Genomic DNA, 134,908 nt, shown 5'->3' with positions numbered 1-134,908 from the left:
AAGATTTAGAAATTGAGGCTTGATGCAAGTCCCGAGATCCGTCCTGGCCGGCTTCTGGTTGAGGTAAGTGCCCACTCCACTGTGTCCTCAGCAGGACTTCTCTCCCGAGAGGACTGGGTTGTTTTAGGGCTGAGATGTAACTTAGGGAGGGGCAGAACTGACTCCCATGGTCCCTCTGAGTTGGACCTACAGGAACCGCCCCAGCCACAACTTCTGTTTTTCTCCCCCTGTGCAGATCTGGGTCTGATGGCTCCACTTGAACTGTCCTGCAGAAGATCCCATCAGTGCCCACTTCCCACCTCATGCCCCTCACTCATCAACCAGGAAGGACCCTGAGATGGGATTGTTCTAGGAAATCATATAAAATCTTCATTTTAAAAACAAAAAAAGATTGTTTATCCAGCTCCCCCTAAAGTCTCCATTTTAAATCACCTTGATGCTCAGGCTGGAGACATGGCCCAGTGATTCGGAGCACTGCTTCTCCTGTAAAAGAGTTAGTTTTGGTTCCCAGCACCCCATTGCTCACAGCCACCTGTAACTGGAGTTCTAAGGGATCTGACCTTCTCTTCTGGCCTCTGCTGGCACCAGACACTCAAATGGAGCAGAGCTGTGCATGGAGGCAAAACACCCATACACATAAAATAACAGCTGGGTGTTGATGGTGCACGCCTTTAATCCCAGCACTCGGGAGGCAGAGGCAGGCAGGCAGAGGCAGGCAGATCTCTGAGTTCAAGTCTAGCCTGGTCTACAGAGTGAGTTCCAGGACAGTTGAGGCCACACAGAGAAACCCTGCCTTGAAAATAAATAAATAAATAAATAAATAAATAAATAAATAAATAAATAAATAAATAAATAATAGTGTATAATAAATAAATAAGCAAATAAAATATTTTAAATATGTCACCATGCCTCTAAAATGCAGAACCAGTCAACAGGGTCCCAGAGACTCCCCTATCCCCCTGTGATGACCCTATGCTGATGTGGGAATGAAGGAGCCATTACCCTAAAGAAACAGTTCCAGTTGTGTTGTCTTAGTATGATGAACATGCACCTAGAGACCTGGGCTCCTGTCACACTTGGACCTAAATCTGGGGCAACCACTTTCCCCTCTGGGCCTCAGTTCCTTCCACTGAAATCTTCTCGATAGCAAGTTTAGATCAAATCATACAGTATATGTGAAAAGAAGATGCTGGACCAAAAAGCATCCTCCATATCCATCCTTTTACTCATGGTGGTTTCAGTTACCCCTGAAAATAATAAGTGGAAAATTACAGAGATAAACAATTCATAAGTTTTGCTGCTTTGAATGGCATGATGAAATCTAGTGCTATTCTACTCTGTCCCACCCAGGATATGAATCATCTCTCTGTTCAGTGTATCCATCCTGTATACACTACTCACCCTGCATCGTCATGGTCCCATGATCCAGGATCCCCTCAGGGAGAGGAGCCTTCTGACATATGTTCAGAAGGTCAGCAGTAGCCCAGTACTTGTCACAATGCCTATGTCAAGCACCTCAGTTCATCACGTCACCATAAAAGCCAGGATGAGTATTACACAGTAAACTATGGTTTTTTCCGAGACAGGGTTCCTCTGTGTATCCCTGTCTGTCCTGGAACTCACTCTGTAGACCAGGCTGTCCTTGAACTCAGAGATCCAACTGCCTCTGCCCCCCAAGTGCTGGGATTAAAGAGGTGCAAAACCACCACCCAGCCACAGTAAGCTATTTCAAGAGACTACATCACACAATTTTTACTACAGCATTACAATAATTACACTATTTATCATACTTATTATTCATCTATTGCTGTGCCTAATTTATGAGTTAAACTTTATCATAAATACATATATATAAGAAAAATGTAGCTTATGTGGATTCGGCACCAGTTTTAGACATACACGGAAAGTCATGGAGTGTATCCCTCTACAGTAAGGGGCAACCTCGTAATTTTCCAAAGACAGTCCCTGCTACATGAGTTCCTTGGCACCTGACTGACACTCTGCTGTGGGAGCCCGTTCTGACCAATGGGGTGTGAGGGAAATGATAGTTATAAAAAAGCGACGTCATCAGGCTGGAAAGGTAGTTTGGTGGGTGAAGGCTCATGTCACCAAGCCTGACGCTGGAGTTGGGTACAGTTCCCCTCCGATCTCCACATACACACTGATAGTCCCATGTAATAGTAAGTAAATCAATGTAATAAAAAGCTGAAAAAGAAGAAGAGGAGGAGGAGGTTGTTAAAAGGCCAGGCATAGTGGTGCTTTAGTTCCAGCACACAGAAGAGGCAGAGGCAGTTGGCTCTGTGAGTTTGAGGCCAGCTTGGTCTATACAGTGAGCTCCAGGCCAGCCAGAATTATGTAGAGAGACCCTGTCTGTCTCAAGAGAGAGAGAGAGAGAGACAGAGACAGAAACAGAGAGACAGAGAGAGACAGAGAGAGACAGAGACAGAGACAGAGAAAGGAAGGAAGGAAAAGTCAGCCTGATTCAGAGGATAAAAGCTCCGGCCTGACTTACTCTAATCCCCAGAACCAACTTCAAAGAGAAAAAGTTGTTGCTAGACACCTTTAACTGAAGCACTCGGGACCCAAAGCTGGCATATCTCTGTGAGTTCAAGGCCAATCTGTTCTACATATCAAGTTTCAGGACAGCCAGGGCACACAGAGAAGGACCTTGTCTCAAAAACAAACAAAAAAGTTGTTCAAGTCATTCTTGGTTATTTAGCAAGTTCAAGGCCAGTCTGGGATATATGAGACCCTGTCTCAAAAAGAGGTGAGGTATCCCTGGGTTCCTCTTTTTGTTCCACTTCCTAATGTGACCATAACAAATAAATCTTCTTTCTCTGCTTTTACTTTAAAAAAAAAAAAAAAAAGTGGACCTAGAGAGACAGCTGAGCAGTAGAGAGCACTTGTTCTTGCAGAGGATCAATTTGTTCCCAGCACCTCACAACCACCTGGAACTCCAGCCCTAGGGGATCCAACACCCACTTCCAGCCTCTTTGGGCACCTGCATTCACACATTTACACACTTAAACACAGACATACTCACATAAACATTATTAAAAATAAAATAAAAGCCAGGCAGTGGTGGTGCACACCTTTAATCCCAGCACTCAGGAGGCAGAGACAGGCAGATCTCTGTGAGTTCAAGGCCAGTCTGGTTTACAGAGTGAGTTCCAAGACAGGCTCCAAAGCTACATAGAGAAACCCTGTCTTGAAAAACCAAAAATAATGATAATAATAATAATAATAATAAAATAAGTATCTTTAAAGTGACATCAACCAGGGGGCTGAGGTGTAGCTCAGTGGTAGAGTGTTTGTACAGTATACATGAGGCCTGGGTTTGATCCCTAGTACTGGGAGGTTGTGTGTGGGAGGGGGTTTGTACCTTTTCTCTTAGCAACCAGCCAGCATGCAAGAGAAATGCAAAGTAAAATAAACTGGACCCATATCTACTGTGACACTGTTCTTCAAAGGCCGGCAATGTCTGAGCTAGCAAAACACTTCAAAGCTTTCTCTATTCTCCTTGTCCTTCGACACATTCCCAGAGTCTCCAGTGCTGATTTGAGATCAGTTACCACACTGGGAGCCCTGAGGCTCTACAACAGTAGCCAGCACCCACTACCCATGGGGTAGAGGAGGCTGTGGGTGATTCCAGTTGCTCACTGTGGAGGCCAGCCTGTCCCCACTATTCCGCTCTAGTGCCTCACCTGCAGGATCTGTGAATACGGCAAAGTCCATCCAATGCCACTAAGTCAGGGCGGTTTGCTGCGGGCATTATGCAACCAGACCAAAAAGTAGTTTTAGGTCAGTTGAGTAATTTGTGAATTTCAGCTGAAGGTTCCTTCAAGACTGGGGTTGTAAATCCAGGTACTTGGGAAGTTAAGGCAGATGGCAAGTTCAAGGCCTGCCTGGGCTACAGAGTGAGTTCAAGACAAGCCTGGGCAGCTTGGTAAGATCTTGTCTTAAAATTTTAAAAATGGTTTGGAGAGACAGCTCAGCAGTTAAGAGCACTTGCTGCCCTTCCAGAGGACACGGGTTCAGTTCCCAGAACCCACATGACGGATCCAGTTCCAGGGGATCTGATGCATGCACATAGTGCACAAAAATCTATGCAGGTAAACATGCATACACCTAAAAAGCACGTGTCTAGCGTGCGTGAGCCCAAGGTTCAGCCCCAGTACAAAAAAGGAACAGAAAATAAAGTGCCGTAGGGAAGATTCAAGTTTGTCAGAATGTCAGGCCACGGAATGTAAGCTCACTGTGGCTTCTTACCCAGTTAGCCACGAGCTCTTCTCTCAAAGGCCAACAACAATTCAGAACAAAAACATTTCGACCTCTTCTCCTACTCAGCGCCCTTCAAAAATCTTCCCTTGGCTTCCAGTCCTAACAAAAAGCTCAATATGCTTCCCCCACCAACCTCTTCTTCCACCCACCTTCCCACTAACATGTCAATCATCTTCCAAGAGGAGCGCCCCTCTGTCCATCTGTGACCTTCTAAGAGCTCCGAGCTTGTTCAAAATGTCATCTGTGAGCCATGGTCCCCCAGCCCAGAGTCTGTGTGTCTATTCCCATTCTTCAGATGTGAACCCTGACCGTGGGCCTCCAGGTTCTCATTAGCTATTGCCAATTGTTTATTTCCTTACAACCTCAGATCCAACACACCCAACATGGATGGATGCTCTTCACTGCTGCCATTTGGGCCAAGATCCTGTTCCCAGCACTCAGCCACCTCTTCCCGCCAGCCTCTCTGGGACACACTTCATGTGCCCACCCTCACACGCGCGTGTGCGCACACACACACACACACACACACACATACACACATACACACAGAGCCCTGGCCCTGAGGTGATGCAGTTTCCAGCACTTTCCCTTTACTATCCATTTTCCTCAGTTCCTCCCTCCTGAGAGTGTCCTCCAGTAAATCCCTTGAACACAAGCCCCTGCCTGTGGTTGTGCTTCAAGGTAACTCAGTCTCAAACACCTACCAAGTCATGTTCCTTTTCTCTTTCTCCTCGGGAGCCTGGCCCTCGAGCCCCATATCCCGAACTCATTGTGAGACCATCCATCCGTCCCAGTGCATCTCCTAGCAACTGCTTCTCAGATCCTCCCGCCAGCTCAGGAAGGTACACTGTTCTCTGCTAGTTCTGGTGTCTCTTCCCTTCTCCACCAGGGTCAGCACACACGTGTGTCAGATTAACATTCTAAAATACCTCGGATGGTTTGTCTCCCTGCAGAAAAGTTCACTGCCTGGAGTCACCAAATGGCAAGAGATGAAAGATTCTTTTGTCTCCTTTTCCAAGATCTTCACAGAGAGCAGGTCTCCACCTTATTTACTTAACCTCGTTTGTCAGTATTCCTGCCTCTATTCCAGTTAGCTCCTTCAGAGTACAAGCTCCCCTCCTTCTTGGCACAGCAACTTGCTTTTCCCTCTCCTCAGGTTTCCAAGCACTGCTCCTTTGTGGGTGGGGTGGCCAGCCGCCCAAGCCAGCCCGGGATCCACCCTCCTCCTCCCAGTTCCCACAGGACACATGGCCAACTGCAACTCAGTCTTCCCTAGACCTTCACCTGCAGCCAGCCAGGGCTCAGGACTTCATTTCAACACATTTGAAGTACGCACAGCGTGAGTTTCTTCTGTCTGTGGTCTTTATAGAAGCGTGTCTCCACTACTGGCAAAAGGGTGCCATCTTGAACCATGAAGATTCTGCCAGGCGCCGAGGACAGTGAGGCCACAGATAAAGCAGCTGCCTGCTCCCTGTTCTGCCTTGATCTGGACTCTGTTTCTGTCAGGGAGAAAATGAGTTTATACCTAGAGAAGCCACCGTTCTGTGTCAGTCACAGCCAAACCTCTCCTCCCGGCACACGGTCCTCCATGGTTCAGCTTGCATCTTTGAAGGAAATAAAGGAGCAGAAATGCCTGGAGTCGGGTGTTGAGGCCCTGACTTGCTTCGTTTCTGATTTCCGTGATATAAATACTCCTACCAAGGTCAGCACTAAGTTGCCAGGGGCTGGCAAGATAATTCTGAGGGTCGCTTGTCACCAAACCTGATAACCTGAGTTTAGTTCCTGGAACACACATGGTGGAAGGAAAAAGTCAACTCTTCAGAGTTATCTATGTGCATGCCGTGGCACACACATTCAGATACATAAACATAATAAAAAATGACAGGCAGGAAAGACGGCTCCATGGCGAAGAGCTCACACTGCTTTTGCAGAGGACTGGGGTTTGGTTCCCAACACCATACGGCAGCTTGTAACTACCTGTAATCCCAGTCTCAAGGGACCTAACACCTTCTTCTGACCGTCTCAGGCACCAAGCATGTATGTGGTGTACGTGTATATCAGACACTCATAAATACACATAAAAATAAATACACCTTTAAAAATAATAATTCAAATAACTTCAAGCTGCCAACATGGTATCGCCTGGCTCTGGGAGCTGGTGTGGCCAGCTCTAGCATGCTCCGGTGACAGCTTGCCACACACAGGCCTCATAACAATCACTTTGCACACAGGACCTCCTTATGTTCAGAACTGAGAGTAAGTAAAGCCAAATTGTTTGGCCACTCATCTTCTTAGGAAAAATCCAGCACAAAGGGCTGGAGAGACGGCTCAGCAGTTAAGAGCACTGGCTGCTCTTCCAGAGGAGCCAGGTTCAATTTCCGCTCCCACACGGTAGCTCACAACTGTCTGTATCTCCAGTTCCAGGGGATCCAATCGCCTCTTCTGCAGGATCCTGAGTTCATGGAGGCACATAAGCTCACACAATTACACACATACACATAAAAATAAAAGATAAATATTTTCAGTTATTCAATATTAAAAATCCAGCACAGATAAGTTTATTTTTATGTATCTTTTTAAAAATAACTTTGGGCCTGGTGATGGTGGGGCATGCCTTTAATCCTAGCACTGGATTAAAGGGGGCAGAGGCAGGTGGATCCATGAGTTCAAGGACAGTTTAGTCTACAGAGAGAGTTCCAGAACAGACAGGGCTACACAGAGAAACCTTGTCGCAAAAACAAACAAACAAACAAAAAACCTTTTGGTAGATTCATGGGCTACCTATAAAAGGGATATTTAAAAGTTGGGGGTTGAGAATGGGAATGCTATGTGTGTTTCCTGAGGTTTGGCTGGACACCCATTCCCTCCTCTTCTGGTAACAGTTGCTGTGTTCCTGTGGGAGGTTACCTGGGTGCAGTGCCTGTAATTCTAGTGGGACATAGAGGAAGGAGGATCGTGGACTTCAAAGTCAGTGAATTCCAGGCCAGCCCGAGTTACCTAAGACCCTGTCTCAAAAAAAAAAAAAAAAAAAAAAAAAAAATGAAATTAGGGCCGGGCGGTGGTGGTGCACGCCTTTAATCCCAGCACTCGGGAGGCAGAGCCAGGAGGATCTCTGTGAGTTCGAGGCCAGCCTGGTCTACAGAGCAAGATAAGGACAGGCACAAAGCTACACAGAGAAACCCTGTCTCGGGAAAAAAAAAAACAAAAAACAAAAAACAAAAAACCAAACAAACAAAAAACAACAAAGAGCTATTAGTCAAAGTGTCATTTGTTTTGTTTTTGTAGACCAGGCTGGCCTCAAACTCACAGAGGTCCACCTGCCTCTGCCTCCACAGTGCTGGGAAAAAAGACATGTGCCACCACCACCTGGCTTATTTTCTTTTTTGAGACAGGGTCTCTCGTAGCTCAGCCTGAACGTGAGCTCTCCATCTTCCTGCCTCTCTTAGGTGCTGAGGTTTTAGGAATGTGCCACCATGCCTGGTTTTTGCTGTTGTTGCTGATTTTGAGACAGGGTCTTACTATGCAACCATGCCTGGCCTAGAATTTGGTATGTAAACCAGGCCTCAAAGTGACAGAGATCCCCTGCCTCTACACTGCTGGGATCAGGGGATGAACCACCATGGCCAGCAGAAGTTTCCTTCTCTATTATTTTGGATTTTGTTTTTTTGGAACAGTGTCTCACATACCGAGGCTGGCCTTGAGTTCCTCACCCCTTATGTCCACCTCCGTGGTGCTAGGACTGTTGACTTATAACTATTTTCCTGAGACAAGGTCTCATTCTGCAGCCCAACCTGGACTTGAACTCATAGCAATCCTCTGGTCACAGCCTTCAGTGTGCAGGGAATACAGGCCTTGCAACCACGCTTGGTAGGCATAGTCTCCTTTTCACCCTGACCTCACCTCAGCTGACCAGCGTCTCCCGAGGCTTTAAATGGCCAATACTAACTGAATACCATGATGAGCATTGGGTGGGTTGTGGGTTGTAGGGATTGCTGCAAGTTAGAAGGCAATGCAGCCTGGCTACAGAATGCGACTCTGTCTCCAAAACGCCAAAACTTGGGTCTGCAGAGATGGCTCTGCAGTTAAGAGTGCTTGCTGGTCTTGCAGAGGACCTGAATTGGATGCCTAACATCCATGTTAGGTGGCTCACAATCTCCTATAACTCCCTCGCCAGGGGATCTGACACCTTTTTCTGGCCTCCATGGGCATCCACACATGTGGCATACCCTCACGAAAACACACATATGTATAAGTAGAAATAGAAATATTTTTCAGATTAATAAAATCTTTTTAAATTTTTTATCACTTTGATATTTTCTGTGTTTGGATGTTTTGCCTGAATGTATGTCTGTGCACCATGTGTGTGTGCCTGGTGCCCTGAGAGACCAGGAGAGATTGTCAGATCTGATGGAACTGGAGTTTTGGACAGTTGTGAGCCACCATGTAGGTGCTGGGAATGAAACCGGGGTCCTCTGGAAGAGCAGCCAGTGCTCTAAACTACTGAGCTGTCTCTCCAGTTCCTTAAATACAGTAAAATCAGTCCAGCCAGATATGTTAGCACACTCCTTTAGTCTCAGCACTCAGGAAGGAGGCAAGTGAATCCTGTGAGTTCCAGACTAGCCTGGTCTACCGTTAGAGCTACATGTGAGACCTTGTCTCACAACAACAACAATACTAATAACAAAAAGAGAAAACCACAACTGGGTACTCCCTTGAAATACCAGTGCTGAGGAGGTGGAGACAAGTTCATGCCTGGGACATCATGGCCAGCCAATCTTGCCTAATGAGTAGGTTCTAGGCCTTGGTGAAAGTTCCTGTTTCCAAAAGAAAAGGGGGGAAGATGGGGGGAGCAGAAGTTGACCTCTGGCCTGCACGGGCTCACACAAGAGGAAGAAGAAAAGTAAAAGCATTTTTAAAAATGTAAGGAAACTGAGGTGACATGCTCAGAACTTCAGAGTATTTCCACTTCCTTACTGGCAAGGAAGTCGCTATGTATCAGGCCAGGCAAGCCTGCTTGGTGGGCAAGGCTGGGCTTCTCATGTTCCACACAGTGGGAACCAAGGGCAGAGCCGGAGTTATGTAACAGTGTTGGGCTGCGTGCTGGTACAGACCAGTGGAAACTCATCACAGATGGGGTTAGGAGCGAAAGGTAGCTCATGTACGATTACAGCTGAGTGTCCAAACCACTGTGAACAGAATCCTGCAAATGAATGGGGGTTTGGTTTGGTTTTTTAATATGCTGATCATTGGGTAGAATATGGAGAGAAAACAGACCACTAAGTACTGTCAATCCACATTTATCTTCTAGAAAGTAAAATGGATTTTTAAAATATCTCCTTAAACTACAAAGGAAGCCGGGTGGTGGTTGTACGTGCCTTTGATCCCAGCACTGGGGAGGCAGAGGCAGGCAGAGCTCTGTGAGTTTGAGAACCAGCCTGTTCTACAGAGGAGTTCCAGCTAGAGCTGTTACACAGAGAAATCCTGTCTCGAAAAATAAACAAACAAACAAAAACCAAATAAATGAATGAATGAATGAATGGATAGATAGATAGATAGATAGATAGATAGATAGATAGATAGATAGATAAATAAATAAATAAATAAATAAATAAATAAATAAAACTGCAAGGGAAAGATGGGCGAGTCTCATTTTCAGTAAGGGAGTAAGGAGTTAAGTCCAGGTTGGTGTTACAGTGACACCCTTCTGATTCTGTGCTTCATCCGAGACTTTCCCATGCCCCGTCCCATGATAAGGTCACTCCCAGTGAGTTCCAGGACGTCTGCTTTCTGCCTTAGCATTCCATGCACGCTCAGCCAGTTCTGTCAGCAGCTCCATCTCCTTTTTTTGTTCTGTGAGGAGTGGGGGGGGGGGGGAGACAAGAGCTCACTATGCAGAACAAGCGGACCTCATATTTGTAGCAATTCCCCTGCCTCAGCTTCCAAGCTCTGGAATTCACAGGCACTGGCCATCATACTACCTCTGTTGCATCATCGTATTTGTTAGGGTCTAATATACGAAATAATGTTAGTATGTGTGAGGTGGAGGCACACAGAAATAAAAACACTTTTATGTAGATGTACTTATCTTTTATTTTCCCTTAACTAGGTTATAAACTTTTTTTTTTTTTAAGACAGTCTCACTATGTAGCCCTAAACTGGTTTGGAACTTGATACACAGACCAGGCTGGCCTCAAATTCACGGAGATCTGCCTGTTTCTAACACCCCGGTGCTATCTTTAAAGGCATGTGCACTGTACTTAGTCAAAGACCCATATTCTATGTCTCAACCTCCACTGCTCTTACTTGAGAGACATTTGACAATCAACCTGCTGAGTGTGGGATTCACAGACCATTCAGCCAGCCTGTGGCCTGCAGCCGTATCCTGAGCCACACACCAGTGTCCCGGAGGGCTGCGAGGAGGATGCCGAGCTCACAGCTGTGGAACACTCTAGACCAGCAGGTTTTCCATGTGACGACCAATGAGAGTGTGAACTCAGTGGCCTCAGTTCCCTTTCAAATTCTGGGCTTCCTTTTCGTAGAAGTGTGGGTCATGGACATGAGCAGAAATGTGTTTCTCTTCAGAGATTTCTTAGGAAGTGGTTTCTAAACTCCTGAATGGGCAGTGTGAGACACCATTGAATGAGAAGGGTTGAATCTTGACTCTTGAAAGTGTCCACAAGGGCTGGGAATGAGGCATGATGGCACCGCACACCACTTGCTTGATACATGCCACTCCCTGGCTTATCCTCAGCATCACACACAAAATAAAGCCCTCGGTCTGCACCGATGTCTTCCCAGGGTCACCTGCTTCCTGTCCTCTCCGGCCTAGTACCAGTACTACATCTTTCTGTGAAGATGGGAATGTTGTGTCTCTGCCCTTTCCTGTCTGGTTACCAGCAGCCACATCTGTTGATTGACCATTATTGGCTCTAATCTTTTTGTTTTTAGATTAATTGGTTTGTTTTGTTTTTTTCAAGACAGGGTCTCTCTGTGCAGTTTTGGTGCCTGTCCTGCATCTCACTCTGTTGGCCTCGAACTCATCGAGATCTGCCTGCCTCTGCCTCCCGAATGCTGGGATTAAAGGTGTGTGCCACCAGGGCTGGAGAAATGGCTCAGAGGTTAAGAGCACTGCTTGCCCTTCCAAAGGTCCTGAGTTCAATTCCCAGCAACCACATGGTGGCTCACAACCATCTATAATGAGATCTGGTGCCCTCTTCTGCATACATAATAAATAAATAAATAAATCTTTTAAAAAAAAAAAGGTGTGTGCCACCACTGCCAGGCTATTTTGTTTTTTAAAGCAGTTCTCCTGTAGCCCAGGGTGGCCTTGAACTCATGATCCTTCTGCCTTCGCCTTTCCTGTGCTATGCCCTCACCATGGCTGCAAATGGTCCTCTGAGATGACCTCAAGACCTCCAAGAATCTCATGTGTACACCTCTTCTGGAGAAAAGCAGTTGGAGAAAAGACTTTAGGGCCTGATCATACTCACTACATGTCTTACCTCCTAAACCAAGACCCAAGCTAGGGGCACTGGTCTCTCCCCAAGGGCTGGCACTGGGTTGAAATGACCAGCCAGGTAACTGTAGCCCAGGGAGTTATATATACAACCTTTGAGTTTAAGCCTTCAGAGTAGCATAAACCAACAAATCTAAGAGTGAGGACAGAGAGCAGCATTCTATGAGTAACGAAGGCCTCAGAGGGGCAGGGAAGCATGGGCATTGTTAGCTTTGTTCCTGAAGCCAAATCCAGCTTGCCTCAGCCAGCCATTCGGAGCCTCCAGGGCCCTCTCCTAACCTGCCAACAGAGGACCAGCCTTCCCTTCTCAGAGGCTCACTGGAAAACTAAATGGGTGAAAACGTGGAAGTGGACCATCATAAACTGCTTCTAGCCTCCCCCACCCCATCCTACCCTACTGCAACCAATGTGCCAAAAATGAGGGAGACCTGGGTTCAGTCTGACACCTACTTGTGAATATATAGTTTTGAGAAAGCCTATCTCATCCATGAAACACCGACATAGACAATAACTGAGGGGGAGAGATTTGATTTCAACCCTTAGCACCGTGCCCTTACACAAGGTATTGTGTAAGCTGCAGAGTCCGGGCTGCTGCAACTTTGCACACACCCCAGGACTGGTGCAGAGCCAGCGAGGAGAGGCTGGAGCCTGGTGCTGAAACTGTGGTGGCCTCCCAGGATGTGCAGGTCTGAAGAAGTTCCTGGTAACGCGCCAGCCCATATCTGTCCCCTGAGGTAACCCGGGTGGGAACCTGTTCTTTGACAAAGTAAATGCTTTGACTTGTATTTCTAGAGCGAGACTTTACCTTAGGGACATTTCAATGCCATCTCCTTAAAACAGTCTCGCGAAGTTGGGCATGGCAACTGAAGCCTTGCCTGTCATGGGGCCAGACCAGCCTCAGACACAAAGTAAGGCCTTGTCAAGAACCAAACCACTTTGAAAAAAAGGTTGGCTATCCTCTTGAAGTTAAAAATATGCCAGCAAGCCGGGTTTGTGGCTCAACGGTATGGTACTTTTCTACCAAAACAAAGGAACGAATAAAACAGGGGCTGCAGAGAGGACCAGAGGTTAAGAGCACTTGCTGCTCCTGCAAGACCAAGTGTGGGTTCCCAGCACCCACAAGTCAGCTCACAACCACCTGTTACTTCAGTTTCAGGGTATCTAATGCCCTCTTCTGACCTCCAAGCAAATGATGTACATACATGTAGCCACTCATATGTATGTACTCACACATGAGATAAAAATAAATAAATCTTAAAAAAAAAAAGAATAATAAAAGAGGGGCTGGAGAGATTGCTCAGTGGTTAGGAGCACTGGCTGCTCTTACAGAAGACCCAAGTACAATTCTCAGTTCTCATATCGGTGGATTACAACCATCTGTAACTCCAGTTCCGGGGAATCCAACACCCTCTTCTAGGATCCGTGGGCACTAGGCATGTGTGAGGTGCACTTACGTATCTGTAGGCAAAACATTCATACACAGAAAAAATAAATAAATCTTTGAAAAAATGAATTAGGGCTAAATTAGGGCTCAGCGATTAAGAGCTCTTACCGCTCTCCCGGAGGACTGGGCTCCCACATGGTGGCTTACGACCACGGTAACTCCAGTTCCAGAGGCTCTAATGCATCCCTTTGACCTACGAAGGTACCAGACGTGCATCTTTTAAGACAAAATTAGCACAAGAGAGAAAAGAAAAAAAAATCCAACTATTCCACTTGTGGGAGTCAGTTCTCTCCTTCCACCATGTGGGCTGTGGCAGGCTTGGCAGCAGGATCTTTCGCCCCCTCAGCCATCTCGATGGCCCAATGGTTTCTTAAAAGTTACTATTACAAAGCATTTATTTATTTTGTGTGCACGTGTATAAGTGTGTGCATGAGGAAGAGGGAGGGGGGAGGGAGGGAGGACAACTTCACAGAAATCGATTCTCTCCTTCCATCATGCAGGACCCGGATATGAAACCAGGTTTTCAGGCTTGAGGGCAAGCAGCTTGGTCACTGATACATTTCCTCTGTCATTGCTTTGATTTTTTGAGACAATGTCTTGCTATGTCATCCTGACTGGCCCAAGACTCTATACTTAGATCAGGCTAGCCTAGAACTCAGAGTGAGCTTCCTGTCTCAGTCTACCAGGCGGTGGGATTACCAACAGGAACCACTACACTTAGCTTTTGTTTTTGGGGTCAGGGTCTTGTGTGGCCTAGCAGACTTCAAACTCACTATATATGTAGATGACCTTGGCCTGCTCTCCCTCCTTCACCTCCAGAGGGCTGACACCACAGTACCTCGGGCCTCAAGCATGCTCAGCAAGCCCTCGGGCCACTGAGCCACATCTTCATGCCCAAAACCACATTACCTGATCAAGAATTGAACCCAGATCATGACATTGAAAGTGCCAAGTCCCAGCCTCTAGCACCAGAGACACCTGGATTTTGGAAGGTTCTTTGTGACCCATCACTGTCCTCATTTCTGAATACCAAAAACATTAGATAAGTTGGTCCCAGCTGAGATTCAGCAGCTCCAAGGGTGGCTCAGCTGCCCAGGAATGTGGGAGTCCCTGTTTTCTATTCTGAACTGGGGAATGTAGCTACACAACCACTCCTAGATTCTTGAGATTCAGCAGACAGGAGCAACTCCAAATGGGCACCATCGGGGAAGGAGTTCAACGCTGACCAAGAGAAGAGACGCATGTTATCCCTCACGTTCCCCTTATGAGCCACCCATCTACTGTGCAGGGTGGGATTTCCAGTTCCTTGACTGAGGCAGGGAAAGTCATCAGTGGGCCAGAACTGCTTGGGAGCCAGGATGACGGCAGCCCAGACACTCTAGGGAATCTATGAGACAGTGGAGAGAAAAACCTGAAGAGAAAGCAAAGCTCCATCCAGTCTGCCCGGCCCAGCTTCCTCTTTCATGAGGTCACAGTCAAAGCCATACTGGGGCGGCAGGGTGCCAGGGATTTAGTGAGGTTGTTTTTTCCCTAACTTGGTTCTGAGTCACATGGCATCTACTCTTCCCAGAAAACCACCCCAGGGCTCACCCTTGGCAGCAGATCAAGCCTGTCCTAACACGCGATCCCCAGTGGCATCTGGCCAGCCCTCTACTGAGCACCACCTCTGGCCCTGAGGCCTCTCTGGGAGGGGACATTCCCTCCTTCCAACCTTTAAAGAAAAGAGCTTGTGGCAGCTGCTGTGAAAGGGGGAGGGAGACATGTCTAACTTTCGGGGATCTAGGAGAGATGCTGCTGAATCATGGGCCTTCGGAAGTAGAAGTCGACTTGAGGGCCTTTAATCTAAGGCCTTCCACCGTATAGCTCAGTCGTCAGTAAATACAGGGTACCAGAAAAGGCAAGACAATAAGAGACAACTTTATCCATTACACCTTTCCCCTATGATTATGTTTTGATCTTGTGTTAAAAAGGTGGGAAGGGGGTGAGGAGGTGGGGGCAGGCCGAGTTGTAGCTCAGTTGGTAGAGTACTTGCTTGGCATACAGGAGCCCGAGGTTCGATCATACTTTCCAATGCTGACATCTGAAGTCATGAAGGGAGCTGCAGACTGACTCCCATATGGTCAAGTTTGTACTGACATAAAGAACCCCGTGTTTCTAGCTCTTTCTAGTCAGCCTCGGTTGATCAAGATGCCCAATTCTAGGGCTGCAGTGTGGCTCATTGGGTAAAGTGCTTGCCTAGCCTGTGCAAAGACCCTGGGTTGAATCCCAGGCTGGGGGGGAGGGGTGGGCATTTAAAATTTCAGTTAAGCAGAGTGACAAACACCAGGCCAGCTCTCAGGAGGCACAGGCAGAGAGGTGGAGTGTGAAAGGCATCACTTTTTGGCCTCTTGACTAAGATCAAGAAGAACTGGAAGCCAACCTGAGCTACAAAGCAAGATCTTTCGTCAGAAAGGTGTATAGGGAGGAGCCTTGTAACTCAGTTGATAGAGTGCTTGCCTAGCATACAGGAGGCCCTGTGTTCAAAGTCCAGTACCCCGTAAACTGGTGGTATGTTTGCTTGGTGGTGCACGCTTGCCTGTAATCCCAGCATTCAGAAGGTAGAGGCTGGAGGGACAATCAGTTCAAGGTCATCCTCGGGTACATAGAGAGTTCAAGGCCAGTTTGGGCTACATGAGCCCCTGTCTTTGTGTGTGTGTGTGTGTGTGTGTGTGTGTGTGTGTATAGGCATTCCTGCCACAGTGTGTGAGTGGAAATCAGAGGACAACCTGTTGGGAGTTGGCCCTCCCCTTTCACCATGTGGGTTCTAGGAATAGAAAACTTGGAAACAGCAGCCAACGAGATGGACAAATCAGCTTTCATAGAATGATAATCTGGTGCTGGGTGGTGGTGGAGGCCTTTAATCCCAGCACTCGGGAGGCAGAGGCAGGCAGATCTCTGTGAGTTCAAGGTCAGCCTGGTCTAAAGAGTGAGTTCCTGGACAGCCAAGGCTACACAGAGAAACCCTGTCTTGAAAAACCAAGCAAGCAAACAAACAAACAAAAAGAATTATAATCTGGCAAGAAGGAAAGAAACTGAGACCAAAACAGAGTTGCTAATACCTGCGTTCTGAAAGTGAGTACAGGAAGCCTGTGTTGGTGGAAGAACAGGGGTGTGGAGTGCTTCCCCAGCTTCCTGATCTCTGTAGACTCCGGGTCACCTTTGATGCAGCTAGGCAGAGCTGGGCTGGGCCAGACTGAGCTGCATTACAGGGCAGGTGGCCCTATTACTTCTGCAACTTGCCCGGCTGCTCCAGGCACATTTGCTGTGCTTTTACGTCATAGGAAATTGCCAGGACCTGATCGAAGCTAAACAATCAACTTCAGGGGTCATTTATTAACTGCCTAAGACACACATCGTGCTCTGCTCCCTCCAACGAATGCATGCCTCTGGCCAGAATTGTTCCAGCTGAACTGTGTATGCGTAGCCCAGCTGGGAGCAAGGGGGAGTGTGTAAAATCACTTGCATTGGCCGAACAAGAAGTAGGAATGCAGAAGTCTGTCCTTTGTGATAAACAAAGAACCACAAAAGCTGCCTGAGATAGACAGCGAAGTGAATGGAAAAGGAACTGCAGATTGCATCTCCTGTAATCTCAACATGAGGAGGCCGCTACTGGAGCCAGCTCATTCCAAAGAAACTCCTGCCCCCAGACTCACAATAATGGCTGCTACCCAAGCAGCATGGACTGCAGGCATTTATTGTTTATTTATTATTTTTGGCTCTTTCTTTTTTGGAGGGGTGGTATAGGGTCACTATCCTCCTCCTCTGTCCTTTTTTTTTTTTTGTTTTTTGAGTCAGGGTCTCTCCCTCTATGTAGTCCTGGCTATCCAGGAACTTGCTATGTCAACAGGCTGTTTCCAACTCACAGAGACCACCAGGCATTAAAGGCATGTGCCAGCACACTCCATTTATTTTTTCTAGGATTTATTTTTAATTATGTGTCTGTATGTGTAGGGATGGGGGTGTATATGCACATGAGTGCAGGTGCCCTTGAAGGTCAGAAGAGGCCACTGGGTGCCTGGAGCTGGAGCTACAGGCTTTTGTGAGCTGCAGGATGTGGGCGCTAGAGTCCCCTGGAAGAGCAGCAAATGCACTTAACCACTGAATCAACCTCTTGATTATTTTTAACTTAGTGTACATTCATTATATAAAATGAAGGGTTTTGTTTTGTTATGACATTGTATATATTGTATGCTTTGCTCAGATTCACCCTCCTCCTCCACGTTGTCTTCCCACTGAATCCGTTTCTCCTTTCATGCTTTTTTTTTAATGTTTTATGATCTAGATTGCAAGTGCGAGAGAAAGCATGCGATGAGTCTTCTGACGTGATGATACTTGTGCATCTAATCTCTGCAGAACTTAAAGATCAGTCCACCCACTTGCCAATTGAGGAAATAGGTTTTCAAAGAGTAACTGGCTTAGCATTGTGTGGTTAATAAATAACAGAATTAGACATTAAACTGGATTTCCTCAATACCACCAGCTTATAATATGTTCCCTTTGCCTCCCTTGGTTTCCAACTCAAACTTGTCTCAGTCAGCAACATATTTACATGCTGCACAATTAGGAGCCTTTGGTTGTCTTTCTCAGCCTCCAAACCTCTGGCTGCATTTCTCCATCCTGCTTCTCCATCTCAGCAGCACACACTTTCAAATGTTCTGTCTGCAGCCACCATTTCCCAGGCCCTTGGCTTTCCGTTAGGCTATGGTCAGGAAAAATTGTGGCAATCCAGGTGGAACAGCAGTCCTGGCCGAGTTCCACGCCAAAGGCTTGGTGGGCGGAGGGGAGATAAGGGGGAGGTGGGGGGGGGCAGATAAGCCTGGGCTACAGCTGAGTGTTCTCCCAACTTTTGCTTTGAAGGGGAAGTGCAGGCAAGGTTCTGAAGGGATACAGCTGGACAAACACTGGGATGAAGATTAGCTCCTCGGAAGAGATAGATGTAAAACTGGGTGTGAGGGGCTGAAGCGAGGGCTCCACAGGTGAGAGCACTAGCTACTCCTCCAAAGGAGCCTCCTCAGATCCACGGCACCCACATAGCAGTTCACAACCTTCTGTAATTCTAATCCCAGGGGATCCGACACTGTCTTCTGCCTCCGAGGGCACTGCACATGGTGTGCGGACATACATACAGGCAAAACACCCGTACACATAAGGGTTTTTGTTTTTGTTTTAAAGCTAAAACTTTGTATTAAACCCCAGTTAGGCACCAGGCCACCTACCGAGGATACCATAGAGCCACACAGAGGTGAAGAGCAGATGGGACTGCTCCTGAAGATTAGATTAGACCCAGCCTTGGGGTGTAGTTCAGAATACACCGTCAGAGGTTCTGGGTTCAATCTCCAGCACCAAATATATATGTGATAAACAAACATAAAAAATGATGATTTTTCCAACAAACAGGAGGCTGAGAAGGAGGTGATGTTGGGAGTCAAGATTCCCGGTCGAAGGAAAGAAATAGAGGAACGTGCCCATCTGGGAGAGGAAGGGAAGGAGAGTGGGGATTCGAGCAGCTAAAGGGCCTGTTTCTCTAGGATGAAAACACTGGGCACTGATCCAGGGATGCTCTCAGCCTCTGGCACTTCCTGGCTTTAACTCATGACCCAGCCCCTACTCCCACACCCCCCTCATTGGTTTAGTGATTCACTCTCCATCTTTCCCTAGCTTCCTGGGTGGCAGAGCCCAGAGTCTCCAGAGACGGTGGAAAACGGGATGAGACTGGGTGAGAAAGAATGGCAACAAGCTGGCTTCTCTGGGTCATCTCTTCGTCCCATTCTGGTATGGCCCCAAGAAAGGTCCCTGTAGGGGAGGACAGTAAGGCTAACTAGGCCCAGCTGGAGCCAGGATTCCAGATGCAGAAGTCAGTGTTGAAACCTGAACCTGAGGTCTCTTTTATTTTCCCTCCCTGACTGAAGCCTGGAGGAAATTTTCCATCACAAACAAGTTGTGCATTCCTAACCTTGGGGGCCTCCTTGCCTCTCCCACCAGACAGTTTCCTTCCACCACAGCGTGGCCTCCGCGACCTTGGGAGGAGAGTGTGAGCAGGTAGTCTCAGCCCAGGTGCAAACATGGGCATGCTGGCAGATAGGCAAGGCAGATATGAGAAAGCGGATATGTTTGTGCCTACAGGAAGGGGTGTATGTAATGTGGAAGTTGTCTCCTGTGTTTAGATGGGGATCATAAGCCCAGGAAACACTCATGTACACAGCAGTGAAACATCTATTTCTAGCACAAATGTGAGGCTTATTTGCTTTCCTAAGCATCCTTGGTTGAAAAAAAAAAATGTCCATCTGTGTTTCCTGTTTGGTGTCTAAAAGCTGTTCTAAGGCTGACAAGATGGCTCAGTAGGAAAAGGTGATTGCTGCCAAGTGTGATGACCTGAGTTCATTCCCATGAGCCCACATGGTGGAAGGGAAGAACTGGCTCCCAAAAGTTGTCCTCTGACCTCCACCCCCTCCCAAATAAATGTAATAATAATTTATAAAATGTTGAGCCAGAGGTAATGGTGGTATATGGCTCTCAGCACTTGAGAGACAGAGGCTGACGATCTCTGTGAGTTCGAGACCAGCCTGGTCTACAGAGCAAGTTCCAGGACAGCCAAGACTACACAGAGAAATCCTGTCTTGAAAAATCAAATAATAATAATAAATAAATAAAACTTCCAGGGGCTGGAGAGATGGCTCAGTGGATAAGAGCACTGATTGTTGTTCTTCCAGAGGACCCAAGTTCAATTCCCAGCACCCACATGGCAGTTCACAACTGTCTGTAACTCTAGTTCCAGGGGACCTAATACCTTCATTCCAATGCACATAAAATAAAGTTAATTGTTTGCTCAGTTGCTTTATAGAAAAATAAAAACAAAACTTCCAGGTTTCATATAGCTCAGTGGTAGAGCACTAGCCTGGAATACTAGAGACACTATTTTCAGTTCCCAGTTGTTTTTTTTTTTTTTTTTTTTAAAAAGGGGGGGTCCCAGGTTTTCCTTTAAAAACAAAACAAAAAAAAAAAAATGGCCTCGAACTCACAGAGATCCGCCTGGCTCTGCCTCCCAAGTGCTGGGATTAAAGGCCTGCACCACCACTGCCCCTCTTCAAAAAATTTTTAAATTAAATTTATTCATTTTGTTTCATGTGTGAGTGTTTTGCCTTCGTGCATGTCTGTGCACCCAGGTGCATGCACCCAGGTTTCAGAGGAGATCAGAAGACGCTACTAGAGCCCCTGGAACTGGAGTTATGGATGGTTGTGAATCACCATGTGGATAATGGTCAAAGCCAGGTAGGTTTTCAGCAAGAGCAGAAACTCTTAGCCTCTGAGTCACCTCTCCAGCTCCCCGGTTTTTCCTAAGACACTGTTTCTCTGGGAAGTTTAAAGGAACGTATTCATATTCCAGAAGCTTGGAGGCCCTAGCCAGTCTGGGAATATTATGTGTGCATTTATAGTTCTGTATTTTCATCTTAGCTTAGTAAGGTTATTGGGGGGCTAGAGAGAAGGCTCCGCGGTAAGAACGCTTGCTGACCATGCAGAAGACCGGAGTTCGGTTCCTAGCACCCATAACAGGCAGTTTGTAACCATCCATAACTCCAGTTCCAGGGGTTCTAGCGCCCTCTTCTGGCTCCTTTGGCTCTTGCATGTGTGGGGTGCACATACTTACATTCAGGCATATACATTTTTTAAAGGATTATTGAGCATGTACTGCCTGTGAGGCATTGTGCTGGGTTCTATGAAGGACAATCCTTGTACACCACAGCTTCTGACCGAATGATAGGAGTCACACATACTCCTCAGGCTCAAAATGAGATAAAGTTCTGAGCCAGGTGAGCCAGGTACACCTCAGACCCCTGGAGCCAGTTCTGTTTTAAGGCCCCTAAGTGTCCTTCCTCCGGTGATATCCAACTTATTACCCAGATCTGGTGATCTCATGCTAGGAATGTCTCTTCCGGTCTTATTTTAGGTTGCAGTTACCTTCTACCTGAGCCCCTCTAGTGGCTCATGGCCCCTCATATTCTCACCCTTGAGGGCATAGTCCTCATCCCATTCAGTTCCCAGTTTAAACCGCTCTTATCCTGGACTATGCTCCATCATCTGGGGTCTGCCTGGTGAGCGCTTCTCTCTGCCTAGCTCCTCGCTGCCATTAGCACTTCCCAGGAAACTTACTGAGAGATGGCTTTCCTTGTGATTCCTCCAAAGGAATCCTGTACTTTTCCAGCTTGGAAAAGTCTCTGCTGATTCCTTCCTCTCTTTTCAGTCACCCTTCACATCTGAATGTGTCATATCCCACCTAATGGGTCATCTCAAACGTCACTCTTGACTGAAGTCTTCCTGACCCATTAGTCAGATGTGAACACTAGCTCCTCAGGGTGCCCGCAGTCTTCTTAAGACCCTCAGAAGAGTTCTTTCTAGTCAGGGTCCCCTCATAAACCCAGGGGATAAAATCTTCCAAAGTGACAGCTCTATCTGGCTTGCTTTCTCCCTGCAAAACTAACCTCAGAGCTTTCAACAGTATATATATATATATATATATATATATATATATATATATATATATATATATATTTGTATATAATTTGGTTATTTATTCGGATGTGTGTATGTGTGGGCATACGTCGACCACATGTGGAAGTCAGAGGTGACTTTCTAAGAATCAGTTCTCTTCTACCATGTGGATCCCAGGGATCAAATTTGGGTCATCAGACTTAGCAACAAACACCTTTATCCCCTGAGCCATATCATCTGTTTTTTTTTTTTTTTTGGGTTTTGTTTTGTTTTAAGACATATTTCTCTTTTATTTTATTACTTGAGTATTTTGTCTGCATATATGTATGTGCACCACATGCATGCCTGGTGCCTACAGAGAGCAGAAAAGGGCATCAGATCCCCTGGGACTGATTGTGAGCTGCCATTTCAGTTTTGGGAACTGATCCCAAGTCCTCTGCAAAAGCAGCAAGTGCCCTTAACAACTGAGCCATCTGTCCAAACCCTTCTTTGATTTTTTGCTTGTTTGTTTTGAAACTGGACCTTGCTATGTTCCCTAGACTGGTCCCAAACTCCTGGGTTCAAGATATCCACCTGCCTCAACTTGGCCAGCAGCAGGGAAGAGGGTGGCAGTTTCATATTGTGCTGGGTGGCTTCCACAATGCTTTTACTCCGGTTGTTACAGGTGCTCAAAAATGTTGACTTCTGCGTCCAGGAAGAAAGGTCTCCAAAGCAGCCGAGAAATTCTGTGGGTTCTGAATGGTGCTGCATGCAGCACTTGTCCCAATGTCTCATAATTTTAGAAAAGTTCTTCATTTTGCGTCTTACTATGTGCCCCATCCAAGAGGGGCTGCTGACTTCTTGTTCCTGCTGTGTCCCTCTTTGCATAGCTTCGCAGGGGTGTCCCTAGGCACCTTAGTTGTGTGAATATGTGAAATGCATGTGATGTGTGTATGCGTTTTCACGTGTGCTGAGTCTGTGGGTTTTATAGTGTTCTTAGTCTTCTTGGAAGTTTGTGCAATGACCCCCCCCCCCCCCCCCGGCATGTGTGTTTCCTACGCATACTTTCAAGTATGTGAATGTGTTTTCTGTGGTCCCTTGATCTTGCTGGGCGTCTCCAAGGATGGTGGCTGAACCATTCTTGTCTGGGAGCCCCCTCTAGCTACCTCATGCCCGGACATGTGCTTACCCCCAGCGATTACACCCACCCGCATTCACTGCTCCCAGACAAAACGTGCCGTGGGTCACCTAGGGAGTAGGCAGCCAAGACTCCGCCTGCATTTTGCTTCCTCCTCGGAATTTCCAGCCCTTCGCAGCCAACTGCTCCCCAGCTGCGAAGGGCGGAGTTCCGTGGGCCCGGCCCCTTCTTGACCGTATAACTAGCGCCGCCTCGCTGGGGATCTGCACTCTGGCTCACTCTCTGCACAACGCTGAAACCATGTGCCACTCGCGCAACCATCTCCACACCATGACTGGCCTGCGGGCCCCGGCTCCCGCTCCCTCCACCAGCTCGGAACTCCGGCGAGGCTCGGGTCCCGAGATTTTCACCTTCGACCCTCTCCCGGATCCGGCGGTAGCGTCTGCCGCGCGTCTGAACACTTCCCGCGGGCACCGCAAACGCAGCCGAAGGGTGCTCTACCCTCGAGTGGTGAGTGTCTCCGGAGTGGGCAGCAGGAGGTCGGGTCGCTCTGGCACCTACAGGGAACAACGAGACGCAGGGACCTTGAGCTGACTTTTCCCTCTTCCATCTCTTCCCAGGTCCGGCGCCAGCTGCCAACCGAGGAACCCAACATGGCCAAGAGGGTCCTCTTTCTCCTGCTCACCATCATCTTCTGCCAGATCTTGATGGCTGAAGAAGGTGTGTCGCAGACCCTGGCTCCGGAGGATGCTACCAGCGCCGCTTCACCCGAACCCTCTGCGCCCATTACTGCGGCCCCGGTCCTCGAGCCCTTGAATCTGACCTCCGAGTCCTCGGACTACGCTCTGGACCTCAAAGCTTTTCTTCAGCAACACCCGGCGGCCTTCTAAATGCGACGGGTCACACTCAGTCCGGAAAAAAACAAAACAAAAGAGGCACCGGCGTATCTGGTGCGCCAGAGCGTATCCCAAACTGGGACTTATAAGGCAATGCGAACTCAGAACACTACGGCCAAGATGCTGGTGCGAGCCGAGGCACCGAGGGTCCTGGCTAGGCCCACTGGAGGAGGACGGAAACCTTCTCAGTGTCCTAATTAATATTTATGTATTTATGTATATCCTCCTGGGTGAAGGAGGGGTGTATGTAATATTTATTCTAACTTATGCAGGGGTGCGAGATATGCCCCCCTTGCTGTAACACAGATATCTGGATTATTTATTAACGATTTATAGGGTCGGTGAGACAGTGGGGGGGAGGACTTGCAGCTTGGGGATAAGACTTGGTGGTAGGTCCTAAGTTTAGGGGTAACAGTCCGTCTTCCAGCACCTCAACTCCGTAGTCTGTTGTAAGGCTTTGGGCAGACCCTTGGGAATCCGGTCTGTGGTCTTCGTCCTCCTGCTTGCTTCTCAGGGGCGGCTGCGGGAGTCTTGGGCCCATGGATTGTCAGGGCGGCTGGTGCGGGTCGCCTAGTATGTTCTATGAACACGAATAAACTTGATTGCCGGTTATTGTTATCATGAGTTCTCAAAGCGTATCTTTTCAAGCGGCCAAAAAAAAAAAAAAAAAAAAAAAAAAAAGGCGTGGCGGGAGGATATGACTAGGTCCCCGGTGTGCACCTCTTCTTGGGTCCCGAACTCTTTTTCTTGGAGTTGCAGACCTACATCCGGTCACCGGATGCTGTCATACGTTGCTGGGTCTGCGGGTTTCCCCAGTTAGCCCGTAGTGTGGCAATCTGCTTACTCACGGCGGACGGCCGGTACCCAACGGCGGGACCGGGAGGGCGTGGCCTCGGCGGGGCGGGGGCGGGGCCATGGCTCGGGGCGGAGCGAGGGCCTGGCAGCCCCCTGGGGGGCCGAGAGCCGGAGTGCTGCGGACCCGAGCGGGGCCTGCCGGGAAAGGGGCGGGCCTAGGGGCCGGGCGGGGGCGGGGTCGCGTCCGCCGCAGCAACAGGGTGCGGCCGGGTGGGGGGCGCAAGCTCAGCTTCCCGTTAGCCGGGTGTCCGGGCTGCCCCTGCCTCACCCCAGGGCTCTGCGCGTCTCCGCGTTTCCCAAGACCCCGGCACGGTAGCTACCCGCGTCCTACCCGAAGGTGAGTGGGGAGGGGGGCGGAGCCACGGGCGGCCGAGGAGCCGGAAAGAAGCGGAACCGTCTGCAGACCCCTGGGCACGAGAGATGGAGGGGCTGGGGGCGCGGGAGAGGAGGACCGTGAGAGTCGGCGGGCGCAGAGGGAGAAGTCGCCAGGGATAGTAGCACTGCCACAGGGGCGCTAAGGGACTGGGCGGTGGCAGGGGCAGAGCGTGCACCTGACGGGCATGGGAGGAGGTGCCACAGGCCCCTTCCCCTCCGCAAAGGCTTTCTCTCCATCCCTCTCCAGCTGCAGCCTCAACCATGTTTTTCACTTGTGGCCCAAATGAGGCCATGGTGGTCTCCGGTAAGTCTCGTCCCGGCCAGTGACACCCACTCCACCCCTCAAGCCCCTTTAAGCCTGACCTCTGCCCTCTCATCTCCTCACCAGCTTACCAGCCCCAACCTTCTGCCCACGGTGGCCAAAAACCACCTGTGATTCCCCAGCCTCTGTTTTCCAAGGCCCAGAATGCGCTCCCTCGACTCCTGGATTCTCTGTCAGTGTGTTCCACCCTCCACCCTATAGTCTTTTTGGCTCTGCTATGGCCACATTATGCCCTCACCTTACAGGGTTCTGCAGGAGCCCCCCAGTCATGGTGGCTGGAGGCCGAGTTTTTGTCCTGCCCTGCATCCAACAAATCCAGAGGTAGGTGGCCACAGAACCCCAGGAGGAAACCCATTTTCCTCTCTGCTCTTTCCCTTACTGTCTGCTCCTTTTCCCCCAGGATCTCTCTCAACACACTGACCCTCAATGTCAAGAGTGAAAAGGTTTATACCCGCCATGGGGTCCCCATCTCAGTCACGGGCATTGCCCAGGTGAGGCTTTCAGAGCCTTCCTCCCAAAGCCCGCTCCCACCTTTCCCTGGCCATTGAGCACCGCTGACCATGGCCTTCTGGACTCTGCCTTTCTGCTGGTTTCACCTTCTCCAGCCGCCCCCCAAGGCACCTAGCTCTTCCTCCTCTCTCTACTATGGCTCCAGGTGAAAATCCAGGGCCAGAACAAAGAGATGTTGGCAGCTGCCTGTCAGATGTTCCTGGGGAAGACAGAGGCGGAGATTGCCCACATTGCCCTGGAGACGCTGGAGGGCCACCAGAGGGCTATCATGGCCCACATGACTGTGGAGGTGGGACTGGGGGACAAGAAAAGATCTGAATAGGATGCCAGGATGAGTGGCACCTGAGGACCAGCTTGTCTGTGACAGATGATGAGTCTAACCTCCCTCTTCTCACTATTCTCTCTAGGAGATCTATAAGGACAGACAGAAATTCTCAGAGCAAGTTTTCAAAGTGGCCTCCTCAGACCTGGTCAACATGGGTATCAGCGTGGTTAGCTATACCTTGAAGGACATTCATGATGACCAGGTAAAAATGTACAGTTGAGGCAGGCTTGGTGGCTGGAGCCTGTAATCCCAGCACTGGAGGTAGGATGGGGGGACTAAAGCAGAATGGATCTATAGATCATCTAAGTTACATAGTGAGTTCCAGACCAGCCTGGGCTACCAAGTGAGATCCTGTCTCAAAAACAAACAGCCTGCAATGGTGGTGTAGGCCTTTAATCCTGCACTTACATGGGAGACAGAGGCAGGTGGATCTCGGTGTGTTGGAGGCCAGCCCACTCTACAAGGCGAGTTCCAAGACAGCCAGGGATACAAAACAGGGAGACCCTATCTGGGGAAACAAAGAACAAGTTTAGTGTAAAGCACCGACCTAGCCTTGTGTGCTGGGGGCTCCGGTTCAACCCCTGCACCACAAAACAAACAAATAGCCTGATCCCATCTCTCGACGCCCCCTCAGACTCTTTTCACTCTCCCGCAGGACTACTTGCACTCTTTGGGAAAGGCTCGCACAGCACAAGTCCAGAAAGATGCTCGGATTGGGGAAGCCGAGGCCAAAAGAGATGCCGGGATACGGGTGAGGGAGATGGGGATGCTTGGTCACCACCGGCTCGCTAGACACCCAGTGGACAAGGGCACAAGGGGGTTTGGAGGGTCCAGCTGAGTGTGTTTGGGAAAGCCGGCTCCTCAGGGGGTGACAGTAAAGATATCTGGTGGAGAACAGGCCCTTACCCTCTGGCCTTCCTCACTAATCTGACCTAGGAGGCGAAGGCCAAGCAGGAGAAGGTGTCTGCGCAGTGCCTTAGTGAAATAGAGATGGCCAAGGCACAGAGAGACTATGAGCTGAAGAAGGCTACCTATGACATCGAGGTCAACACCCGCCGAGCGCAGGCTGACCTGGCCTATCAGCTGCAGGTAAGTGCGGCCACACTGGGCGTGGCCAGGCTGCTCTGCGACCCTTCTCTTGTCTCTCTTCTCTGTATTAGAGACTTCCATCAATTTTAACCCGTCTCCCCCATAGGATAAAAGACATAAAAGTCTCAAGTAGAGACTGGAGAGCTAGCTCAGTTGATACATGCGCTGAGTGGCACACACGTGTGATCCCCACACTGGGGAGGCAGAGACAGGTGGAACTTAGGGGAGTCGCTGGTCAGCCGGGCTAGCATAATCATTGAACCTCAGGCCAGTGAGGGACTTTGTCTCAGAATATAAGGTAGATGGTGTCTGAAAAGGAATGATACTGTACCTTGTCCTCTGGCCTCCACAAACACACCTATACATATGGACTGCACGTACATATGGACTGGAGCATTCAGCTGAAAACCTCTCAGAAAAGAAAGAAAGAGCCAGGGTGTGGTGGCACGCACTGTTTTAATCCTGGCACTTGGGAGGCAGAGACAGGTGGATCTGTGAGTTTGAGGCCAGCCTGGTCTACAGAGTGAGTTGTGAGTTCCCGAACAGCCAGGGCTGTTACACAGAGAAATCCTGTCTCAAACAACAAACAAACAAACAAGAAAAGAGAGAGAGGAGAGAGAGGCCATGAATTCGATTGATCAAGAGAGTCAGTCATGTTTGGGCTAGGCTGTGCCTATTACGATCAATCCACACGAGTCTATTAAGTGGGTAACAGAATTTATTAAGATATAAATTGAGGGCTGGAGAGATGGCTCAGAGGTTAAGAGCACTGACTGCTCTTCCAGAGGTCCTGAGTTCAATTCCCAGCAACCACATGGTGGCTCACAACCATCTGTGATGAGATCTGGTGCCCTCTTCTGGCCTGCAGTCATACATGCTGTATACATAATAAATAAATAAATAAAAATCTTAAAAAAAAAAAAAAGATATAAATTGAGGAAATACACTCAAGAATACAGAACGGAGTAAACAGCTGAAGTCGTCCTCTGATCTGACCATGAGTGAATCCACCTGACAGGCAGGAGCAGGGAGAAGGGACATGTGACCCTTCTCACTTCCCTTATAAGAGGCCATGTATAAAGGCAGGAAGCACTGTCTTCTTCGGGCCCTATAGCCCAAGGCCATGGGCAGAGCAAATTTCACTACATGTGCCTGTCTGTAAGGGCACCTGGCTGCAGGTAGGAACCAGAGTGCAGACCACCCAGTGCTCCTCCACTTGCCAAGCTCTGTTCTGGGTGTGAGTTTGCACCTGTTCAGAAGAGAGAAGCTTTTTCTCGCACAGTGTACCCCAAGGAAAGGGTGGGGAAGGAAACAGATGTGGACCTTGAGTGATAGGAAGTGACCCTTTCTATTACAAGAAGGTGTAGCTGGTCCCTGTCTTCATGGTTGCACATTTGTGAATCTGCCTGCTCACTAGGATTAGTGGGTGTGCCCTAGGTCAGTGCTGACAGCGTTTGTGTGAGACATGGGCAGGCACAGAATGCTGAGAAATTCTGGTTGCCTGATGTAGTCTCCAGATGAGATCAAATAAGCAAATGCTGCCTTGTTTCCGCTCTTAGGCTGCAAACAATTTCACCACATATCAGCAACACCATTTCTGCATTTTTGTGCTTTTTGTTATTGATTTTGCTGTTTAAAATGACTCTTGGGGCTGAGGGTATAACACACACACAGACTCACACGTTCACAATAAAATGATACTCAAATAGTACTAAAGTGCTGTGTGGAGTCCCTTAGCACAAGACTGTGATATGCTTTATGGAGAACGTGTGTGTTGTTAGGTTACCTTTGTTCAGACAGGAATTAAAATACAGTTGCCTTCTGTTCCACTGGAATGCATTAGCTCTGTGTGTTTTATATAAGGTATCTTTATTTTTTGTTTGTTGTTTTTGTTTTGTTTCATTCTTTGAGACAGGGTCTCACTATGTACCCCTGTCTGTCTGGTTTGGAACTGACTATATAGACCACTGTCTGGCCTCAAAATACTGTCCTCTGTCCTCTGAGGACTAGGATTAAAGTTGTGCACCACCATGTCCTGCTTGTTTGTTTGAGAAAGGGTCTCATACTGTAGCCCACTTTGGCCTCAGACTTGTAGTAATCCTCCTGTTTCAGCCTTTCTTTCTTTCTTTCTCTTTCTTCCTTTCTCTCTCTCTCTCTCTCTTTCTTTCTCTCTTTTTTAAGATTTATTTATTTATTTTATGTAGATGAGTGCTCTATCGGCATCTACCAGTTTATGCCAGAAGAGGGCTTCAGATCCTACTATAGATTGTTGTGGGCCACCATGTGGTTGCTTGGTGGACTCAGGACCTCTGGATGAGCAGCCATCTCTCCAGCCCCCTGTTTCAGCCTCTTTACTGCTGGGATTACAGGCGTGTACCACCAGGCCTAGCTTAGAAGTTATCTTTTGGTTTATCTTTTTTTTTTTTTTTTTTTGGTTTTTCAAGACAGAGTTTCTCTGTGTAGCTTTGTGCCTTTCCTAGAACTCACTTGGTAGCCCAGGCTGGCCTCGAACTCACAGAGATCTGCCTGCCTCTGCCTCCCGAGTGCTGGGATTAAAGGCGTGCGCCACCACCGCCCGGCTATCTTTTGTTTTTTCAAGACAGGGTTTCTCTGTGTAGTCCTGGCTGTCCTGAAACTCACTGTGTAGACCAGGTTGGCCTTGAACTCAGATTTCCACCTGCCTCTGTCTCCCAGTGCTGGGATTAAAGGCATGCTCCACCCACCTGCCTAGAAGGTATCTTTTAAACAAACTCTTAAGCAAAATTAAATATTGATTGGCTGATAAAGGGTGTAGACTAGGCTGCTCCTTGAACTCACAGAGATCCTCTTACCTGTCTCTGAATGCTGGGGGTCACTGGCTTTCTTGGACTGCCAGCCCCCAAATCATGACACGGAGACTTATTATTAATTACAAATGCTCAGCCTTAGCTTAGGCTTGTTTCTAGCTAGCTTTTTTATTTTTATTTTTATTTTTTTAATTTGGTTTTTGGAGACAAGGTTTCTCTGTGTAGCTTTGGGCCTTTCCTGGATCTCGCTGTGTAGTCCAGGCTGGCCTTGAACTCACAGAGATCTGCCTGCCTCTGCCTCCCGAGTACTGGGATTAAAGGTGTGTGTCACTACCACCCTGCTTTTTTATTCTTAATTTAACCCATTTCTATTAACCTATGTGCTGCCATTAGGCTTGTTTACCTCATCTGCATACTGTCCCACTTCCTCTGTGTCTGGCTGGCTGGCTCACCTTTTCTCTCTGCCCGCCAGCCCTGCCTATCCCTCCTCTGCCTAGCTATTTTCAGCTTTTTATTACACCAAACAGGTACCTTAGGCAGGCAAGGTGAAACAGCAACATAGTTAAACAATTATTCTGCAACTTAAATATTCTATTCCACAACAGCTGGGGTTAAAGGTGTTCACTACAGTCCTGTGGTAATTGAGCACATCTTTAAACCCAGCACTTGGGAGTCAGAGGCAGATGGATCTCTGTGAGTTCGAGGCCAGCCTGGGCTACAGAGCAAGATCCAGGACAGCCAAGGCTACACAGAGAAACTCTGTCTCAAACAACGCCCACCCACACCCTCCCCCCTCAAAAAAAAAAAAAGATTTTTTTATTTTTATTTTTATTTTATTTTATGTGATGAGTGTTTTGTGTACTTGTTTGTATGTGTACTGTGTTCATGTGTTGGTGCTTGGTATCTGTGGAGGCCAGAAGAGGGCATCACACGCCCTGGAACTAGAGTTTCAGATGCCAGGCAGGTGCTAGGTGATGAACACAAGTCCTTTGCAAGAGCAGCCAATGCTTTTAACTGCTGACCTATCTCTACACACACACACACACACACACACACACACACACACACACACACACACACCGTGTGTTCAGGTCAGAGACAGCCTGCAAGAGCCAAATGTCTCCAACCATGCGGGTCCCCCAGGATCAAACTCAGTAGTCAGACTTGAAGACAAATGCCTTTGTGCCTTAAGCCATTTTGCTAGTCCAAGAACACACGAAGTTTGAGGCCAGCTTGGACTATGTACTTTTAAGGTAGCCTAGAATACAGAGTGACAACATCCTACCTTAAAAAAAAGTCTGGAGAGATGGCTCAGTGGTTAAGAGTGCTGCTGCTCTCAAAGGTCCTGGGTTTAATTCCCAGGACCCGAATGGTAGCATACAACCATCTGTAACTGTAGTCCCATGAGATCCAACACCCTCTTCTCGTGTGCAGATGGACTTACAGACGAAATACCCATATACATAAAAAAAAAAGTTTTTAGAGATTGGTGGTGGCACATGCCTTTAATTCCAGCACTGGGATCTCTGATTTCAAGGCTAGCCTGGTCTACAGCTAGAGTTCCGGGATAGCCAGGGCTACACATAGAAACTCTATCTTGAAGAACCAAAATAATAATAATAACAACAACAACAACAACAATGGAAAAAAGAGAAATCTGAACATGCACACACAATCTGTGGAAGCTGGTTATAGTAGTTGCTTCTAGGAAGGGAACCAAGTGGTTTGAGGCAAGAGGTGGGAGGAAGCCACTTTTTCCATACCTAGTTTTTCTTTTGAACTTATTTCGTATGCAAAAGATAAAAACGAAAAGAAAAAAAAAGTCCGCAGGGAGGGTGGAAAAGGCAGCACTGACTATTGAGCTGTCCGGGCTGGAGTTGATGGTGGCCCAACCCAGGAATGGCTGCAAAGGGAAGTGGAGATGTGAACAGGACTGTGGAGGTGGAAGGTGACCGCCAGAGGGCTCAGTGTACTCTAGAGAGTTACACAAGTGGAAGACCCAAGGGAGGGCAGGTACCTGGTCACTACCCATTCTGATGCTGAAGCCTTTACCTGCTCTGAGGGGTCATTCTGTACTTGAAAAGGATCCCACTACCCTGTAGGCTGGGTAGACCAGGAAGCAACTTCATGGGCCTCTTCCACACCCTAATGCTGGCTTTTCTCTCTGGCTCGGGGTGGGGTGCGCTGTCCGCTCCCCAGCCCTGACTAGAGTGTCCCTTGCTCTCTAGGTGGCCAAGACCAAGCAGCAGATCGAGGAGCAGCGGGTGCAGGTGCAGGTAGTGGAGCGCGCCCAGCAGGTGGCGGTGCAGGAGCAGGAGATCGCCCGGCGCGAAAAAGAGCTGGAGGCCCGCGTGCGCAAACCTGCGGAGGCTGAGCGCTACAGGCTGGAGCGCCTAGCGGAAGCAGAGAAGTAACTCCCCCTTCCTGCGCCTCTCCTGGCCCCTTGACACTCACAGGCAGGCAAGGCGCCTGGCAACGAACCCACTTCCCTTCCGTCCCCAGGGCCCAGCTGATCATGCAGGCCGAGGCCGAAGCTGAGTCTGTGAGGGTGAGTTGTGGCATGGCTCCTGCTTAGCCCGGGGAAGGGCTTGGGTCAGATTGTCTTGTCACCCTGGCCGACCTGGAACTCACTGTGTGAAAAATAGGCTAGGTTCAAACTCACAGAGATCCGCCCTCCTCTGCCTCCCAAGTTCTGGGATTAAAGGCGTGCATGCACAACTGTACCCAGCTGGGATTTTTTGGTTTTGTTTTGTTTTTTGATGTGGGGGGCAGGATGGGATAATGTACTATCCTGCCAGTGTGGAGATCAGATCTCTTCTTCCACACGTGAGCCCTGGGGGTTTAACTTAGGTTGTTGGCCTTGCCAGAAAGCACTTTACCCTTTGGCCTCAGAATTTTGTATTCTTAGTGAATGCCATCGGTCTCAAATGCCTTGTACCCTCTACAGATGCGTGGGGAAGCTGAGGCCTTTGCCATAGAGGCCCGCGCTCGTGCGGAGGCTGAGCAAATGGCTAAGAAGGCAGAAGCCTTCCAGATGTACCAGGAGGCCGCCCAGCTGGACATGCTGCTAGAGAAACTGCCGCAGGTCTGGGGGTGGGTGGGACTGTGGGAGAGGGGTGAGGTGAAGTAGGTGACTGGGGGACCATAAGTTAGGGGTGCCAACTATAAGCCAGTGACCAAAGTGAGGAATTATGATCAGTTGTAGGGTGAATTTGATGGGTGGTGTGGTCAGAGCTCTCTCTACCTACCAGGTGGCCGAAGAGATCAGTGGTCCCCTGACCTCAGCCAATAAGATCACACTGGTGTCTAGCGGAAGTGGAACCATGGGAGCAGCCAAAGTGACTGGGGAAGTACTGGACATTCTAAGCCGCCTGCCAGAGAGTGTGGAGAAACTCACGGGCATCAGCATCTCCCAGGTGATGGTGAATGCCGTGTGTGTGTGTGTGTGTGTGTGTGTGTGTGTGTGTGTGTGTGTACCTGTGTCATGTGATATAGTGCTTGATGGGCATCCAGGAGCCCAGGAAGTCACAGACAGTGACTTGGTGCCCAAGTTACCCTGCTGAGGACCCAAATTCGATTCCCAGAACCCATGTCAGGTCCTTGCTTGGCAAGTTCTAGGCCAGTGAGAGACCTGAAAACAGAATGGTGCTTGAGGAACAACAGCCAAATATATCATTTGCCTTTCACACACAAGTACACATACAAAAGAACGACCTCCAACATGTTAAATAATGTAGCTTCCCATGGCTGGGAAGCAGAGCTTCAGCCAGGCTAGTTAGTCTTTATAGCCTGTGTGCCTGAGCACCACAGGAGAGCAAAGGACCAGCTGCGATAATTCGTTTCATGGCATATCTTTGCTTTCCTTGAATTTATCCCCCTATGGGTTATGCCAAAGGTCAGAATGATGTAAATCACAGCCCCCTGGCTGGGGTGTCAGGGAGACTGTTTACAGAGTGCTTAGGGCAGTGTTGTGTGTGCTACAGAGATATGTAGCTAGGTGTAGTGGTATAAACCTTTAATCTCAGCACGCAGGAGCAGAAGCAGGCTGAGCTGTGAGTTTGAGGCCATCTGGGGCCACATATCGAGACCTTGTTTGGGGGACGGTGTTGTTTCTTTGTGTAGCCCTGGCTGTTCTGGAAGCCACTCTGTAGACCAGACTGACCTCGAACTCACAGGGATCCACCCACCTCTGCCTCCTGAGTGCTGGAATTTAAGCATGCACCACCACTGCCCGGCAAGACCCTGTCTTAAAAATACAACAGCACCATGCCTATAAAAACAATCTTCATTGGCTGGGCGGTGGTGGCGCACTCCTTTAATCCCAGCACTTGGCACACAGAAACCTTGTCTTAAAAAACAAAAAAACGCCGGGCGGTGGTGGCGCACGCCTTTAATCCCAGCACTCGGGAGGCAGAGCCAGGCGGATCTCTGTGAGTTCGAGGCCAGCCGGGGCTACCAAGTGAGTCCTAGGAAAGGCGCAAAGCTACACAGAGAAACCCTGTCTCAAAAAACCAAAAAAAAAAAAAAAAAAAAAACACACAATTAAGCTGGGTTTGTTGGACCCTCTCTGAAGCCTGAGCTAGGTTTTGTGCTAAGGAGAATTATGCAAGCAAAGCTCTGGTCCCTCTGACCTCGTCAGTGACAGATTTCCATGACTACACTGATGCCTGGAACTTGGAGATCCACCTGCCTCTGCCTCCTGTGTATGTGTCACCTCACCCAACAAGAAGATTGTTGGCCTTTCAATGCCCTCCTGAACCCATCCTTCCAAGTGGTTGCTGGAGAGCAGGTGCCTAGTTCCACATCATCACTTTTTTTCTCTAGGTGAATCACAACAAGCCTTTGCGGACAGCATGAGCCTTCAGCTCTCAGCAGTACCTGGACCTGTGGCTCAAGTGGTCTCATTGCATGCACCTCTCCTGGCCTCCCTGGGCATGCCTCCTGACAGAAGGATGCACCATATCTCCTTGCCAAATAGTCTGTGCCTTGCCTTGGAGGGGTTTGCTCCCTTCTCAGCCGTTGCCAGTGCCCTACACCAGGTTTTGATGATCCCACTTAAGCCCATCCCAACTATTTAACTTCCTGATTAAACTAGACTGTGTGAACCTGTTACCTACACTTTCTTCACCAAGACCAAAAGATGGCCCTTCTTGTTAAATAAACCAAGTGCCGATAATAGTTTGCAGCATGCTGGAAGCAGAAGAATCACAAGTTCTAGGAACCCGATTCAATTTCTTTCCCTAGAAGTGGGCTGTGGGGACACTGGACTCCTGCAGTCAAGTTGGCACGGTTTAGGTACATCAGATAACAAGAGTCTGGTGTAGCATTTGTATATAACCCTCAAACACCCTGCTTTATACATTAAATCCAAATCCATTATGTCTAACTCAACTAGCGTGTGTGGCAGCTCCAGCCTGTAGTTTTAACAAGTGGAGACAAACAATAACTCCACCAGCCTGGTCTCAAAAAGCCCGGTAACTTAGGGCTTTTCCGACTAGAGGTAAAGGATTCATTTAAACCAGGTGGTGGTGGTGGCTGCAGCAGCGTAGGCATTTAATCCCAGCACCAGGGAGGCCAGCCTGGTCTACAGAACAGCCAAGGTTACAGAGAAACCCTCAGTGTATGTGACCAATAGCCCCAGAGGTACCCGGGATGGACTGGAAGGTTGAAAATGGCGCATGAGGGTCAATTCACGGGTATTAAAACCAATATGGCCCAAGTAGCTCTGAACTTCACAAGCCTCCACTGAATGCTAGCATTAGAGGTATGTCTAACCAGTTAACCGTCTCCTCGCCCCCAACCCCCACCCCTGGAGAGCTAGGGATGCAAGTGGTCCCTGGCACCAAAAGAAGAAACTGCAGGGTGTGCCACATGTAATTTCAGCTATTGGAAAGGCAGAGGTAGAATCAGTCACCTAGTTGGGGCAGCCGGGGCAAATTAAGGAACACTTAATAAGCTAGGGACAGGGCTCAGTGGTAGAGCATCTATCTGCCCAGTGCCTAGGGTCAACGTGCCTAGGGACTGATAGGATGGGATAGTTTGCTTACCAGAATTAAAGACAAAAGGATTAAGTCTTCTGACATCCTCATGGGCTTGGGAACCGGGTCTAACTCCACCTGGGCCCCACGCCTCCACCAGCAGCTTTACCTAACCCTGAATGAGCACACCTCACACCTTTTTTCCAATTCCCATTTATTTTTGACTCTTGGGGCAATGTCATCTTTTCAATATGAAAAAAAGCAGCCAAGTTCAACACAAAATAGAAGGGTAGGGTAGGACCAAACCAGGAAGAAAATGGCAGAAGCAAAGATGTCACCTTCCCTCTGGGGAAGGTCCCAGACACCCAGGTGGCAGCACACCCAAGTTTGGAGGTTAAGTGGACTGGGCAGTTTCAGGGCACTCAGGGACCAAGGCTCTGCTCTGGCCTCACTCCCACCTCTCAGAGAAAGGAGGAATACAGGGAGGACACCTCCAATGGCAGATCTGGCTCAGGACAGCTGGGAGGCTATAAATGGAGATAATACTGTTAATACCTCTCCTGAGGCTGAGAGATGAAGCAGAGGGGGAAAACCTGTTGATTGAAAAAGCCTCAGTGGATTCCCCTGTGACTGGAAAATGCCCCCCCTCCTCTTCCTAGTGACCTTTACCGGATACCACCCTTCCCTTTCTCTGATCCACTACTTAGCTTTAGGATGGTGGCCACTATCTGGGTTTTTAGTAATGGGCTGGATCAGGATCTGGAGCAGAACTCAGGTTCCTGAAGAATGTACTAGAAAAATATTGACAGTTATGAGAAATGGGTACCAGAAGGAAATACAGGGCAACACTCAGAATGGCAGAAATCTAGGTTTGTCAGAGTGGAAAGAGAAAGGAGACATTCCACAAACAAGTATTTATTGAGCGCCTACTGTGTGCCAGGCACTGTTCACCCTCCCCCAGTGAAAAAACAAAACAAGATCAGGACAGAGGCAGCAGAAAGAAAACTGAAGGAGAAAAAACGGGTAGCTGAAGAAAGCTGAGGGAGCTAAGCAGCCTGAGGTGACGCAGGGCTCTGCCTTAGGCCTCTTCTTCTGCCTCCTCCCCGAAATCCTCTTCCTCCTCTGCAGTGGCATCCTGGTACTGCTGATACTCGGAGACGAGGTCATTCATGTTGCTCTCGGCTTCAGTGAACTCCATCTCGTCCATGCCCTCACCTGTGTACCAGTGGAGGAAGGCCTTCCGGCGGAACATGGCTGTGAACTGCTCTGAGATACGCTTGAAGAGCTCCTGGATGGCTGTGCTGTTTCCAATGAAGGTGACTGCCATCTTGAGGCCACGTGGTGGGATGTCACAGACAGCCGTCTTGACATTGTTGGGGATCCATTCCACAAAGTAGCTGCTATTCTTATTCTGCACATTGAGCATCTGCTCATCTACCTCCTTCATGGACATCCGCCCACGGAAGACAGCTGCGACAGTGAGGTATCGGCCGTGGCGGGGGTCACAAGCAGCCATCATATTCTTGGCATCGAAGACCTGCTGGGTGAGTTCAGGCACAGTGAGGGCCCGATACTGCTGGCTTCCACGGCTGGTGAGTGGGGCAAAGCCAGGCATGAAGAAGTGGAGACGTGGGAAGGGCACCATGTTGACAGCCAGCTTTCGGAGGTCGGCGTTGAGCTGGCCTGGGAAGCGGAGGCAGGTGGTCACCCCGCTCATGGTGGCTGAGACGAGGTGGTTCAGGTCTCCATAGGTCGGCGTGGTGAGCTTGAGGGTGCGGAAGCAGATGTCATAGAGGGCCTCGTTGTCGATACAGTAGGTCTCATCCGTGTTCTCCACCAGCTGGTGCACAGACAGCGTGGCGTTGTAGGGCTCGACCACAGTGTCAGACACTTTGGGCGAGGGCACCACACTGAAGGTGTTCATGATGCGGTCAGGGTACTCTTCCCGGATCTTGCTGATGAGCAGGGTGCCCATGCCAGAACCGGTACCCCCTCCCAGCGAGTGGGTCAGCTGAAAGCCTTGCAGGCAGTCACAGCTCTCCGCCTCCTTCCGAACCACATCCAGGACAGAGTCAACCAGCTCGGCTCCCTCTGTGTAGTGACCCTTAGCCCAGTTGTTGCCTGCTCCAGACTGACCTGTCATGTGGTCAGAAAAAAAATTAGAAAGCTTAGTCACTAAGATACGGGAGAGACATGATTATTACTAATCTTTCAACTTTCGGAAAAATCCCCTTGGGAACATGGGAATTCATTTCATGTAACTCACCAAAAACAAAGTTGTCAGGTCTGAAGATCTGGCCAAAAGGACCTGATCGAACGGAGTCCATGGTCCCGGGTTCTAGATCCACCAAGATAGCTCGGGGGACATACTTGCCACCTACAGGGATCAAGCAGATGTTGAGAGCCCTCTGCAGCGAAGATCAAACTTGAGGTGGGAAATGCCCAAACCACTAAACTTGTCATTCCAGGCGCTGCCACCTGGCGGCAGTAGAGCTAATCTTTGGCCCCTTATGGTGAGTGTCTAAAGGGAAAGATGAGATTCATGCAAAGGGATTAACAGGTACTTAATGTGGGAAAACAGGGCGTGGTGATGCCGCCTTTAAATCCAGCAATCGGGAGGTGGACCTTTGTAGGTTCCGGCCAGCCAGTGATGCATAAGGAGACCCTGCCTCAATTGGAGAAGTGTTAACAGGGAAAAAGAATTGGGATTTCTGCCCTCACCTGTGGCTTCATTGTAGTACACAGAGATTCGGTCCAGCTGCAGGTCGCTGTCTCCGTGGTAGGTACCGGTAGGGTCGATGCCGTGTTCATCGCTTATCACCTCCCAGAACTGCATAGGGAAGAGCAATGAGCCCTCAATAGCCCAAGTCCTAAGGGATGGCTATCCGCCCGCATTTCAATTCTAGACATGCTCAAACGAAGCTGAGGTGTCGATACTGCAGTTCCGTTATCTGGCTGCCGAACCTCCAATAAGGAACCTACACCTAGCAAGGTCACCACCTTTGTGGCTAGGATAAGCGATGGGCAGACAGTTTAAGGGAATGGGGTTTGCAAGCACCCATATGGGCGGACTGGACTGCCACCCGCCCACTTGGCTCAGCACCCAGCCAAGCGCTTCAGGATGGGCACCGCCCTTCAAGGCCAGCACAAAAGAGGGTTGGGGGAGAAAGGTGCGGCCACTGCAGTCGCCCACCCCTTACGCGCGTTCCACGTGACTGCGGTGGCGGGCCGCTCTTCCAGCAGCCCACAAAGGCGGGAGCAGCGTGGGCGGGGCCTGGCACGAGAGGCGGGGCCAGTGCGCCCCCGCGGGCTAGGGCTGCATTGTCCCTGCGCGCCAGGGGCGCTAGCCCCGCCCCCGGAGGGTCCCACCCTTCGGCTACAATTTAGCGGCCGCACTTCCTCCTCCCCACCCCTCCCCCGCTACATTGTAATTGCGCGCAAAAAAAAAAAAAAAAAAAAAGAAAAAACCATGGCCTCAGATTTTTATTCCTTTGCTAGCTTCCCTCTCCTAAATAGTCTCTCTCACACACACTTAGTCCCGAGGGACCTATTATAGACACGCAAACCTCTCACTTTCCCATCAGTTCACACCCTGAGATTTCTTAAAGGCAATGAAAAGTAAAAGTAGCCCCCTCCACAGAATCATTACCTACCTAAAAGCTGAAACAAGCTGGGGATGGCGAGTGCTCAAGGGTCTCCCAAGCCTTTGTTGAGAGGTTATGCGCACCCCGAGCACGTCGTATGGACCTGTGCAGCTGCCCGCCCAACCTCTCCCCTTCCCCCTCCAGTCCTGCTCCACTAAGGCCCTCCAGGCGGGGTGGGGGTGGGGGTGCCGCAAGGGGAAAACCTCGCTTCGGCTTTGTCTCCGCTCGTTTCCGCATCTCTCCTCTCCAGTTGTCGAACCGTTAGAAAACCCCAGCTTAAAGAGGCACTTAACAGTTCCTCAGACTCTCTGTCCCCTAAATCCAAGTCTTTTCAATGGCTTTCCGAAAATGTGCCAAGAAAAATATTTCTCCATTTCTCAGTATCAGAATGCTAGCTAAAAATATGGGTTATATTTATACGTGCTAAACTTTGAGGGCCCAAAGCTGACGAATGGAGAACGCAAAAACCCGGTAACAGTCCTCAGGACTAACCTGGATTTTCATCCTCACCTATTTCAGCTAAAATTCTAAAATTCTTACCTTAGCACCGATCTGGTTGCCACACTGTCCAGCCTGGATGTGCACGATTTCCCTCATGGCTTCAAGGTAGGTACCGAGCAAGAAAAGATAATTTTTTTTCTTTCTGGGCTGGTCTTAGGCTGAAGGGATGGAACGTGGCCCCGGAGGCTGCAGCAGCGAGATGCGAGCACGACCGCAGGAAGGTTCTAAGAGGCAGAAGAGGCCGGCCAGCGCAGGAGGGAAGGCGCGCAGGGCGGGGCGCGCGTTCGCGCGGCTGGGGGCGGGAGATAGGCGTGAGCCCCTGGTCGCAGACAAAGCCTCTCCAGCCTGGCGCTGATTAGACCAGCCGATCACGTGCCAGGCGACCATTGGTCTATGAGCCAGTGGCGAGCGCAATCCTTTTTGGGAGTTGTAGTTCTCTATTGTTGTCCACGCTGCAAAATGAAGTTAGGCATGGGTGGGTACTGTGGGAGGTTTAGTGGGTATCTTGCGTATGGGTGTGATTGTATTTATTTTTTAATGGAAAATGACTTCTCATGAGATTCCTATCCTTTATTCCTGAGAGAGGTTTTTGTGCTAAGAAGTTTTGGGAAATATAGCAATTGGGAGGTCTGAGGTTCCCTGAACTGGGAGGTGGGATAGGCACGCCCTGCAAGCTGCTCGCCATAGTAGCTCTGGTGAGGGCAGACTGCATAGCTCAGCGGAAAGTAAGTCCGGAGAAATGTGGCCCTGATACATACTATCTAGTTCTTTGTGGTCCCAAGACAGGAACTTCAGTAAGCACCACTCCCTCGCATCCCCTCCTGTTTCTAAGGGAGTTGTCCCAAGGATGTTTCGAAAGAGAAACAAAATTGCAAGGACTTTTCGGACTAGAAATGTTGTATGGGACGGATGTTCATAAAGAGTGAAGCTGTAATCTCTTCGGGGGCCGGAGGAGGACCGGACCGGGCGGGGGGTAGGGGTGGGGGGCCTTTAGGACGACACAGAAGACATCCTAGTCATCTTGTCAATACAGACTGTGAAATGGGATGCCTAAAAGAATGACAGCGTCTTCTGATGCCTCTCTCAGACACTCGGATGAAGCCAAGAGGTCTTCTTTCAGTTGGTTGATTTTATTCACTAGATGAGGCTGTGGCAGTTGGTTGATTTTATTCATGAGGTGAAGCTGTGTTAAGAGTCCTGGAACTGTGGAAGAGGGGAGAGGGGAGTTGAATGGACTCAAGTCAGCGCCATAAGCTTCTTCCCAGGGTTTCATTCGATAGAAACTAGGTACCCTAAAAAGTGTAAAGTGATACAAAATGATTAATTAGAGTCAGAGTAGGGTGGTTCCCACGGTTAATACCAGCATTCTAAGGCAGGAGGATCTCAGGAAATTCAAGGTCAACCTGGGCTACTTAAGAGAGTTCCTGCCCAGCTGGAGGTACAGCTTTAGACCCAGTCTCAAAATAAATAAACAGGAAAAATTAGCTTGTGCCCAACCTCCTAAACACTAGGGAGAAGGATTCTTGTACGTTGAAGGCTAGCTAACCTGGGCTACAAAATGAGAGCCTGTCTTGGAAACAAAACATACATGGGACTGGAGAGATGGATCAGCAATTAAGAGCATTTGTTGTTCTGGAACAAGACCCAGGTTCAATTCCCATCATCCACATAGATGCTCTCAACTATCCATAAGTCCAGTTCCAGGGGACTCAACACCCCAGTCTGTCCTCTGCAGGCACGTGGCACACAAATACTGCACAGACAGATATCCAAGCAAAATACTAATACACGTAAATAAATACCTCTTTAAGAGAGAAAACAAAGGAAGGGGTGTGGGTAAGCAGTATCAGGAATGAGATCATGTAAGACAAGTGTAGTGGCCCAGACAAGGCAGGAAGATCGGTGAGTTCAAGGCTAACTTGGTCTGTTAGTTCTAGGCCAGCCAGAGGTACATCATGAGACCCTTTCTCTATCAGAAAGAAAATTGTTAATATTTAATCAATACACAGCTCAAGTCATCTTTTAAATATAAGGACATTAAATAGCATTAATACCCCTTTATTCATTAAAAATACAATGCTTTAATTTTGGACATGCTAACAATGAAACCGATTATTTTTGTTATTTGAATTTGTATTTGTTCCATTAACAGTAGGAACATGGGGAAAGAATCCAATTAAAAGTTTCAAATGAATCCCAGCACTCGGGAGGCAGAGCCAGGTGGATCTCTGTGAGTTCGAGGCCAGCCTGGCCTACCAAGTGAGTTCCAGGAAAAGGCGCAAAGCTACACAGAGAAACCCTGTCTCGAAAAAACCAAAAAAAAAAAAAAAAAAGTTTCAAATGTCGCTGGGCGGTGGTGGTGCACGCCTTTAATCCCAGCACTCGGGAGACAGAGGCAGGCAGATCTCTATGAGTTCGAGGCCAGCCTGGGCTGCAGAGTAAGTTCAAGGAAACGCACAAACCTCACAGAGAAACCCTGTCTCGAAAAGCCGAAAAAAAAATTTTTTTTAAATGTCTGCCAATTTCTTTATGGTTACATACAGAGATAACCAATGGGAAAAAAACTCCAAACGATCTAAGCCAATTTCTTACTATGCTTTCATGTTTTGTTATGATAATGAAATAAACCATTTTATCATATCTTTCTCGTCTTTTGAAGGATGAGAGTCCTTGAGGTTTTAACGAAACAGTTTGCCTACCCACGTTTGTTTTATTTAGAATCTTCTATTTAGGAAGGTGACCTCAAAATGTCCGTCATTTTATACATATATATATATTTTTTTTTTTACTAAGCAGTCCAAATCAAAAGGAAATGAAATCCCTCTGCAACGGGGAGTTCTAAAGCGACACGCCTACGGGCAGTTTTCCAATCTGCAACCTCCAGCCACGACTGCAGCCTGCAACCCCTCATTTCCCGGGAGTCGGCTAGCGCCATTTCTGGGACGACCGAGAGGGCGCTCTGGCCTTGGAACGACATCTATGGTATGCCCTTCTACCCACCGCCGGCAACTGGCGCCAGACTCTCTGGTAGGCGTTTGGAAATCTGCGCGGGAAGTGTGCGGTGGAGGACGTAGCGGCGGTGGGTTGGCCCAGGACGTTACCCAATGGCGGAGCCGGCTCCTCAGGCCACGCCCCCTGCCCGTCGGCAGCGCTTCCTTCAGCTTGTTTCCCGCCGGTAGCCACACTTTTGAGCTATGAGGGGGCGGGGAGGGGGCGGGGCTTCCGACGTGGGATTTGAATCAATCGGCGCGCCCCGAGTTGTAAAAGACAGCTGCAGTAGCCAATCAGCCCGCCGGCTCTTTTCCGGCATTCGCATTCCCGCCACCCTGCTGGCGGCCGTTACTGGCGGCGCGCGCGCGGGGACTCAGTAGGTGAGTTCGGCCGCCCGCGCCCTGGTTACCATCTTGATTCCTCGTGAGGGTCAGAGGGGCGTGCCTTGGGTGTCACTGGGCGGAGGTAATCTGGGTTCCCGTTTTAGATCCCTATGCTAATTATGGCCCGGGTGTAGCTTTGACGACACGGAACCTTTAGGCCACCAGGGAACAAACTCAAGCGTGGGTCAAAGATGGTTGCTCTTCAATTGGAGCGAGGGTCGTAGGCGTCGGCTGGGTTGACAGGACCGAGTTTTCCTTCTTGGGGTACCCTACCTTCCCTGTCAACGGTTTCCCCGTGTGTGACATCTTTATAGGTAAAATTACCCATGCAATTTTGAATTTTTGTTTTTAATTTGTTCCTTAGTCAGTAGCTCTGGCGATGTAGCTCCCATGAGAACAGGATTTATTTTGGTTGATGATGTATGTGCCAAATACCGCGAAAGGTACCAGGTGCTCATAATCACTGTAAATAAGACGGACCCCGGTGTGGGGGTGGGGAGATGTAGATATAGTTCCACGGGTACCAGTCTGGAGGGAGATGTGAAAGAAATAAGGTTCAGATCGTGAAAGGTCTTGCCAAGGAGTTACATTAGGAGTGATCTTAGGCAAGATCCTTAAAACCCGTCTCTGTTGTATTTTCCTCATCTGAAAAAAAAAAAAGTTATACCTACCGAGTTCTTCGGAAGAATAAATGACTCAGCCAACTTAAAGAATTTAAACAGTTTGACCTGGGCGGTAGTGATTCATGCCTTCAGTGCCAGCACTCTGAGGCAGAGGCAGGCGGATCTCTGAGTTCCAGGCCAGCCTGGCCTACAGAGTGAGTTCCAGGACAGCTAGGGCTACAAAGAAACCCTGTCTTGGAAAAAAAAAAAAAAAAAGGTATTAAAACAGTTCTTAACATATATAAGCCTCTTTATATGTTAGCATCTGTGGTTCTTTGCATTTCATGCTAAGGTATACTGACAAGAGTGTATAAGATACACTTTGTGATCCATATATTTCTATGTACATGCTGTGTTATTCTGAGCAAATTACTTTTTGGAGGCATTATTTCCTTGTCTCATATGGCTGTTATGCCTCATACAACACAGTACTCAATAGTGGATGGTAAAACCAAGTAGGGAGTGGTAAGTGGGCATTTAAAAACTAGAGCATTGCCGGGCAATGGTGGCAGACGTGAGTTCTAGGACAGCTAAAGTTACACAGAGAAACTCTGTCTCGAAACAATGTATGTACAAGGCCCTGAGTTTGATCCTCAGTAGTTCTCTGTGTGTCAGAGGTTAGAAAACAATAGAAAAAACAGTATGTTTCATATAGCAATTTCTCAACACCCACACCTACACACAGGTGAGGCCTGGTTCTAAGGAGGGTGTCAGATCCCCTGGAAATTGAGTTATAAACTGCCGAGAGCTATGTGGGTTCTGAGAACTGAACCCAGGTTCTCTTGAAGAATGCAGTGCTCTTAACCACTGAGCCATTCCTTCAACCGCTAAACTTGCTGTTTTTTAAGGGGTCTTAATATGTTGTCCGAGCTTACCTGGAACTCCGGGACTCAAGCAGTTGCCCTACTTCAGCTTCCTCAGTAGCTAGAACTGCAGACATATGCCATCTAGATCCAGTTTATCATGCTTTTATAGACTTTAAATAAAAGTGCCCATTTAGGGGCTGCGGATATAGCTCAGTGGTAGAGCATTTGCCTTGTGAGAGGCCCTAGGTTTAGTCTCCAGAACCTAAGATTCCATAAAATATCCCTTTGTAGATACTGATGTATTTGGACCTTAGTTTTTTGTCATGGCCAAAAGTATAAATATGCATGTGTATATTATTTGTTTTGTTTTGGGGGGCAAGGTCTTACTGTAACCAAGGCTGGTTTCCACATAATTTTTTTTTTTTTTTTTTTTTTTTTTTTTTTTTTTGAGACAGGATCTAACTATGTAGCTCTGACTGGCCTGGAAAAGACTACATACACCAGACTGGCCTTGAACTCACAGAGCTCTGACTACCTCTGCCTTGCAAGTGCTATAATCAAAGGTATGTATGACCATGCCTGGCTATGTCTCCAAGTCTTAATCTTCCTGCCTTGGCACCTCAGGTGCTGGAATTACAGATATATGCCAACATTTGAATCAAAAAAGATTTTTGTTTTGTTTTTAGACAGGGTTTCTCTGTATAGCCCTGGCTGTCCTGGAACCCACTGTATAGACCAAACTGGGCTCGAACTTGGAGATCTGCCTATCTGCATCCCAGGTGCTGGGATTAAAGGTGTGTGCCACCACCACTTGGTCCTCTTTTTCCATTGGTAGTACTAAGTGTTGAACATATGGCCTCACACAGGCTATCCAAACATTCTATCACAGACATATTCTTTTTTTTTTTTTTTTTTGTTTTTTTTTTTTTGTTTTTTCGAGACAGGGTTTCTCTGTGTAGCTTTGCGCCTTTTCCTGGAACTCACTTGGTAGCCCAGGCTGGCCTCGAACTCACAGAGATCCGCCTGGCTCTGCCTCCCGAGTGCTGGGATTAAAGGCGTGCGCCACCACCGCCCGGCCACAGACATATTCTTATACGACCCCTCCCCAATATTTTTACATGCTTCAGAATGACTGATAGAAAAGCATCACCTCAGCTGGGCAGTGGTGGCGCATGCCTTTAATCCCAGCACTTGGGAGGCAGAGCCAGGCGGATCTCTGTGAGTTCGAGGCCAGCCTGGTCTACAGAGTGAGTTCGAGGCCAGCCTGGTCTACAGAGTGAGTTCCAGGACAGCCCTACATAGAGAAACCCTGTCTGGGAAAAAACAAAGAAAGAAAGAAAAGCATCACCTCCACGTTTATCCAGGTTTACCTCCAGTTATTTTTTTCTCTACAAATGTGTATAAACCAATGACAGGAACAATAATGTGTTTCCTTCACAGATCATGGAAAACACCCAAGTTATTAACTGGGATGCTGAAGAAGAAGAGGAGACAGAAATATCCAGTGGGTCCTTGGGGTATAGCTTGGAGCCTATAGGGCGGTTACGTCTCTTCAGTAGTACTCATGGACCAGAAAGAGGTCAGAGGATATTGGGAGCTGAAGTATGAATATGGGTCTTTTCTTTTCCTTAGAGGTAGTTGGAATGTCGGTAGACCCTTGTATATGTTTCAAAGGGGATATGAATAATTGTTCTGCCAGGAATGGCAAAGAGGCCATCTGAGTTGATTGTTCTGGGCTGGTGCCCTATATTTTCTAGGAGTGATTTTCTTTTGTTAGGAGAAAATGAAGAGCTACAAATAAAAATGCAATGTGGGAGCCAGGCGGTAGTGGTGGCGCACGCCTTTAATCCCAGCACTCAGGAGGAAAAGGCAGGTGGATCTCTGTGAGTTCGAGGCCAGCCCAGTCTACAGAGTGAGTTCCAGAACATGCTCCAAAAGCTACACAGAGAAACCCTGTCTCAAGAAACGAAAAAAAAAAGTAAAAAATAATTCTTTTTCGTTTTTCAAGATAGGGTTTTTCTGTGTAGCCCAGGCTGTCCTAGAACTCCAAGAAATCCGCCTGCCTCTGCCTCATCCTGAGTGTTGGGATTAAAGGCTTGCACCATCAACGCCAGGCATAACTTTTTTTTTTCCTGTTTGTTTTTGTTTGATTTTTGAGATAGGGTTTCTCTGTGTAGCCCTAGCTGTCCTGGAACTCTCTCTATAGACTAGGCTGGCCTCAAACTCACAGAAATCCACCTGGCTCTGCGAGTGCTGGGGTTAAAGGCGTGCATCACTGCCACCCAGCCAGGCATAAAATTTTTTAAAGAATTAAAATACACTGTGGCCTAGGAATGGGTGCTGGTAATTGTGGAAGGACAATAGATATGTAATACAACTGAACAGTATACTTACAATGATTGAGGTGGTTAGATTTGTAGTGTGTGTATTTTTTGTTTTTATTTTTCCTTCAAAATAGGGTCTCTATATAGCCCTTGCTGTCCTGGGACTCACCATGCAGACCGGCCTCAAACTCAGAGATCCACTTGCCTCTGCCTCTCAAATGCTAGAATTAAGGGCATGTGCCACTACGTCCAGCCTGTATTGTGCATTTTATTACAACAGAAAACACCCATTGGGCATGGTGGTGCATGTCTGTGATCCTTGTACGCAGGAGGTGAATCTAGAGTTTGAGGATAACCTAGGCCACATATTTGAAAACAATCTGGGCTACATAGTGAGACCCTGGATCAAAAACAAAACCAGGGCTGTAGCTCAGGGGAAGAGTGCTTAGCAAGCCTGATGAATCTGTTTTCAAGTTTGAGAATTGGAAAAACAATAGTAATGTGAGTAAATGGAGTATTTTGCAGGTGAGTAAATGCTCTTCTATGCTGGCACGCTGGTTGTTTTTAATGCCTGTAAGAACTCTGAGTGAATAGTAGTGTACCATCTTCAGGCCAAGACTCTGACCTTACTCCTCAATATTTCTTCTCTGTCCTTAGATTTCCCACTCTACCTTGGCAAGAATGTAATTGGCCGAAGCCCTGACTGTTCTGTGGCCCTGCCTTTTCCATCCATCTCTAAACAGCATGCAGTGATTGAAATCTCAGCTTGCAACAAAGCCCCTATCCTCCAGGATTGTGGGAGCCTCAATGGCACTCAACTCGTAAAGCCCCCTAAGGTCCTGACCCCTGGAGTAAGCCATCGTCTGAGGGACCGGGAATTAATTCTGTTTGCAGACTTTCCCTGCCAATACCATCGCGTGGATGTCCCTCCACCTTTGGTCTCTCGGGGACTCCTAACTATAGAGAAGACTCCCAGAATACAGGGAGGATCCCAAACCTCTAGAGTTTTGTTGGCTGAGGATTCAGAGGAGGAAATGGGTAAGTTTGTGCCTTGGGTGTGTGTGTAAAGAGACAGGGATGAGGATGTAAACTGTCGATTTAACTCCTTCCTGTTCTTGCCAGATTTTCCGTCTGGAAGGTGTGTGGCAAATGGATCAAGGAATACAACGTCCCCCTCAGCAACAGTAGTTCCAGAAAGGTGAGTACCAAAGTACCAGGTACCCGAATTGTTCCTTTTGGTTTTTTTTTTTCCGGAGTCTCTGTAGCCCAAGCTGGTCTTAGACTCATGGCAATCCTCTGGGTGCAGTCTCTGAGTATTGGGCTTACAGGGTTGGGCTACCTCACCCGGTTTTAGACACCTGCGCCTTTGAATATGGAGGTAAAGTGTCAGTCTTGAAGAGGTGAAAGGTGGAACTGAGAGCCTTGGCATAATCATTTCCTGAGCTGAATTAAATGACAATGAGCACTGGTGTACTCAGTGGAGATGGGGAAAGAGCCGCCACTAGTGCCTGCTCTCAAGGCGCTCCTGGCTGAGTGAGGTGGCCCTGTCCAGGAAGTCGTTGTTTGGAATTTCTGTCTTTGCAGTGATGAGGAGGGGTCTTCTCCAGCCCCGAGTGTCCCCGGGCCGTCTCTGCCCTTGGACTTGGGCAGTGACACAGATGAAGAACAAGGTCAGCAACCGGCAGTGGGGGGGTCCTCTTCCGCTGCCAGGAATGGCATCCGGCTGGTACAGGCTCAGCCTGCTGAGCAGAAGTTCAAGGACCCAAAAGTCACGAGTGGAGCAGGCAGTGGAGCGGCTCTGGCTGGGCCGGTTGTGGAGAAGAGCCCCACTCCTGGGGAGGACAGTGATACAGAAGTGGATGAAGAGCACCAGCCTTCTGTGGACAGTGATACAGATATGGAGGAAGAGAGGATCCCTATGACCCCACCTGTAGTTCCTGGGAAGAAGAAGAAGAAGAAGAAGAAGAAGCGAGTCCTGCTTGGAGTTGGTACAAAGGATCCTGGAGCACCTGGAGCGGCACATCTGCAGGACAGCCCAGCTGGTAGTGACACAGATGTGGAGGAGGGCAAGATGCCACTGGCTGTCCCTCAAGAGAGAAACCACACATCCATGGTGATCAACAGCGATACAGATGAGGAGGATGAAGTCTCTGCAGCATTCACCTTGGCCCATCTGAAAGAGAGAGGAATTACTTTGTGGAGCAGAGACCCAGGCGTGGAAGAGGTCAAGTCCCAACCACAGGTCCTTGTAGAACGAAGCCAGAGTGCCTCTGGGAGAGACAGTGACACTGACGTGGAGGAGGGAAAGAGAGAGATGGTCCCTGACAGCCCCATGGACCTAGAAGAAGCTCTTACTGTCACACATTCAGAGAGCCAGCCTCCCCATAGACCCGGTGATGTAGATGAGGATGTGGATATGAGTTCCCCTGGTGGCCATCTAGAGGGAAATCAGGCCTCCTCTGCCACAGTAGACAACAATGGTGCACAAGAGGAGGAGGAAATCCCGCCAGAGCCAGCTGTTACCCTGGGGGAGAAGCACCAGCTGCCTCCAGAGGAAGCCCAGCCTCCTGAGGAGGACTGGGAAACAGCTGTGGAGGAAGGCTCATCTTCAGCAGTGGCAGATGTAAGAAAGAGCCAGCAGCCAGTAGCAGAAGATACTGGGACAGAGTGGGCTGCAGCTGGTTCTGAGCAGGAGAGCACTCTGGAGGTGGGGGCCCAAAGCAGGCCACCTGCTACACCGGTGGAGCAGGTGATGGTATGTACAGGTACTCCAGGGGGTCCCACCCAGCCACAGAGAAAGGAAGCCCAGACCCCCACAGGAAGAGAGAAAGGAGCACAAATGGACAGGACCCAGAATGCCAAAGACTGTTGTGATGGTAAGTGCTGCCCTCTGCTCTGCCCTTGACCTTTGAAATAAACTGGCTATAAGGGTTAGGAGAGAACTGTAGAAGTCTTGAGGATATTTGTCTCATCTCTTCCCACCAGAATCTGAAGATCTGTGTCTTCCAGCTACCCAATGTTTTGTAAAAAGGGAGAGCCAGAGCTCAGAAGGTGAGGATATTGTGTTGTTTGGATTTTTGTTTTTTGGATTTTTGTTTTTTGTTTTTTGTTTTTTTGGTTTTGTTTTTTTGGTTTTTTTGAGACAAGGTTTCTCTGTGTAGCTTTGGTGCCTATCCTGGATCTTGCTCTGTAGACCAGGCTGGCCTCGAACTCACCAAGATTCACCTAGCTCTGCCTCCTGAGTGCTGGCATTAAAGGCATGCACCACCACCGCCCGGCCCAGTGTTGTTTGGATTTGAGTACCAGTAAGAGCCGGGTGATTAGACTGGTGGTCCTTGAAAGATGGTGTGGCCAAGATGGGGAATGGGACTCTGGCATTCTGGGAGGAACTATGCTCCAGCCATCTTTTCTTCTGCAGCTGTCCAGAGTTTGGAAGATGAGCCTACCCAGGTCTTCTCATGTATGCTTCCCCAAGAGCCTGGACCTTCCCATGCTAGTCTTCAGACTCCAGGTACAAGAAAGTCTCTTTAAGCCCCCAACTTTGCATCCTTTCTTGTTTTTTCCTCTACATCCTTTCATATTCTGTCCTATTTTAATCTATTTTTATATGTATGAGTGTTTTGCCTGCATGTATTTATGTTCACCATGTGCATGCCTGGTGCCCACAGAGGTCAGGAGAGGATGTCTTACCCCTGGAACTGGAGATATTATGAACTGTTGTGAGCCACCATGTGGGTTTCCAGAACCGAACCCAGGTCCTCTGCGAGAACAACCAGCACTGTTAACTGCTGAGCCATCTCTCCAGCCCTCATGTTCTTTGTTGTCTGTCTGTCTGTCTGTCTGGGGACATGAGCTCATGTAGCTGAGAATGACCTTGAACTTCTGGTCCTCCAAGTGCTGGGATTATAGTTGTGTGCCACCACATCCAGCTAGGGATGGACCAGGGCTTCATGAATGCTAGATGAGCTCTCTACCAACCGAGCTATATCCTCAGCCCCACCTTTCATGTTCTTTTGCTATTTTACTGATGTCCTCCATTTCATCAGGAAAAGAACTCTGTACCAGACATGGTAACACACACTTGGGAGGCAAAAGTAGGAACTCAGGGCCAACCTGGACTATGTGAGACCTTGTCTCAAAAAAACCAAGATGGAGCTGGGCAGTGGTGGAGCATGACTTTAATCCCAGCACTCGGGAGGCAGAGGCAGGCGGATCTCTGTGAGTTTGAGGCCAGCCTGGTCTACAGAGTGAGATCTAGGAAAGGTGCAAAGCTACACAGAGAAACCCTGTCTCGGAAATTAAAAAAAAAAAACCTTAAAAGATAAGACAACAAATAAAAGCATATTTCTGGGCCTTACCCTGATTGTAGTTCAGGAGATTGGGGATTGGCCCACAGAATTTCTTTCCCTCTGCATGCTGCAGGCTGAACTCAGGGCTTTATGCATGCCAGGCAAGTACTCGCCTCACCCACATACCCAGTCCTTATTTTTCAGATGAGGCTCCTAAGGGAGCCTGTGTGAGAGAGTATCATCTTCTACATAGCATTCAGTGTTATAACTGCCACCCTTATTCCCAGCCTGCCTTTAGTAACCCATTTAGCCATGTGTGAGTCTGCCCTAGTTCTTAGCCTTATTGCCTTTTTTACCTGCCTGCCTGTCTACTTTTTCTGATTCCCTTTAGGTCCTGGTGCTCTGGATGTGCCATGGGAAGTCTTGGCTACACAGCCGTTTTGTCTGAGAGAACCTGAGGCCTCTGAACCCCGGCTCATTGCCACCCACCTCGAAGCTCAGGGATCTAGTCCATCTCCAACTAGTGTACCACCAGGACACCAGCATCTGGTTCACAAGGAGCTCTTGGGACTTGAAGACAGAGAGATACAGACTGTGGAGAAAGCCATGGGTATACCAAAGGAAACAGCAGACAGGGTGACCTCTGAGAGAGAGCCGCTGGGAAGGACACCAAACAGTGGGAGAGAAGTCGTGATGGAGGAAGAAGAGCTAACTCAGGGGAAAGAGGACAGAGAGCCAGAGAAGGGGTTAGCTAGAGACAGGCAGGGACAACAGTCTGACAAGGTGAAGGGTAGGGGTCGTGAAGGGAGTGGAGAGAGTTTGAAGGTAGAAACGGAGATGTCCAAAGACACACAGAAGAGAGAGAGAGAAGTAGGGAACCCTGAACCGGAGACAGAGTGGGCGCCAGCTGGTTTAGAAGTGACCCTAGACAGCGGGTTAACAGAGGGAGGAAGCCATGATCAGACAGAGCAGATTGCTGATTTAACACTAAAGCCTGGATTTGGCATGGGGGACCTTGAGGAACTTGCACCAGCCCTGGTAGTCTCTGGGAGCCAGGGAGATGGAGGAAAGGGAGACCCTGTGAGCCCCGGGAGGCAGCAGAGAGGTAAGTGAGGGCAGAGGGGACCAGCGTGCTAAGAGTCCTCATGGCAATTAGTCCCTGAACTGTAGGCTGCACAGCACTCAGCCACTCCTGTTTTATTCTCTGACTAGGCCACTTGAGTTTCCAGATGACATCTGCTGAAAAGGCCTCCAAGGTAAGCTGCTTTTTGTCCTGCCCCTCCTTCACTGGTTGCCCCCATCCCTGGCAGCCCCTTTGCTCAGCCAGCCTCCACTCCATACCTTTGTCTATACTTCCTGTTTTCTCACTGCGTACATTTGTGCGTGTTTGTGAGGGCATGTGTTTGGGGGAGTTTCATAAGGAAGCCAAGTTGTTTTTCAGGAACCACCCAACTTTTTGGAAGGGTGAGGGTCAGGATCTCGAGCTGGCTTAGAATTTGCTAAAGTAGACTGGGCTGCTTGGCCAGCAAGCTCTGGGGACCATCCTGTCTCTACCTGCCTAGCACTGGGATTACAAGCATATGTCACTGTACCTGGCCTTTTTTTTTTTTTTTTGGTTTTTTCGAGACAGGGTTTCTCTGTGTAGTTTTAGTGCCTTTCCTGGAACTCACTTGGTAGCCCAGGCTGGCCTCAAACTCACAGAGATCCACCTGGCTCTGCCTCCCGAGTGCTGGGATTAAAGACGTGCGCCACCACCGCCCGGCTCCTGGCTTTTTTACATGGGTTCTGGAGATCAAATTCAGATCCTAGTTGCTTGCCTTGCCTACTGAACTGTCCCTCATGTTCCCAGTTTTCCTCCTCGTCACTCATTCTGTGTCCTGCCACCCGTTGTTCCCCAGTGGTGGTTCCCTTTATTGACTCTTGGTGCTGCTTCCTTCTTTGCCCAGCCATGCTTTAGTTACTGTGTACACCCCAGTGCAGAACACTGTACTGGAGTTATAAAGAGAGATCCCTTGTGGTATCCAAAAGATTGCTTCCTCTCCCAGGGAGTTCCTAGCCTGAAGAGAGGTCACCGAAAGAAAAGTGCCAGTGAGCGTGGTCATAAATAGAATCAAAGCCAGACATCCTAATGGGCCTGTCATCCCAGCACTTGGCAGTAAAGGTGGAAGAGTAGTGGAGGACACTGTGATCATATGAGGCCTTTCTTCAGAAACACTGAGAAAGATCAAGATCCATGCCTACCTCTTATCACTCGCCTCTCCTCCTCAGGGTGATCCAGAACCCCCAGCCCATGGCCTGCTTTCTCCGGTGCCTGAAGCTTCAGCTCCACCTCAAAGTCTCCTCACCTCTCAGAGCCAAAAGCAATCTACACCTCAGCCTCTGTTTTTGACATCTTCCCCTTCTGAGATACAGCTTCCTGGGATTCTTCATACAAAGCCTAATGTTAGGCCACGGCGGTCTTCCAGGATGACTCCCTCCCCACATTCCTCTGCTGCCCCTAGACCAGCATCTCGAACCACTCGGGGCAGGGCAAGTAGGTCCTCTACCAGGACCCCAGAACCGACCGTCCCTACAGACTCTGAACTTCAGCCTCCCACCTCCACAGAACAACCTGTCATCCCCAAACCCGCCTCTCAGGGCACTCAGGGCAGCACAAATAGTTCCTTTGTTAACACACCTGAACCAGTTGTTCTCACAGGTCCCGAAATCCAGCCTCCCACCTCCACAGAACAGCTTGTTAACCCAAATTCCACACCTCGGGCTACTCGGAGCAGGCCAAGTAGGTCTTCCATCAAGACCACAGAACCACTTATTCCCATTGGCCCTGAACTCCAGCCTCTCCCCTCCACAGAACAACCTGTCATACCTAAACCCACATCTCCGGCCACTCGAGGCAGGCCACGTAAGTCTTCTGTCAGGACCCCAGAACTAGTTGTCCCCACTGTTTCTGAACTCCAGCCACCCACCTCCACAGAACAGCCTGTTAACCCTAAACCCACATCTCGGGGCAGACCACGTAAGTTTTCTATCAGGACCCCACAACCAGTTGTCCCCACTGTCTCTGAACTCCAGCCACCCACCTCCACAGAACAGCCTATCACCCCTAACCTCACATCTCAGTCCTCTCAGGGCAGGTCAAGTAGGTCTGTCAGGACTCCAGAACCAATTGTCCCCACTGGCCATGAACTCCAGCCACCCACCTCCACAGAACAGCCTGCCACCCCTGAGCCCTCATCTCAGGGCAGGACACATAAGTCTTCTGTCAGAACTCCTGAGGCAAGCATTCCCACAACCTCTGAACTCCAGTCGTTCACCTCTAGAGAACAGCCTGCTCACAAGCCCACAGCTCTGGGCACTCGGGGAAGGAGATGTAAGGCCTCCAATGAGGATTCTGAATCAGTTGGACCAGTAGCCCCTGATTTTGAGCCTCCCATCTCCAAAGACCATCTTGTTGCCCCTGAGGTGATAGGTCAGAGCATAACACTAAAGTCTTCACCACTAAGTGCTCCCCCAGTTTCCACTACCCCTAAACTCCAGCCTCCTGTCCCCACAGCCCAGCCTGTTCCCCTGGAGCCTATTCCTCAAGCTAGTCACCGAAGGAGGCGGAAGGCTGCTGGGAAACAGGGCTCCCACACAGTTCCCATTGGCCACGAGCCTTACTCTGCACCCTCTGAACCTGAGTCCCAATCTTCAACCAGCCAAGGCTCAGGGACATTAGAAACAGCTGAGTCGATTACAGTCACTCCTGAGCCCACTGTTCCCCAGGTTCCAGAGACCCCCACTCACAGTCCTCTGATGCAAAATGAAGCAGCTGGGAGACCAGGGCCCATTCCCAAGCCCCAGCCTGAGGCTTCTCAAGTCCGCAAGAAGCCTTCCACTACCACAGACTCACCAGTTCAAAAACGTCCCCGAAGACGAGTTCCCCAGAAGACCACAGAACCCAAGGAAGAAGATCTTTCAGAAACTCAAGTGAAGGAAGAGGTAAGAGGACAGCTGGGGGGCCCCCGTAGCTAGGAGCAAGAGCTACAGGACTCAGAAATGCCCACTGAGATGTTTTTCAGTCTCAGGAGAAAGCAATTCCAACACCAGACAAAAGAAAGAGGCACCGTGCCGAAGACGAGACCCAAGGAAACCCAAGTCGAAGCCGGCGGGCTAAGCCTAACCAAGAAGCGGCAGCCCCCAAGGTAGGAAAGGAGGGGCTGGAGATGGAGAGGAGAATGCTGGTGTAGGTTGCTGTGACCATCTTCACACCATCCCGTAGGTACTGTTCACAGGCGTTGTGGATTCTCGTGGGGAGCGTGCAGTCCTGGCTCTGGGAGGCAGTCTGGCCAGCTCCGTAAATGAGGCCTCCCACTTGGTCACTGATCGCATCCGCAGGACAGTCAAGTTCTTGTGTGCCCTGGGGAAGGGGATCCCCATCCTCTCCCTGAACTGGCTGTATCAGGTAAGAAGCCAGAAGATGATGAGTGGCAGGAAAGGACTGCTCACCTACCCTCCTGGGAAGCAGTGAGAGGAAAGGAGATGGAGAATTGAGTGTTAGTGAGGCCGAGGCTGCTTTGAAAAGACACTTACTGTAAGGGTCAGAATAACTCAGTGGTAGAGCACTCGCCTAGCATGCTTGAAGTCTTGGGTTCAGTCCTTAGCACTGGGAAGGAAAAAGAAAACATGATGAGTTCTCTTAAAATGAAACACTGTTCTGCCTCATCTTCCCCTTAGTCCAGAAAGGCAGGTTGCTTCTTGCCGCCGGATGACTACTTGGTGACTGATCCTGAACAAGAGAAGAATTTTAGCTTCAGCCTTCGGGATGCCCTGAGCCGAGCTCGGGAGCGAAGACTGCTGGAGGTGAGGGGCTGCCTTGTGCAGTGTGCTTCAGCCCTACCCTTGAGGACAAGAGGTTTCCCAGTGCCCTTAGCCTCGTGTGCAGACATTTGTCCCCACCACTCCTCTTTCTTAGGGCTACGAGATTCATGTGACCCCTGGAGTGCAGCCACCCCCACCTCAGATGGGAGAGATCATCAGCTGCTGTGGAGGCACAATCCTGCCCAGCATGCCCCATTCCTATAAGGTATGATGTGCGTGTCCTGAGCCTGAGGAGGGAACAGCTAGAAAAGTGGGAATGAGAAGAGGATGAGGGAGGAAGAGAGTCAGAGGAATGAGAGGAGAGAGCTGCTGGTACCAGTGGACCTCGTTTTGTTTTGAGGTTTAAATATTTTCAAGTAGCCAGATGTGGTACCACATGTTAAGTACAGCCTTAACCCAGGCTTCTCAACCTTCCTGACTCTGCACACTTTATTACATTTCCTCATGTTGTGGTGACCCCTAACCATTAAATTATTTTTGTTGCTACTTCAAAACTGTAACTTTGCTACTGTTTTGAATCATAATGTAAATATCTGTGTTTTTTGATGGTCTTAGGCAACCTCTATGAAAGGGTTGTTCGTCCTCACACGGGGTTTTCAACCCATAGGTTGAGAATTGCTGCCTTAACCTAAGTGCTGCTAAATGGCCATGCCTGGCCTTCCTTAACTCCCCTTTTTTTGGTTTTTCGAGACAGGGTTTCTCTGTGTAGCTTTGCGCCTTTCCTGGAACTCACTTGGTAGCCCCGGCTGGCCTCGAACTCACAGAGATCCGCCTGGCTCTGCCTCCCGAGTGCTGGGATTAAAGGCGTGCGCCACCTCCGCCTGGCCTGTGTTTGTTTTTTAAGACAGATTCTCACACAGTAACATGAGATAGCCTTGAGCTCGCTACATAATGATTCAGGCTGGCCTAAAACTCAAACTGACCCTCTGCCTCACTCTCCCCAGTGCTGGGGTGAAGGAGGAAAGCATACCTGTGAATCCCAGCATTTGGGAGTCCTAGGTAGAAGGGTCCAGGAGTTCCAAGTCATCCTTGGCAAGTTTGAGGCCAGCTTGGACTACCTTAGAGTATCTCAGATCTGCCCATAACAGTCAAACAGAAAATGACTTTAACAAGTGTGGTGACTCACTTCTTTGACCCAGCCTGACACTTGAGAGGCAAAGGCAGGAGATCACTATAAATTCAGGGTTTAGCCCGTGCTCCACAGAAAGACTCTTTCTCAGAAAACAAAACAGCATATATTATTTCCTCCTTCTCTGTGCTTAAATACACATTTCTAAGAAGTGTATGCTTTTTCTTCAGTATTCACCGTACCATTGCAGATCTTCAACAAAATTAGCAATAATTTCTCCACTAATCAAATTTTCCAGTTACCTGAAAGATGCCATTTTGTTGTTTTGTTTATTGAGACAGGGTCTCTACATAACCCTCAATGTCCTGAAACTCACTCTGTAGACCAGACCAGGCTGGCTTTGAACTCACAGAGATCCACTTACCTTTGCCTCCTGAGTGCTGGGATTAAAGGCATAACTACTATGCCCAGCTTTGTTGTTGTTTTGATGATAGCAGGATTTTGTTTTGTTTTTTGCTTTTTGTGTATTGTTTGAAACAATGTAGCCCAGGCCATCCTCTTGGCTTAGTATAGTAAGTGCAGAGATTTACAGGCCTGTGCTACTGTGACCAGCTAAAAGATATGTTTTTACAGTTCTGTGTAGAATTTTGCCAAGCATGGTGGTGGTACATACCTATAGTATCTACCATTTGTTCAAGAGGTTGAGGAAAGAGGGTCACTTGAACCTTAGAGTTCAAAATCAGACTGAGCAACACAGTGAGAACTCCATTTCTTTTGTTTTGTTTTATTTTATTTTTTGAGACTGGGTTTCTCTGTGTAGCCCTGGCTGTCCTGAAACTCATTCTGTAGACCAGGCTGGCCTCAAACTCAGAGATCCACCTGCCTCTGGCTCCTGAGTGCTGGGATTAAAGTCATGCCCCACCACTACCCAGGGAGAACCCCCATTTGTTCTTAAAAACAAAAAGCTAAAGTTTGTATAAAGCCCATAGATTGGTTGTATTTCCTGATTCTCTTACTGTGAAGTGCCCCTGCCCCTGTGTATTCCACCCTATCCGACCCCATTCCTTTGTAGGAACTGTATTCCCAACAGAGGCTAGGCCAGTTGTCCCTAAGAATATTCCCCGGTCAGGATTTTTCTGTGTTTTCCCTTGTTTGTATCATTTTTATCTTATCCTACTATATTCTGTGTTTTGTGCAAATTATAATTATAAAAGCAGCAATGGGGGCTGGGAATGGAGCTCAGATGGCAGCCTGTTTGCCTAGCTGGCATTTACAACAACTCTGGGTTTGATACCTAGCATACGTGGAGTGGACTTGGTAATACAGACTTGTAGCCCCAGCACTCTGGAGGTGGAGGCAAGAAGATCAGAAGTTCAAGGTTATCTTTATATAAATTTCAGGCCAACTTTGGGCGTATGAAACCCCTTTCCAAAAAAGAAAGGGGAAGGTGGGCTGAGATGTTTTGAGTTAACCTTTGGGGCAAGAATACCTGATAGGCAGGGCAGTGTGCTTCATGCATGCTTTGGGTGTGTGTGTGCATATGACTGTAAATATATATATAGTTCGGTTCTGAGACTAGTAGGGTACTGCATCTGTTTCACGGTGCCTTCCTCCCCAGCTGTCTTTGCTGTGTCCTCTACAGCCTCATCGAGTTGTCATAACTTGCACCGAAGACCTTCCTCGCTGTGCTATTCCATCTCGCCTGGGGCTACCTCTCCTCTCTTCTGAGTTCCTCCTGACTGGAGTGCTGAAGCAGGAAGCCACCCCAGAGGCCTTTGTCCTCTCCAATTTGGAAATGTCATCTACCTAAAAAGAAAAAAAAAAATCTACCAGCTAACACTCATAGAAAAAGGAACACACACACACACACACACACACACACACACACACAATCAAGACTGAACAAGATTATCACACCTTTAGTCTCAGCACTTGGGAGGCAGAGATAGGCAGATTTTTCTGAGTTCCAGACCAGCTAGGGCTACATAATGAGATCCTGTCTCAAAAACCAAAAAGAAAAAAGAAAAAAAAAAAAAACAAAAACTCAGGGTTTCACAAAGGCCTAAGATGCATTGATATAACTGCTTTGGGAATGTGGATAAGACCAAAGAGTTTTTGAAAAAAAGAAGAAAAGGGACTTTTTTCCCTACGATGTCCATTTTAAATTGGCCAACCCAGGTTGGGGGCGTAGTTGTGTGGCAGAGAGAACCCTTGCCATCAGTGGTCCGTAGCTGCACTGATGAAGCTGTGGTCCAGGCCCCGAACCCTGGTCTTGCTCCCTTCTTGGAAGTTATCACTTCCCCTTACCTTGCCGGGATTCTTACTCAAAGTGAACCAGCTCCCAGGAATACCTGACTGAGAAGATACATGTTTTCTGGTCTGTGACTCACTGGTTAGAAAGGGCTTTTAGTTTTGCTGCATATGGCCTGCTTTTCCAGTGTTTGCTGTTAGCTTTGGTCATCTCTGTGGTAGGTCAGTGCTCACTCAGTCTGCCTGATGGTGAATTTCTGGTGTGGTGACACAAGACAATTTTGAACTTGCACTCATTTATCAGTACCAATTTAGAGTAAATTATATTTGTTTTTAAAAGTTGGTCACTTTCCAGGATGTAGGACTCTTAGGTACTACCGGTATTTGGTTTGGCCTCTGCAGTAAATAGTTTGAAAGTTCCTTTAAAGTTAAGGGCAGCCGGGCGGTGGTGGCGCACGCCTTTAATCCCAGCACTTGGGAGGCAGAGCCAGGTGGATCTCTGTGAGTTCGAGGCCAGCCTGGTCTACAGAGCAAGATCCAGGAAAGGCACAAAGCTACACAGAGAAACCCTGTCTCAAAAAAACCAAAAAAAAAAATAAAAAAATAAAGTTAAGGGCAAAGCTAGTCCTGGGGGCATTTCCTGTAGTCCCAGTACTTAGGAGGCTGCAGCAGGAAGGTCACAAGTTCCAGTTCAGCCTGGGCTACGAGTAAAACCCGGTCTTAGAAGAGGAGAAAGAAAGAAAGGTAAGGGGGTTTTTGTTTTTGTATTTCTTGTAGTTAGCTTTGGTCATCCCTATGGTAGGTTAGTACTTATTTGGCCAGCCTGATTACCATATAACCCAGCAATACTTCTCTGCCTCCTATTGGAAGTTCAGGTAGGGGCAAGTGGGATCAGAAGTTCAAGGTCAGCTTTGGCTACATAGCAAACTGGAGGCCAGCCTAAAACTACAAGAGACTCAAAAATGAAAAACAGGCACTTGATAATTTTTTTATTTTTTGCTTTATGCTTGCTAGGTCATCACTTTGCCACAAAGCCTCATTCCCAGCCCCTTATTTTCATAATAGCCAAATATAGAAACAGTGTAGATGGCCAGGCAGTGGTGGCACACACCTTTAATCACAGCACTTGGAAGGCAGGGGCAGGTGGATCTCTGAGTTGGAGGCCAGCCTGGTCTACAGAGTGAGTTCCAGGAGAGCCAAGGGTGTTGCACAGAGAAACCTTGTCTCAAAAAACCAAAAAGAGAGACTAGATGTTTGTTCAGCAAGGGTGAACATAAAGTATGCTGTGTGCACCAAAAGGAATGCTCAGACATGAAGTAAAAACACAATATTGGAAGATGAGTATCAAGAACACCCTAAGTAAAAGAACCAGACAGGAAGGACACATTTGATTCCTCCTGCATGATCTATCCAGAATGGGTGTGGATCAATTCATCCCAGACTCTTGAGGACAGGGGAGCTGTTCATGGGGAGCCAGAAAGAGGAAGAGTTGTACATAGTGCAGAATATTAAATGCTGCTGTACTAAATGCCTCTTTGCTATGTGAATTTCACTTCAAATAAAAATATAGTTGCTTACTTTGTAGTTTTCTGTAGTGAACTGTGTATAAACTTAGAGAAGTACTTTGGTGTGGTACATACAGCCTACTTCCTCTCTGGGTGGTAGGCGTCAGACTAGGCCCTGCTCTTGCTAGGCAACTGCTTTACAACTTACTTACACCCAGCTCTATGCTGGGTCTTTATGGTTTTCGGGGGGGGGGGGGGGCGGTTCTGGGGGTTGAATCTAAGGCTTTCACCAGTGCTACTCAAATAAATGCTTCAGAGCCGGGCGGAGGTGACGCACACCTTTAGTCCAGTGCTCGGGAGGCAGAGCCAGGCGGGTCTCTGTGAGAGCGAGATCCAGAACATGCTTCAAAGCTATACAGAGAAACCCTGTCTTGAAAGAAAAAAAGAAAAAAAGCTTCACCACTAAACTGTAGTCCCAGGCCTTTGTTAATTTGGTGCCTGTGGAAGTGAGAAGTCAGCCTTGGATGTCCTTCCTCAGAAGTCCACTTTGTTTTTCTTTGAGACGGGTTATCTCATTGGGACGTAGGGCTCCCTGTAGGCTAGGCTGGCTGGCCAGTGAGCCCTAGGCATCTGCCTCTCTAGGACTTGGATTATGAATGTGTTTAAGTATGAAGCAGGATAAAGAGAAACCATAAAGCTTAGTGCAATCCTTGTTTCCCACCTACAAGCTCTTCTGGGACCACTTCAGAGCTAAAACAGTGGAACCAGACTACAGTGCTACCCGGCAGTCCAGCACTTGGAGGCAGAGGCAGGAGGATCAATTCAAGACTATTCTCGGCTACATAATAGCAAGTTCAACGCCAGCTTGGGCTACATGAAGATTCTGCCATTTAAATAAAAATAAAAGGCGGAGAGAGCAGTATGCAGAGAGCAGCTTCCTCAAAAACACTGATATCCTCGGACTCAGCCCACTCAGTACAAATTTCCCAAGCAGAGAGCAGGGCGGGGAGGAAATACGCTATACAATGCATGACAGTTAGTCAAGAGGCGGTGGAGCGCCCACCCTGGGTCCTGCTAGACGTTCCCCTGTTCCTCAGCCTGAGGGCCTTGCCTTTGCTTGTCTGGCCTTGCTCTATCTGTAAACTGAAGGAATTAGCTCATGTCTTATGCGGATCCTGTACTCAAGCATAGCTACGGTGGGGACTGACCCTTTCACCACATGGTCTTTTTCATTTTTTTGGACTGGGTCTCCATGTGCCGTCGAAGCTAACTTCAAATCTTCCTGCCTCAGCCTTCCAGAGGACTGGAATTACTGGCATGAACCATCACGAGCAACTCTAAAATGATCACTAAATAAAAATCTATGTTGGGCGTGGTGGCGCCGCCTGTAACCCAACACTCCAAGGGACTGAGGCTGGAGGATAAGGAGTTGCTATTCTAAAACACAGGATGTTCTTTATGTTTCCACGCAAGGGAGGCTCTGTCTTCACTTGCCACGCGAACACTGGCCGCACTGATATTCGATCCACGCGGGTGGCTGCAAAGCCGCTGCCCTGACGACACGGGGGGTTCCAGGCTCCGCGCTGTGACGCGCCGCTCGCGGTCCCCGCCCTGCGGCCAGCACCTCACGGAGGCGGGACCTGGGCGGGGCCAGCAGCCGCGGGAACCCCGAGCCCGCCTCCTCGGCCAGCGCTTTGCCGCTCGCCATGGCCCCGGCGCTGCTGCTGGTCCCGGCGGCTCTTGCCTCCTTCATCCTGGCCTTTGGTACCGGAGTGGAGTTCGTGCGTTTCACCTCCCTGCGGCCGCTGCTTGGAGGGACCCCGGAGTCTGGCGGTCCGGGTGAGCCGCACGGATCCAGGGCGAGCTGAAGCGGAGAGGAGGAGCCAGAGCAGCGTGGAGAGGGCGGGGCATGGAAACAAATGACAGGGAAAGGCCGAAGCTGCGAGGCGCCGCAGGGGAGGAAACAGAAGGCTAAATCAGAAACTCCAAGATTAGTCAGTCCTGTGCAGAAACTGGGGAGTGAGGGCGGACAGAGTAAGGGCGGGGCTGGAGGCAGCCTTTTGTGGGGAGAACTAGGGACAGGGAAAGATAAAAAGAGGAAATATAAGAAAACCCCAACAGCGGGCCGTGGTAATCGTAGCATTTGAGAGGTAGAGGCAAGCAGATCTCTGAGTTCAAGCCTGATCTATTGAGTAAGCGTTATGTATGTAGAGAGACCCTGTCTCAGAAAAACAAAAACAAAAGAAAGAAAACCACACCAAAGGTGACTTCTCCAGCCTTGCTTTGTTTGTTTCTGTGTGTGCAGGTACAGCTGAAGGCCAACCTTGAATGTCCTTCTTCAGGAGCTAGCCACCTTTTTTTTTTTTAGACAGGGTCTTACTAGGTACCCCCAGCTGGCTTGGAACTCAGACTTCCACCTGCCTCTGCCTCCCAAGTATTTTGGGGACAGAGTCTGTCGCTGAAACCAGAGGCCTACCAATGAGATCAGATGGATCACCTGGAACTGGGGTTATAGACAGTTGTGAGCTGCCATGTGGATGCTGAGAACCAAACTCTGTCCTCTGGAAGAGCAGCAAGTGTTCCTAACTGCCAAGCCATGGCACCAGCCCCTCTGGGCATTCTCCTGTCTCTGCCTCCCCAGCACTGAGATTACCAGCACACACCACCACCGTGCTGGGCTTTTTGTAGGGGTGCTGAGGATCAAATTCAGATCCTCATGCTTACATAGCACTGAGCCATCTCCCCAGCCCATCCACATTTTTTTCTTTTCTTTCTTCTTTTCTTTTTTTTTTTTTTTTTTTTTTTTTTGTTGTGTTTTTTTCCGAGACAGGGTTTCTCTGTGTAGTTTTGGTGCCTGTCCTGGATCTCACTCTGTAGACCAGGCTGGCCTCGAACTCAAAGAGATCCGCCTGGCTCTGCCTCCCGAGTGCTGGGATGCCACTACCGCCCGGCCCCCACATTGGTTTTAATGGCCCTACCTGAATTCTCCTAAGAACCTTCTTCCCCAGAAGGAGGCCTAGGGAAAATGGAAGATTGAAGGAACAGGAAATTGAACTGGGCATGGCCTTGACAAGATCTCGAAAGCATCAGGAACATGGCATAGGGCTCCAAAAGATGAGGGAAGGGGATGTTCTAGCCATCTTATCTTTGGTTCCTGTCTTCCCTAACTCCCACAGATGCCCGCCGTGGGTGGTTAGCTGCCTTGCAGGATCGAAGCATTCTTACCTCCCTGGCTTGGGATCTTGGGCTTCTGCTATTGTTTGTGGTGCAGCACAGCCTCATGGCAACCGAGACAGTGAAGGAATGGACGTCCCGGTACTTTGGAGTCCTTCAGAGGTCGCTGTATGTGGCATGCACTGCCCTGGCCTTGCAGGTATGAGGCCTTGGCCAAGGGAGACGTGGAGGGACAAGATGAGTGTGTAAGGAACCAGAGGATGCTAATCTCAGCTTCCATTCCTCCAGAGCATACACTTCATTCTCTCAGCAAAGTTCTGGTTTTGACATTTCCCAGCACAAGATGAGGCGTCTCACTTGTAGCTTTGTGCTGTCTTGCTTCAAAAAACAATTTTTTTTGTTGTTGTTGAGACAAGGTTTCTCTGTGTAGCCCAGGCTGTCCTGGAACTCACTCTATAGACCATGCTGGCCTCTAACTCAGAGATCTGCCTGCCTCTGCCTCTCGAGTGAGTGCTGGGATTAGAGGCGTGCGCCACCGCCCCAAACCACCTCCCTAGGTCTCAAGAGAAGGTGTCTTCCAGTTAGTCTTCTCATTGGATGTTTGTCTTCGGCGAGTTTGGTGGGTATCCACCAGCCTCCATCCCATCCTCTGCAGAAATGGGTCCCTTCATAGCCGTGGTACCCCATCCAGAACCCTCTACATGGCAAATATTCACTGTTTATACCTGGGGGAAGGAGTTGTAGGTTGCTGTAGGGTGAGGGAGACCACTGGCCTGCCTAGTTTTCATCTTTCCGCAGCTGGTGATGCGGTACTGGGAGACTATACCCAGAGGCCCAGTGTTGTGGGAGGCTCGGGCTGAACCATGGGCCACCTGGGTGCCCCTCCTCTGCTTTGTGCTCCACGTCGTTTCCTGGCTCCTCATCTTCAGCATCCTTCTGGTCTTTGACTACGCTGAACTCATGGGCCTCAAACAGGTGAGGATCCCACATCCCTGCCTGAGACCTGTGTCTGCAGCTCTCTCCTCTTCCTCCCACACTCTTCCGTCCTCTTGACTTTCTAGTCCCTTGCCTCCTTTCATGATCCCCTTCTTCAGCTTCAAAGGCCAGTAACTATAGGTCTCTGAGCTTGAGGATGATACCTGGACCAGAGACTTAGGTTGGGGTAGAGTCTCAAAAGGGATCCTGGGCCTGATTTCTAATGTGGTGCCAGGAAGAGGACAGAGTCAGCTGAGAAAGAGGGCTTGATTTCCATGTTGCTCTCTCTCTCTCCTAGGTATATTACCATGTCCTGGGCCTGGGCGAGCCTCTGGCTCTGAAGTCTCCTCGGGCTCTGAGACTCTTTTCCCACCTTCGACACCCAGTATGTGTGGAACTTCTGACGGTGCTGTGGGTGGTTCCCACCCTGGGCACTGACCGCCTCCTCCTGGCTCTCCTCCTTACCCTCTACCTGGGCTTGGCACATGGGCTGGACCAGCAAGATCTCCGCTACCTTCGGTCTCAGTTACAAAGAAAACTCCAGCTTCTCTCCAGACCCCAGGATGGGGGAGCAGAGTGAGGAGCTAGCTCAGGTTCTAAGGCCTGTACTCCCTCAAAATAAAAATCCCTTAGCATCCAGGCCGGTTGCTTCAGACTAAGGCTGTGCTGAAGGGGCTGTCCCTTCCCCTGCTGGAGACCTCAGTTCCAGGGTCCAGGTACCCTACTCTAGAGTTTCAGCCACTGGCCTCCAGGGTCCACTTCTCACCAACCAAGAGTGGGTACAGAACTCATGAATCTCATCTCATCTCTTGGGGCATGACACACACACACAAGGCTAAGGGTTCTGCCTTGAGCATTCACTCCCTTGGCACTGTTACTGGCTCTGCACCTCAGGGATTCCCTTCCTAGCTTCCACTTCAGGGAGCTATGTCAGGGCCAGTCTGCAAGTTTGCTGGTGGTGCTACTTCTCTTGTGCCGCGGCTGTGCGTTTTCCCCACTCCTGCCTCAATTTCTCCACCTCCTTAGGTCCAGCCCTACAGCTCCTTGGCGTCTCCCGTTTTTTTAAACTTGGTCTCCTACAGCGGTGTCTCCCGTTTTTAACTCGGGCTGACGCCGGGCTCCCTCCTCTCCCAAAGGATATGCGCTGCAGAAAAATTAAAATTTTCTAATATGGTATCCAGTTGTCTGTCCATGTCTGTCAAGCCGCAGGACCAAGTGTGGGAAGGAAGATGAGGCCAAGTTCTTGTGGCAGCAGCCAAGCACGCTCTGACGACCGCTGGGCTGGGGCCACACCCCATGGGTCCGCCCCAATCTCCCAGTCCTGCTCCCTCCAAATATTACAGTTTCTCCGCGTATAATATCAGGGGACCCGTGGGGGACAGAGTAAGTCTCTGAGAGGGGAGCGAACTCCCAAAGCCATTTGCCTCAGACTCTGGGGCCCGGCAGCCGCCCACACCACCACGGTAACAAAGACTAGCCAGGGAAAGCAAAAGCATGGGGAGGAGCGGCGAGTGATGGGAAGGGCGGGTCTGACTCCAAGCAGCTGCCGCTTCCTCCCCAGGTCCCTCAGGGGGCCTGAGTCACGGGCCGCCGCCCCAGGTCGGCCAGCTGGAGCAATGGGTCTGGACACCCATCTTCTCCAGGACTGGGAGGGGAAGTGGGTGAGGGCCTCTGGAGACAGACAACCAAGAGTTGCGGACTGCCACTGTAAGAGACGAGTGCCACCACCGAGTCCCACGCGGGAAGGGCAGCGAAGCCCCGCCCTCCGCTGGGCTCCGCCCTGCGCCCCCTTCCCTCGCCCCATTGTCCGTAGACAAAGCGGTCGCCGCCCCCGCCTGGCCCCCGTCTGAGTCTCCGTCCCTCCTCCCAGGCTCCCACTTCCCTCCTCCTCTGCTGCCCTCCCTCCGGATCTCCCTTTGCCTCTCTCCTCCTCTTCCTCTCTCCCGACGCCTGGCTCTACCGCACCTCCTCCTAGGGACCCCCAAGGCGTGTAAGTTGACTGTGGGGCTCCCACTTCAAGGGAAGTGTCTCCCGGCCTCCCTTGGAGTGCCTCCCCTTTGTGCAGAGATTGCCTGTCCGTGCAGTTCCCGCGGGTGCATGGCCCGCTGGGTCAGGGTCCCCTGGGAGCCGGGTCCCCGGTTGGGGACGGCAGAGGCATGATGCGGGTCCTCGGAGCGCCCGGGCCCTGGGGCGTAGCTGGTGGGGAGGCCGGCGAGGCTGACGGGACTGGACGCGGGTGGACGCCAGGGTCCTGGGAATGCGTAGGCAGCACACTCTCCCGGGTACCAAAAGTCCCCGAGGAGGGTATTTCCCCTGACCCGCCTCCGGGGCGGGGTACGCGGTGGGGTGGGGACCGGACTGAGGGGCGGGGCGGAGCCGGGAAGGCAGCCGGGACCTGCGGGCCGGTGCGGAGAGGCGCCCGCGCCCTTGCCCGCTTCCCGCTCTTCCCTTCTCCCCCGACCTCTGCCCTCTGCATCTGCCCCCTGCTTCTGTCCTCACCTTCTCACATCCCCTCCGACCCCTCGCCCCCTCGCCGGCCGGTTCCCCGGTCTTCCTTCCCACTTGTCTCCCCTGGGTACCGGGGAGGCAGCCTCAACTGAACCCGCTCGCTTCTCAGCCCCAGTCCCCGTCCTCTCGTTCTCTCCTGCTTTTCCTCCCTTTCTCACATCTTAGGGACTGTCTAGTGCCCACAAACCCCAATCTGGCGCTGCCTCTGCCCGGAATCTCGACTCTTCCTCTCCCATTAACCCCACCCCCAACTTGGCACCCAGCTTTTCTCTTCACTTCTGTTCTTGCCTCTTCTGCTCTCCCTCCCCTCCCGGTTTCCCTCTATCTTCATCCTTAGTTCCACTATCCTCTGTTCTTCGTCTCTTTCCGCATCACTTCCTCCTCCCCCACCCCCATTCTCAGTCTCCGGGCCCCTCCGAAGACTAGCCTTCCTGTTCCTGTCCCCCAGTGCTCTCTCGTTCACTTCCAGTGACCATGACCGCTATCCCAGATTGGAAGCTACAGTTGCTAGCCCGGCGGCGGCAGGAGGAGGCAGCGGTTCGTGGCCGTGAGAAAGCGGAACGGGATCGCCTGTCCCAGATGCCAGCCTGGAAGCGGGGAATCCTGGAACGACGCCGAGCCAAGTCAGGCCTGCCTCCTGGAGAGGCGAGCCCTGTGCCTGGGACTGCAGAGGCTGGACCTCCAGACCCAGACGAATCCGCTGTCCTCCTGGAGGCCATTGGACCAGTACATCAGAACCGATTCATCCAACAGGAGCGGCAGCGGCAGCAGCAGCAGCGGAATGAAGGGCTCGCTGATAAGAAGCCTGGGCCTCTGGAGGCTCTAGAACGGAGGTCAAGTCCCGGTAATTTAAGAGAGCAGAGCCCCAAGGGAAGAGAGTCAAGAGAAGAGAGGCTGAGTCCCAGAGAGGGCAGAGAGAGGAGGCTGGTGATAGGGGGAGCCCAAGAGTCATGTTCCAGGACTTCGGAGACTCGAGACTGGAGGCCGAGCCCTGCGGAGGCCAGAGACCTGAGTTCCAGACCAGCAGAGGCTCAGAAGTGGAGGCTGAGCCCTGGAGAAACTCCAGAGGAGAGTATGAGGTTAGCTAGTCCTGGAGATCACAGTCCCAAGAGAAAAGAGGTATCAGAAAGCAGACTGAGCCCCGGGGAGTCTGGCGACCAGAAGGGCTGCCTGACAGAGGCCCATAGATGGAATCTTGACCCGAAAGAACCCCAGAAACAGAGCTTGATACAGCTGGAGGCCGCAGAGTGGAGGCTGAACTCAAGAGAAGAGAGAAAAGACTATTTGGAGGAGTGTGGGAGAAAGGAAGAGAAACTGAGTCCAGGGATTGTCCTAGACCAGTCTCCAGTGACAAAGGAGGTTCAGGACACCACCTCTAGAAAAGTGGAGACTGCCGAGCAGAGGCCCAGCCCTGTGGAGGATGGAGACAGGATCTCGAGGCCCACTGAAGCCTGGAAATGGACCCTAAACTCTGGGAAGGCTCGAGAACGGACATCTCAGGACATAGAGACTCGAACTCAGAAGCCAGATGCCCCGGCATCTTCAGAGAAGCACCTGGGGCCTTCTGGTGTGGAGGTTGAAGGGGAGGCTGAGAGAGAGGAGGCGGGGGCTCAGAGCAGGCCTCTGAGAGCCCAGCAGAACCTCTGCTCTGGGCCCTCCCCCCTCCCACCAGAGCAGGCCGGGGCTGGGACGGAAGGCCCCAGACAGCAGGAAGAGGAAGCAGCAGAACTCCGGCCCCCAACGCCAGCCCCTCTGTCTCCCCCACCCCCAGCCCCAACTGCCCCTCAGCCCCCCGGGGATCCCCTCATGAGCCGCCTGTTCTATGGGGTGAAGGCAGGACCGGGGGTGGGGGCCCCCCGCCGCAGCGGACACACCTTCACTGTCAACCCACGGAGGTGTGTGCCCCCTGCCAGCCCAGCCCCTGCAGCCACTCCTGCCACAGCTGATGCTGCAGGGCCTGGACCCGGGAAGAAGCGGTACCCAACCGCGGAGGAGATCTTGGTGCTGGGGGGCTACCTCCGTCTCAGCCGCAGCTGCCTGGTCAAGGGGTCCCCTGAAAGACATCACAAACAGGTGAGAAAGCGGCCACGCATGCCTGCGTAGAAGTCTCCTTCCAGCTGAGTGGATGGCTTTTTTATGTGCCTGTGCGCTTGTCTTCTATTCCTTATTCCTGCCACCCCGCTTCCTCCCGTGCACACACCCTTCCTCTGGGCACCCCTCCTGCGCCATTCATTTCGGAGCCCGGAGGGCTCTGCCCAACAGTCAGCTGCTGTGTTGGGGTGTGCCGTTTTCAGGGTGTGTCCAGGCCTGTGCCTTCTCCTTCCCTCATGCTCTCAATCCCCTCTCCTTTTTTTTTTCCCCTTTTGAGTTTTTGACCCAGCCAAGCCCTTTTGGTAGGAGAGAAGAGATAACCATCTTGCAGCCCTGAGGGCAGGGGTGAAAATGCCCGGGAGGGCAGAGAATGTGGAAGCAAGAAGTTCAGGGAAGTTGGAATGAGGGTCTCAGCCCCAAGAAAAAAGGGAACAGAACTAAACTAAAGGGGACATCCCAGGACGGAGAGGGACAAGTGAGATGGAGCAGAGCTGGCTGAAGAGCCGAGAGAAGGCTTTTAGACCCCCAAGTCAGCCTCCCCACCCCCCACCCCCAGGAGAGGCATACAGAGGCCATTTGAAGTGGGTGACCTCGGGGTTGCCTGTCTCCCCCAGCTGGGCAAGTGTTAGACAGTGCCTCCTTCTCTCTGGGGACAAGAAAAGCCTTCTCCTCTTCCAAAATATCCCAGTCCCTTCCCCCATCTTTCCTCCCGGGCTTCCCCTCCCCCATGGAACTGGCTCACCCTTGGTTTTCCCCTGTCCCTCCTACCCTGGCCTCTCCCTCCCCTTGGGGTAGAAAAAGAGAGAAGTTCATTTGCACTGAGCTGAGCAGAGACTGGCCTAGGCACTGTGGGAGTTGGGGGTAGGGGTGGGGCTGAGGCCAGCGGAGGGTCAGAGGTTAGACTGGAATGCAGACATGCAAGGAAACACTGGACAGCTTAACTTCTCCCTCTGGTCCTGGCCCCACGCCTTCCTCCTGTGCACCAGGCAGTTTCCTAAGTGAAAGGTCTCCGGGAAAGACAGCACTACACTCAGACACCTCGGACCAGAAGGTCCTCCGCCCAACCCACATTTCCCCGGGGCCTGGGAAGCCTGCTCCTGCTTAGTCTATGTAACTGTGTGTTTGGTGTCAGTGGGAGACCACAAGGACCAAAGATCAGGGCCAAGCTGGGGGATCACTTGATTCCTCCCAGTTCATCTTTCTGTTGTTCTTCACTTATGTACAGAGTATTCATTTTCATTGTAGCATTTTTGAGTATGACTTTATTGTCTCACCTCTGTCGCAGCTTCCTTGGAGCTCCAGCCCTCCTGGGGTGGTCCCTGAGAGTGTACCCTGAGCCCTCTGACTCCTATTGGCCCTCCCTTCTCAGGACTTGGCAGATCTCAAGGAAATGCTCCCAGGACGAAGTGCTCAGAAGAGTCACTTCCTCCCGAGGATGGCTTGTGACTTTGGGGAACCGAGCAGAGGGAGGCGCAAGGCTTTGTAGCCCAAGCCTAGGAACCATCTGGGGGAAGCCAAGGAGGCTGGTGCAGAGCAGGACCTGGGATGGTGACCATACCTCGGTCACCAAGTAGGAGGGCGGAAGCAGACCTTCCAAACAGGAAGCCTGGTGGGGTGGGGGCCGGAAGGCTGGTGGGACTGAGTGGGAACGCTGGGCCTGGGGGCCTGCCAGCACTGTGCTCAGGATGTGGTGAGAGAATCAGGAAGCGGCCACACTGGGGTGGGGGTGGGGAGGAGGCAGCAGAGTTCCCTAGACGTGACCATCTACCTCCTCAGCCCTCTGAGTCCACACCCGCACCTCTCAGCCCTCTGTCAGTACAGCCTCAGCGAGGCTGACTGTGCTCCACCCTGCTCTGTCCCGCTCTGTCCCAACCAACCATTGCTACGCTCCCTCACCACCCCTCACCCTTCCTAAAGAGTTTCTTTTCAGACTACTTCATCAAACTTATCCCTGCCATCACGAGGGACATCACCCCTGCTCTGAACCAGGCTGTATGTAGCTGGTGCTTTTCCCCAGCAGCCTCTCTGGCTAGAGACCTGCCCCTCCTTCCCTGGCCCCCTTGTGACCTTATATAGCTGATGAGAGAGGATCCAGTGAGTCACTTCCCTCCCTGCCTCTCCCCCCCTCCCCATTCGGGTTATGCATTCCTGAGAAGCCCAGTCAGAAGCTGGGGGGAAGTGAGGCAAAAGGGGGTGACACAGAAGTAGATACTGAAGTAGATGGAGTGAATAAAATGAACCCTTTTACAGAACTGATGGTAAACTGCAGGGCTAGGGAGGGGAACTTAGGAAAGAAAAGAGAATGGGCTTCTAGAAATTTGGGTAAAGCTGCAACAACAGAACTAGTATGGGTCCCTTTCCAGATACTGGGATGTGAGCCATCTGGAGGCTGTCCCACTCTTCTGCCCACATTCCCTCCTAGCCTCGGTCTTCTGCTGGGGCCTCACCTAATGTCTAGACAGACCCTCACCTTATGCAGTGTGGCGGCTTGTAAACTCCTTTCAAGGAAACCGTGTATGTGAGTGGCCAGCACAGTCAGCCTTCTGCAAACCTGATTTCAACCAAGCACACCAAAAATATTCAGGCCCTCCAGGCTGGTGGCTCAGACTTGTAATTCCATCTGTGGATGTCAAGCTCAAGGCTAGCCTGGGCTATTCAGTGAGCTCCAGTCTCAGAAATTAAAAAAAAAAAAAAAAAAAAGATTGGAGAGATGGTGCGGCCACTAAGAGTGCTTGCTGCTCTTGCAGGGAACCTGGATCCAGTTACCAGCACCTACATGGTGGTGCCAATCCTCCACCCCAGGTCCAGGGGATCTGATGCTCTCTTCTAGCCTTCTCCAGCACTGAATGCACATGGTGCACTTAGATGCAGGCAAACACTAAACACATAAAATGGGGGGGGGGAGTTTCTAAAAAATAGTAGTGAACTTGAGAATGGGAGGGCTTGTGTAAGTCATATGCAGAGTGCTGCACGTTTTTATATAAGGGACTTGAACACTTGGACATCTTGTGTGAAGAGGTCTTACTACAAACTCCCCCAAGATATTAACAGGCTCTGTAGTGGGTTAGAAGGAAGTGAGTGCTCATGGAAATATTAGTACAAGGGTGTGTGTGATCGGATCAGGACGTAGAGTAGGCTGCAAATGTGGCAACTCCCAAACAGCGTGCCCTGGAGGAGAGGAGCCTTGGGGATATTTAGGGGAAGAGTATCCCAGGCAGAGGGAACAGCACAAAGGCCCAGAGGTGGAAGCACACCTGGGAGGCTGGAAGCAAATCGCCCTGTTGCCTTTGGTTAAAAGCTCTGGATTGTGGCCGGCGGTGGTGGCGCACACCTTTAATCCCAGCACTCGGGAGGCAGAGCCAGGCGGATCTCTGTGAGTTCGAGGCCAGCCTGGGCTACCAAGTGAGCTCCAGGAAAGGCGAAAAGCTACACAGAGAAACCCTGTCTCGAAAAACCAAAAAAAAAAAAAAAAAAAAAAGCTCTGGATTGTGTTCAAAGTGAGATGGAATAAGACGCCACGGCAGGGTTTGGACCCACGGAGTGATACGTACAGTCTTGGGTACCTTGCTTTCCTTAGGTACCAAGGTGTCACATCTGTCCTTCAGCCCCTTGCAGCCATGCTGTAAATCACAGGGAGGCTCTGAGATGCTGGGTCCCAGATGCCCTGGGGAGATCACCTGACACCCCCTCCTGTTTGTCTCCCTAAACCCCCTGGCTTGCAGAGCTAATCCCACTGAGCTCCTTAGGAGGGCAAAGGGGAGGACAGAGGACCTGAAGACAGCCTGTTTTTCAGGGTTTCTGCCCCTCTGGCCTCCTGCCTGGTTTTGTGGTACCCTCTGGCCTCCTGCCTAACCCAGTGTTTGCCTGGACTTTCTTCTCCATCCTTGTCAGATCTCCAGTTGCATATTCCAGAGACTCTTCTGTGTGTTGAGTATCTCTTGGCTCAGATTGTCCTTTCCATTGTCTTATCCATTCCCCAGCCAGGGCCTGTAGAATTGGACAGGAGAACAGGTCGAGAAGGGGAAGGGACAGGCTCTCTGGAGCCTGGGTTTCCCAGAGAACATCAAAGCCCTGAGGCTATGGAAAACAGGGCACCTTCAGGGACTCTCTTCCCAGCCAGTTTTTTCACTGTTGGGCCAGCCCAGACTTCACCTCCTTTGGAATGCCCCAAAGGGTGCCCAGAGTCCCAGGCCTGGCCATAGCACTTCCTCTATGCACTTTGGTTTCTTTTTACACCTCTGCCTCACAGCTGTAAAGGGTAGCTATCTGGATCTTACCTTACTTACCCAGATATCCAGTCCTGACCATGGGTACAGTCTCTGTTTTGTTTTGTTTTGTTTTGGTGTGTGTTTGGGAAGGCTTACTTTTAAAGACAATGTCTACCTCTGTAGACCAGGCTGGCCTCAGGCTGGTCTACTGACTTCTGGGATTAAAGGACTGTGCCACCATACTTGGCTGACTTTTGTTGTTTTTTGAGACAGGGTTTCTCTGTGTAGCCCTGGCTGCCCAGGAACTCCCTTTGTAGACCAGTCTGGCCTCGAACTCACAGAGATCCACCTGGCTCCAGAGTGCTGGGATTAAAGGCGATCACCACCACCGCCCGGCCTGTCCTTGGTATTTTGTTTTGTTGTTTTGCATTAATTTTGGGGGTGGGACACACTGACACAGTACCCTCTGGAGGTCAGAGGTTGCAGAGATTGAACTAGGAGCATCAGGCCTGGCTGCAAGTACCCTTACCCACTGAGCCATCTCAGTGGCCCAGAGCTGGTTTGGGTTTGTTTAAGATTTATTTATTTTTGCCAGGCGATGGTGCCACAACCCTTTAATCCAAGCACTCAGGAGGCAGAGGCAGTCGGATCTCTGAGTTCGAGGCCAGCCTGGTCTACAGAGCGAATTCCAGGACAGCCAGAGCCACACAGAGAAACCCTGTCTCGAAAAACAAAACAAAAAGACTGATTTATTTTTATTTTATGTGTGTGAGTGTTTTGCCTGCCTGAATATATGTGCACTACATGCATGCCTGGAGCCCGCAGAGGGCGTCAGGTCGTGTTTTCTGGAACTACAGTTACAGATGGTTGTGAGAGGCCTGGTGAGGGCTGGGAACCGAACCCAGGTCCTCTTCAAGAACAGCAAGTGCTCTTAACCACCTAGCCATCCCTCTAAGTGTTGTTTTGTTTGATGTCATTTGAAGGAAAAATCACGCTGTAAAGGAAAGCCGAATCTCCAACTGGATGGAGCGGGGAGTCTTTGGGGCGCCTACGGCCAGCCCCCCTCCATTCGCATCTGCTCTCTGGGCCGTAGTGATGAACTTGGTTCCACTCCCCTCTCTTCCCACCCTCAGCTCAAGATCTCCTTCAGTGAGACTGCCCTGGAGACCACATACCAATACCCTTCCGAGAGCTCGGTACTGGAAGATCTTGGCCCGGAGCCTGAGGCCCCCAGTGCTCCCAGCCCCTTGGCAACCCAGCCTGACGACGACGACGACGAGGAGGAAGAGGAGGAGTTGCTGCTGCAGCCAGGGCTCCAGGGCGGCCTGCGCACCAAGGCCCTAATCGTGGGTAAGCGGCGGCGGCGGCGCGGCTGGCGGAGGGCGCCCCCTGGTGTCCGTAGCGGGGTGCTTTGAAGGGTCTTGGCCCAGGACCTGCTCCTGCAGATGGAGGATTCCTGGAAGCCGAGTGCACATGGAGTCTCCAGATTTCAAAACCAGAGGTCGCTCGTTCTCCAGATCTCCAATCTGGTTAAAAATACCCATGGTGGGTCAGGTGGCCTAGAGTATGAATTCCAGCTTGTCTGTTACTTAAGGTGTGATCCCAGATCCATATGGGCTCAGTTTGAATTTATCTTGTGTGGGGTGTGCATGCCCACACTCTAGGAGTCGAATCCAGGGCCTTTAGCATGCTAGGCGAATGCTCTACCACTGTTCAGTATCCCCAGCCTTCATTTTATTGTTTTTGTTTATTTGTTTGTTTTCAAGACAGGGTTTCTCTGTGTAACCCTGGCTGTCCTGGAACTCGCTCTGTAGACCAGGCTGCATTTTATCATTCTTTAAAATAGAGTTAATAACTGTGTCCTGGGCTTCGGAGTGTGTAGCTCGGGGATATGATTGGTGCCTAGAGATGAGCATGTGGCTCATGCCTGTAATCCCACCGCTCCGGTGGAAACACAAGAACATCTTGGTCTACACCATGAGTTCCAGGGCAGCTTGGGCTACACAGATTGAGAGCCTGTCTGAAATCCCAGCACCATGAAAATTTGCTGATAATCACTACCTCCTGCAGTTGTTGAAAGAATTGAGAAGCTTTCTTTGAAGCATCTCGGACTATAGCTAGATACTGAATTACTCCACCTTTGCTGAGATGATTGTGAAATTAAACAAGATGCCTAGTGCACAATCCCAGCTAACTGTGGTGACTCCTGTTGCTGGTGACAGGCATGCACCCGACACATCGTGAAGATTTCTCCTACACCAGCCACTCTTCGGTTCTGGGGTGCGTGGGGAGGCTGGTGGCAGAGGCTGTCCCCACTTCTCTCTTCATCGCTTCTTTTCCTGCAGATGAGTCCTGCCGGCGGTGACCATCTTCCGATTTGGGCACATACCTCTCTCCTTCCCGTACCTGGAGATCCTGGAGTCTGGACGATTCAGAGTCGACGGACCCTAGCAAGGAGCCTGGCAGGGAAGGGCAATGGGCACATTCTGACTTGCTTTTCTCATCCCATTTCTGGGGCAGGGCCAGTAGCCTAAATTTACCCCTAACCCAAGGTCCCCCGTGGGTGTAGTCACGTGGACTGGAGCATCCTTGGCGAGCTAAGAGTGAGCAACACAGGATTCACCTGGAATTGAGGTAGATGGAGCACCTCCAGCCCCATGACAGGGTACACTGTCCCCACAGCCTTCTTTGACTTCCCGCCACTCCCGGGGACACTCAGGATTTAAGCACTCACCTCCCTGGGAGGTCTAGATCCCACTCCATCCACAAGCGTCCTTTTCCTAGGTCACTGCCCCTTTGTTTACAGCTTCCTTCTCCTCTCTTGAACACAGCCTGGTTTACATACCCACCAGCTCCCAGCTACACCTGCCTGAGTCCCAGGTTTACAAGCTAGGCCTAACTCACAGCCTTCCTGTGGAATCCTCCAACCTCCATTTGTTATTATTGAGAGTGACCTGGGGAGGTATGTGGCTTTCCTCCACTTTGCTCAGTATTACTGTGCCTCAGTTTCCCCCAAGAGGGAAAGCTGGGGATCCTAACTCTTGAACCCCATGAGAATTATTTAATTCTGTTCCTCCTCGTGGTTCACATTGAATTGAATTGCAGTGTGGGGGACGAAGGGAGACGGCCTCATTCCCTCACCTCTCCCGGTTTGCTCCTTTATCAGTTGCCTGATTTGTTTCATTTTGTAACTTTCCGTAATAAAATGGAGCTCTTTTCAACTCTTGCTGCCTGTTTCTTTTTAAATTTTCCTTTTGTATGAATGAGTGTTTTGCCTGCATGTGTGCCTGTTGTCTGTGGGGGTTCAAGGGCGTCAGACCCCCTGGGACCATCTGGGTGCTGGGAATCAACCACATTCTCTAGAAGAGCAACCAGTGTGCTTAACCGTTGAGCCGTCTCTCCAGCCCCTTCTTTCTCTCTTTTTAAATTTATTTATTTATGTGTGACTATGTTTTGTGTGCTTCCAGCTCACTCTGCTCCACCCCACCTTTTTTGAGAGTAGGTCTTAATATGTGGCCCTGGCTAGCTTGGAACTTACTATGTAGAACAGACATCTTTCTGCCTCTGCTTCCCACATGCTGGGATTAAAGGTTTACACCACCACACCTGGCATAAAAAAAAAATTTTAAAAAAGTCTTTAAAAAGACAGGACAGGCTGGAGAGACGGCTCAGCAGTTAAGAGCGCTTGTTCTTGCTGAGGCCCAGGTTTAGTTCCTAGCACCCATAAAGTGACACACAACCATCTGTAAATCCAGTTCCAGGGAACCAGACGTTTTTCTGTCCTCACTGGGCACCAGGCACACGTCGTACACAGATATACATGTGATCAAAACATTCATTCACAAAATAAATCATTCGTGTGTGTGTGTGTGTGTGTGTGTGTGTGTGTGTGTGTGTGTCTCCAGGTGTAGTGACAAACATTTAATTCCAGCACTGGGGAAACAGAGTCAGGCAGATCCCTGAATTTAAGGCCATCCTGATCTCTAGAATGAGTTCCAGGACAGCCAGGCTACACAGAGAAATCCTGTCTCAACAAACAAGCGAATACATCTATCTATCTACTATCTATCTATCTATCTATCTATCTATCTATCTATCTATCTATCTATCTATCTACCTATCAAGTTATACTATATATATATAAACAAGAAAACAACAATGGCAAACCAAGCCAATACTACCAAAACAATGGAAAAGACAGCCTCCCCAAGTTCTTTGGGATCTCGCTTTTGGGATCAGGTGATTTATTTATTCATTTATTTATTTTTTTGCCGCAATTCACCAAATAGGAACAACTTCAAGCATGTGCTGTCCTGTCCACTTAGGTTCCTGGACCTGACCAGTTGTACCTTGTGTTGTCTATCACCAATAGAAATATTAATAGCTGGGCCGTGGTGGCGCACTCCTTTAATCCCAGCACTCGGGAGGCAGAGCCAGGTGGAGCCAGGCCAACCTGGTCTACAGAGTGAGTTCCAGGACAGGCACCAAAACTACACAGAGAAACACTGTCTCGAAACAAACAAACAAACAAACAAACAAAAAAAGAAAGAAGAAATCCCAAAAGCAGAGACGAAAATGTCCAAGTTGTGCTTCATTCGGACTTTGCATCTGACAAGGCTGTGGATCAGCACCTAGAAAACTTCTGTCTCCTCTCCAGCCACAGGCTTTAGAGAAAGTGGTAAAGGAAACAGAGACCATTAATAATTATTCCAGAACAGTCCTGCCTCTCTGGTCAGGTGGTCGGCCACATTTCTGAGACTAGTGACATCTGTGCTTCTCTAGGACACTTCTGGAAATTCAGTTGGGGTCTGGTATCTCCTGTTTCTCCAGGGTCATCTGTGCTAGGAAGGGGTTAACTCACAGTAAATCATTAACTGTAGGTATGTGCTAAACTGTTAATAAAATCCATGTGGGGGCTAGAGAGATGGCTCAGAGGTTAAGAGCACTAACTGCCTGAGTTCAATTCCCAGCAACCACATGGTGGCTCACAACTATCTATAATGAGATCTAGTGCCCTCTTCTGGTGTGCAGACATACATGCAGGCAAAACACTGTATATACATAATAACAAAAAAATAACATCCACGTGAAGACTCCTTTTTACAATATGTAATATTTTGACCTTATTCATCCCCCCTGGCCCTATCAGTTTGAAATAGAATCTACTTGAATTTCCTCTCCCACCACAAATTTCTCTGTGTATTCCTGGCTGGCCTGGAACTCATTCTGTAGACCAGGCTGGCCTGGAACTCACAGAGATCCGCCTGGCTCTGTCTCCCGAGTGCTGGGATTAAAGGCGTATGCCATCACTGCCAGAAACCTTTCATTATTTTTGATTGCATATAAATTACATATTTCAGCCAAGTGTTTATAATCCCAACACTGAGAAAGTGGGAGCAGAGGATTTAGGGTTCAAGGAGCACTTGTTGCTCTTGCAGAGGACTTGGTTTTACTCCCAGTGTGATGGCTCACCTGTAACTACAGTTTTAGGAGATCCAATGTCCTCTCCAGGCTTCTGAGTGGTATACATACTTGCAAGTGAAACGTTTATATATATACACACACACACACACACACACACACACACACACAAAAAAAAAAAAAAAAAAAAAAAAAAAAAAAAAAAAAACAGCAGAAAGAGGGGCTGGGGAGATGATTCAGTGGCTAAGAGGACCTAATTTTGGTTTCCAGCATCCACATCAGGCAGCTCACAACCAACAGTTTATAACTCCAGCTCCAGGGAGACACAATATCCCTGATCTAAAAAGGTTCTTGCACACACCTGGTACAGATATGCAACAAACACACATGCACATAAAATAAATAAGCATATTTTAAAAAATCTGAAGATACCGGAACTCCCACCCAACTTACATATTTCTAGTAAGTATCTTTAATTATTTTTAACTATGTGTTGTGAGCATGTGCACATTATGTGTTTGTGTGTGAGTATGTGTGAGTGAGTTCAGGTGTCAGTAGAAACCAGAGGTGTGGGATCCCCCTGGAGCTGGAGTTATAAGGTTGTGAGGAACGTGGGTGCTGGGAATCGAACTCGAGTTCTCCGAGCAATCTCTCCAGCACCTTATTATATGTCTTGTTTCCCTAAATCTGATTTGTATTCCTTTATACCAAGCTGTGGAAACCATTAGTAAGTAGGGCCTGGAGAGAGGGTTTGTGTTGACTGAACGCAGCATCCGCGCACGGACCATCCGGGGGCGACAGAGAGCTTGCACCCGAGTGTCCCGAAAAAGGCTGCGCGATTTGAACCCGCCCAGCCACCGTTAAGCTCTGGCCGGAAGAGCTCAACTCTTTCCGGGTTTCGCCGTTCTGGAAGACAGTTTAGGGCTACCCAGCCCCGCACTCTGGACTAGTAGTCTCTACGGCAGCCGGTGCGGGGCCGTGGCGCTGCAGACCTCTCCTGGCCCCGCCGCCGTCCTGGCTGTTCCGCAGCTGCGCGTGCGAAGCGGGACGCGTCGCCATGGCGACGCCGGCGGGGCTGGAGCGATGGGTGCAGGAGGAGCTGCACTCGGTGCTGGGGCTGAGCGAGCGGCACGTCGCGCAGTTCCTGATCGGCACGGCGCAGCGCTGCGCCTCGGCCGAGGAGTTTGTGCAGCGCCTGCGCGACACCGAAACTCTGGACCTCGGCGGGCCGGCGCGGGACTTCGCGCTGAGGCTCTGGAGCAAGGTGTGTGCCGCCGGGGCGGTCCTCTCGCAGCTAAGTTAGACGGCTTCACGCACACTCATCTTTTGTTTTGAGACGGAGGGTAGCTGTCCATTCTAGGATAGCCTGGAACTTTCAGTGTAGTACACAGGCTGGCTTCGAACTTGCAGAGAGCCTCCCATAACAGAGAGGCCTACCACTCTTGGCTTTGCCAAACATCTGTCTTTTGTCCTCTGTTACCTAGGTACTATGTTAGATGTTGCTGGGCTTACAGCTCTGTGGAGAGACTTAGGAGAGAGGGATCTGCATACATGTTTAAACCTAGGGCCGAGTTAGTTACAGGACATACTCCAGAGCTTGTGTATGCTACACATAGAGTGCTTGTGTAGCATACAGTAAGCCTTGGATTCAATCCCAAGAACTGGGAGAAGCCACTGAGAAGAACAGAGCTATGGGAATTAGCAATTAAGAAACTGAGAGAGGGGCTGGAGAGATGGCTCAGCGGTTAAGAGCACTGGCTGTTCTTCCAGAGGTTCTGAGTTCAATTCCCAGCAACCACATGGTGGCTCACAACCATCTGTAATGAGATCTGGTGCCCTCTTCTGGCCTGAAGGGACACATGCAGGCAGAACACTGTATATGTAATAAATAAATAAATCTTAAAAAAAAAAAAAAAAAAAGAAACTGAGAGAGCCGGGCGGTGGTGGCGCATACCCTAATCCCAGCACTCGGGAGGCAGAGCCAGGCGGATCTCTGTGAGTTCAAGGCCAGCCTGGTCTACAGAGTGAGATCCAGGACAGGCACCAAAACTACACAGAGAAACCCTGTCTCCAAAACAAACAAACAAAATTTAAAAAATTCCATTGTGTGTGGATGTCCATGTGCCGATGTCAGAGGACAGCCTGTGGGTGTTGGTTCTTGCCTTCCACTGTAGGGTAGTTTTCAATAATCATTTGCTAAATGGATTCCTAGAAGGAGGTGCAGAAGCTGAGGCCCCCGTTTGCTGAGAACATGGAGCAGAGAATGATGAAGGCTGGTTTAAGAAAAGGGCAGATGAGGATGTGGAAGTCAGGAGCTGCTTGTTTTCTCTTCTGCTGACAGGTACCACGGAAGGCTGTGGTAGAAAAGCCAGCTCGGGCAGCTGAGCGGGAGGCCCGAGCCCTGCTGGAGAAGAACCGATCTTATAAGTTGCTGGAAGACAGCGAGAGCAGTGAGGAGGCAGTGGGCAAGGATGGGAGCAGCCTGCAGAAGAAGCGGAGAAGACGGAAACACCTCAGGAAGAAACACCACGAGGAGGAGGAGGAGGAAGAGGTTTCCGAGGCAGGGAAGAGGAAGACAGGGTAAGTCAGAATCAGGAGAGAGGGAGCCGGAACACCTGGTTGTCTGCGGGGATGATAATCTTTCTCAGTACCCCTCTTTGATGCGTTGGGCTGGGTTCAGGGAGAGTAAATCACCCGCGGAGGAGAAGCCAGCCTCAGAGGATGAATGGGAGCGGACAGAGCGTGAGCGTCTTCAGGACTTGGAGGAACGGGATGCCTTTGCAGAGCGGGTTCGGCAACGGGACAAGGACCGGACCCGGAATGTCCTGGAGCGGTCAGATAAGAAGGTGAGTTGAGGGCTGGAGAGGTGGCTCAGTGGATAAGAACACTTATTATTCTTGCAAAGGACCCTGGTTCAGTTCCCAGCACCCACATGGATAGGGGATCCGATTCCTTTTGACCTCCTTGTACACTAGGCACACATGTGGTGCACACACATGCACAGAGGCAAAACACCCACTCATACACAGAAAATAAAACATTTACCAAAAAGCTGAGTTGAAGAACATTGGTCAAATCTGGATTTGGTTGCAGACATGTCTCTGGGAAGACAAGGGTTATCACTAGGGTTCCTGTGTGGGGCAGCAGGGTCCTGTAGGCTTTCTGCCTAAGGCCCTCACTCTTCACTGGGAAGGGGCAGTAGAGGACATTTATCATTCTGAGTCTGAGGGGCATGGTCATAGATGTTCCTATCTTTGGCCTTATGACTCTCTTGTGTGATCTCTTCTTCTAGGCTTATGAAGAGGCTCAGAAACGCCTCAAGATGGCTGAGGAAGACCGGAAAGCCATGGTGAGACCCTGGGTTCAAGAAGCAAGATCCAAAGTCAAAAGAAAGACTGATGGAGTGTTTGGCCATAGTGGGAAGGGCTACAGAGGGACTGTGGTGAAATGAGGGTGGGTGATCAGTCTCCAGAGGACGGGCCTGGCTGGCAGGAACCAGCAAAGAATGGACTTAGGTCGCAGAAGGAAGAAGGATACAAACTGCCTGACTGTAGGATCAAGTCACAGTGTTTGTGAGTGACACTGGGCTTTTCCTGTCCCTGAGACTTGAGGAAACACTAAGCACGAGTATCAAAAGGTCTCACTCCTGCCTCTGGGGTTTTTCCACACTCCTCGTAGGGAGCTGTGTTGCTGCTGGGGTAGGATGGGGATTTAACTCTCCCTCCCTGACCCAGGTCCCTGAGCTTCGCAAGAAGTCTCGTCGAGAATACCTGGCAAAGCGGGAGCGGGAGAAGCTGGAGGACCTGGAGGCGGAACTGGCTGATGAGGAGGTCCTGTTTGGGGATGTGGAGCTAAGCCGTCATGAGCGCAGGGAGCTCAAGTACAAGCGACGAGTCAGGGACCTAGCCCGGGAGTACCGGGCAGCCGGAGAGCAGGAGAAGCTGGAGGCCACTAATCGCTACCATATGCCCAAGGAGACTCGAGGACAGGTGAGGGGAGCCCTCTTTGCTCATGGGTGAGGCAGTGTGGTGGCTGGTCCCTTCCTCTTTTCCTTTCATAGCAGGTAGAAATAATGGCAGGGAGGAGGAAGTGGGCCACCGGGGCCACCCTTCTTCGGGCCCTTCAGTGCGCCTGTCTCCATAGCCAGCGCGCACTGTGGACATCGTGGAGGAGGAATCGGGTGCCCCAGGAGAGGAGCAGCGGCGCTGGGAGGAGGCCCGGCTAGGTGCTGCATCTCTGAAGTTTGGGGCCCGAGATGCCGCTGCCCAGGAGCCCAAGTACCAGCTGGTGCTGGAGGAGGATGAGACCATCGAGTTTGTCCGCGCTGCTCAGCTCCAGGGCGACGAGGTGAGAGGAGGGGTCTGGGATGTCTGTTGTGAGGGCCTCTGAAGAGGGTGGGGACCTCACTCTCCATCCCCTTCCTCAGGAGCCATCCTCAGTTCCACCCCCATCAGCTCAGGCCCAGCAGAAGGAATCCATCCAGGCCGTCCGCCGCAGCCTCCCAGTGTTCCCCTTCCGAGAGGAGCTTCTGACGGCCATTGCCAATCACCAGGTCCTCATCATTGAAGGCGAGACCGGCTCCGGGAAGACCACACAGATCCCGCAGTACCTCTTTGAGGAGGTCAGTCATTACAGCATGTCACTAAGGGCCCAGGCCTTGAGTCAGTCCTCGCAGACCTTTGTGGGATGGTTAGAGGAGTCCTTTCCTGTCCTGTCCACTAAGTCTTCTCACTGCCGTCACATCCATGTCTGGTGTGAGGTAAGAACATACAGGTCTGCCCTGCGAGCAGTGAGAGGTGAAGATCACAAATGTGAACCTCATGCGCCTCAACCCTGCGCGCTCTGCCCTGCTTTCCCTCTGCAGGGTCAGAGAACTAGGAGTAAAGAGCTTGGTTCCCTATTTTTGGCTTCCTGTCTCCCATCGTTTCTGGGTACTCCTCAGACGATCTGGTCAGTTCAAGTCTAGCAGAGCCCTGATTGTAACCAGAGGTCTGCAGGACTGGCCAGCATCCCCTCAGGGCCCTTGGTTTTCGTCTCGTCGGTCTGTTCTCTTTTCGCTGGCTCAAGACAGCACGTCTTGCAGAGGACCACCTCTTTCTTCTCTCTTCGTAGGGTTACACAAAGAAGGGCATGAAGATTGCTTGCACCCAGCCCCGGAGAGTGGCGGCCATGAGTGTGGCTGCGAGAGTGGCCCGGGAGATGGGCGTGAAGCTTGGGAACGAGGTGCGTTCTTTGGGGATTCAGGAGAGGGAAGCGTCTCTCACATTGCTTTCATGGTCCCACACCAGGTCTGGGCATTGGTCATTCTTCTCCTAATTGTCTCTGACCAGGTTGGCTACAGCATCCGATTTGAGGACTGCACGTCAGAGCGGACTGTTCTCCGCTACATGACGGACGGAATGCTACTGCGGGAGTTCCTGTCTGAACCTGACCTTGCAAGCTACAGGTGCACACGGGTACCTGCCTCTCGGCGGACGCCACCACCTCACTCCTGTGCTGCCCACTCCCTCAGAGACCCGTGTTTCCTTTCATCCCACGGAGCCAGTTGGCATTTTGAGACACGGTTTCACTCTGTAGCCCAGGCAGGCCTGGGACTCACCGTGGGGTCTGAGCACTGAGCTTACGAGCAGGAGCCACCATGCCAAGCAGTGTTTACTTTAAGGAATGTTCTCCCTTCCATTCTTCCAGTAAGAGTAGCTGTGCCTGACTGACCCAGAGATACCTGACTCGTTCAGTCCTGGCTTGTAGACTCTCCCTGCCTGTTTGGCTTTTTTTACATTTGAAAAAAAAAGTGTGTGTGTGTGTGTGTGTGTGTGTATGTGTGAGTTTGTGTGTGTGAGTGAGTGAGTGTGTATGTATGTGTGTGTGTGTATGTGTGTGTGTGAGTGTGAGTGTGTGAGTGTGTGTGTATGTGTGTGTGTGTGAGTGAGTATGTATGTATGTGTGTGAGTGAGTGTGTATGTGTGTGTATGTGTGTGTGTGTGTGTGTGAGTGTGGGCATGTGCCCTGGTGCATATGTAGGGGTCAGGAGACAGCTTGCAGGAGTCAATTACCCTTTCATCATGTAGGTGCCAGGGATCAAACTGGGGCCGTCGGGCTCGGTGGCCAGCGCCTCCACTGTTGAACCATTTTACCATCACCAGCTTGACTGCTTTTCTTGGCGGAGGCCAGGGTGGGCTACGGGTCGCAGAACCCTGGCCCTTGCTCACGCTCTGTCAGAGTCACATCATTGGAATGCTTCACTTCTCCTCTTCTCAGCCCCACCCCCGTTCATCCTTAGGGCCCTCCATCTCTCCCTTTGACCCAGCTACCTGCGGTCCAGTCCCTCACCACGCTGCATTTCCTCCCCAGTGTGGTGATGGTGGACGAAGCTCACGAACGGACCCTGCACACGGACATCCTCTTCGGGTTAATCAAGGATGTTGCTCGATTCCGCCCTGAGCTCAAGGTCCTGGTAGCCTCAGCCACACTGGACACTGCCCGTTTTTCCACCTTCTTTGATGATGCCCCCGTCTTCCGAATCCCTGGACGAAGGTTTCCAGTTGACATCTTCTATACCAAGGTGCCCTTGGGAGGATGGGCTTCACTGTAGGCAGAGGAGGTGGGACAGTTCAGGAGGCTCCAAGGGAAGAAGGATCTAATGGGACACGGGGCGGGGGTGGGGTAAAAGATACATTGAGCAGAGAGAAGAGCCTGAGCTGGTGGCCCTCTGTGACCCTGAGTCTTCCTCCTCCCCAGGCCCCAGAGGCTGACTACCTGGAAGCCTGTGTTGTGTCTGTGCTGCAGATCCACGTGACCCAGCCACCTGGGGATATATTGGTGTTCCTAACAGGACAGGTGTGTGCTGTGGTGGGAAGTGGGTGGAGTCTTTCAGGGAAGGATGGGGCTGGTGTGTGGATCCCGGGACTCTAGGACTCCTGCCCTTTTGCTCTACATTCAGGAGGAGATTGAGGCCGCCTGTGAGATGCTCCAAGACCGCTGCCGCCGACTGGGTTCCAAAATCCGGGAGCTCTTGGTGCTGCCCATTTATGCCAACCTGCCCTCGGACATGCAGGCTCGCATCTTCCAGCCCACACCCCCTGGGGCCCGAAAGGTCAGTGGGAAAAAGCCTTTACTCTTCCCCCTGCAGCGCACACGATGAGTATTGGAGGCATGTGCTGGCCCTGCTGGTTGGGGGCGGTTGGACCCCGCTGAGGAGCAGCTAAGGCCCTCACCTTCCAGCTGGAGAGAGATGAAATCAGCGTTAGCTGAGAGATGGCAAGCTTCAAGTGCAGTGGGGAAGCCTTTGTTTGAGAAGACGTAGGATTTGAGTGAACCTTGAGAAACATGGCTGGGGAGTCCCAGAGGAAAGCTGATGCATGTTTGAAGTCTGAGAGGAGTGGGTTTGGGAATTTGAAGTACCATGCTGGGACAAAGCTGAAAAGCCTAGGGCCAAGACAGAGGCTTTTGAAGCACTCAGATTTTATTTTATTTTTTATCTATCTATTTATCTAGATATTTATTTATTTGGTTTTTCAAGACAGAGATTCTCTGTCTAGTCCTGGCTGGCATGGAACTCACTCTGTAGCCCAGGCTGGCTTCAAACTCAGAGACTCGCCTGCCTCTGCCTCCCGAGTCCTGGGATTAAAGTCCAGCTGCACTCAAATTTTTTTTTTTTTTGGTTTTTCGAGACAGGGTTTCTCTGTGTAGCTTTGTGCCTCTCCTGGAACTCAATTGGTAGCCCAGGCTGGCCTCGAACTCACAGAGATCCGCCTGGCTCTGCCTCCCGAGTGCTGGGATTAAAGGCGTGCGCCACCACCGCCCAGCTGCACTCAGATTTTAAAAACCAAAGGATTTTAAGTAGAGTTATGGCTCTCCTTGAACAAATATTCACTGAGAGCTTGGAGATGTGGTCCAGTGGTAAAACAGTTGCCCAGCATGTGTGAGGCCCCAGTGTTGAGGCCCAGTACATGCTGCATGGGGTGGGACTGAGGTGAGGATATAATGGTGGGCAAAGTGAGACTCACAGTCTGACGGGAGGAGACAGCCGCATGTAAACCTGTATCAGTTTGTATTGAGTACAGTGGAGGGATCCAGGGCAGCGTGGGAAGGTGGAAACAGACTCAGGACAGAAGGTGAGGAAGAGCAGCATTTTCTAGTGGTGGAAGGGGGGCTGCTCTCTGAAGGACAGGGCAGAGTAGAGGGAAGAGGGGGGAGGACCCAGGCTGCTGAGGGGAAGGGCGGGCTGGTGCAGAGCATCTAAGAGAAGGATGTGTCTGCAGGAGTCACTGGGGGAGAGCACATGGAGTGCAGGAGCAAGGGTGGGAGTGACAGGGGTGGGGAGGGTGGGGGGGTGAGGGGGCGCCGGATGTGAGCAGAGAAGCAGCCATAGGTGAAGAAGCAGTTCAGGCTGTAAGGGGCGTAGATTGGTCCTGTAGTTGGATCTGGGAGTGAACTGACAGGTTTATATATTTTAAAAGGACCATTCTGAGTGCTGTGTGATAGAAGCGAGGTATGGCAGTAGGGAGATGGTTGAGTAGGCTGGTACCATAGTGATGTGGTGATAGGTACGGGATGGTGCTGGAAGATGAGGGCAGGATCCTGGACATCCCTGTCTTCCATCTCTGAAGAGAAACCCTAAAAAGAAACTCCATTTCTTTATTGTGCCCCTGCTGACTGCCAACCCCCTGTGACCCTGCTGGCCGTCTCACCTGTCTCCTGACCTTTGGACACTGTCTTTGCCCTGTTCCTCACCGCATTGAACTCTCTCAGGGTATCTGGTGGACTGGGCCACTGGGTGACTGTGCTCTCTTTGTTAGGTGGTTGTGGCTACAAACATTGCCGAAACATCGCTCACCATTGACGGCATCATTTACGTGCTGGACCCAGGGTTCTGCAAGCAGAAGAGCTACAACCCCCGCACAGGCATGGAGTCTCTCACAGTCACGCCCTGCAGCAAGGTCAGCCGCATCTCCAGGAGGTTGAGGGAGACAGGTTGTCCCCACAAAAAGCTTGATCCACAAAGAGCATTTGAGGACAGGGACCAGTGGTTTATATACCCCAGACTTGAGTCAACACCGCCATGGCCATGTGTTTACCTCTCCTTTCTTTCTAGGCCTCAGCCAATCAGCGGGCTGGCCGCGCAGGTCGGGTGGCTGCAGGGAAGTGCTTCCGTCTGTACACAGCCTGGGCCTATCAGCATGAGCTGGAGGAGACCACGGTTCCTGAGATCCAGAGGACAAGCCTGGGCAACGTTGTGCTGCTGCTCAAGAGCTTAGGTGATGGGCCACCCGAGTCCTCTCCCACCGGGGCACTGGTGTTTGTAGGGCTCTCCTCCACTCTTCACTCCTTTCCCCAGGCATCCATGACCTCATGCACTTTGACTTCCTGGACCCTCCACCGTATGAGACCCTGCTGTTGGCTTTGGAACAGCTTTATGCACTTGGAGCCCTCAACCACCTTGGAGAACTCACCACGGTGAGGAGATAGTGTGGGCTGGGATAGGGTAAAGAAAAGTCTGATGGCTCCAGGGACCCCTTGGTGGTGGCGCCAGGGGCTCCTGTAGTGGTGGAAGGAACTGGAGGGAAAACTGGCCTCAGCTTTCCCTTCTTTTTCAGTCTGGTCGAAAGATGGCAGAGTTGCCTGTGGATCCCATGCTGTCTAAAATGATCTTGGCCTCTGAGAAGTAAGTCTTTCACCCACCCAGACCCTGGCACAGACTGGCCATGCCTCCTCAGTCCCAAGTGTCACCTCTCTCTTCTTTTCTCTTCTTCGTGGTATTTATATATAAATGTTATTTAAGAAGTCTTGCCAGGCGGTGGTGGTGCACGCCTTTAATCCCAGCACTTGGAAGGCAGAGCCAGGCAGATCTCTGTGAGTTCGAGGCCAGCCTGGTCTACAGAGCAAGATCCAGGACAGGCACCAAAGCTACACAGGGAAACCCTGTCTCAAAAAAAAAAAAAAAAAAAAAAGTCTTACCAGCCCTTTTGAGGCCTTAAAGGGTCTGTGAATCACGGTCCTGTCCTTAATGTGATGGTCAGTGGGCACAGGTACAACCCAGGGCCAGTCATTGTAGCAGAGGCAGAGGCAGGTGGATCCCTAAGTTCAAGGCCAGCCGGTCTGCATTGGGAGTTCCAGGCCAGGGAGACCTGCATAATGAGACCCTCCTTCATAAAACAAACTTATTAATAAAATAAAACCCAGGACTGTGAATGGAAGTTCTGTCTGTGGTCGGTGCTGGGAAGACTGTGGCTTTTGGAACAGGATGTTAAGATAGGTCTATGTGGGACCACCTATAAAAGATTTCTGGCGTGGGGAGATGGCCCACTGGTTAAATGCACCAACTGCGCTTGCAGAGGACCTGAGTTCAATTCCCAAAACCCACATGGTGGCTCCTAACCATCTTTAACTTCAGTTCTGACTTCCACAGGCATGTGGCACACAGACATAATGCAGACAAAAAATTTTATACGTATAAAATAAATAAATCTTAAAAAAAAAAAAAAAGATGCTCCTTTGCTATGTTTGAGATCAGAAATCTCAGCAGGCGGTGGTGGCACACACTTTTAATTCCAGTGCTTGGGAGCAGAGACAGGCAGATCTCTGTGAGTTTGAGGCCAGCCTGGTCTACAGAGTGAGATCCAGGACAGTCAGGGCTACACAGAGAAACCCTATCTTGGAAAAAAAGGAAAAGAGAGAAGAGAGAGAGAGAGCTCAGAGACTCCGTGTGTCCCTGTTAGTTCTTTGGTGTCCTGGTCTGACCTCGCCTCTTGCTGCCCTGCCCAGGTACAGCTGTTCAGAAGAGATCCTGACAGTGGCCGCTATGCTGTCAGTCAACAACTCCATCTTCTACCGGCCCAAGGACAAGGTTGTCCATGCCGACAACGCCCGTGTCAACTTCTTCCTCCCTGGGGGAGACCACCTGGTTCTGCTGAATGTGTACACACAGGTCACTGGGCAAGTGGGAGTTTGGGAGATGGGGGATCCTTCTGTCCTGATGTGTACTTAGGCCTTTGTCTTCACAGTGGGCTGAGAGTGGTTACTCCTCTCAGTGGTGCTATGAGAATTTCGTACAGTTCAGATCCATGCGCCGAGCCCGGGATGTGCGAGAGCAGCTGGAGGGGCTCTTGGAGCGCGTGGAAGTCGGCTTGACTTCCTGCCAAGGAGACTACATTCGTGTGCGCAAGGTCAGTGTTTCTGTTGTTAATGTTTTGTTTTGTCTTTCTTTTTCCTAGTCTCTTCTTTTTTTTCAAGATAGGGTTTCTCTGTGTAGCCCTGGCTGTCCTGGAACTTACTCTGTAGACCAGGCTGACCTTGAACTCAGATTTGCCTGCCTCTGCCTCCGGAGCGCTGGAATTAAAGGTGTGTGTCACCACCTGGAATCCTGTTGTTTTTGTCTTTCATGTATGGTGTAAGTATATGTGTAAGTCAGTGGACAGCCTGCAGGAGTCACTGTGTTATAAGACAAAACTTTTCCTGGGCAGACACGTCTCTTACCACAGAGAGGGAGCCCACAACAGACCAGAGTCTAACCTGGTGAACCAGTGAGTTCTATTTGGGTTACTCATAGGAAGATGAGTGAGGGATTACTGGGTTACCAGGAGCAGAAATGACTCAAAGACAGCTGCGTCACCCAAGCCCACCCCAGCATGGGTGACAGCTCACAGACTGGGAACCTGGAGCACACTGCACAGCCTGCAGGCAGCTCAACAGGTTGGAAAGTGTCCTTTCCAGGTGGCTCAGTTGGTCTAACCTCTTAGGTAGCTCTGTTGGTTTCTGTTTCTTCCATGCAGCTGGTCAGATCTCAGGAGTCTCCTTTGCAGCTTTGTGTCTGAGAGGGACACAGTGTTTATTGATCACTCTGGCAGGAAGGAGCCTAGTGAATCTGGTCAGTTTTGGGGACTTCCTTAAGCTATTTTGAGTTGTTTAAAGAGCCTCTCTGCAGGGTGGTATGTTTCAGTCTCAGAGGAAACTGTTAAACAGCACACTTCTTTCCTCAACCGAATCACCATACCACTCTGAGGGCACACAGCTTCCTGCCAAAGCTCTCTTCCCTGCGTGTTTACTGAAGCCCATTCTTCCCTAGATAGCATGTGCTGGTGGGTTCTTCACGGATTCCTCCCTTTTCAAGTTCTCTAGAAGCCTGAGCTCAGAGGCAGTAAGTGGAAGGCCTGCAAATGGTACCTGACTTTATTTTCTTGCCTGCTCCTTAGGCCATCACTTCGGGTTATTTTTACCACACGGCAAGGCTGACTCGGAGCGGCTACCGCACAGTGAAACAGCAGCAGACAGTGTTTATTCACCCCAACTCCTCTCTCTTTGAACAGCAGCCACGCTGGTTGCTCTACCATGAGCTTGTCTTGACCACAAAGGAGTTCATGAGACAGGTAAGGGGCTATTGCTTGCTCAGATGAGGGGAGACAGTATCTTAAGCTCAACTCCTATTTCTGGGACTGGCATTGAAACAAGAAGGCCTGTTAGTTTAATGTAGGATCAGATCTAATCAAGTTTAATGTATGCTTGGGATGTAGCTCAGTGGTACAGTCCTTGGCACCATTACAAATAAATACAAAAGATCTTTTCCTGCAGCTGTTAGTGCTTTCCAAGGTCTGAGAATTCAATTCAGGTCATTTCATTCAATAAATATTTGAAGCTGTGCCTGATGGCCTAGGTCTGTAGTCCCTGGTCCTCGAGATGAGGCAGAAGGATAATACATTCAAGGTCTGCCTACATAATGAGACCTTTCCTAAAATAAAAATGTGGGGCTGGAGATGGCTCGGTGGTTTAGAGCACTCATTGTTCTTGCAGAGGACCCAGGTTCAGTTCCCAGCACCCATAAAGCAAGCGGCTCACAGTTAACTGCCTGTACTCCAGTTCCAGAGGGTCATCCATCACCCCCTCTGGCCTCTGCAGGCACTGCATTCATGCACATACTTACACACCTACACACATATAATCAAAAGCAATAAACAGAACTAGAGAGATGGCTCAGCAGTTAAGAGCACTGACTGCTCTTCTAGAGGACCTAGGTTCAATTCCCAGCACCCACATGGTGGCTCACAACTGCCTCTAACTCCAGTTCCAGGGGATCTGACACCCTCTTCTGGCCTTTTGAAAGGGTGCCAGGTATGCATGTAATATACAAACCTATGTGCAGGAAAAATACCCATACACATAAAATTTTTTTTAAATGTGGACAAAATAGTGGGAGTGCTGAGGATATCTCAGTGACAGTCTTGTGTAGCAAGCATGAGACCCTTGGTTCATATCCAGATCAATAAAATGTACACTAAGTGCTGGGGCCACAGAGACACCTGAAGCAGATGAAGTCTTGCCTGAGGGACAGGCTCTTCTCGGGGCTCACTTACCTGCTGTCTTGAGCATGTCAGGGTGTGTCTGCCCTGTTAGCATGAAACACAGCCAAGTGCCTTTTCCTTGCCCTCAATCAAAGGGGAAAGAGAAGCCTTTTTTCACCACACAATTAAGATTCTGGTTTGGAAGTAAAGGAACCCTGTTGGTCTCTGCTCCCTCTTATAGGTGTTGGAGATTGAGAGCAGCTGGCTTTTGGAGGTGGCCCCCCACTACTATAAGGCCAAAGAACTAGAAGATCCTCACGCTAAGAAAATGCCCAAAAAAGTAGGCAAGACACGAGAGGAGCTGGGCTAGAGGACGACCAGCAGACTGGACCACACAGCTTCCTTTTCTTTCCATACTTTATTTAATATCTAGTAAATAAAATTATTTTTGGAATGAAGTGTGTGGGAACTTTGGGACCCAGAGAAAGTGACATGAAACTCTGCCTCCTTGTTGCTTAAACTTTATTATTTACAAATTAAATTACACAGCAGCTTTACACAGCATGAGATGGGAAGAAGGAAGGAGAGTGGAGGGGAGGTGGCCGGCTCTGGACATCCTTGTCCACCTTCACCTCCTCTTGTGCGTAGCAAAGTCTTCAGTGATGCCTTCACCGAAGTGTGGATCAGGCCTTGGAACACACGTGTAAGCTGGGCTCTGGTTCTGACAGCCCCAGGGCCACCAGAGCTCCCACTAGCAGCTTTTTCACAGGCGTCGAAGGTGAGTGTGAAGGCGTCAGCTGCAGAGACAAGTTAATGGAGGCAGGGGAGCAAAAGACACGTTCTACCCTTCACCCCACCCCACCCAGACCCAACACTCACCTTGTCCAGGTGATGGCGACAAATGAGGCCACTGGAATTCAGGTAGAAGGTGGAATAGGCATCGAAGGTCCTGGAGAGGGGAGAAGCTTATGAGGGAGGTGAGGCATCCCAGGGATCAGAGACTCACCACTGTGCCCAGCCACCTAGGAACTCAAGACTCCTAGTGCTCAGGTTGGACTCGGAGCAGTTAAATCAGAGTGCCTTCTACAGAAGACCTGAGATCATTCTACTGTGCTGAAAAGTCGGTGGACCACTAGTTGTTTTAGTGTGGGTGGGTGGGTGAGTGCATGTGCCACAGCAGAAGACAGTCGGGGAGCTGGTCCTCTCCTCCCATCGTGTGGTTACCAGGCATTGAACTACGGTTGTCAGGCCTGGAGGCAAGCACCTTTACTTACCACTGAAACATCTCGCTGGCCCAGAAATCATTCATTTAAAAGCTGAAGTACAGTGGTAGAGGCCAAGCCTAATAATTTGGGGGAATGTACCAGCCAGAAACTTAACCATGTACTTCACCTAGGGTTGTAAAACTAAATTTAGGGTGCAGTATTTTTATTCATTTGGCATTTAATTCCTGGTCCTCCAGGAAGCAGGAATATTTTGCTCAGTAACTAAGTACTTATCACTTGTCAGGTCCAAGTAGCATAGGAGGAAAACTGAAATTTGGGGATTTTTTTTTTTTTCTTCTTTCAAGACAGTCTGTCCTGGAACTCGCTTTGGAGACCAGGCTGGCCTCAAACTCAGAGATCCACTTGTCTCTACCTCCCTAGTGCTGGGATTAAAGGTGTTTGTTACCATGGCTGGGCAGGTATTTTTTTGTTTTTTGTTTTGTTTTGTTTTGTTTTTTGAGATAGAGCCTCTCTGTGTAACAGCTCTGGCTGTCCTGGAACTTGCTTTGTAGACCAGGATGGCCTCGAACTCACAGAGATCCAATTGCCTCTGCCTCTCCTTCTACAGGAGAGATCTGATTCTCACACACTGTCTTCTGAACCTTCACTTACATGCTACGATGTGTACTAACTACCACATGCACACAAACACAAAGAAATAAAATTTTTTAAAAATTAAAAAAAATAAACTAAGCTGGGCGGTGGATATGCCTTTAATCCCAGCACTTGGGAGGCAGAGGCAGGCAGATCTCTGAGTTCAAGGCCAGCCTGGTCCACATGAGCGAGTTCCAGGACAGCCAGGATTGTTGTATAGGGAAGCCTTGTCTCAGAAAACAAAAACAGAAATAACAACAAAAAAACCCAATAAAATAAAATCTCTACCCTCAGGAAATCTATAGCCAAATCAGGGTAAGTCAAGGGCTGCTGGGAGACAAGATGACCAACTTCCAAGACAGCAGCAATATTAGGGAAGCCATTGTCGTTCCTGGCCCTCTTACCGGTAAAGCTCCTCTTTATCACGCCTGTAGAAACGCAGGAAGAGCATGTGTATGGGCAGACCTACTAGACGCCAGCGGGCTTGCAGGGTCCAGTTCTCAGGGTGGCGGGTCAGCTGTAGAACCTCCAACTGAAACTGTGCAAAATAGTTCCAAGCCAGGAAGCGGCAAAGGGTCAGGGACATAACGTACCATGTCCGGCCCCTGTGAGAATCAAAGGGAGGGGACATCAGGACTAGAAAGCCAAGCTGGCTTCTGTTGAAGGAGCAGGGAATGGTCGCAAGAGGCAGCCTAGAACCTCTGAGACAAGGCTCAGCACTGGGTCCTCCTCTCCCTCCCTCGCCCCACCTCTCACTTGGTACGGATGTTCAGGATCTCATTGATGAATTCCACATCCATTGAATACAGAGTGTAGTCATGGGAGCGAAGGAAGAGGGTAGGAAGCTGGGTAGAAGATGGCATCAACTCAGTGGGAAGAAAAGACCCCGTTTCAGGATATATGTACTTTATTTTTGAGACAAGGTGTGTAGCCCAATCTGGCCTTGAACTCAGAATCCTCTTCCCTCAACCTCCTGTCACCGGTTTGGCTTATTTCTCCGTTATCTATTTTTAGGGTCGTCTAATTTCTACTCCCACCCACAACTAAAAGGTCATCTCCAATTTAACTGTCCTTCATTCAGAGGGACATCCATTCCCTAGGGAGACACTTCACAGCACAGCTCTAGGCCTGCCTCATGCTGCCAAGAATTCAGTTGACTAGCTTGTCTCCATAGTCTTCCCAACTACACATGCTTACCTCCTGCCTCAGTCTCTCATACATGACAGCCAGGTGCTCCTCCATACTCTGATCTCTTGATGGGGTGGCAGGGGAAGGGTGGGAAGCTCCAGGAGCTTGGAAAGGTATCAAAGCCCCAGGATAGGGGCAAGGGGGCCCCTCAAAAAGGCTCCTAAGCCCATCCAGACAACCATTGTGCAGCTCAGGTCCGGGTCCCTCCTCCCGCTTTCCTAGAGGAAGAGCTACCCACAATGAGTTGAGAGCCTGGACCTGAGAGACAGGTGGTGGGAGAGCCTGAGGAGGAGGAGGATGTGGGGGTGTGAGAGACCAGAGAAGAGGAAATGATGGAGAAGTGGGTGGAGTGGAGTGGGGCCAGGTGGGTGGGAACGGCAGAGTCCGAGGAGAAAGCTGGTCCTAGAGAAAGAGAACAGAAAGAAAAAAGTCAGATGTCCAAGCTAGGCATGGTGGTACTAGGGAGGCAGAGAGAGGTAGGCCTGCCCACTGAGTTCCAGGCCAGCCAGGACTACACAGTGAGACCTAGTTTCAAAAACAAAACAAAAAATCAGCTGTCTAATGCTTCATCCCAGCTGGGCTGTTAACAAGGTTCAAATCCTGCCTGCTCCTCTGGCAGAAGAGAGAACCAGAGGAAGGAGGGATGGAGTCACCACTGTCTCCAGACACGAGGAAAGGGTGTCAGGGGAGAACAGTACCAGTGACACCTTCCCCAACTTTAGAAAAAGCACCTTTACATTTACAGCCCCTCACGATGTGGAGCCAGTTTTACATCTCTGACTCCAAGAATTGTAAGAACATGTTTTATGAACAATTGAAGACCGGTTTACTATATGATGGATGAAGTGATGTGACCTATAACATGTTAATGATTCTGAAACAGAGTTGTGCAGGGCAAAGGACATCCAGGTGAAAGGTATGAATTTTGAGTTCCGACTCTATCGGAACCTCAGGACTTTTTCCCTACGCCTCAGTTTCCTGGAAATGGATAAGAGTTAGGCCTCAGGGACTTATAATGAGGGCTATACAGGGTGATGAATGTAGATTAAACGTCAGCATCCATAAAGTAGCACATAAATGGAAACTATTATCATTCTGGGCCCCACTGAACGACATAACCCCGGCCGACTGCTGAAGCGTGAACTCCTCCGGCCACTAAGTTACTGCAAGGAGGGCAGGTCACCCTGGGTCAGGGCTGATTCCAAGTCCCTTGGCTCCCAGGGCCGGGGGACCCGGGTGCCTGGCCTTGGCCTCCAGGAGCCTTCCCGCCGGGGGCGTGGCAGTGCGGCGGCCCGCACCCCGGAGCCCGGACCGGTCCACGGGCAGCCTTGCAGCCTGGAGCGCTCTGCAGGTGCAGCGCAGGCCCGCAGTTCCGGCCTCCCCGCCCTGCCCTTCAAATCACCTCCGGGCGCAGGTAACGGCGGAGGCTGGGGTGCGCAGCTGCACCTCACCGGGGACGCCGGTGCCCCGAGCCCCGCCAGCCTACGCCAAACCCGCGCCCCCTAACGCGCGCCGCGCCGGGATGGGAAGGGGCTGCGGGGGCCACTGCGCCTGCGCCGCCCCGCCCCTCGCCCGCTCCGAGGAGGGTCTCCGCCCGCCCCCCGCCGGCCGCCGCCGCCGCCGCCGCCTCACCTGGGGTCGAGCCTGGTAGGCGCGCAGGCAGGGTCTGAGGCGCCGGGCGGCCCCCCGGCTCGGGCGGTACATGGTGTTCTTGGGGTGAGAGGGCGCCTCCCGCGTCCCGTCTCCTCACTGGGCAGCGCGCCCCGGGGCCGGCTTCGTGAAGGGAGAGGAGGGAGGGGGGCCGGGGCCGAGGGAGGGAAACGGAGACACCGTGCGCCTGCGCAGTGTGGGCCCGCCGCCGCCGCCGCCGCAGGGCCGCTGCGCGGGTGTGCGCCTGCGCTTGGCGGGCCGAGGAGCGCCCGCGCCGCCTCTGATCAGGCCTAGCAAAGTCTTGAAATGGTAGCGCTGAATGTGGTTTAATGAGCATGGGGGTGGGTGAATTAAGTAATGACAAGTCACTTTTTTTCAATGACTATAGTGATAAAAAATAAATACTTTTATTGCTCTCGTTAAAAATAAGATACAAACGATCTGAAGCTTGATAGGCCTGTTGAATGAATGAATGAATGCATCCATTATGAGGGCTGAGCTTTGGCCGTGTCCTGTAGTGAAGGAGAAGTAATACGGACTTGGAAAGAGTGCGAGGGGGCTGTGGTCACCAAGGCCGGGTGCTGCGGCGTTCCTGCAGGTTTCGGATGAACCTGGCGTTGATTACGTCCCCACCCACCGACCAGGACTGAGCTGATGGATTCTGTACCGTTGGAGCAACTGTACTCGTAGGTTCCTCCCCAGACCCAAGGGCTAACAAGACCTGATCCTCACTGGACAACCTGGTGGGCAGGGAGACAGAGAGCAGGTTAGAGCTGCTAACAGGAATTACTATTAGAGATTCTTCAAGGCCCTAGGGTGCCATTTCAATGAAGAGAACACCTGCTGGGGTATAAGGCCGGGACAGTTAACACTGTACAAACTTCAGCCAGCAGAGCGGGGCAGAGGGAGGCACCAGAGCTCAACCCACGAGGAAGAAGGCTTGTGTTAGCAGGAAGCATGTGAGAGTAATGTTAGTGTCAGAGGTGCAGGCGGCTGTTAGGGGAGGCGCAGACCTCACCTATCCTCTGCTTCCTGTTCCCCCTGCTTCCGTTCTTGGTTGCCTGTGGAAATACCAGGCATCTGGGGAGACTGCAGTAGTGTGTGTGGCCCTTGATTGGAGAATAAGGAGGAGTGACCACTTACCTGTGCCCGGGGATGAGGCACTGATTCCCCCATGGCGGCTGTAGTGGCAGCTTTGGGCTGCCAGCCCCGGGGGAGTCACCCTGTAGAAGAAATGGGAGATGATGGGAAGAGGCTCAGGATGAAAGATGGCATGGAGGGGTCAGAGGAAAGAGGAGGAACAAGGACAGAGGGCCGCTGTCACCCAAGGGTTCCTGTCTAAGCTCTCCCCAGCAAAGGTAGGGGAGGGCTTATTTTATACCTCAAGATTTTTAAAGTATCCCTGCCGTGTTGCTTTATCCCAACAGGGTGGTGTGTGATGTGATCCAGTTATGTCATAAAAACACTCACACAGCCCGGCGGCGGTGGTGGTGCAAGCCTTTAATCCCAGCACTTGGGAGGCAGAGGCAGGTGGATCTCTGTGAGTTCAAGGCCAGCCTGGGCTACAGAGCGAGTTCCAGGAAAGGCACAAAGCTACACAGAGTAACCCTGTCTCAAAAAACACTCGTGCATGCAAAAAAGGGGTTGTTGGACCATGTGCCCTGATGTTTGAAAACATAGTTACCTTAAGTATAAGATCTCAGACCAGAGTAGCAAGGCCAAATTTAGGAGGAAAGGGCTGTCTTTTCGGGAGGATGACAGACTCTGTTGGACTATTATTACTATTATCATCATCATTATCATTATTGAAGCAGGGTTTCACTATGTAGCTTGGCTGGACTGGAACATGCTATGTAGATCAGGCTTGATTCAAACTCTTATCAAGATCTACCTGCCTCCTAAGAGCTGGGATTAAAGGCATGTGCCATCATGCCTGGTACCCTGTGGGGATGGTTAGTAGGTAGGACTTGTCTTGAGAGAGCACCGAGGGATTAGTGGGGCAGACATGAAACAGTCCTGAGGTTAATGAATCCCAAGATCCCAGCAAATCTTAACACGTTATCCAGGGCTGGCCAGGGGAAGGAGGCAGAAGTCACTGGGGGAGGGACCTAAAGTTAGCTCCCAAGTGGATAGAGAGGTCCACAGAGTTACTGCAACTATTGCTGATAGAATCAGCAATAGAGATGGGCAGGGGCAGACCCTCAAAAGGGGGGCGGGGGACTCAGCTCTGCTGCAGATCTCAGAATGGAGAGGAGAGGAGACCCCAGGAAAACATTGACGCACAAATGAAGCTGACACCTTACACTGTTTTTCATTGAAAATGTCAATTTAGAAAACACAGAAGAATCCACACTTTATTGAGACAACACTGAGGGAGGAGGAAGGAGGGAGGAAGGGAGGTCCTGCTCCCGAGGACTTGAACACAGTGGGGCACCTGATCTACCACACGTGCGGGGGCGGGGGCATGGAGGCAGGGAAGGAGAATCTTCCTATGGAGGGAAAGGAGTCATCTCAAGACAATCTCACAAGTCTATTTATGGGGAGGCAGGGAGGTTAGGGGGCGTCCAGGAACTAATGGACCAGGCTTATCTTCAGAGACACAGCTACGTGGTCCTGGGGCGTTTGCTGGGATCTACTGTCTCTACTGCCAAGAGAGACTCAGATCATCTGAGGAAAGCAACATCTGACACATCTACACATCGGAAAGTACGATTTTGGCAATGTTGGGAGGACCCTGCTGGGAAGCCAAGGAGTCCTTGTCTCACCAGCCTGGACTGCTCTGAAGCAGAGCTTGCTCACAGGCTGGCATCAGCAGACTAAGGGACAGGCTTGTTTGGCAGCAGGATGCAGGATCAGAGCTACCAGTGGGCACTGTGGAGGGAGTTCTCCTTTGACAGGATACTCCTTAAAGGTTTCCCTGGTGGAAGGGGCCCTTGGACCTTCTCTGATGGTCTGGAGTCTGACCATAAGCAGAGAATGTGCTTCTCTAGGGAGTCAGTAGGAGCCATTTAGCCCAAGAGTTCTAGGAACAGAATGGGCTGTCTATGGGAGAGTATTCAGAGCACATGTTGGGAGTGTGGGGTGTCTTCTGTGGTAAGAAAAGCTACAAAGTGTTAGGCTATTTAGAACCCTGGCAACCCAGCTGTTCAAGAAAGGGGAAGAAAACATCTTGATGGAAGAGTGAGTTGTGGGTTGGGAAGGAGGAGGGCAAGGGGTAGCTGTCAGTATCGACTCTCTTCAGAGCGGGGAAGGGAGCTGTGGAGGGATGTTATGGACAGGAGGAGGGGAGAGGGAAGGCAGGGAGAGAGAAAAACAGAGATGTCAGAGGTGAAGAAGAAGCTAAGAGGAGACATAAAGCTCTTGGCACGGAGGCCCTTGGCCTTGGAACCCAATGGTTCCCAATCTGTAAGACACATGCCTATCCCTGGCAAATGTTAAACCAAGATTCCCCCAGTTTTGAAAGGCTCAAAGCCCCCACCCAATGGATTCTGTCTTCCTACTCTTTTAATGACCTCATTAACTCTGGTCCATGGCTCTGTACAAAGCACCTCAGAACCTTCACTCTTTTTCCAGACCAATGCTGCAGAAATTTGTGTTTTTGGTGAAGATTTCACTGTTTCACATTTCTGGGGGATTCCCCTCATCCTTCACCATTCCTAACGTCTAGACATCCCGAGGCTCCCAAATTTGCAAGCCCTATTACCTGGTGCGTCTGCGCTGGGCTGGGCTGCCCCCAGGGTCAGAGGCCAGCAGAAGACGGGCAGTGGGGTGTGGGGGGCAGAGACGCAGGGAGCGGAGCAGTTCTTGCTCTGGCACAAAGGGTCGGAGGGGACCCCGATCTGGAGAGCTTCCCAGGCTGCTAGAGCGTGGGGGTGGGTGAGCCGGAGGGGTGGCACGGCGGGGGGCCCTGTTCAGGGGCCAAGGAGGCTCCACAGCCACCTTCAGGACTGGGAGGAGAGGGAGAGCAGAGTCACAATGATCAAGGTTAGGCAGAAAAAGCAGTTGTAGCCTTTTATTACTGTCACCTGGCTACCTTCCTTTAACCATTCTTCCCCAGGTCCTTATGCCTAGCCAGCCTCCCCTGATCTGGTTCTCCAGGCTTGGCCACCCTCTTCTGAGTCCTCAGCCCAGCTACCCTCCCCTAAATCCTCCCCCCCCCCCCACCCCCCCCCCCCCCCCCCGCCACCGTCCCCAACCCCCTTACATTCTCTGTCACTGGAGGAGTATGGCTTGATGTCTCCCTCTGCCCTTTTTGGTGGCAGCTTCCGTGCTGGAGCTGGTGGTAACAGGGACACAGGAAGTTTTAGGAGATGCACCTTCCACCCCCCCTCCCTGCCACTTCCCCACAGTCCCAAACTTCTGCTCCCTGACACCACAGCTCCTGGGAATGCCAGTATAGAAGCCAGAAGCCGTGCCTGGCAAAGCCAGCACACCAAAGGGAGTTTGGGGGAGGAATGCTGGAGCACTTTCTGGAGAGCCAGAAGGAGTAGGCCAAACACAGAGTTGAGGAGAAAGATCCAGGGGAGACCGGGGCCTGGGAAATACAGGAAAGGATGGCCAAGGGGAGGCGAGCTCTTACTGTCCATGGGTGTTGTCAGGCCCCCCTGGGGTTCTGGGGCAGTGGAATAGTCCCAGCTGGGCCAGTGAGGACCCTGGGTCCCTCTAGATGAGATGGACAAAGCCCTTGGTTAATTGGGAATTGTTCTGGGGAGGGGAGTAGAGAGGAGGTACAGAACCTCTCCTTCCTGTACAAAAAAGTATGGAAAGACTGAGGTTTTATTAGGTTTTAAGATAATAATAACAGAATGTGGTGGCACATGCCTTTAGTCCCTGCACTGGAAAGGTAGAGGCAGGTCTGACAGACATGTCAAGTTTCAGGACAGCCAGAGTTACAGAGTGAGACCCTGTCTCAAACAAGGAGCCAGGCATGGTGGTGCATGCTTTTAATCCAAGAACTCTGGAGGCAGAGGCAGGACAAGCTTTGAGTTCAAGACCACCCTGGTCTACATAACAAGTTCCAAGACAGTCAGAGTAACACAGAGAGATCCTGTCTCAACCCCTTCATCCCCCCCAAAAAAGAGAAAAAATTGTGGGCATCTGCAAAAGGGTTTCAGCAAGTGGAAATTACTGTATGGCAAGGGTGGGTTACCTCCCTTTCTTAGGTTCTGCTTCACAAACAAGGATGGAGACCCCAATCAGCCCTCTGTGGACCTGCATCCATCCCAGATGGTAGCATGACCTCACTGCCTGCTGGACAGTAGCCTCCGAAACCACCACAGGTCATGGACATTTTGGGCCTCTGGGAGCCTGGGGGCTGACACTAATAAAGAGCAATGAGCTCTTCTTTTTTTTTTTTGGTTTTTCGAGACAGGGTTTCTCTATGTAGCTTTGCGCCTTTCCTGGAACTCACTCTGTAGTCCAGGCTGGCCTCAAACTCACAGAGATCCACCTGCCTCTGTCTCTCGAGTGCTGGGATTAAAGGCATGCGCCACCATGCCCAGCCAGGTTTAATTATTTTTGAAAAAATATTTTTCTTTTAAGGCAGGATCTCATATGTAGCTCTGGCTAGCCTAGACCTTGCCATGTAGACTAGGCTAGCTCCAAACTCATATAGCACTAGCTGCCTTGGCCTCCTGAATGCTGGGATCAAAGGCATATGTCACCATGCCAGGTAAAAATGTTATAAATTGAGAGCATTAAACTTTGGACTGTTCACATCACTATGCCATGAATAGAAATCAAAGGACTGCTGGGCTCACTTGCCTGTCGCTCCCTGGCTGACAGAGCCTGCAGAATTTATAGAGTAATATGATTTTGGCCTGTTTTGAGGGAGCTGACCTAGTCAAGAGGCCGTGCTGACATCGGTGGCCAGCCAAGCTCTGAAGGGGCTTAAAGAGAACCCTTGCTGAGGGCAGGACACCTCGGCTGTGAACAGTGTGGTTAAAGCATGTGCTTCAGCATTAGCAGGATCCTAGTTCTTCCCCGTTATACAATGCACTAGCTCCCAGCAGGGCACGGCAAACAGAAGAGACTGCTGGGTATGTGGGTGGCTTTTGGGTGTTCTAAAGTGCCAGCAGCTAGCACTGCACACTTCAGAACCTCTGGAGAAACCAGACGTCATGGCCCTTTAATTCCACCCAGTCCATGCAGGATTTACCAGCAGGCGTGGGATCGACCTCCGAAGCACGAGAGTGTCGAGTTGCCCTCAGAGAGGGAGTTGGGGGCCCTGTGAGGAAGGAAGAGGTGGTGGCCCTCAGTGGGGGCCAGTGGGACCAAGAGCCCACCTCTTTCCTTCCCTCTTCCCAACTACTAGACCAACACAAGGTAAGGAAACTTACGATGCTGATGGGCAAAGAAGCCTTCAAAGATCACAAAGTTGTTCACCTGGAAGAAGAAGTAAACGAGGCACACTGTCCACTCAATCTCAGCACACAGTGGATACAGAACCCTTGCCAGAAAGACCACACGGGTGGGCATGGATGTACCACATATATTAGGTACAGTGCCACATGCCTGTCACCCTAGTACTTGGAAAAGAAAGGTAGGAGGACCGAGTTCAAGGTTATCCTCAGCTAGACAGAGAGCTGGAGGCCAGCCTGGGCTACAAGAGACCCTGCCCCAAGAAACGAAAACTAGGGGCTAGAGAGATGGTTCAGTGCTTAAGAACACTGGCTGCTCTTGCAGAAGACTTATTTCCCAGCATCCAACATGGCAGCTTACAACTATCTGTAACTCCAGTCCCAGGGGATCCAAAACCCTTTCTGACCTCCTCCATGGGTACTAGGCACACCCATACTGCACATATATTCATGCAGGCAAAATATTCATACATATAAAATAATAAAATAAATCTAGCCAGGCAGTGGTGTCACATGGCTTTTCTCCCAGCAGAGGGAAAGGTGGCCAGCTGGTCTACAGTCAAGAGGACAAAACCGAAGCCTAACACTTTCTGTTTTCAGAACTTACTATTGAACCACAGAAATCAAAGCAGTATGACAGAAGGATCCAAGAGCTAAAAACACATGAATATACAGTGTGAAAGTGGCCTAGGACAGATGTCAATCAACAGAACTGAATCAAAGGTCCAGAGATAAACTTATGTGTCCAAGATCAACTGATTTTCAACAAAGGTGCCAAGATCATTCAACAGAAATTGAACAAATGTTTCTTTAACAAATGGTGCTTGGAAAAATGAATATCCACAAGCAGAGTTATTATCATAGCACAGATGCAAAGTAAATCAAGGGGCTGGGAGATACTGCTCTTCTGGGTCCCTTCCATTTCCAGCATCCACATGGCAGCTCACAACCACCTGTAATTCCAGGGGATCCAACTCCCTATTCCCACCTCTGCAGATACTGCATGCACATGGCACACATACAAACATGCAGTACTCAAACATACATATAAATCTTAAACAGAGAGCTCACATGACACCTGCTAATACTAATATTTTACAAAACATCTGTTGGCATTACTTACAAGCTAACTGCTCCACTTGTCCACAGTAAGCAGCAAGTGTCCGATGTGAAGAATGTGCCCCCTTCCACTGTTCTTTTTTTTTAAGGTGTTCTCACTCTGTACCTCCCTCCAGCCTTGAATTCACTCTGTAGACCAGGAAACCCTCAAACTCACAGAGATCCTCCTGCCGCTGCCTCCTGGGTGCTGGGACTAAAGGCGTGTGCCACCACCTCCCAGCTGTGATTGTGTTTTTCACTCAGTTAAAAACCAAAGCCTTTACAGTGACTTGTGTGGCCCTCAGTGGGCTCCCCTCCTTTCCTTCGGCTCTACCTCCTGCATTCCTTCTGTCACACTGAGCTGGGCCGGTCTCACTGCATAACCTTTTCACTGGCCATCACCTCACTCTGGACACTGCGCCGCCACACACTTGCTTCATGCTGTTGCACAAATGGACTAGCTTCTCAGTGGCAGCTTCCTCCAATATCTCACTCGCACCTGTGAAGCCCCTCCCCCACCAACACTGGTTTCATTTTCTCAGAACACCCTGAACTACAGAAAAGAACGCTTTTGGTTTTGTTGTTGTTTAAACAGGGTCTCTCTAGGAAGTCCTGGAACTCAACATTCAGATCAGGCTGGCCTTGAATTTAGAGACCTGCCTGCCTCTGCCTCCCCAGTGCTGGGACTAAAGGGATGCACTACCTTGCCTGGCCCTAGAATACATTATGTTTGTCTGGTTCCACATTTAGAAAGCAGATTCTTTGGTTTGGTTACGTATTCCTAGTGCCCACAACAGTATCAGACACACAGTAAATGTTTGTTGAATGTATTAGCAATGTGTCTCTACACTCACAAACAAAGTCACCCTCCCATGATCCACCAAGCCCCCTGAGGACTGAGATGTCTATTATTCTGGATCTTCCATAAATGTTGACCAATGAGAAACACCCTGTGTGAGAACAAGGTGGAGTGAGAACAAGGTGGAAATGAGCTGCTTATGTTTGGGGAGGAAAATGAAGTACAGTAAACAACCTATGTCCAGGTGTGGTGGAGAACTCTGGAAGTAGAGGCAGGATGATCTTTATGGTTCACAGCCAGCATGACTTACATAGACAGCTCCAGGACAGTCAAAGCTACACAGAGAGACCCTGTCTCAAAAAACCAACAACAGAAAGAAAGGAAGAACCCCGATAAAGGACAACAGGCTATGATGTGGCTCAGAGGCTAAGAACCCTTACTCCTCTTGCAGAGGACCCAGGTTAGGTTCTCACACCTCTGGCCTCCATGGTACTTACTCACTGTACACATATTCTCATGTAGGCACACTCACATACACATACATATAAACAAAGAATGGATAATTTTTAGAAAAGAATAAAAATAACAAGTGGGCATGGTAATCTGGCAGTTAGGAGTCTGAGGCAGGATTACTGTGAGTGTAAAGCCATCCTGGGCTACACTGGGAGTTTCAGGTCAGTTTCAGTTACAGAATGAGATCCTGTCTAAAAACAGGCCAGCAGAAATCCCCTAAGACTGACCGTGGTGCAGGCAGAGGTAGGCGGATCTCTGTGAGTTCCAGGCTAGCCAACACCGCACCACGAGACTCTCTCAAAAATAAGTCTCTCAAAACAACAAAAAAGCAGCGCATAGTGGTACATGCCTTTAATCCCAGCACTCTGAGCAGAGGCAGGTGGATTGCTATGAGTTTGAAGCCAGCCTGGTTTACATAGTGAGTTCTAGGACAGCCAGAGCTACACAGTGAGACCCCAGCTCAAACAAACAACCAACAAAAAACAAAACAAAAAACAAAAAAGAAAAGAAGACAGGATGAACGTTTCTAGAACATGTAATAGTGTAAGAAGAAAAAGATTTAGTTGTAAAATAAATCACACTAGACACTGACATAATGCTAGCTCTTGGGAAGCTGAGGCAGGAGGATCATCCGTTTGAGGTGGGAAGGCTATACAGCAAGTCTCCTTCAAAAACAAAACAGCTGGTCATCAAGGTACCTGTCATCCCATAAGTCAGGAAGTAGAAGAGAATTACCATGAGTTCAAGGCCAGCCTTAGACCGTTTCAAAAAAAAAAAAAAAAAGGTGGCACCCTGGACACATGTACATATAAGCAAAGCTAAAAGGACTCAGTAGATTTTATATATATGCACATCTATGTACATATATATGTACATGTAACTAATAAAGAAGAGATCATTTGGGAGAAGGGAACATGGGAGAAGTTGGAGGGGCAGCAGTGCTGTAGACACAGAGCTCATGTAGGAAGTTCTCAAAAAAAAAAAGAAAGCAGCTAAGGTGGTGGCACATCCCTCTAATCCCAGCACTCTGGAGGCAGAGGCAGGGGGATCTCTGTGTGCTTCAGGCCAGCCTGGGCTACAAGTTCCAGGACAACCAGAGTGACCCAGTGAGACTTTATTTGAAAATATTAAAAGAAATTAGAGGCTGAAGAGCTGGCTCAGCAGTTTAGAGTGCATGCTGCTCTTGCAAAGGACTGAGGTTCAATCCCCAGCACATGGTGGCTCACAACCATCTGTAACTCCAGTTCCAGTGGTCTCACACCCTCTTCTAACCTGTTTGTACAGGCATGAACATGGTGCACATATACACACGTGGGTGAAACATTCATACACATAAAATGTAATGTCTAAAACAACAACAAAACAACCCAAGGTAGGACTGGTCAGATGTCTCAAGGGTACAGGCACTTGCTGACCCTGAGTTCAATTCTCAGAACCCATGTGGTAGAAGGTCCAAACTGATTCTCACATCTTTCATCTCCACACATGAACTAGAATGCACAGTAAGAAAATAAATGTAAATTTTTTAAAAAGGGGAGTAGAGATGTAATTCAATGGCAGAGCACATGTATAGCATGCTCAAGGCCCTAGCTCTGATCCCTAGCACAACCACAGGATCAGTCAATCTAATGGGATTGCTCGGGGAGATGAGGTGCTGCCTCTGTGCAGAGCCTCTAACCTGCGGGACTGTGGTCTCCAGGTTGTAGTGCTTGTTCAGGAACTTCAGCAGCTTTGGTGACGGTCGATCAATGGCCAGCTGGTGTGGTTCAACTCGCTCTTTCTGTAGGAAATGGGAGACTTGGGGGCAGGGGGTGGTGGGGGAGCATGCTAGCAGGAAACTGGGAGCCTCGCAAGGGAACATGAAGAAAATGGATCACTATGGGGCAGGCAGCAGAGCCTCTGGGAGTCCCAGGGTGAGGAACCTTTTAGATCCGCTTTGACTAACCCATAAAGACAGGGTGGTACCTGTAACATATACTGAAAGAGTTCTCGCCCGTGGCCATGCCGCTGCACCGACTCGTGGATGTAAAAGTCCAGAATGCAAAGTGGTTCTACCTCATTGTGAGCTTCACGGTCATCCTACAAGGTCGAGAACAACACAACTTTTTAGGCGCCAGGCATCTTTGTTACCCACCCCACCCCATCCTCCTCCACATTTCTTCTCCGGCACCAAAGCTTACAAACGCCCAGTCTGCAGCAACACTCACCAGTACAAAGAGCTTCTTGTATCCAACTTTGAGGAAACCAATAATGGCTCCTTTCCCTGCCCTGTGGGGTGGGGAAAATCATGAACCAGTAGCAACTGTCTGGGAGAGATAGTAAAAGAAAGGAGGACAGCTAAGGATAAGTAAGGGTTTGATTCGGATGGAAGAACAGAACTCACGATCGGGCTGAAGTGTCCTTTAGTATATAAACAACATGGCGGTTACTCTGCATCCTACAAGCACTGGTGATGGGTGCGGGGAGGTGCTGGGCCTGCAGAAATGAAGACAGACTTTGTACCGGCCCTATCTGCCACCCAGTTTACCTTTGCTGGTCCGAGGTGCCCCGTACCTTGGCAGAGGCCTTTCCCAGTTCATCTACAATAGTCATGATTTGCTGCTGCAGATCCACACTGCAGAGAGAGGGGTCAGTCAGACACTTGCTGGGGTTACAGCACCCCAGGAGTTACTCCTGGCAGCCTGCTTGCTCCCACCCAGGCTCTTCCATGGGGTCTCTGCCTTTGCTTGGAACTCTTCATCTCCCACCTCACCCCTCCAGACCCCAAACTTCTGTTTCACAGCTCCCATGTTAAGATTACTGTGGGGCACTAGGAAAGGCGGGTCACCCACAGTCTCTAGTCGAGGTCACATTGGGCCAAGGGATAAAAGGTTAAGGATGCAGGCCGATTAACCCAGCTAGATCCAGGGTCAAAGGCCACCAAAAACCAGGCTGTGAACGCAAGAATGGCCAGTAGTCAGTGAGAAGGGGGCGTGGTGCCTTAACCAGATTTGGCGAGGAACCGGGACAGAAGGGCTACGGGGCGGGTTTGAAATGTCACCGGGCCGGCGTTGTGGTTCCGGGTCGGCGGGCCGGAGGCCGCAGGTGCTGGTCCAGCACGGTGATCCGCTCCGGGAACAGCGCATCCACATCGAACGGGAACTCCATGGCCCATTGTGCAGGACCGGACACGCCCCACCAACGTCATTTCCGCCACCAGGGGCGCAAACCCTGTCCATTTCCAGGACCCGCCTCCAGGGATCGCCCCGCCCCCACAGCAGGGTTCAGCAGCCTGGGAGACCCCATTCTTCTGGCCAAACCTGCGTCCCCCTGGCAACAGGACTCCTCTTGAAGGTCTGTGCCACTGTAGTGCCATGGCGACCAAGCACTTTTCTCCAGGGCCTCACAGTGAACAGCCGAGGGGACCCACAAGACAGAATGGCCTTTATACACCCTTTCCTTGCTGGAGTTGCAGGCAGGGTGAGTTAAGACTGAACACCTCCCACCTCACAGCAGCACTCCATCTCATACACTTCACCCCCATGTTCTGCAAAGTCAGCGCAAAGGAAACCAGGGGCAGAGAGAGACAGCTTTATTGTAGAAGAGCTGTGCCAGCAGGTTTAAATCAGGGACACAGTATCCAGGGCACACAAATGAGTTGTCTCCTGTTCATGTCTGAACCCTTCCAGTCAGTTTCCCATGTGCATCTAGACCTCTCTCCTCAACCTCAGATGTGTCTGTCCTCTTCAGCAATCACCTCCTCTTCAGGGTCGTCACTGTCCCAAAACACACGTTTCAGAACACATGACATCACATAACCCTAGACACGACTCCTTAATCCCCGACTTCTTCCCTAGTTCACAAGTTCTAAGCACTCTGGGAGCCCATCTGCTCAGGGGGTTTCTGCTGGTGGTGTACTGGGCACCTCAGGCATCGACTCAGGAGGGGGGCCACTTTCTTCTAGGAGGTTTCCTTGATACAGCCGGCGAAGGCGGGACAGTTCTCGTTCTGGTGGCTGCTGCCAGCTGTACCACGGGTACCAAGGTTGGCCTGACAGTAATGTGGGGGCCGGTGGAGTGACACTGACAGCCCCATGGACAGCACGGAAGTCAGCGTCTCGGGGCTCAACCTGGGGAACGTAGTGACTGAGGAGACCTAAGGGATGAAAGGGATAACGAGGATGAGGAAGTGAGGAAAGAAACGTTTCTTCCTTCGTGTTTGAAACAGCATCTCAGTATGTAGTCCTAGTAGCCTGAAATTTGCAGCTGGGACTACAGACTCCAGCACCACACCCAATTCAGAAGAAACTCTAGGAGTACGTTCTCAGAGACAGAGCACACAAGCACCGTCCAGTCCAAGTCACTTTGCCACACCTAAGAAAACCTTGCCTCCTCACTCTCACTTACCACACTCCCTGGCTTTCTGGATGGCCTGGGTCAGCTTCTTATGCTGCTTCATACAGACCCCTACAGAGAGAAAAAATTAACTCGGAGCACGTCCCCCAAAGTAGAGTTAGCAAAAGTCTTCTATACAGAGACAGCTAGTTCATCATGGAGGAGCTGGCTTTACTTAATGACCTCTGCCCCCAACCTTCCCACACAGCCAGTTTCCATCTGCCCCATCTGCAGCTGCCTGAGAGCAGGATGAGGACCTCAGATGACTAGCCACTATAGAGATGTCACTGAGTGATAGTCTGCAGATGGGCCTGAAGACGATTCAATGGGCAAGTGCAGACAAGGCTGACTCGTACAATCCAGAGAAAGACCCCATAAGGGAAGAAATGACTTCATAGGGAATGTGATAAGGACAGCAGTAATTAGCCGGGCGGTGGTGGCGCACACCTTTAACCCCAGCATTCGGGAGGCAGAGCCAGGTGGATCTCTGTGAGTTCGAGGCCAGCCTGGGCTATAGAGCAAGATCCAGGACAGGAACCAAAATTACACAGAGAAACCCTGTCTTGAAAAACAAACAAAACAAAACAACAACAAAAAGAACAGCAGTAATTATCCTGTTTCCATTCTGGAGACTGATAGTAAAAACTGTTTCCTTACAAAAGGAACTTATCACAGGCTCATGCTCCTCCCTATACATAGTGAGTTCAGGCTATTCTTGCTCTTTAGGTCCTTCCGTCTCTGTCTATGATATATGACATTCAGCTTGGCTACTGTTACCTGGAAGCAGATGTAGACCATATGAAAAGCTGGACATGGCCACAGGCCACCAAGGGTAAAAAGTAGAGATAGTCCTGAATTGTTAAACTCAGTTGTTTTTCTTGTTCTTTTTGGGTTTTTTTGTTTATTTTGTATTTTTTTTTTTTAAAGACAGGGTATCTCTATGTAGTTCTGGCTGCCTTGGAACTTACTATGTAGACCAGGCTGACCTCAAACTCACAGGGATCAGCCTGCCTCTGCCTCCATCTTCCCAGTGCTGGGATTAAAGTCATGGTTTACCTTTCAAAGCGCATTTTGTTTTGTTTTGTTTTTTTGAGACAGGGTTTCTCTGTGTAGCTTTTGAGGCTGTCCTGGAACTCAATCCATAAACCAGGCTGGCCTCAAATTTACAGAGATCCGCCTGCCTCTGCCTCCCAGTGCTGGGATTAAAGGCACCCCCGCCCGGCTCACCACCGCCCGGCTCAAAGTACATAGACAGTGGCTTACCAGAGGCTCACCTTAGTCTTTTGTGTACATGTAACTGTTTTAGCCTAGTGAGTATCCTCATGAAATACAGTCTCCAAAAGCTTCAATCACACTTCTGGGTGCAATACATAGCAGCAATCAAACATCTACCACCCAACAGCATAAACCAGGAGTGCTACAAGGAAGAACTACAGCGGTATTAACAGTAATGCCAAGCTAACCTGTATATGGGGCGTGGAAGATCATACCAGTGTGGGCGCAAACAAACTGTTCCAAGAGTTTCACATTCTGCAGGAAAGAGATAAACAAATGTGTCAAGAGGTGGTCAAGACCTCTGGAGGCTGACTGTAGACACTTTATACATCCACACAGCCCGTTGTGGTGGCATACTCCAGTAGAGCATGAAGAAAAGGCAAACACAGAAGGATGACGAGTTTGAGGCCAGCCTGGGCTACATCTGGTTGTAGTAATCCCAGCACTCAGGAGGCAGAAGCAAGGCAGATCTCTGTGAGTTCAAGGCCAGCCCATAGCTGCACTTGACTGCTCTGTGCCTCTCCTGATGCCTCCTTCAGCTTTAGCCTCCCCACTTCACCTCACACACGACCTACATCCTGTCACTGAGTTACGGAGAAGCACGTTCCCAAGTTTCCACCTCTGGGCATAAAGTTGGGGATAGTCATCAAGGTCCTAGAAATTACCTAGAAATGATGACATGATGGATATATAGTAAGTAATACAATAGCATGCTGAATATAGTGCATAAAATACAGTATGTAACTAAGAGCAGTTTAATAGTTCTAATTAGATAAAACCAGGTAAACCACACAGGATAGGAACAGAGAAGACAGTACACACACCTACCACCATTCTCAGCCCAGTCATTGCTTCTTTTTGTAACATTCATGATGTGCTGGAAGGATATGAACCCTCATCAACAGACTAATTCAGTATCCCCAGCTTCCTCAATGCCCAGTTTTGGCTCCTGTGAGCATCTTTATGATCTTTATTATTCACTAAGAAGCAAGCTTCAGCCAGGCATAGGTGGCACACGCCTTTAATCCCAGCACTCGGGAGGCAGAGCCAGGTGGATCTCTGTGAGTTCGAGGCCAGCCTGGTCTACAGAGTGAGATCTAGGACAGGCTCCAGAGCTACACAGAGAAAACCTGTCTTAAACAAACAAAAAACCCAAAAACAAACAAAAAAGAAGCAAGCTCCATCATTTTGAAGGCTTTTGTGGCGGGAAGGATCTATTCCACTCTGTAGCTCCTTTCATATCTGTTATCTAGCCCCAGGTCCCACCCAGCATCTCACTCAACACTGGGAGGAGAAGGAAATAACAACTAAGCAAGGTGGTAATTGCAGAACTCAGCCTGCAGAGAGAGGAGGACAGTGAGTTGAGGTCAGCTTGAGCTATAGAAACAGATCCTTTCTCAAAAGAGGAAAATGGAGAAAAGCTCCTGCCCCCCAAAACAGGACAATATATTTGCTAATAATTGTAATAATAGATAATAAATAGGGTTCTTTCCCTTGAATTCCTCCTGTCTTTGGAAATTTTTCCTTCATAAATTCTTTTTTTTTCCCTCCAAGAGCTCACAGAGATCTGCCTGGCTCTGCCTCCGAGTGCTGGGATTAAAGACGTGCACCATCACCGCCCAGCTCCTTCATAAATTCTTTTGCTTTAAAAAAAAAAATAAAAAAAAATAGTAAGGGCTGGAGAGATGACTCAGTGGTTAAGAGCACTGCTCTTCCAAAGGTCCTGAGTTCAATTCCCAGTAACCACATGGTGGCTCACAACCATCTGTAATGAGATCTAGTGCCCTCTTCTGGCCTGCAGTCATACATGCTGTATACTTAATAAATAAATAAATCTTTATAAAAAAAATAGTAACAATAATAAAAAATAACCTTTGAGCTACGTGTGGTATCATCACACACCTGTAACCTACAGCCCTTAGGAAGGCAGGAGGATCAGAAGTTTAGCTGTATAGCAAGCCTGAGGCCACTTGGGACACTTATCCTGCCTTCCTGCTTAACCGCTGGTTATCATCCCTAGGAGAAGTGAACTTTCTTTCCCTTTCTTTTTGTAACAGGTGAGGTAGATTATGGCAGGGCCTGGAACTTGGAACTTACATTTCTTCTTTAGCCTTGCCAGTGTGGGATTATAGACATATGCTAACTTGGGCTGCATTCAAATATGTGTCTTTTTTTTGTTGTTGTTGTTTTTCAAGACAGGTTTCTCCATGTAGCCCAGACTGTTCTCAAACTCATAAATCTGCTTGCCTCTGCCTCCTAAGTGCTGGGATTAAAGGCCTGCACCATTGAGTCCAGCTCAAATAAGTGTTTTCTGTACTTGGAATTTAGACTACGAATTTTAAGAGAATGAACTAAACCTTTGCACTAAAATCTATAGTAGAGGGTGAAACCCGGAAAGAGGATGTTTTCACATTGGCAGTCATTGGGATTGTACAGGTATAGGGATATGAACGAGTATGAGACACTCTGATGATCTCTTTAGCACTGTGGAGAGGCTCCAAGTCCTAATTACAGCTAAAAGAGTCTGCTTACCCTAAAGTCAACATGCAACTTGTGATCCCGGCAGATCGGGCAAGGATTTCCAGTCACTTTATTTTTACGCTGTAGAGAAGAAACTGGTCGTTAAAGATACAAAACATAGTCACAAAAAGGACTGATGCTGGCTTCCCCATGGCCTCCTCTTCACATCCCATCAAGATGAAAACCTTAAAAACTTACAATACATGTCTTTCGTGTCCGCTGTGGGGGTACACCACCTTTGTGATTACGGCGGTAGTCGGCCCAAATGGGGCGAGAACCATAGCGGTTCTGGTACTCTGAAATAAAGACCAGATGAGTTTATTTATGATGGAGGTGGCAGGGATCTTCTCTAGCTACCTACTTCAGGCCCCATCTTCCCTTGCTTCCCCCCAATCTGGGGTACCTTCTGAATCCAGGTATTTCCAAGGTTCATTCTCATAAGGGGAGATGGGAAGTGAGGATGGAGAACGTTCTTCAGGAGGACCTTTGGTGCAGAGAGTCCGGAGAGGAACCTATAAAGGAAAGTAAAATGAGGATGAGTTTCAAGAAAAGGATGCAATTATTTGGTTTATTATACTTTGGGGAGAGAGGTGGAATGTGTGTCCAAAATATCAGAATAATTCAGCAGGAAGAGACACGAAAGTAGCATTTCTTCGGGGGGGGGGGGGAGGGGGGAAGGGGGGGGAGAGCGGCGTGTGTGGTGGCACATGCCTTTAATCCCAGCACTCAGGTGGCACAGGCAGGCTGGATCTCTGTGAGTTCAAGGCCAGACTAGGCTACAGAGTGAGTCCCAAGAAAGGTGCCAAGGCTACACAGAAAAACCCTGTCTCAACAAACAAACAAACAAAAAATGGCAACCACTCTATCTAGCTCTGATCAGATCCTATAGAATGAGCCAACAAGGTAAAGGATCAGGATGCTAGTGGAATGTAACAATTAAAAAAAACTTGGCAAACAAAGTTCTGTGCTTGATGGGCATTGGTTGGATCTGGTGGAAAAGAGAACTATGTCTAACCCTTTGAAAATAATGGAAATGAGATTTATGGAGAGCAGGGGATGCATCAGACAAGGGAGAAAAACACAAAGACACTGAGCTGACCAGTTTCATAAAATGCTGCAGGTCAGCATTCCACGGGGTAAAACAAATTTGAGTGCTAACGCCAGCTTCAAAGCTATCAAGCCTGTTATTACTTCGGTTGTGACCCCTGTCACCACTCTTTAGTCCCACTTTAGGGAGTGTCGCCGAGACAAGCCTTCAAGCTAATTCTCCCTGCCCTGCCAAGAAACTCCAGGGTGGTGAGTACCTCAGGCGAGAGGGTAACTTCAAGCCAGGGAGCAAAATTAAACGCTCATGCATCCTGATAAGAAACTGACGTTAAGCCGGGTGGTAGTGGCGCACGCCTTTAATCCCAGCACTGGGAGGCAGAGCCAGGCGGATCTCTGTGAGTTCGAGGCCAGCCTGGGCTACCAAGTGAGTTCCAGGAAAGGCGCCAAGCTACACAGAGAAACCCTGTCTCGAAAAACCAAAAAAAAAAAAAAAAAAACTGACGTTAGCAGGTGGAGTAGGGAGTGGGTGGATTATGCCTGTAATACCAGAGTCTGGGAGGTGAAGGCAGAAAGATCAGAAGTTCAAGGTCACTTACGAGGTCAACCTGGGCTGTATGCGACTGTCTCTGCAACAGGGGCATTAAAAAAAATTACAATTGGGATCCTTTAATACAAGGACATTTATTCCAACTTCAGATTCCAACCACATAGTTAAGAGTTAGTTGCGCATGTCTAGAGGAGTAGTCCACCGGCCTAATCCTTCTGCCTGTTGGTACTTGGAGAAGACAATGACACGTACCTCTGGCTGTCCCTAAGGCTCAGTGTTAGAACACGCGCGCCGTGGGGGACAGAGGGTGGTGCACGACCAAGACGTAAACATGTGGGGAGAGTGTGACCCTCGACTCCTCGCAGCGGAGCGAAGGTCGGACGTATAGACACCATGGGGATGCAGAGAAAGTCCTCCCAGGTGTTACCTGAACTCCATAGGAGCTTCGCAAGAGGTTAGGAACCCGCCTCAGAAGCGTGTGCGGTAAGGAGGCAGCCATCTTGACGCACGCCCGACGTACGGCCGGCCGGAAGGGAAAACGACTGCGCACGTTCGGGACACTGACTGGGGCGGGGCCAAGGCCTAGCCTCGCAATGCGGAAGGCGGATGTTCACGTGCGTAAGGACGGAAGCGTCAAAGGGCGGGGTCCGCAGCGAGGAGCGAATTTAAACTGCGTCACAATCGAACTAGCCTTCAAAATTGCTTTTTTCCCGGACGAGTCGCGATGACTCATAGATTCCATAGTTAGTGTATGACACTAAAGCAGTTTTGAGTGCGATTTGGACCGGACTGATCTCATTGCGCATGCGCCTGGTCGTTTCGACCAACCCCGGGTGAGACTCCCTGGCCGGGGCGGAAGTGGTGGCGGCAGAGGAGAGGGAGGTGCCGGACGCGGCGATCACGCGCTGGCGCAGAGGGGCTCGGAAGGAGACGGAAGTGGGGAACAAGGGCAGGGGCTCCCCGAAGGCGGAGGACAGGCGTCCAATCCGCGGGTGGCCTGGCCTTCACGTCGGCCAATCGGCCTTCGCCTCGCGCACAATGTCTCGTGACGAGGGCGTTTCTCCATCACGTTAGGGTGCGTTGGGCGGTGGTCGGGTATAAAAGACTCCGCCCGAGCGGGCGGCCGCCATTCTGGGGTTCGTTTAGAGGTAAGTTTGGGTGCTCCGTCGCTAGGACGGTAACGTTTGGCCGAGAGCGGGTGGTCCGGGAAGCGGGGAGGGGGATGGATTTATTGGGCAGCCACGGTTTGCCGAGTGCGGCTGGCTGCGTTCGGGGATGTTGGAAGGCGACCCGTACTGATTACAGCTTTCTCCTTTTGTGTTCTTTCTATCCCAGGTTGAATTTTCTCGGAGAAAGACAGGCCGGCCATCAGGAAAACAAACAAGCCTCAGCAACATCTAAGCCCATGAAAGGATCCTGAGAGAGGGGGGACAGGGAAAACAGCAGCCACCAGCCCAACCACTTGTGTCTTCTACCCCTCCCCACCTATCTTGCCCACCCCACCAGCCCACGCTGCTTGGGACTTGAAATCTGTGGCCGAAGGACCGTCACCACATAACTTCAAAAATAATCAACCACCCTCCCCACCCAAACCCACCCAATCTCACTCATCCAGCATTTCCTTTTTGGAATCCACTCAGGATTTTTTTTCAACGACCCCCCCTCCCTCAATGGAGTTGGGTGGGGGGAATGTGAATACTGAGTTGGTCTTTACTTTTTTAAGAGACTTTTTGATCCAATGAGGCCCCCCAAGTAATTGAGTTTGGGTCTTGGTTGGTTGTTTTATTTTTTTCCTCCAAAATTTTACCCCTCCCTCCCCTGAGCCCGAGGTGCTGACGTCGCAAAAAAATTGGATAGTAAGTGTCGAATTTTCAAAAACCAGCCTTGCAACAAGAAATCAACGTTTCCCGTGGTGAAACCAAAAATAATGAGAGGAAGAAATGAGACCATAGAACAAATGTAGAATACTGGAGAAGGACCAATCGGGTCTCTTAAATCTCCATTAAAAAGGTCCTGTGGGTCTAAACAGTCTTTGTTCTCTCTCCCCTGCCACCTGCCTCTTCCCTGCTGGAGCAGGCAAGGAGAGGGTGAAGGGAGGGCCAGCAAGTGAGGATATTGACGGTTAACCCTTGATAATCCAGCAAATTTCCAGACTGCCAAAGCATATGCCTTTGCTATTATAAGGAGGAATGGTTACCTTCCTCTGGTTAGCAGTCTTCAAAAGGGTTAATGAGCTCACATACAAAAGATGGTGGATCTTGTGGCCCAGAAGTCCCACTTCTTTGTGTGTGAGACAAGCAGAGCGCCTTTCAATTTGCCAGATTAATAAGCAATCTGTACATAAAGATTGCAGGGTAAGGAGATGGGCAGAGAGAAGTATTAGCTGGCTGTGTCTTTAAAGTGATTGTTAAATCCTCTCAATTTTAATGTAATTTGCTTGGGATATATTGTGTGGTTAAAATAGGTGGCAATCTAGGAATAAAGATTGCAAGACACTTAAATTTAGGGCAAAATATAATCTTAGTAACAAGTACATACAATATAACATTTGGGGAGGTAAAGAATGTCTTGTAATTGTTTCAGATTGCATAGGTTATTTAAAGGCAAAAGTGATTAACATTTTAACTTGATACTTTTTAGTGGTTGGATACAGTTAAGAGGGTGGAAAGGTTGGGAAATGTGAACTCAGGAGTATAATTTTAAAAGCCATTAGTGCAATTGAATGCTAGCTTTCTAGAAGATTTGTGTCGTTAAAGAGTTTTTTTCTTCCCTGCTTCAAATATGGCGACTTTTCCTTGTCCTTTTGTCTTCCAAGCGGCGTTGCAGGTTGTGTCTTGACCCATTTTTCTCCTGTCCTCCCACCTCAACCCTATTTGTTGAGGGGTCCAAGTCCTCCCCCTTTCCGGTTATAGGGAGGATTGGGGTGGTCGGCGGTAGCAAATTGAACTTCAGTTGCAAATTCAAATTCTTAACCCGCAGAAAATTGTATATTAATTGATTTTATTTTCAGTAAGCTCTTAAACTGAATTAAAATAGGTCAGATTGAGCAAGGGGGGGCGGAGGGATGACTTCTTTTTTCTTTTTCTTTTTTTTTTTTTTTTTACTTAGTTCTTTATAGTGTAAGTAAAGCTACCGGCAGCTGTGGATGGCTTTTTAAATTTTGAGTCGTCCTCTCTATAACAAAATGGCGTCCCTCTCCTTTGTTTTTCTCTTTTGCCAGTCAGCTTAGGGCTGCCCTAGAAACTTGGTCAAGGGGGAGGAGCCACTTTGAAAGGTGATGTAATCAGCTTGCTTCCTCTGATAACTCCACCCCCAAGCAGATGCTTTCTCTCCCTTTGCAGATTGCTGCTGGGGAGAATAGCTTTCCGTTTCTTTTATCTTTTATGAAGTATCTTACAGGGATAAAAACTTAATGAAAACAGGAATGGAGGCTGTCCCAATCGTGTAGTTCTAGTGTATGTGTTTAACAATCAGCCCGATGTGTTTATTTCCACCTTCCACTCATCACAAGCTTGGACATGTACCCTGCTTCAGTTGACAGGTGTGAAAAACTAAACCCCAACTGTGCTTTAGGTTTGGGAGATTGGGGCAAGACACAGGGTTTGTAACTTGAGTAGACAATTGGGCCTAATGAAGCTGAAATGTGCCATTCTGCTCAGGACGGGTTCTTTGTACTTCCAAATGTTGTTGCTTTGTAACAGTCTGGGGGTGGGTTGGTACTTGTAGGACTTTCTTATAAATCATCCTTATTCTCACCTCTCAGTTTGGGGATAAACTCTTTGTGCTCAGTGCCATCACCCTCTGCAGTTGCTTAGTTCCTGTGTGTGGGCACTAGGATGAGAAGTGAATCTTTAGGAAGGAGGCTGCAGTTGTAAACTCGAGGCAGGGGGAGTCAAGCTACGGTGTCTGGTAAGCAAAACATTTCTGGTATTACGTTTCACAACCTTTCTTTTTTCCAAAGAGCCACCTTTTTGAATTTCTTTTTCCTTCCTTCCTAAAAAGAAATTCCTTTAAAGCATTGAGACAAGAATGTGCTCTTCATTCTGCCTGGTCAGTGCTGTGGCAGTTGGTGCATGTTAAAGCCACACCCTCGAGGGTGGTGTTGGGTGTCTGGTTCTTATCTCTTTTTCAAGTCAGTCTTCGACAGTTTCTTCTTCTACTTTTCATTTTTGTATTTAAAGTTCTGCATTGAAGTGTGGAGTTTCTAGGCAGAGTTTACAAGCCTTTTGTCCTGTCCTATGGTGACTTTGGGTGCAACAGGGCTCATTTTCCACTGGCTGTGGATTCTCATTATTACTTGGACTTCTGATTGAATGGGAGGGCCTCTTCCACATGTCTATTTACCACACGTCTTTTTTATCTTTTGAGCAGTTTGCCAGGTGCCTCTGCAGCATACCTACATTGGGAGCTGAGCATTCCACCCACTGGGGTTCCTGATCTCTAGTGAGCAGGGGATTAGTAAAGAAGACCTTCCTTGCATGGGAGATGAAAAGCAAGGCTTTCTAGGGAACCTTGGAGAGCCTGATTCTCATGGCGCGGCCAGAGCTCTATTTGGGGGTCTTTCCTTGAGGGTCAGGGTGGTGGACATAATTTTACATCTTTATTGAAAGCCAAATAGTCTTCCCGGGAGCAAGATTACCTAATTTTCAAAATAATGATGAGGGAGGAGTAGGGCCTTACCATGCATAGGTACAGAAGCTGTGAACCACCTGAGACAGTCCATTCCACTATTGGGTCAGACCAGGAAGCTCTTGAGATGCTGGGGGAAGAGCGAGGCATTTTGCATCAGGAGGTGCTCAGGCCCCAGCAAAGAAGAGCTGGCACTTCTGTCCTCTTGTCAGAAGACCTTTGTAAGGCCCCCTGGCTTGCATGGACCTTATTTCCTAAACTGATTGAGGACTCAGTCGTGGTAGATGTTTAGTGACTAGCCAGGCTAGATGCTTTTCCACCATTTTAAACCAAATAACCCTCAAGTCAAATTCACTTTGCAATCAGGGTTAGGAATTTGGTATCTCTAGTAAGAACCGTAGAACATTCCCAGAGTTTAGAAGGTGGAGGCACACTGCAGGCTTCCTTCCTTTGTCTCCTTTTCTCTGTGGCCTTCAAGGAGACTAGCAATTGGTTGAAAAAACAAAAACATGACCTGAGTTCTTTATGGTTACAGTTTCCTCGGCTTCAAACTCCAGAACAGAGTGGGGAATACTTGGTCACTGTCCCTGCCCACTCTGGTCAATGCAGCTTCGGGCCTTTGTCATAGACCTGCTCCAAGCATGATGGATTCTTCCTTTGTTCCCACTGGAAGACCTTATAGCTTGCCTGTGAAAATGGGGACCTAGATTGTAAGGCATTTGGGGTCCCTAATAAGGAATAAATACCACTGAAGAAAAGGCACTGAGAAAATTTACATTTTAATATGAGGAGACAAGTTCAGTCATCCTCCCAAATATAACAGTGGGAAATAACATGTATCTTAATATGCCTGTTTGTCTCCCAGCTTCCTTGACTGTTGTGCCTTTATATTTATATAGATGGGCATTTTAAAATACCTAGGTCCCATTTCCATCACAGGGCACTAGATAGCTTTGCACTCATTGGTCCAGTTTCTGGTGGCTGTCCTCTGTCTTGTATGACAATTGAATGAAGGAACATTTGAGTTAGGCTTATTAGTTCCTAGATAGACATACAAAGGAGATAATGTTCAGCTCTGGGTTTCAGTCAGCTGTGTTCAGAGGGACTGGAATGAAGTAATGTTTAATTCAAGATTTGTCAAATTGCATACCTTGTCATTTGGGGTTCTAATAGGCTTATGTATGTATAAAAGATTTTTAAATTTCCTAGTCTAGATTGTTTATATGTATTATTACTTTGGGCCCATTCATTCCTTTTTCAGTCTAACAGATGGGAAATCTGTTACTATACCGGAAGCTTCCACAAATCACAGCTGTCTTAGACACAGGAGATTTCCTCTCTGTGCACAGATAGCCACACATCATTGAATTTGTCCCCTAACTTGTAAACGTTTCCAGTGTTCTTGAATGTTTTTCTCCTCTGACCTCACGTTCCAGGGTATTGGGCGATAGCGATTAACAAGTTTTGCTGAATGCTTAGCATTTCTTCCCTGCATCTCCTTGTGTTCAGCCGCAGGCTTCAGCCTCCAGAGCAGACTACTGCTACCCCTCCTTTCCCTGGGCCAATTTCCTGCTGCTGTTGCTGCTGCCTTGGATTATTAGGAAGTCTACATTTAAAAGTGATTTTGTATTATATATATATGTATATATATACACACACATATATATGTATATATATATACATATATATGTGTATATATATATACATATATATGTATATAAACACTAAATTTTTATATTGTTCTGTCTGGAGAATCACTCTGGTCTTTGGCAGCCTTTTTGCTGAGGTTAAACGTGTCTAAGCCAGGAAAATAGTCACACTTTCTACATATCTTTATTTCCTGGTTTGTCTGAGAACAAACAACTTATATTGCAAGAATCCTATTTTCTTTAGAAAATGCAATGACTTTTTTTTTTTTTTTTTTTTTTTTTTTTGTTAAAGACTGGTTGGTATTCACTCTTGTGGGGCTGCCTCTGATGTTTCTGTGATGGGAAAGATGCATGGGGTCCTTTACCTCTTTCCTACCCATACTGGCCTGGCCACCTCACTGCTGATGAGGAGGTTCATGTTTTTGGTCCTCGGAAGCTAGTGGTGGTAGAGTTGTGGCTGAAACTCTCAATTAGAACCATATCAGCCCTAATTATCTCTCTGGAATTCGGGCCTAGGAATAGCTTCTTTTCCCTGGAAGGAGTGTAGCTTTTAACTCTTTCTTTCCCCGCCCAGTTTGAAGTGGTATCCACTTTGTCAGCTTCAGTACTTCTTTGGTTCCCAGTTTCTGGTTCTCGCTGTGGGCTTTTCTTGGGAGTCTTGGACCGTGGTGAGTTTTGAGAGCAGGAGAGGGTCGTCAGGTTTGCATCTTTGCTTTTGAAACCACAAGCCAAGTTTCTCTTAAACTTTGGAACAATAAAAGCTTGTTTGGTGTTTGTTCAATGAGTAACGTTATTGAGGGCTGATGGGAGCCTGCCTGCTCTCCTTATCAGTCACTTGTTTCTGAGAGCTACTGAGCTCCCTGGTGTTTTCTCCATCATCCACTTCAGCTGACACAGTCTGCCATTTGTGGTTATGACTTCAACAGCCAAGATAAAAGGGAATTGATTTTTGGAGAGAGGATGATTGATTCTTGAAAATGTTTACCCAGATACCCAGGGTTGGCTCAGTTACCTTAGAAAGCTACAGCTGTGTCCATCATCCCCCCCCCCCCATCAAAATTAGCAGCAGCTAACTGGAGACAGGACCTTCTTACAAGCAAGAAGAATTGAGCATCCTATCATGGGTCTTAGCCCTGATACACTCTCCTGAAGTGTAACTGCCCTGGAAAGGGTTTAACTGGGAATGAGAGGTAGCCTGCCCGGGCCTTCACTTTGAGTTACCTTTCAGGTCCATTGTGCATTAACCCCACACTTAAGTTGCCAAGGCTGTTTTGTGAGCACAGACTTGATTTTACTCACCTAGAGAATAGAACAGTTGAACATAGATTAATTAGTCACTGTCTTAAATGTGCCCATGGGAATTATTAGAGGAATAAGTTAGTGAGGCTGTCCTTGCTACCGTTTATCCTATGGGTTGTTTTCTTTTTTTCCTTTTACCTCAGAAACCACCATCATGGGTTCTGGTCCCATAGACCCCAAAGAACTTCTCAAGGGCCTGGATAGCTTCCTTACTCGGGATGGAGAAGTGAAGAGTGTGGACGGAATTTCCAAGATCTTCAGGTAAGTTTACTCTTGTGAGGGTCCTAGGCAGAAGAGAGGACTACTTGTGGCTGAGTTGAAATGAGTAAGAGAAGAGTAAATGGGAAAGGAAGAAGTCACGTGCAGGCAGATTGTGACAAGAGAAGAGTGATCTCCTGACTACTGGCTGTGGATTTGGTTCATAATCCCAAGAGAGTCATGGGATGCAAGCATGGTGGGATGCAAGCCGGGGAACTTACAGGAAGAGTTAGGATGGGAGGTAAACAGGGGACCTGTAACAGAATTCTTGGTTGTGTTTTGGGTCATGTTGTGTCTATCTAAAACGTCTTTTTCCTTCAGAGATCTTAGGCTTTCCTGAGAAAAGGAAACAGCTAAGCCAGTTTAGATTACAAGGGGAAATGTGTGAGCCCTGACTCCACTTGGAGGCAGTTGTGTCTGTGTGTTAGGACAGGAGGGGTGCTCTCCCAGGTGGCTCTGCTGCCTTCCATCCTCCCCTAGATTTCCATGAGACTGTAGATTGATTCCATAATCCTGGGAGACTGGTGACCACCTCTGGAGCAAAGAATGTCATCAAGGGGCTCCGGGACTCCCAGGATTGGAGTCCTCTGCTGTAGGACATTAGCTGTCGTAGTGCTCCTCATGCCTGTCATCCTGGCACTGAGGAGGGGAGGCTAGCCTGGGCAGTGACTCTGAAATGTCAATTCCGATGGCAAATGCTCTGCTCCATGTATAACTCGACTCCTGTTTCTAGTCTGATGAAGGAAGCGCGAAAGATGGTGAGTCGATGCACATACTTGAACATCATCCTGCAGACCCGGGCCCCGGAAGTGCTGGTCAAGTAAGTGGGATGGGGGAAGGGAAGGCATGGGGTTCCTGGGTCACTGGGCATGTGAGCTTGCTAGTTGTAAAACTAGGAAGGGCGCCCTGTGGTGGTGGTGCAGGCCTTTAATCCCAGCACTCGGGAGGCAGAGGCAGGCGGATCTCTGTGAGTTCGAGGCCAGCCTGGGCTACAGAGTGAGTTCCAGGACCGGCACCAAAACTACACAGAGAAACCCTGTCTCGAAAAACAAAACAAAACAAAACAAAAACTAGGAAGGGCTTAACAGATTCTGATCCCACCTGCCTGCAGGTTTATTGATGTTGGTGGCTACAAGCTTCTGAACAACTGGCTAACGTATTCAAAGACGACCAACAACATTCCTCTCCTACAGCAGATTCTGCTGACCCTGCAGCACCTCCCACTTACTGTGGACCATCTCAAGCAGGTACCTCCACACTGCATCGCCCACTTTTCCTTTCTGGGTTAGCCTAACTGATGAAAACCACTCCAGTTCTGATGGGTGGCAGTCTGGAATTTATGAGGTAGAATGGCAGAGGAAAATGGGAATTTGAAGTTGGAATACTCGATGTGGATTTATTTCCTTTATCAAGCATATGACGTAGAACACTTTGTGTTTCTGAGCCTCAGTTTTTCAGCTCTAAAGTGGGAATGTGCTGGCCTGTGACTGGGTCTAGTCTAGCACTCTGCCAACTGAGCTGTGTCTCCAGCCACTCTAACTGGTCTTTTTTTTTTTTTTAAAGACTGATTTTATTTGAATTACAAGAATGTACACATTTTTCTATTCTATCCAGATACCCATTTGGCCCATACATAAAACTGAGTTTTGTGAATACTTGAAGTATGTAAGCATGACCTACAACATTGCTTCTGTGAATTTTTTGAAAAGTCAAGAAAGCAGCTTCATGGAACAGGCAGAGTGTGGCAGCAGAGCACTGCTCTGGATTTAAGTAAATACCCACAACACTGAACACAAGCTCCTTTAATGGCAGATATTCCCCATTTTTTTTTTTTTTTTTTTTCTGTTTTTCGAGACAGGGTTTCTCTGTAGCTTTGGACCCTGTCCTGGACTAGCTCTGTAGACCAGGCTGGCCTCGAACTCACAGAGATCCACCTGCCTCTGCCTCCCGAGACTGGGATTAAAGGCGTGTGCCGCCGCCGCCCCCACCCCTCCACCCCACCCCCCATTCTTTTTTAAAAGATCAGCAGTACAGTGGTTTCTCTGGGTAGCTTTGCGCCTTACCTGGAACTCACTTGGTAGCCCAGGCTGGCCTCGAACTCACAGAGATCTGCCTGCCTCTGCCTCCCGAGTGCTGGGATTAAAGGCGTGCGCCACCGCTGCCCGGCAGAAAGGCCCTTTCTTAAATAAAAAAAAAAAAAAAAAGCATCTACAGGTTTTGGAGGTTAAAGTAGGCCAGTGCTGCCGAGGTGTTTAGTTAGCACTGAGTGAGCCCTTTGTTTCCTGGCATTTACCTCTCTGCCATCTCCTTCTACAGAACAACACAGCAAAACTAGTGAAGCAGCTGAGCAAGTCGAGTGAGGATGAAGGTGGGTGCCAGGCCCTTCCTGGACCGTCGCGGCCTTTGCTCTTGTTTCCTTTATGGGTTGTCTTTTACTCCTGTCTTTCCTCACTCTTTTTCTATTTCTTTTTTTTTTTTTTTTTTTTGGTTTTTTTTTTGGTTTTTTTTTTGGTTTTTTCGAGACAGGGTTTCTCTGTGTAGCTTTGCACCTTTCCTGGGACTCACTTGGTAGTCCAGGCTGGCCTCGAACTCATAAAGATCCACCTGGCTCTGCCTCCCGAGTACTGGGATTAAAGGCGTGCGCCACCACCGCCCGGCGCTTCTATTTCTTTTTGAGAGACAGGGTCTCTATATATAGACCTTGGTGTCCTGGAACTCACTCTATAGACCAGTCTGGCCTCAAACTCTGAGATCCGCCTGCCTCTGCTGTCCAAGTGTAGGATTAAAGGCGTGCGCCTTCACCGCCCAGCTTTGTTTTGTTTTTGAGAAACAAGGTCTTACTATATCCCTAGCTGGGCTGGTATTCTATGTAGACCAGGCTGGTTTCAAACTCTGAGATCCTCCTGCCTCTGCCTTGACTTCCAAGTTGGAGTCAAAGATGCAGCATGCCCAGCTCCAAACAGGTTTTGAGATCTTCCTGCCCTGTGAATGCATGAGGCTGCATTGCCGTGAGACAGAAGCAGCAGCCATGTGGCTGTTACAGAAAGACAGGTCTTCATAGTGTGTGGCCATCTTGCTTGCTAAGTGAGTCTGCATGATTGCGGAAGATGAGTGCCAAAGAAGAGTTCCAGGGAGGGCTACGGAAAGTTCTCATAGGTCGAAAATAAGTCTAATCCCTTAGATTCTTAGGCATCTTTTTTCTCTGTATAAACTGCTTCTTAACACATACATGGGCTGCTGGAGTGTTCTCCGTTCACCTTCTTACTGTTGACTGAAGTCATTGCCCCCAAGAGTAGCAGTCGGAAAAAGGCTACCTCAGATGTTTCTTAATTTTCTTACTTCAAGATGTTATAGTCTTAAGACAGATTTAACAATGTTTTTTTAAAAAACATCCTATTTTCTGTTACTGGAAATATTATTGAATTATTACTAAATAAGTACTTTTTTCCCTTTCTTACCTGCAGAGCTCCGGAAATTGGCTTCAGTCCTTGTCAGCGACTGGATGGCTGTCATCCGCTCCCAAAGCAGTACCCAGCCTGCAGGTGAGCCCTGGCCCTTTATCCTGTCAGCCCGCAGCTCTTGGGGTCCTGCTCGTTCTGCACGCTGGCCGGCAGTCTTCTCATGAACTCCTACCTGCTTTGTTCTTCCAAAACAGAGAAAGAGAAGAAGAAGCGGAAAGAAGAGGGGAAAAGCCGAACTACACTTCCTGAGCGACCTTTGACTGAGGTGAAGGCTGAGACCCGGGCTGAGGAGGTGCCAGAGAAGAAGAAGGAGAAGCCCAAGTCACTGCGAACCACGGCACCAAGTCACGCCAAGTTCCGTTCCACTGGTAAGGCCATTGGCTGGCTTTGCAGGGCCATCGATATACACAGCCAGTAGTTTGTGATTTCAAACTCTGAGGAAGAAAGAAGGCTGAAGGAGAAGCTGGGGGCACGTATTCAAGGCTGGACCATTTAGGGGTGGCGATAGGCAGGGTCAGTGAGGGTCAGATTGAACTGCCATCGACATGTTTCTCCCCAGGACTAGAGCTGGACACCCCATCTTTGGTGCCTGTGAAGAAGAACTCCAGCACCGTGGTAGTGTCAGACAAGTACAATCTGAAGCCCATCCCGCTCAAGCGGCAGAGGTATGAACACTGGTGTGGGTTTCTAAGGAGGGGCCTTTGGAGAGAAGGAGAAGTTGGGGAGTGTTGACTGTCCCTCTTTTGCAGTGCCACAGCTGCTCCAGGAGATGCTGCCCCACCTGCGGAGAAGAAGTACAAGCCCCTCAACACAACCCCCAATACCACCAAAGAAATCAAAGTGAAGATCATCCCACCACAGCGTGAGTCCTCCTGGAGTGCCCTCAGCACAGAGAAAGCTCTTCTGGGGGGGGGGGGGGGAATTATGTGCCCTTCAACAATTTCCTTTGCTTTGCCTTTAATGTCTTGGCATCCTAGAATTTTTGTACCCCTGGAATTCCTTCCGTGAGAGTCGTGTTAGATAGGTGACAAGAAGCCGTGCCCTCTCAAGTGATAACCGTGCCCGCTGTCTCCTTCATGGCTGGGCCCTCTGGTGTTTTCAGCAGCTTGCTTAATGAATATTCATCCTAGAATTATGATCAAAGTCATGGCTGCCAAAAGAAAGATGGAGTAATGGGGGTTTCCTGTGTGAACCTTGCTTCCTGGTCCCCTCAGGCAGGGACCCCCTGGCCCACCTTTATTTTCTGCCTGGACTCTGCAGGAATAGAACTGTGAAGGAGGTTCATTCACTCCACTCTTTTCTTCTGTAGCTATGGAAGGCCTGGGTTTTCTGGACGCTCTCAATTCAGCCCCTGTCCCAGGCATCAAAATTAAGAAGAAGAAGAAGGTTCTGTCGCCTACCGCTGCCAAGGTATGAGTCTTGGAAGTGAATTTCGGTGACCGGGTACATGGGGTGCAGAAGGCGGGGCACCACACCAGGAGCAGTTGTGGGTGACCCCAGGAGCACATTCTGGTGTCACGTGAGGTGGGACCATCAGGCAGGTTTGGATTCGCTGCCCTGGATGTCCTGTAAGTTCATTGGATGCTTTCTCTTTGGTAACAGCCCAGCCCCTTTGAAGGGAAAACAAGCACTGAGCCAAGCACGGCCAAACCTTCCTCCCCAGAGCCAGTGCCCCCTGCTGAGCCCATGGACACGGACCGCCCTGGCACCCCAGTGCCGCCTGTTGAAGTCCCAGAGCTCATGGATGCAGGTAGCCTACCCTGCCTGGATTTGGGCCTTTTCTGAAAGGCTGCAGCTTGGGCTGGATTTTTGCTTGCTACAGCCTCTTCTGAAATCTGTCTTGTTTTCAGCCTCTTCGGAGCCAGGAGCTCTGGATGTCAAGCCTGTGGAGAGCCCTGGTGATCCTAACCAGCTGACTCGGAAGGGCAGAAAGAGGAAAACTGTGACGTGGCCTGAAGAGAGCAAGCTGAGAGAATATTTCTACTTTGAACTGGATGAAACTGAACGAGGTGCGCTGCCAGGTGCCTGTGGTCCCTGTGTGGGTCCTAGAGTGTGAGCACAGGCAGTTTCACTCACTGGTTCTCCTGGCCTCTGCTTCCCTTGCAGTGAATGTGAACAAGATCAAAGACTTTGGTGAGGCAGCTAAGCGTGAGATATTGTCAGACCGACATGCTTTTGAGACAGCCCGGCGATTAAGCCATGACAACATGGAGGAGAAAGTGCCCTGGGTGTGTCCCCGGCCCCTGGCTCTGCCCTCACCTCTTGTCATCCCCGGAAGCAATAGCCAGGAGCGATACATCCAGGCTGAGCGGGAAAAAGGCATCCTTCAGGAGCTCTTCCTGAACAAGGAGAGGTGAGCATAGGGTTAGTGCCGAAGGTGTGGGACGCCTGTGCTACAGAACCATGATGTCCCATGATGACTTAGGGAGGCACTAGAAAGAACTTGAGGGGACTGAATTAATGTGGTTGTGTTCCTTTTCTCTCCTCACCTGTGGTGTTCCTGACAGTCCTCATGAGCCTGACCCTGAGCCCTATGAGCCCATCCCCCCGAAGCTCATCCCCTTGGATGAGGTGAGTCTTTGGACACTGGTGTGTGGAACGTCAGAATATCTTTGTTGTTTTCCACAGCCCTGATTTGTTTTCTTCTGTTCTTAGGAGTGTTCCATGGATGAGGCACCGTATGTTGAGACCCTGGAGCCTGGAGGGTCTGGTGGCTCACCTGATGGGGCAGGAGGCTCTAAGCTGCCTCCAGTTCTGGCCAATCTTATGGGAAGCATGGGAGCTGGGAAGAGCCCCCAGGGCCCTGGAGGAGGAGGCATCAATGTCCAGGAGATCCTTACCTCCATCATGGTACGTGAGCCCTCTTCCTCAAGTGAGCCTCCCCACGCTGTCTTCAGATTCTGTCTTCCGCTCTTCACCCTAGGTTTTAGTTTTTGCGTGTTGTGTTTGTTTTTTTTCCATTGAAGGTGTTGTTGGGTTTCAGTTTTGCACAAAGGTCTCACTGTGTAACCCAGGCTGGTCTGGGACTCAGCCTGTGCCTGTGCCTAGCTTCTCCCCTTTCTCGGTCTTCCATTTCCATGTAAGCTCTTCTTTCTCCTGGCTGTCACTCTCTTAACTGTCGTTTTACTTGCTCACAGGGCAGTCCAAACAGCCACCCTTCAGAGGAACTGCTGAAACAGCCAGACTACTCAGACAAGCTCAAGCAGATGTTGGGTAATCTTCAGAGCCAGCCGCAGGGGCCTGGGGAGGATGCCCTGTAGCAGAGGGGGGCTGGGTTTCCCAGATGCTGAAGAGCATGGGACTGTTGCCACTGGGAAGAAATGGGAGGGGAAAGCTGGACAGAAAGCACGGCTCTGCCAGGTTGGTCTGAGATCAGTTGGGCACACTTGTGTGGGAAGCCATGTCATTCTTAGAACCCTCTTTGTGACTGACTCCTGTTTTCATTTACAGTACCACACGGACTCCTAGGACCTGGTCCTGTAGCCAATGGCTTCCCACCAGGAGGCCCTGGGGGCCCCAAGGGTATGCAGCATTTCCCACCTGGTCCCGGAGGGCCTATGCCGGGTAGGTGAGAGGGACTCGGTGGGCTTACTGCTTTGTTCAACAGCCAGGGGTAGCAGAAAGTGGGACGGGGTCCAGTTAGAGGTGGCAGTGGTAGAATGTAACAGATAACTGATTTTTTTCCCCTCCTTTCTCTAACAGGACCCCATGGAGGCCCTGGTGGACCAGTGGGTCCACGTCTCCTGGGTCCCCCACCCCCTCCTCGGGGAGGTGATCCCTTCTGGGATGGCCCAGGTGATCCCATGCGAGGTGGCCCAATGCGTGGGGGTCCAGGACCTGGTCCTGGGCCATACCACAGAGGCCGAGGAGGTCGTGGAGGAAATGAGCCACCACCGCCCCCTCCATTCCGAGGAGCCAGAGGAGGTCGTTCTGGAGGAGGACCCCCAAATGGCCGAGGGGGTCCTGGTGGAGGAGGCATGGTTGGAGGTGGTGGGCACCGCCCACATGAAGGCCCTGGTGGGAGCATGGGCAGCAGCAGTGGGCATCGCCCCCATGAAGGCCCTGGTGGAGGAATGGGCAGTGGACATCGATCCCATGAAGGACCTGGAATGGGCAGTGGACATCGATCCCACGAAGGCCCTGGAGGAGGAATGGGTTCTGGTGGTGGACATCGCCCCCATGAAGGCCCTGGTGGGAGCATGGGTTCTGGTGGTGGACATCGTCCCCATGAAGGCCCTGGACACGGACCTCATGGCCACCGGCCACATGATGTCCCTAGTCATCGAGGCCATGACCATCGAGGGCCACCACCTCATGAGCACCGTGGTCATGATGGCCATGGGGGAGGCGGTCACCGAGGGCATGATGGAGGCCACAGTCACGGAGGAGGTGAGGACACTTCTCGTCCCACATACACGTGGATTTTAGTGTCCCGCACCAGATTTGGGGGGAGTAGGGAGAGGTAGAAAGAACATGAGGGTTCCATCTCTTTGTCTTCTCTGTATACAAGGAAGGCAATTTTTACTACCCTCTATCTTTACTCAAATCCCCCAAATACTGTGTCTCTGAAGACTTGTCCCAGTTGCTCAGGACTGGGGTGGGAGGGTAGTTGGTGATCTCTTAGCTGTTTTCTAACCATTCTGCCATCATTCCGACAGATATGTCAAACCGCCCCGTCTGTCGACATTTCATGATGAAGGGCAACTGCCGCTATGAGAACAACTGTGCCTTCTATCACCCGGGGGTCAATGGTCCCCCACTGCCATAGGCCTGCCCGCCCCACCCACACCCTGTGGGCTGCAGCCTTGCTCCTTCCACTCAGTTATGGCTTCTGTGAGGCTCACTTCCCCTTCCCCAGCTGATGAGGAGCCGGCCCCCTCAGTTCCCACCTGGTTGGGTTCCTGGGGTTTCTGATCACTGGTGCGCATTGATGTACATATCCCCTCCAGTCTGGAGAGGAGAGAGACTGGACACACTCTATGCTGGACTGCTGAGACGGCTGGCTTCACTTTGTGAGGAGATTTGCCCTGTGTCCCAAACCCCTTTCAGTATTAGCCCCGATGCCTGAGAACCTAAAGCTGGTCACCCTGGAGACTCTGCTCTCCACTTGCACACGGAACTGAGTTGGTCAGCTGCACTTAGGAAACCATCCAAGCCAAGCTCGTTATCCTCACAGGGTGAGGGGTGGTGAGGGGTACCATATATCCCCTTGCACTGGGGGCTCCGGCTGGTGGAATGAGTTCTGGAACTGCTCCCTCTCGTGCCCCACATGGGCCTACTGTTGAGTCCTTGGTCAAGGAAGACTGCAACTGTTAGTACCCAAGTCCTTGTGGGTCCGCTAGGTTCAGTGATGGCACACTCATATCTGCATCCAGTTAAAGTTGTAGCTGGCGGAGGGAGGCCTGCAGTGTTAGGCCACTCTTGCCTACAGCCATTTTAGAGACTCCATTAAACACTTCCGTGAGACCAGCTTTCATCAACTTCAACCGGGTACACCGGGCCTGACGCACTACATGCACTGCCTTTGGGAGTGGGCTTGCTCCTTCCCCATGTGGAACCCTGTCAGTGTGAGGCGTCCTGGGTAGACGCAGGGCCCTCCCAGTCCTTTCCTTCCCCTGTCTTGGTATCAGTTGTTTTCTATGAAAACAGTGGGTTGGTTTTGTGCAGGGTCTTGGGTTAGAACCACAATGGATTTGAGGAGTTTTTTCTTTTGATTTTGTATATTTTGTACATTAATAATAAACAGTGGAAAGAGAAGCAGCTTATTTAACCCCTGGTGTGTTAGACTCTTGTTTCCCCTCTCCCCGCCCTTTGGATTTTTGAGACAGGGTTTCTCTGTTACAGTTCTGGCTGTCTTGGAACTCACTTTGTAGAACTGGCTGGCCTCAAATTCAGAGTGCCTCCGGAGTGCTGGAATTAAAGGCGTGAGCCACCACTGCCCAGTGACTCCTGCTTCTTTTAATAAAAGCCGGGACTGGAGAGTGGGCTTGACTGAGAGCACTTGTAGAGGACCAGGGTTCGATTCCCAGCACCCACGTGATGGCTTACAACCATCCTAACTCCAGTTCTGGGGAAATGTGTGTGCTTGGCTAGTTTTATGTCAACTTGACCCAAGCTAGAGTCATCAGAGGAAGCCTCAATTGAGAAAATGTCTCCATATGATCAAGCTGGCCAGTGGTGGTAGTGCACACCTTTATTTCCAGAGGCAGAGGCAGAGGCAGGCAGAGTTCGAGGCCAGCCTGGTCTACAGAGTGATTTCCAGGACAGCCAGGACTACGCAGAAACCCTGTTTTTCGAGGTAAAATTCAAGCTGTAGGCAAGCCTGGTAGGGCAATTTTGTCTCTTTTTTTTTTTTTTGGAGACAGGATTTCTCTGTGTAGTTTTTGTGTCTGTCCTGGATCTAGCTCTGTAGACCAGGCTTGGTCTCGAACTCAAAGAGCTCCACCTGAGTGCTGGGATTAAAGGCATGTGCCGCTGCCGCCACCACCACCACCACCACCAAGCGGGGCATTTTCTTTTTTTTTTTTTTAAGATTTATTTATTATGTATACAGTGTTCTGTCTGCACGTATGACTGCAGGCCAGAAGAGGGCACCAGATCTCATTACAGATGGTCGTAAGCCACCATGTGGTTGCTGGGAATTGAACTCAGGACCTTTGGAAGAGCAAGCAGGTTTTTTCGAGACAGGGTTTCTCTGTGTAGCTTTGCGCCTTTCCTGGAACTCGCTTGGTAGCCCAGGCTGGCCTCGAACTCACAGAGATCCACCTGCCTCTGCCTCCCGAGTGCTGGGATTAAAGGCGTGTGCCACCACCGCCCGGTGCAAGCAGTGCTCTTAACCTCTGAGCCACCTCTCCAGCCCTGGCATTTTCTTAATTAGTGATAGCTAGGCCATCGTGGGTGGTGCCTTCCCTTAGCTGGTGGTCCTGAGTTCTATATGAAAGTAGGCTGGGGGGTTGGGGATTTAGCTCAGTGGTAGAGCGCAAGGCCCTGGTTTCAGTCCTCAGCTCTGGAAAAAAAAAAAAAAAAAAAAAGGCTGAATGCCAGGTGTGCTTTAATACCAGTACTTTGGAGGCAGAGGCAGGTGGATCTCTGAATTTGAGGCCACCCTGGTCTACAAAGAGTTCCAGGACAGCCAGGCCTGTTACACAAGGAAACCCTGTCTTGGTGAGGGAGGGAGAAGGGGTCAGGATAAGCAAGCCAGTAATCAGCACTCCCCATGTGTCAGCTCCTGCCTCCAGGTTTCTGCCCTGTTTGAGTTCCTTCAATGATGGACTAGGTGTGGAAGTGTAAGCCAAGTAAACCCTTTCCTCCTCAAGTTGCTTTAGTCATCGTGTTTCACCACAGTGATAGAAACAATGTAACCCTCTTCTGACCTCCACAGGCACCAGCATATGTGTGATGCACATATTTACAAGGAGGCAAATCAGCC

The 134,908-nt window shown here is 49.8% G+C and overlaps 11 protein-coding genes and 1 long non-coding RNA gene across 24 annotated transcripts; 7 read left to right on the top strand and 5 right to left on the bottom strand.

Annotated features, from left to right (window-relative positions):
- Positions 1-23,140: 23,140 nt before the first annotated feature.
- Ier3 (immediate early response 3) lies at positions 23,141-24,398 on the top strand. The gene is made up of 2 exons (XM_059281665.1): positions 23,141-23,394; positions 23,505-24,398. Exons 1-2 carry the CDS (start codon positions 23,185-23,187, stop codon positions 23,772-23,774), a joined length of 480 nt encoding a protein of 159 aa, XP_059137648.1. The 5' UTR covers positions 23,141-23,184; the 3' UTR covers positions 23,775-24,398.
- Positions 24,077-24,733, bottom strand: LOC131926318 (uncharacterized). Its single transcript, XR_009383472.1, has 2 exons — positions 24,501-24,733; positions 24,077-24,360 (listed from the first exon to the last, which is right to left on the bottom strand). It is a non-coding gene; the product is annotated as an uncharacterized LOC131926318 (long non-coding RNA).
- Positions 24,734-24,800: 67 nt separating this feature from the next.
- On the top strand, positions 24,801-35,428 carry Flot1 (flotillin 1). Of its 5 annotated transcripts, XM_059281660.1 has the most exons (13): positions 24,858-24,972; positions 25,258-25,314; positions 25,578-25,653; positions 25,733-25,823; positions 25,988-26,131; positions 26,250-26,369; positions 26,823-26,918; positions 27,104-27,256; positions 32,271-32,452; positions 32,545-32,590; positions 32,990-33,127; positions 33,294-33,458; positions 34,867-35,428. In XM_059281660.1, the coding sequence occupies exons 2-13, from the start codon at positions 25,272-25,274 to the stop codon at positions 34,897-34,899; spliced, it is 1,287 nt and encodes a 428-aa protein (XP_059137643.1). In that variant the 5' UTR covers positions 24,858-24,972; positions 25,258-25,271; the 3' UTR covers positions 34,900-35,428. The 5 variants fall into 5 exon arrangements, with proteins under 5 accessions (XP_059137642.1, XP_059137643.1, XP_059137644.1 ...); XM_059281661.1 differs by lacking the exon at positions 25,258-25,314 and having other exon boundaries at positions 24,862-24,972; XM_059281663.1 differs by lacking the exon at positions 24,858-24,972 and having other exon boundaries at positions 25,294-25,314; positions 25,578-25,657.
- A 1,491-nt stretch (positions 35,429-36,919) lies between these two features.
- Tubb (tubulin beta class I) lies at positions 36,920-40,423 on the bottom strand. Its single transcript, XM_059281653.1, has 4 exons — positions 40,205-40,423; positions 38,742-38,850; positions 38,287-38,397; positions 36,920-38,156 (listed from the first exon to the last, which is right to left on the bottom strand). The coding sequence occupies exons 1-4, from the start codon at positions 40,259-40,261 to the stop codon at positions 37,099-37,101; spliced, it is 1,335 nt and encodes a 444-aa protein (XP_059137636.1). The 5' UTR covers positions 40,262-40,423; the 3' UTR covers positions 36,920-37,098.
- A 3,021-nt stretch (positions 40,424-43,444) lies between these two features.
- On the top strand, positions 43,445-60,230 carry Mdc1 (mediator of DNA damage checkpoint 1). 5 transcript variants are annotated; one of them, XM_059243956.1, is made up of 17 exons: positions 43,553-43,853; positions 45,463-45,570; positions 45,694-45,801; positions 46,448-46,586; positions 47,989-48,369; positions 48,454-48,529; positions 48,916-50,207; positions 50,317-50,382; positions 50,750-50,842; positions 52,012-52,725; positions 52,833-52,876; positions 53,889-55,601; positions 55,682-55,804; positions 55,882-56,064; positions 56,337-56,462; positions 56,575-56,685; positions 59,192-60,230. In XM_059243956.1, exons 4-17 carry the CDS (start codon positions 46,451-46,453, stop codon positions 59,357-59,359), a joined length of 5,226 nt encoding a protein of 1,741 aa, XP_059099939.1. In that variant the 5' UTR covers positions 43,553-43,853; positions 45,463-45,570; positions 45,694-45,801; positions 46,448-46,450; the 3' UTR covers positions 59,360-60,230. The 5 variants fall into 5 exon arrangements, with proteins under 5 accessions (XP_059099938.1, XP_059099937.1, XP_059099939.1 ...); XM_059243955.1 differs by lacking the exons at positions 43,553-43,853; positions 45,694-45,801 and adding an exon at positions 43,445-43,536; XM_059243954.1 differs by lacking the exon at positions 45,694-45,801 and having other exon boundaries at positions 43,536-43,621.
- A 2,657-nt stretch (positions 60,231-62,887) lies between these two features.
- Nrm (nurim) lies at positions 62,888-66,093 on the top strand. Its single transcript, XM_059243958.1, has 4 exons — positions 62,888-63,143; positions 64,481-64,677; positions 65,277-65,453; positions 65,752-66,093. The coding sequence occupies exons 1-4, from the start codon at positions 63,011-63,013 to the stop codon at positions 66,031-66,033; spliced, it is 789 nt and encodes a 262-aa protein (XP_059099941.1). The 5' UTR covers positions 62,888-63,010; the 3' UTR covers positions 66,034-66,093.
- A 1,156-nt stretch (positions 66,094-67,249) lies between these two features.
- On the top strand, positions 67,250-77,377 carry Ppp1r18 (protein phosphatase 1 regulatory subunit 18). Of its 2 annotated transcripts, none has more exons than XM_059282047.1 (4): positions 67,250-67,443; positions 68,431-70,034; positions 75,394-75,610; positions 76,606-77,377. In XM_059282047.1, the coding sequence occupies exons 2-4, from the start codon at positions 68,436-68,438 to the stop codon at positions 76,623-76,625; spliced, it is 1,836 nt and encodes a 611-aa protein (XP_059138030.1). In that variant the 5' UTR covers positions 67,250-67,443; positions 68,431-68,435; the 3' UTR covers positions 76,626-77,377. The 2 variants fall into 2 exon arrangements, with proteins under 2 accessions (XP_059138030.1, XP_059138031.1); XM_059282048.1 differs by lacking the exon at positions 67,250-67,443 and adding an exon at positions 67,573-67,721 and having other exon boundaries at positions 68,410-70,034.
- Positions 77,378-80,573: 3,196 nt separating this feature from the next.
- On the top strand, positions 80,574-93,413 carry Dhx16 (DEAH-box helicase 16). The gene is made up of 20 exons (XM_059281591.1): positions 80,574-80,945; positions 82,023-82,261; positions 82,362-82,527; positions 82,974-83,030; positions 83,416-83,670; positions 83,825-84,028; positions 84,108-84,302; positions 84,794-84,904; positions 85,012-85,127; positions 86,033-86,243; positions 86,420-86,518; positions 86,622-86,774; positions 88,480-88,620; positions 88,776-88,938; positions 89,019-89,137; positions 89,278-89,345; positions 90,446-90,608; positions 90,685-90,846; positions 91,873-92,046; positions 93,197-93,413. Exons 1-20 carry the CDS (start codon positions 80,739-80,741, stop codon positions 93,323-93,325), a joined length of 3,132 nt encoding a protein of 1,043 aa, XP_059137574.1. The 5' UTR covers positions 80,574-80,738; the 3' UTR covers positions 93,326-93,413.
- Positions 93,414-93,460: 47 nt separating this feature from the next.
- On the bottom strand, positions 93,461-97,847 carry C16_21H6orf136 (chromosome 16_21 C6orf136 homolog). Its single transcript, XM_059281592.1, has 6 exons — positions 97,635-97,847; positions 96,012-96,404; positions 95,571-95,659; positions 95,219-95,419; positions 93,835-93,904; positions 93,461-93,752 (listed from the first exon to the last, which is right to left on the bottom strand). Exons 1-6 carry the CDS (start codon positions 97,704-97,706, stop codon positions 93,639-93,641), a joined length of 939 nt encoding a protein of 312 aa, XP_059137575.1. The 5' UTR covers positions 97,707-97,847; the 3' UTR covers positions 93,461-93,638.
- A 193-nt stretch (positions 97,848-98,040) lies between these two features.
- Positions 98,041-109,591, bottom strand: Atat1 (alpha tubulin acetyltransferase 1). Of its 2 annotated transcripts, XM_059282011.1 has the most exons (13): positions 109,462-109,591; positions 108,975-109,035; positions 108,805-108,896; positions 108,629-108,689; positions 108,387-108,500; positions 108,100-108,201; positions 103,991-104,036; positions 103,810-103,878; positions 101,857-101,928; positions 101,356-101,599; positions 98,796-98,875; positions 98,671-98,713; positions 98,041-98,392 (listed from the first exon to the last, which is right to left on the bottom strand). In XM_059282011.1, the coding sequence occupies exons 1-13, from the start codon at positions 109,566-109,568 to the stop codon at positions 98,218-98,220; spliced, it is 1,266 nt and encodes a 421-aa protein (XP_059137994.1). In that variant the 5' UTR covers positions 109,569-109,591; the 3' UTR covers positions 98,041-98,217. The 2 variants fall into 2 exon arrangements, with proteins under 2 accessions (XP_059137994.1, XP_059137995.1); XM_059282012.1 differs by lacking the exons at positions 98,041-98,392; positions 98,671-98,713; positions 98,796-98,875 and adding an exon at positions 99,273-100,907.
- Positions 109,592-109,700: 109 nt separating this feature from the next.
- Positions 109,701-133,249, top strand: Ppp1r10 (protein phosphatase 1 regulatory subunit 10). Of its 3 annotated transcripts, none has more exons than XM_059282009.1 (20): positions 109,701-109,880; positions 117,519-118,039; positions 123,904-124,021; positions 124,752-124,838; positions 125,130-125,265; positions 126,335-126,386; positions 127,483-127,560; positions 127,674-127,847; positions 128,039-128,144; positions 128,229-128,341; positions 128,789-128,889; positions 129,082-129,229; positions 129,330-129,488; positions 129,586-129,832; positions 129,987-130,050; positions 130,135-130,329; positions 130,617-130,692; positions 130,930-131,043; positions 131,182-131,868; positions 132,138-133,249. In XM_059282009.1, the coding sequence occupies exons 3-20, from the start codon at positions 123,915-123,917 to the stop codon at positions 132,245-132,247; spliced, it is 2,754 nt and encodes a 917-aa protein (XP_059137992.1). In that variant the 5' UTR covers positions 109,701-109,880; positions 117,519-118,039; positions 123,904-123,914; the 3' UTR covers positions 132,248-133,249. The 3 variants fall into 3 exon arrangements, with proteins under 3 accessions (XP_059137992.1, XP_059137991.1, XP_059137990.1); XM_059282008.1 differs by lacking the exon at positions 109,701-109,880 and adding an exon at positions 116,597-117,016; XM_059282007.1 differs by lacking the exon at positions 109,701-109,880 and adding an exon at positions 117,052-117,331.
- On the bottom strand, positions 109,977-117,191 carry Mrps18b (mitochondrial ribosomal protein S18B). Its single transcript, XM_059282013.1, is given in 8 exon segments — positions 109,977-110,298; positions 110,300-110,555; positions 110,807-110,866; positions 112,258-112,324; positions 114,602-114,670; positions 114,788-114,885; positions 114,993-115,101; positions 116,611-117,191. Coding segments are annotated over 8 exon segments (762 nt in total). The 5' UTR covers positions 116,683-117,191; the 3' UTR covers positions 109,977-110,267.
- Positions 133,250-134,908: the final 1,659 nt, after the last annotated feature.

The sequence above is a fragment of the Peromyscus eremicus genome, chromosome 16_21, assembly GCF_949786415.1.
Source record: "Peromyscus eremicus chromosome 16_21, PerEre_H2_v1, whole genome shotgun sequence".
NCBI classification, from domain to species: Eukaryota; Metazoa; Chordata; class Mammalia; order Rodentia; family Cricetidae; genus Peromyscus; species Peromyscus eremicus.
Note: the sequence above shows the minus strand (reverse complement) of the source record. Positions and strands in the feature narration are given on the sequence as shown.

What these genes read in the sequence shown, in the direction of transcription:
- Tubb (XM_059281653.1), bottom strand. Translation starts at nt 40,261, where the DNA reads ATGAGGGAAATCGTGCACATCCAGGCTGGACAGTGTGGCAACCAGATC. An exon ending in GCAACCAGATCGGTGCTAAG is followed by an intron (nt 38,851 to 40,204) that starts GTAAGAATTTTA and finishes TTCCCTATGCAG; the next exon opens with TTCTGGGAGGTGATAAGCGA. An exon ending in GTACTACAATGAAGCCACAG is followed by an intron (nt 38,398 to 38,741) that starts GTGAGGGCAGAA and finishes TGATCCCTGTAG; the next exon opens with GTGGCAAGTATGTCCCCCGA.
- Ppp1r18 (XM_059282048.1), top strand. Translation starts at nt 67,610, where the DNA reads ATGATGCGGGTCCTCGGAGCGCCCGGGCCCTGGGGCGTAGCTGGTGGG. An exon ending in GTCCTGGGAATGCGTAGGCA is followed by an intron (nt 67,722 to 68,409) that starts GCACACTCTCCC and finishes CCTGTCCCCCAG; the next exon opens with TGCTCTCTCGTTCACTTCCA. An exon ending in CTGAAAGACATCACAAACAG is followed by an intron (nt 70,035 to 75,393) that starts GTGAGAAAGCGG and finishes TCCCACCCTCAG; the next exon opens with CTCAAGATCTCCTTCAGTGA.
- C16_21H6orf136 (XM_059281592.1), bottom strand. Translation starts at nt 97,706, where the DNA reads ATGTACCGCCCGAGCCGGGGGGCCGCCCGGCGCCTCAGACCCTGCCTG. An exon ending in ATCCTGAACATCCGTACCAA is followed by an intron (nt 95,420 to 95,570) that starts GTGAGAGGTGGG and finishes TGATTCTCACAG; the next exon opens with GGGCCGGACATGGTACGTTA. An exon ending in GATAAAGAGGAGCTTTACCG is followed by an intron (nt 93,905 to 95,218) that starts GTAAGAGGGCCA and finishes TCCCCTCTCCAG; the next exon opens with GACCTTCGATGCCTATTCCA.
- Atat1 (XM_059282011.1), bottom strand. Translation starts at nt 109,568, where the DNA reads ATGGAGTTCCCGTTCGATGTGGATGCGCTGTTCCCGGAGCGGATCACC. An exon ending in AAGGACACTTCAGCCCGATC is followed by an intron (nt 108,690 to 108,804) that starts GTGAGTTCTGTT and finishes CCCACCCCACAG; the next exon opens with GGCAGGGAAAGGAGCCATTA. An exon ending in CTCCTCCAGTGACAGAGAAT is followed by an intron (nt 101,600 to 101,856) that starts GTAAGGGGGTTG and finishes CTCTCCTCCCAG; the next exon opens with TCCTGAAGGTGGCTGTGGAG.
- Ier3 (XM_059281665.1), top strand. Translation starts at nt 23,185, where the DNA reads ATGTGCCACTCGCGCAACCATCTCCACACCATGACTGGCCTGCGGGCC. An exon ending in GGGTGCTCTACCCTCGAGTG is followed by an intron (nt 23,395 to 23,504) that starts GTGAGTGTCTCC and finishes ATCTCTTCCCAG; the next exon opens with GTCCGGCGCCAGCTGCCAAC.
- Nrm (XM_059243958.1), top strand. Translation starts at nt 63,011, where the DNA reads ATGGCCCCGGCGCTGCTGCTGGTCCCGGCGGCTCTTGCCTCCTTCATC. An exon ending in CCCGGAGTCTGGCGGTCCGG is followed by an intron (nt 63,144 to 64,480) that starts GTGAGCCGCACG and finishes TAACTCCCACAG; the next exon opens with ATGCCCGCCGTGGGTGGTTA. An exon ending in AACTCATGGGCCTCAAACAG is followed by an intron (nt 65,454 to 65,751) that starts GTGAGGATCCCA and finishes TCTCTCTCCTAG; the next exon opens with GTATATTACCATGTCCTGGG.
- Ppp1r10 (XM_059282009.1), top strand. Translation starts at nt 123,915, where the DNA reads ATGGGTTCTGGTCCCATAGACCCCAAAGAACTTCTCAAGGGCCTGGAT. An exon ending in CAAGTCGAGTGAGGATGAAG is followed by an intron (nt 126,387 to 127,482) that starts GTGGGTGCCAGG and finishes TCTTACCTGCAG; the next exon opens with AGCTCCGGAAATTGGCTTCA. An exon ending in CGCCAAGTTCCGTTCCACTG is followed by an intron (nt 127,848 to 128,038) that starts GTAAGGCCATTG and finishes GTTTCTCCCCAG; the next exon opens with GACTAGAGCTGGACACCCCA.
- Mdc1 (XM_059243955.1), top strand. Translation starts at nt 46,451, where the DNA reads ATGGAAAACACCCAAGTTATTAACTGGGATGCTGAAGAAGAAGAGGAG. An exon ending in TGCCAAAGACTGTTGTGATG is followed by an intron (nt 50,208 to 50,316) that starts GTAAGTGCTGCC and finishes TCTTCCCACCAG; the next exon opens with AATCTGAAGATCTGTGTCTT. An exon ending in CCCCGGGAGGCAGCAGAGAG is followed by an intron (nt 52,726 to 52,832) that starts GTAAGTGAGGGC and finishes TTCTCTGACTAG; the next exon opens with GCCACTTGAGTTTCCAGATG.
- Dhx16 (XM_059281591.1), top strand. Translation starts at nt 80,739, where the DNA reads ATGGCGACGCCGGCGGGGCTGGAGCGATGGGTGCAGGAGGAGCTGCAC. An exon ending in CGCAGTACCTCTTTGAGGAG is followed by an intron (nt 84,303 to 84,793) that starts GTCAGTCATTAC and finishes CTCTCTTCGTAG; the next exon opens with GGTTACACAAAGAAGGGCAT. An exon ending in GCTGCTGCTCAAGAGCTTAG is followed by an intron (nt 88,939 to 89,018) that starts GTGATGGGCCAC and finishes TCCTTTCCCCAG; the next exon opens with GCATCCATGACCTCATGCAC.
- Flot1 (XM_059281660.1), top strand. Translation starts at nt 25,272, where the DNA reads ATGTTTTTCACTTGTGGCCCAAATGAGGCCATGGTGGTCTCCG. An exon ending in TGCATCCAACAAATCCAGAG is followed by an intron (nt 25,654 to 25,732) that starts GTAGGTGGCCAC and finishes CTTTTCCCCCAG; the next exon opens with GATCTCTCTCAACACACTGA. An exon ending in AGGACATTCATGATGACCAG is followed by an intron (nt 26,370 to 26,822) that starts GTAAAAATGTAC and finishes ACTCTCCCGCAG; the next exon opens with GACTACTTGCACTCTTTGGG.